Source organism: Macaca nemestrina, chromosome 1 (genome assembly GCF_043159975.1).
Source record: "Macaca nemestrina isolate mMacNem1 chromosome 1, mMacNem.hap1, whole genome shotgun sequence".
NCBI classification, from domain to species: Eukaryota; Metazoa; Chordata; class Mammalia; order Primates; family Cercopithecidae; genus Macaca; species Macaca nemestrina.
In genome coordinates, this window is record NC_092125.1 from 137,685,900 (window position 1) to 137,830,078 (window position 144,179).

The window sequence follows — 144,179 nt, forward strand, 5'->3', positions numbered from 1 at the left end:
TTGGAATGAAACCATTTCCATTTTTAAAAAATTGTGTGCTTACCAAAAGCCCAGGCATGATCTGCAGACAGAAAAAGAACAGCAACAATGTGTACCCACAAGGGAAAAAGAGAAAGAAAATTTCAAAACTGAAAAACCAGAAATCAAAAGCATTATAATGAGAATTTCCACAGTAACATGACTAAGCCCCTAATTCCTATCTTGGTTTTGGCTTTGGTCTGTTTTTATTTCATCATATATAGGTGTGGAGAACAATAATAATAAATATTATTTTATTTTTATATGGCACTTTTTATGTTTGTAAAGAACTTTTATATTGACATGTTTTCTTGGAAAATCAGTGTCTTTTGAATCAGATCCACCTTGGTTCAAATCCCAGTCATGCCCTTATAAGTTATTTAACTTTGACAAGTTTTTAAATTGTACTTCAATTACCTTATGTGCACATTGGCAGTAACTACCCAAAACAGGTTTATGAGAAGACTGACTGAGGTAATATATTTAAGTCCATGGAATATGTATAATGGAAATAATAATGTAAAGTTCATGGCACATAGTAGGCACTTAATAAATGATAACACTTGGTATGATCGCCTGATTTGACTTCTACAACAACCTATGAGGGCAGGGACTGTGCTGGTTACCTACCAAAATGCCTACCGCATATTAGGCTTTCAGTAAATATTTTTTTTAGCTTTTATTTCAGGTTTCAGGGAAATGTGTACAGGTTTCCTATATAGGTAAATTACATGTCATGGGGCTTGGTGCACGGATTATTTTGTCACCCCAGCAATAAGCATAGTACCGGTACTACAGGTAGTTCTTTAAGCCTGTCCCTCCTAGGCCCTGGTGTCTGTCATTCCCTCCTTTGTGTTCATGTGTACTCAATGTTTAGCTCCCATTTATAAGTGAGAAAATGTGGCTTTGGTTCTCTGTTCCTGCATTAGTTAGCTCAGGATTATGGCCCCAGCTCCATCCATGTTGCTGCAAAGGACATGATCTCATTCTTTTGTATGACTGTGTACTGTTCCAGGGTGTATATTTACCAGATTTTCTTTATCCAGTCTACCATCAGGTGGGCATTTAGATTGATTCTATGACTTTGCTATTGTGAATAGTGCTGTGATGAACATACGTGTGCATGTGTCTTTGTATAACCAATAACATGATTACTGGGACAAAATGGCACTTCTGCCTTAAATTCTTTGAGAAATCACCACACCGCTTTGCACAATGGCTGAACTAATTTACATTTCCACCAGCAGTGTATAAGTGCTCCCTCTTCTCTGCAATCTTGACAGTATCTGCTATTTTTTGACATTTTAGTAATGGCCATTCTGACTAGTATGAGATGCTATCTCATTGTGGTTTTGATTTGCATTTCTCTAATGATTAGTGATGCTAAGTATTTTCTTCATATGCTGTTGGCAATGTGTATGTCTTCTTTTGAAAAATGTCTGCTCTTGTCCTTTGCCCATGTTTTAATGGGGTTGTTTTTTGCTTGTTAATTTGTTTAAGTTCTTTATAGATTCCAGATATTAGACTTTTGTCAGATGCATAGCTTGAAAATATTTTCTCCTATGTGTTGTCTGTTTATTAATAGTTTCTTTTGCTGTGCAGAAGTTCTTTAATTTAATTAGGTCCCATTTATCCATTTTTGGTTTTGTTGCAGTTGTTTTTGGCATCTTCCTTATGAAATATTTGCCAGATCCTATATCCAGAATAGTATTTCCTAGGTCATCTTCCAGGCTTTTTATAGCTTTAGGTTGTATATTTAGGTACTTAATCCATCTTGAGTTGATTTTTGTATATGATGTAAGGAAGGGGTCCAGTTTCAATCTTCTGCATGTGATCTAACCAGTTATCCCAGTGTCATTTATGGAATAGAGAGTCCTTTCCTCATTGCTTGTTTTTGTTGAGTTTGTCCAAGGTCAGATGGTTGTAGGTGTGCAGCTTTATTTCTGGTCTCTCTATTCTGTTCCATTGGTTTATGCGTCTGTTTTTGTACCAGTACCAAGCTGTTTTGGTTATTGTAGCTTTGCAGTATAGTTTGAAGTGAAGTAACATGATGTCTCTAGCTTTGTTCTTTTTCTTAGGATTGCCTTGGCTATTCAAGCTATTTTTTTTGGTACCTTACAAGTTTTAATATATTTTTTTCTAATTCTGTGAAGAATGTCATTGGTAATTTGATAGGAATAGTATTGAATCTGTAAATTGCTTTGGGCGTATGGCCATTTTAATGATATTGATTCTTCCTATCCATGACCATGGAATGTTTTTCAATTTGTTTGTGTTATCTCTGATTTCTCTGAGCAGTGTTTTGTAATTCTGGTTGTAGAGATCTTTCACCTTCACAGTTAACTGTATTCCAGGGTATTCTATTCTTTTTGTGGCTTTTGTGAATGGTGTTGCATTGTTAATTTGGCTCTCAGTTTGGATGTTGTTGGTGTATAGAAATGCTACTGATTCTTGTACATTAATTTTGTATCCCTGAAACATTGCTGAGGTTGTTTATCACATGTAGGAGCTTTTGAGCAGACGCTATGGGGTTTTCCAGGTATAGAATCACATCATCTGTGAAGAGAGACAGTTTGACTTCCTCTCTTCCTATTTGGATGCTTTTTATTTCTTCCTCTTGTCTGATTGCTCTGGCTAGGACTTCCAGTACTGTGTTTAATAAGAATGGTGTGAGTGGGCATCCTTGTCTTGTTTCAGTTCTCAAGGGGAATGCTTCTAACTTTTGCTTATTCAGTATGATATCGGCTGTGGGTTTGTCATGAATGGCTCTTACTATTTTGAGGTATGTTGCTTCAATGCTTAGTTTTTTGAAGGTTGATAACATGAAGTAATGTTTAATTTTACCAAAAATATTTTCTGCTTCTATTGAGATGATCATATGGTTTTTGTTTTAGTTCTGTTTATGTGATTAATCATATTTGTTGATTTACATATGTTGAACCAATATTGCAGCCCAGGGATGAAGCCTACTTGATCATCATGGATAGCTTTTAGATGTGCTGCTGGATTCGGTTTGCTAGTATTTTGTTGAGAACTTTTGCATTCATATTTATCAAGGATATTGGCCTGAAGTTTCCTTTTTTTATTGTGTCTCTGCCAGGTTTTGGTATTCAGATGATGCTGGCCTCACTAAGAAAATTGCTTAAAATCACACCATTACATGGAAATTAAACAACCTTCCTCTGAGTGACTTTTGGGTAAACAATGTAATTAAGACCAAAATCAAGAAATTCTTTGAAACAAATGATAATAAATACACAACACATCCAAGTCTCTGAGATACAGCTAATGTAGTGTTAAGAGGGAAGTTTATAGCATTAAACACACACATCAAAAAGTTAGAAAGATCTCAAATTAACAACATAACATCACACCTAAAGGAACTAGAGAAACAAGAGCAAACCAACCCCAACACTAGCAGAAGACAAAAAATAACCAAAATCAGAAGGAAATTGGGACATGAAAAACCATACAAAAGATCAACTAATCAGGAGGTTGTTTTTTTGTTTTTTTGTTTTTTTGTTTTTTTTTTTTTGAAAGAATTAACAAGATTGGTAGACCATCAGCTAGACTAATAAGAAAAAATCCAAATAAACACAATCAGAAATGACAAAGGGGAATTACCACCAACTCCATAGAAATAAAAAGAAACCCTCAAAGACGACTATAAACACCTCTATGCATCCAAACTAGAAAACCTAGAAGAAATAGATAAATTCCTGGAAACATACAACCTCCCAAGACTGATCCAGGAAGAAACTGAATTTCTGAAAAGACCAATAATGAGTTCTGAAATTGAATCAGTAATAAAAAGCTTACCAACCAGAAAAAAAAAAAACCCAGGACCAGATGGATTCACAGCTGAATTCTATCAAATGTATGAAGAAGAGTTGGTACCATCCCTGCTGAAAGTATTCCCAAAAAAATTGAGGAGGAGGGAGTCCTCTCTATCTCAGTCTGTGAGGTCAGCAAATTTTTTTGTAAGTGAATGGAACCATAAATGAATGAATACAAGAAAGTAACGCATGAATCCATCATGCCAATTTTGTATGAGAAAAGCAAGGTTCAGGTTTATCCAAGGTCCCACTGCTACTAAATAGAAAAGTTGAGTGTCAGACCCACTTTTTCCCACTCCAAGCCCAATGGTCCTTCCTCTATTTCAGCAGTGCTCATAACAATATTTACTTGCCTTGCTCTGAATGTTGGCATTTTATCTTCATTTTGCATGTGCAATTTGTTCTAAGTTAAAGAGTGTCTGGACTCAGCTCAGGAAGAAATTCGGTAAACAAGTTTCACACTTACATTGATAGCATGTGATATTTTAAATATACCTAAACTATGATGAACTGAGGAAGCACTGAATTTATGTAGTAGGTATATTTAATACAAAATAAAAATATCACCACAGAAAGTATTGAGCAAATAAATCCTCCTTCAGTATTTTTTCTTGAAGCTATTGCCGTAGAAAATTAAACATAGCCAGATAAATGTCTTTCCCAAAGGCATTATGGTAATTCCAAAGTAGCATGCTAGGTCATTTAACTAAGGTTTAGAGAGTTTCTTCAACTAGCTAACATCTGGGCTGTCCATGCACCGCGCCTTTACTGATGGAAATGTGTTCACTGTGGCCAGCATGCTGAGAAACTTATGTGCACGACCATAAAATCATAAAATTGCATTGCAAAATGTCAATATGTTATCTAATACAATATGTGCAGAATGGAATGATCCAGAAGCATTTGGAAGAAAATAATCCTTTGAATAGGAAGAACTTTAAAAGGCAAGAATACGGAAAGTACAAGAATATACTGGAAATAAAGCCAGCAAGATTTAGAACAAGGATGTCAGGAAAAAAGAACCCAGACTCGGGCAGCCACTGCTCTTCCCCAAAAATTGTGGTAGGAAGACCCTAGCCCTAGGTACGCATTCAGAGATTCTGCTACTGAACTGCACATCATCAGGCCATCTACTGGCGAGAGCTAAGCTAAACACTTGTCTCCCTTTTATAAGTGTAGGAAAGATGGCTTGGGAAACCTAAAGTGAGAGAAAAGTTTTTCAACAGAGTTATGATCACACGGTGAATGAAGTTTCTAGAAATAGTATAATGCAGTGAAAAGAGCACAGAACTGTGAGAGTTAGGTTGTGCAGAGTGACTCAAAATAGAAGCTTTGGTACCAGTCATAATGCTTCATATGTGTTCACTGCTACCATAATTATTAGTATTTTTGTTGACAATTTTTTCTCAATTACATTTAAATAATCATTGCTAATATATAGGAAATCTGTTAAAAACTCTTATATTTCTTCACATATATGCCCAGTAGTCTTTCTCAATGCTCTAAATGTTTCTTCTCACTACCCTTAGGATATATACACTCCTTTAGCCATAGAGAAATTCTTTTATGTCATCAGATGAGGCATGTGCTTTCTTGCTTCCAGCTTTTTGCACATGCTCATTCCTATGTTTAGAGAACCACTACCTCAATCTTTCTAACTACTAACTCCTAATAATTCTTTAGGTCTTAGGTTAAATGTCATTTCTGGATCATTGTCCTTACCTCTCCCCACCACCATCATCCTCCCTGCCGACAAAATCAGATTAAGTGCCTCTACTGCATGTTTGCATAGCAACCACCTTTCAGCATAGCTGTCCTATCATAGAGCTTTTTATGCTTTACTGAAACTGCTTTTTAAATTATCTCCCTGCATAGACTACTGGGTTCTGTGAGAGAAGAGGTTCTGTCTTCACCATTTTATGCCAAGCACCTAGCATATAGACCTGAAAACTATTTGTTGAATGGATAGGTAAATGGATAAATGAATGAATGGGTTAAATCTAAATTCCTCAATATAATTTATGAAGACCTAAAGCCTGTTTACCTAACTGGTTTCTTATCTTACTACTTAGTATATAACAATCTGTCTACCAGCCATTTTGAATTAATTTCATATCCTCAAAAACACCATGCTCTCCTTGCTGACAAGGATTTATATATCATATGCTATTATTTTGCCTGGATTATTCTTCCTGATTACTCTTTTCTTGAACAATTCTTACTCATCCTGCAAGGCTTAATATTGTGGACTGTTTTTCTCCCCTAATCTTTCACCTCCTTTTTCTCACTCCACCTGGATTAGGTACTCCTTCAAGATAAGACAAGACCCTAGAAGTCCTCACTTCATCCGTGCTAACAACTGTTAGACTTTTCTGAAGTTTCTGGTCATTAGTTAGCATCTTCCTCTAGACTATAAGCTCTCACAGGGCAGGAGCCACTGATACCCAGTTTATCATTTTGTCCTGGCATAGAGCAAAAATGTAATAAATATTTGTTGAATGCATGAATGAATTAGTTAAACTCTCTTTAAAAATAGAAACAATAAAATGGGAAGCATCGTTCAGGCACTGCTTTTTTCTCTTTTCCCACTTTTTCCCGGGGAACCAATGAAACTTTAAGAAAAATATTCATGTCCTGATTCTGTCTGGGTCCTCTTTTTCTTCTGTCAGCAATTGTTGAATGTTTACACTGTAAGTTTCCAGTCTTCAATAACTGTATCTCTATAGCTCCAGCTCATCCTCTTCCTACTAGCTATTGTTCAGACCTGCAAAAGCGCTGAAGCAGGAGATTTCTTCTCCTGTGTATCTTTAGAATGCCTGCTGCCTTTCTGCCTGCAAATAGTTTGTGCATTTACATTGTGCCTTACCTCTGTGTTGAGTGAATCTGGCCTGTGTCTTTGAGGAATGAATATGTTTGCTAGTCAGTGGACTCTTCAGTTCCCATATTACTGAGATAAAGAGAGCATTATCTAAGTTAAGCATAATGTTTGGTGTCTCACATTTTTAAGCATCACAACATAACCACAGACACTTGGGATTAAACTGTTTATTTCATGCCCATTATAAATGGATTACATTATACGTTTATAAAATAAGGTCTAAGGAAGGAGAAATCAGTGCAAACTACCATTCTGAAGATGTTGTCCAAGATGCATACTGAAAATAAGCTGTCTCATCTCTGGTACCAAAAGGTCCTATATCTTTATGCATTGAACAACATCTATGCTGGTTCCCATTGTCCCCATCATTTGCCTGTATGTTCTCTGACAAATTTATTACCTTTTTCCTGCTCTTCTTGAAATCACAACAAACAACATTTCTAAGATTCATTTTGATAGAACCTCTAATGGGGACTAAGTCTTCTCTGTGACTCTGGAGAAGCTAGATACTACTAGATAGTCCCTCCTTGTTATGGTTTCATCTCCCACTGGATAGCCCAGCTTCCAGATCCTGGTAACACCAACTGCTCCTGTTGTCCCAGGCCTAGGGACAGTAGTAGCTTCTTGTTCTTATTACTTACTTGGGATGCCACACCATCTTTTGTGTGATGTTTGACCCCTTCTATAATCTGAGAAAGCAGTTTTCAATATTAAATTCTTTCTGTTGAAACACCTAGAGCAGATTCTATTTTTTTCCCCTGACTGACCCCTAAGTGATAAACTCAGAAAAAAAAAAATTCAACCAATAAATCTTCTGTAGTATATAATAGTTTTAACATCTAAAATCCTTGATACAAAGAACTGTAAATCAGTGATATTATATTTCTTTTTCTCTTCTAACTCCCAGTATCCATTTGGAATCCCATCTCTGTGCATGTTTTTAGTTAAAATTATGAAATGAAAGTAGTTCTAGTTTATATTTTAATAAAAATCCCACTGAAATTCCATTAAAATGGAAGTCACCAGATTAATCAGGAGATTTTGAGGGTAGACAGGAAAACTCAGACTGAAAACTCCATTACAACTCTTACCAGAGAAACTAAGATATTATTTTAAGTAGAAAGTGATTAGATCTTGACAAAGTGCTTGTGAGCAACTTTCAAATACCTTAGACTCAGTCAAATAGCAAAAAATGTTTTTTCCCCAACAAGCATGTTGGGAAATTTAAGAATTCAGGTATGTTTTAAATAAAATGCTTTTATACTTCAAAATTCATTATATTTAAATTTTTTTATTTTACTTTAAGTTCTGAGATACATGTCCTGAACATGCAGGTTTGTTACATAGGTATACATGTGCCATGGTGGTTTGCTGCACCCATCAAGCTGTCATCTACATTAGATATTTCTCCTAATGCTATTGCTCCCCTTACTCCCTACCCCCGACAGGTCCCAGTGTGTGATGTTCCTCTATCATTGATTGGCATTTGGGTTGGTTCCAAGTCTTTGCTGTTGTAAATAGTGCTGCAATAAACATACACATGCATATGTCTTTATAGTAGAATGATTTATATTCCTTTGGGTATATACCCAGTAATGGGATTGCTGGGTCAAATGGTATTTCTGGTTCTAGATCCTTGAGGAATTGCCACACTGTCTTCCACAATGGTTGAACTAATTTACACTCCCACCAACAGTGTAAAAGCGTTCCTATTTCTCCACATCCTCTCCAACATCTGTTGTTCCCTGACTTTTTAATGATTGCCATTCTAACTGGTATGAGATGGTATCTCATTGTGGTTTTGATTTGCATTTCTGTAATGACAGGTGATGATGAGCTTTTTTTCATATGTTTGTTGGCCACATAAATGTCTTCTTTTGAGAAGCGTCTGTTCATATCCTTTGCCCACTTTTTGATGGGCTTGTTTGTCTTTTTCTTGCAAATTTGTTTAAGTTCCTTGTAGATTCTGGATATTAGACTTTTGTCAGATGGATAGATTGCAAAAATTTTCTCCCATTCTTTAGGTTGCCTGTTCACTCTGATGATAGTTTCTTTTGCTGTGCAGAAGCTCTTTAGTTTAATGAGATCCCATTTGTCAATTTTGGCTTTTGTTGCCATTGCTTTTGGTGTTTTAGTCATGAAGTCTTTGCCTATGCCTATGTCTAGAATAGTATTGTCTAGGTTTTCTTTTAGGGTTTTTATGGTTTCAGGTTTTATGTTTAAGTCTTTAATCCATCTTGAGTTAATTTTTGTATAAGGTGTAAGGAAGGGGTCCAGTTTCTGTTTTCTGCTAGCCAGTTTTCTCAGCACTATTTATTAAATAGTGAATCCTTTCCCCATTGCTTGTTTTTGTCAGGTTTGTCAAAGATCAGATGATTGTAGATGTGGGGTATTATTTCTGAGGCCTCTGTTCTGTTCCATTGGTCTATATATCTGTTTTGGTACCAGTACCATGCTGCTTTGGTTACTGTAGCCTTGTAGTATAGTTTGAAGTCAGGTAGCATGATGCCTCCAGCTTTGTTCTTTTTGCTTAGAATTGTCTTGGCTCTATGGGCTCTTTTTTGGTTCCATATTAAGTTTAAGGTAGTTTTTTCTAATTATGTGAAGAAAATCAGTGGTAGCTTGATAGGAATAGCATTAAGGAATAGCATTAAATCTACAAATTACTTTGGGAAGTATGGCCATTTTCACAGACACACACACAAAAAAATTACATTCCATATAGATTAATATTTAAGTAAACCTTGAAGAAATTTAAAAATAAATAAATAAAAAGTGGACAACCATACCTGTTACTTCTCTGTGAGGAAGTACATTTGGTATTTCACCATTAAGAATAATATAAGCACTAGAATTTTTGTAAGTGCCTTTTGTTAGACTGAGAATTTTTCCTTCTTTTTATTTTGCAGAATTCATATCATTAATTGAAGTTGAATTTTGATCAACATGTTTTCTGCACCTGTTGAACTGTCACATATTTTTCTCCTTAAATTAACCTGTAAATTACATTGTTTGACTTCAATGTTCAACCAAAAATGTATTATTCTTTTTCTATATTGCAGTATATAATATGCCTATGCTTTGTTGAGAATTATTGTGTATACATTTATAAGAAATATTAATTTGTAATTTTTTAAAAAAATTTTAATTACTATTGAGATGGACATAATTAATGCATCATGTTAACTGTGAGCTCCATTTCTATGTGAATAGAAACCATATCAAACAACATCAGTAGAAATGTGTTTTTAATCAGACAGCTTTTGAGGTACTTGTACCTTATGAATAAAGGCTTCCTGTAGTTTGCAGCAAAAATAATAATAATAAGCTTTTATTTAGATAACTTGAGGTCTTAACTTCATTGATGATCTTTAAAGCATCATCTTTTAAAAGGATTTTAAAATACATTTTCTAGTATTAAAACCACAAGAAAAAAGTGCTGCTAGCAGCAAGCCAACAGCCCTGTAGGTTATAGTCCAGGGCAGGGGTGTCCCATCTTTTGGCTTCCCTGAGCCACACCGGAAGAAGAATTGTCTTGGGCCATAAATGAAATACACTAACAATAGCTGATAAGCTGAAAATAAGTTGCAAAAAAAAATCTCATAATGTTTTAAGAAAGTTTATAGATTTACACTGAGCCACATTCAAAGGCTTCCTGAGCCACATGAAGCTCGCAGGCTATGGATTAACAAGCTTGGTCTAGGGAATGTACAGTACTAAAATTAGGTAAACTGTGTTCCTTAAACTAACTTTAATGAAGGGGCCGCTTGTTTACTTACCATATACAAACACCCAAAAGTCATCAAAAATGGATTTATCTTGAGCCCTGTGTAAGGGGAAAACTATTGGAAGTCCCATCAATTACCATCATAACAAAAAGCTAAGGCAACAAACATACAAATTGCATTGAAGATAATTTTTATCCACTCTCCCAGCCTTTCCCAAATAACCACTCCCTTCAAAAAGTGCTTCCTGGGATGTTAGCTAAATGACCATGCACTGTGAAAGTCTTTCCCTGTTCCTCTGAAAGCAGAAGAAATCCTAGGGCTAGAACAGAAGAAGTCAGGGGGCCACGACAAAGTGGAAGAAAGACACCCAAGTTCCTTATTCTTCTTTTCACCAGTTCCTTCCAACAATGCCTGGACAGGGCGAATACTAAGTATCATTCTAAAAGGAGAATCACAGCTAGTCTCCCCACTCTGGGAACGAGATTCTTCTTTGAGACCCACCAATTTCATATATCTACCATAAAAACTGTCAAAGAAGTGTTTAATTTCAGTATTTTTATGGAGAAGTTTAGGTGAGAATTTCTCAACCCCTCATATGAGCTATTAAATAATGGAAATCTCTACATTGCATAGAATTTCCCTCTGCTGCATCCCAGAGAGATAATGATTTGGCCTTGTTTTCAACGCCTTCAATGATGTGAAGCCCATTTCATTGCTAGGCAGTGCTAATACTTGAAAGCACTTTCTTAAGCTAAACTAAGTTCTGTCTTACTTTTAATAGCTCCCATTTCTGGAGTCATCATTATGTGCCAGAAACTATTGCTTGAAACAATACTTCTACCCAGACCTCACAAAAACCCTACAATGTAGACATTATGCCACTTCCTAGTTGAAGAAACTAAAGCTCAAGAAGCTTAATTTTTCTGGCTAAGATCACAGAATACCAGCATTTACACCATTCTGATTTTTCCTAATATGCCATATTGCTTTCTACTTTGAAAGAAATTAAATTCTTATAAATCTAAACATTTACAATTAAATAAAGTGTCATCCTTTGAAGTGTCATACCTTTGGGATATTTGCATATGGCCTCTCTTCACACATCTGGAACAGCTGCTTTTAGGCAACAGGGCAATAAATTTTTTGTCCTCCCAGTAAATATGGGTGGTTTGGAAGAAATAGACAAGTTCCTGAGTATTAAAAATCTGTCTACATAAAAGGATACATAAATCTGAATAAGGCTTTATGTCTCCCTCGTTTTTTCTATATACAAAAGTGTGCACACACACCTAGACACCCACACAGCAAGAATTAGGAAGACCTGATTTTTTATCCCCATGTAAATAATAAGGTTTCCTCCAACCACTTTCCACGGGAGACAGACAGAGTAAACTCCAATGGCGGTGATAGGAAAATGAAGACGGAGATGAGGGCGAAGTGAGGAGGAAGGTGCTGCAACTTTGAGGCTCTTACATACCAACACTCACTGCCAGGAGGCTAGGCAACCCCCCAAGAAGCCAAAGGACTGCCCTACACCACAAAAGCCACTAGGTCCCAGGGAAAATGCAAGGTTGAATAAGGCCAGATTCTTGCCTCTAAGGGAGCTATGATTGACTGGAAAAACACGAATAAACAACTCCAATAAAAGTGAGCACACTTTAATCACCACCATCACTGTTAACTGCAGAATGCCTCTTAGCAGAGTGGTTAGAAGCAAGGCAAGGACATTGGATTTGAAACCTGGCTTTACCACTAAGCTGTCTTGTCCTCCGACAAAAGAGAACTGCCAGCCCCACTCTGCCAGTCAAGCTGTGGTTCCCAAGCTAGATCCTTCTTGTTCATGGACTCTAAATGTGGTTTGTGAGTCTGAATGGAGCTTGCAAAGACAACCAGGTGGGAGATCTCTAAACTACACAACTGTCATTTTACACATTATTATTAGAAAAATCAGAAACATATCAGTCCTTCTCAATCTTCAAACCCATGTAACTTCCAGGAGTTCAGCATTTACCTGAAACCCAGAACAACATAAAAGTCCAAGACCTGAAATATCAGGTGCCAACTTGATATTTCTGCTTAGAACTCAGGGATTTCCAAGGACATGGAAACTTCACTACCAAAATTAGTACAGTTCCTGGGCAAAACAGAACAGTTGGTCAACCTATCAAGACCCCCTCTTGATTTAACAACAGACTCAGGCCCTTTCCACATATACTGATCCATACCTCCCACTCAATAGGTTTATGAAAGAAGACCAGAGAACTCACTCAAATACATTCAGAAATAAAGCAGCTTACCAGATAAAGGAAAACGGAAGAGGAGAGTGCTATCAGTGCCAGGGGACACCTTAGAAGAAACGTTTGTTCGTGGTGCCCTCCCACACACAGGAAAGAGAGCCCTGCCATGAGACCTGATTGATGCAGCGACATTCCTTTAGCTTCAATAAGCAGCAGCAATACGTTTCTACAAAGTTGCAACCTTCTCTTCTAAAATGAAAATACAACAATAAATTTCTGAAAAGTTAAGCATATATATCATTCTAGGGCACGATTTTGAAATACACCTACTTTGTGTGCAGAGAACACTGCAAAGGCAAATTAAGTAACTGCCAAAAATGAATATATAAATATTCATCCCTTGAGCAAAATGTATGTCGAAGGCCTACTAAATGCAAGCCTCTATGCGGGGCTCTGGGGACCCACGGAGATGTGAAGGGCTCAAGGCTTGTCTGTTAGGCATCTTATTTAAATTCCCTACTGTGTTCATAACATTCGCTTCCTAGTTTGGGGCTATTCTAACCTGTGTAGACTTGTTCTCCAGGGCTTGGGCCATGCACAGAAAACATTCAGTCATTCAATTGCTTCATTTACCATCACTCCCTGAAGAAGAAACCATAGCCAATGAATTTTTAATGCGTTCAGCTTCCATTTTCTTCTTTGGGAGCTTATTTCTATCTACCAATATAGCTTAGGCATCAGGTAGCACAGATATATTAAAGACAAATGAAGGTAGAAACCCCAACAGGAGGAAAATTATTGTTTTAGCCACTACCTAGCACTTCTTGTATTGAATCAGTACTGACACCATTTTTCCCCTCCTAATTCATTATCATTACCTTAGCTCTGAAGTCATTATGGCTTTATTCTACACCTGGAGTAGGAAACACCCTCTCAGAATTCAGGCAGAGAACTGCAAGTGGACCAAACCTCACGGATCAGAATAACACACTCCTATCTGCTATCTGACATCTCCTTCTTTTCAGCTAAACTCAGACGCCACTCTATTGTTTTAGCTGATGCTGCCTGACAGGGAAGATGACTGATTCAAGTGACAGAAGGGGTTGCAATAGAGAGAGAAGCCTGTTTAAGCTCTGGCCCGTCTGCTCCAGTAAATCTCTGGTTTTATCAGCTAGGTGCCACTGGCTCATTTCAGCTAGATCGGTGGCAGTCTATCTCCTTAGAGCCCCTTGTCAGGGAAGCCTTCAGGTGCCACAGTGTGCCAGGGTTGATATGAGTCAAACCTGGTGTGAACAAGGATTAACCTCTAAGACTGCACGAGACTCCCTTTCAGTCTATTCCAGGCAGGGACATGAGAAACTATAAACTCGATTAAACAAGGTAAACTTTCCTGTGTTCCTCTGCAGCAAGCATCTCATTTGCATTCCTTCAGCAGTTTGAATAAACATAACCACTGACCTGGGCAGCTCTTCCTGAGAGAGCCCAGAGCTGGCACACAGTACGAGGAGGAATAATTTCCATGTCGTCGTGGCAAAACTGGACAGCCTGTCAGAAACATGAAAACGGCTTTTGAAATCTGCATGTCTGTGTGAAGGTATAAAATATTTATACCTCAGATTAAAATATTTTATTGAATTAATATTGATTTACTATTAATTTTTAAATAGATTCATATTTCATGAGACACTCACAATGAACCCACCAATTGGGCCTCAGTGAGTGAAACCAATTACACAAATCATTAAGGAAGCAACCAAGAAAGCAACTCTCAATGCCAGGGGAGAGACAAAAGGAATGTGAAAATCTGGCTTTATGATAAAATAAACATAATGTCTATATTGTGACTGAAAGAAATACCTCATCGCCCTGCTCACTTTTATGTAGCCTTTTTCTTTGTAATGTATAGCAGTGGGGGAGCCCTTGGCCAATTTTTTTTTCTTTTTTTAAGAACGTGATTTACGTTTGGCCACACATTTGAAAACTTCACTGCAGTGACTTTTTTTTTTTTAATAGCAATTAATTCTTTCCTTCCAAGAGGAAACTGTAATAATAATAGCTACTGAAAAGCAAAGCTTCGAAGCTTCGTTAAGAGTTTCTCCCTCTAGTATTGGGCAAAGCCCTTCAGGAAAGTGCTGACAGCTAAAAACAAAAGACATTGATTGCTGTGCTCAATTAGCATCTTCAGACACACAGAGATGGCGGCTAAGATGAGGCCTCCCAAGTGCTTTTGTACCTGCTCCCTTTCAATCTGAGTTCAGAAACTTCACTCTGCCTCCCTCAGCTCTGCTATAATGCTTTCCATAATCATACCTGTATTTTTGTTTTGAAAACTCATATCACCATCATTTCACTCAGTTCCCTTTTGGTAGGAAAATGTTTTCTAATTTATACAAGGCCTTTATACAGCCTAGGCAACAGACCCAGTTCATCTTTATTCATCCTTTTCTTTTTATATCTCATTCATGTTTTCCTTTTCTTATTCAACCATTCTAAATCGGGCCACACTTACACAGTTTATTGCAGTCAGTCCTTTTTTTACACAAAACGCCAGTATGTACAGTTACAGGACAAAATAAGGATTATTCTTCATTTTGTGATGAAGGGTTTTACTGTGAGCAAGAAGATTTTAAAAGGCATAGGAAGTCTGCAGGAGATGTTAGGCTGGGTTAGGATAGCCGCATGGGGCTAAGATGATACCCAGGGTCTCCTAATTAGATAAAGCCATTGTTTAGCTTCAGACAATACCTGTTTACAGTTCAATAAACAACTTGTCACAGTTGCTTGCTCAAAGCAGACCTAGATGTCAATGCAAACAGTTAGTACAGAGGTAGTGAAATAAATTGGTCTCCTGAGTAAATAAATTGAGCAGCAATGTGAAACTGCCTCATCAGTACTGAGGAAGATAATCATTTATAAAGGTTTAAAATGGCGTTTCATAAGTATTGACATTTAGAGAAATGTCTTTCCCCATCTAAATGACTTACCCCCCACCTTTTCCTATTTCTACCAGCCACTAAAAGAGAAGAAGAAAATAAAAAGAGAAGATAAAGTATTTCTAGGGTCATTCCATCAAAGTTTTTTAATGCTTTTTATATAAAATTTAATAAACATCTAAAAGATGCCTGGTCTTGAATATAAATTATGAATAAGTATAGCACCTGCCTTCAAGGATTTTCCATTCTGTCATCACAGAATGGAATCAGACAGAAAGATAAGACAAGTGGAAAGGTCATTTGGCCAAATGCCTGAGTTTTGTTGTTGTTTCTTATTGATGAGTGATGAAGGAGAAACCAACAGAAGCAAGAACAGAATGGAGGTGTGTGCCTAGAAACCATTGTCAGGAAGGTGAAGCAAGGGTGGTAAGAAGAAGAAATGAGGTGACACTGTTTGGTGACTTCTTTTATGGGGATAATGACTGCACATAATGGCATTCCCTTTCCCAAAGATCTTTGAACGTCCTGGGAGATTCAGCTGAACAACTGAATGCAAAGATTTTACAAGTTGTTATACATACAAATACAGATGTCTCAGAGACCCTGTCAGAGACCCCCATGCACACATAAACACCAGGAAGCACAGTGGCAAATTCCAATTCTTTAGATTTTGTGAGAGAAGAAGGCATTAACATTTACTCACAGGCAGCTTACCACCTTGGCTATGGTATGCAACGCACACCAGCATATCAGAGAGCCAGGAAGACTAATCCAAAGGGATCAGCCAACTGACATGGCATCACATGGTTGGGAGAGGGAGAGTTAAATTTATAAATATATTAGAAATCAGAAATCTTGTTCTTACTATATTCTTTCTTCTTCTTTCTTTTTGTTTAACCCCACCTGTATACCCTACCCCACAGAGCCTAAGTGAAAGAGCTTTTGCCCCCAAAATGGTAGAGGACCCACCCTCAGTTAGAATCATTTAACCCTCAAAGCACTTATTTTCCAAGAATTCACTTTACCTGGCCCATTATTAAAGCCTACTGAATTCTGCCACTATGAATAATATTTTTTTTAAATGTACACTTGGAGTTTATGGCAACAGAAGCCTTTTTTTTTGAATTGAGAAAATAAAACTGGAGTGTGGTCAATACTATTATAAACCCCAATGATCCTTTCTTAAGATGCATATTTAACATCTGCCACTGTAACTCAAATTCCTTGTATTCCTGGATCTTTACAACCACACCTGCATTTTCAAATGGAGTTCACAAACTGACTGTAAGATTTCTTTCACTGGCATTTATGTTGTGGTCACAGGCCTGAGAGCACATAATGCCAGGACTACTGCTGACCTGTCCTCTGTGGAAGTCTGAGCTCAGTAGTGTCTCTATAAGATATTAGCTTTCAAGGCTACTCTAGACAAAATTGGCAGTGGATGTAGTTTTTGACCTCTATTCCCAGCTTCCATGTTCTGAGACAAAACCTCATTTACTCCATACTTCTCAGAAGGGCCCAGTGCTCTTAGTCTTCTCCCCTTTTAGAGACTTTTTACGGGGTGGATGAAGGGGAGGCTCACCAATACAGAGAGAAAAGGGAAGGAACTGGTTTTAAAAAACACAAGTTCCATCCCTTAATGGCTGTGTAAACTTGTTAGAGCCATGAAATCTTGTCAGCTCATATTCCTCATGTGTTAAATAGGGATAATAAAGAGATTTACCTCCTAAGGAGGATGCCCATGTTACTGTTACAAAATAGATAAAGTATTTTGAAACTTAAAAGGTCAATCAGGTACTACTTTCATAAATTATTAATTCACTCTAAAATTTAATTGAACATCTACTATTTTGATGTTGATACAGTGATGAATAAAATGAGGTCTCTGACCTTGCAGACATAAGCTGATAGAGAATGTCATGGAAAGAATAATATGAATAGCATTAGATTAGAACCATAACAGAGATATTAATCAAGTGTTATGGGGCCACAGATATGGAAGTACTTATTCTGGAGGCAAATCATGGAAATTGTGTTATTATTAAAAATAGATATAATTGGTAAAATATTAAGCCCTATCACTTAATAAGGGAATATAGATATTAACTGTAGTCAAATTCTGAAGCTTAAGGAATGAAATTCTTAAGCTTGAATTTTAAGTCTCAACCAGGAAAGAAGGGAAGTGAACGAGGACTACCAAGTCCTAGTCGGCTCTTGTCCCGCACCTTCAAGTCATATGGAGATGGTCACTTCAGCTAAGGCAGACTCCCCTGGCTTTTAACCATGGACTTGACTGGTTGGAAGTACCTTAAGTCATTTACACCATTCCCCTTTCTTCGGCTACCTTTTTTGGATCTTGATTCAAACATACCAACTGAAAAAATGATTCACTTCAGATGATGAACCAATTTCTAGTGTAAAGGTTTGGGAAGTCCTTCAGGGAAGGTATCTGAGCAGACTTATCAACTCACTCATATGCCGGTGATCTCCACACTCTTCTCGTTCATAAACACTTTCTACTTGAGCTTACCAGTGCCTATGAGGTTAACTACTGACCACTTATGTGGGCTAACTACCTATGGAGCTCTAGCCAGACCACACAGTCAACTCTGAAGCCGAACTCATTTCCAAAACTGGAAATCTGCTCTCCTCCTACCTTTCCTTCTCTCTGTTGAAGACACCATCACCTACTCCTTTACTAAAGTCAGAAAGCAAAAAGTCATTCTTTAATACTCCCTTTATCTTACCTCCCTCTGTCTCCCAGACCCATTAACTAAGGCTTTTCAATTTCATATCCTTACCATTTCTTATACCTACACCCTCCTCTCCTTCCTCCTTTGATCACCAGAGTTCAGCCTGCATTCACCTTTTATCTAAACTTGGAAATAGTCATCCAACTGTCTCTTAAGCTCTCATCTCACTTCCTCTAAGTCATTTTCCAAATGCTACCGAAGTGACAGTGATCTTTAAAATCCAAGAGAGATCACGTAACCCTCCTTCTTAAAATCCTTCAAAGGTTTTCCATAGTTCACAGAGAAAAGAGCAAAATTCTTAAAATGACATAGAAGACCCTAAATTATCTAGCCTAGCAGTTGTCTTGACCTCAAAATTTTTACAACTCTCTGACTCTACCATGTGGTTTCATAACTTCCTGGCTTTTCTCTTAGTGGATCCCTTTGTCTGAAAAGCCAACCTCCTATCCCCAACCTCTTATCCTAACAAATACCTACTCATTTACCTACACTCATTCCAGACACCCCTTTCCCTAGGAATTCTTTATTTATTTTATCAGACTCCAGAGACAAAACTGAACATCCTTTGTGTTCTCCTCCTGCACTTTGTCCAGATATCTAAAACCTGTTTTCATCCTCCTAGAGAGAAAGTTCCTTAACGACAAAGACCATACCACTTTATTTCACATATCCAGAACCTAGCACAGTATCTGGCACACATCTGGTGCTTAATCAATGTTGACTGAATGAATTACACAACCCATTCCAGGAAAAGGAGTTTCATGTATCACAAATGCCTAGATTATTGTCTGGCATATGGTAAGAACTCAATAGATATTTGTCAAATGAATAAATAGATGAGTCATTTTATTCTTTGCCAGCGAACTGAAGATTTGGTCACTGTTTTCAATGCAATCCTTCTTTATATATTTTTTCTCTAATATAACAATGCCCACAGCAGGCTAAGTCAGTACGTATTATACCACTATCAAATGCTGACACAGATAAGAGACGGCCTTGCTGGCTAATTGTTTCACTACTGAAAGCTCCTTGGGGGCTTCCTTCTTAGTGTCAACCTTCTAAAATATATTTCTAAGGACTTAAAACTAAAAACTGCCTTTTTTTTTTTTTTTTTTTACTCAACTGCTGAACAACAACTAAACTAAAGCAGAGAAAATTCTACTAACCCAGAGAGAAAACATCACACAAAATCTATTTTTAGTATGTTTAGATCTTTGAGATTTACATAAAATTCAGGGTTCAGCTTATGAGAGTGCAAAACAGACATACTTTCTGGAGGTGAGATGAACTGTCAAATATTTCCTACTACTGGCACGCTAGAAAGCTGAAATTTCTATTCGAAAATGATAACCTTTGGCTTCTCAATTTTTTAGAGAATCGTTTTAAAATGCAAATACTCCTAGGTAGAAGCGGGGTTGGTATCTTGCTTATATACATGATCAATAAGGCCAGGTGGTTGTTTATGGCTGGCATCGGTTTTGATTATTCAGTTCTAGTTTATTACCAGATGTTAAATATATAGCCTATTGCCACAGCCCAGAAGGAACCCCACCTTGAGCCTCACCTTCATAGATTTAGAACTGAAAGAGCTTTATAGATCATCTAGTTCAACTCCTACATTACATTTATGAGCTTCATTTTTTCATGCATATATTTATATATTCATTCATTCAACCAATATTTACTGAAGACCTATTATGCACCAAACACTCCTTTAGGAACTTAGAGCACAGTAATAAACTAAACATATGAAAATCCAACCCTTCATATGGCTTACGTGGTAATGGAGAGAGACATGCAACCAACAATACATAAGTAAAATGTGTTTTTTACCTGGTTGCTTGGGTTTGCCAATGGTGATTAGTGCTATGAATAAAAATATGATAGGGAAGAGGGATAAGACATGCTAGGAGGGAATTGAAATGGTCGCAGTTTTAATATCAGTGATCAAGGAGGTCCTCACTGAGAAGGTGATATTTGAGAGAAAACTAGAAGGGATATCCTAAGCAGAGAGAAAAGCAAGTACAATGACAAAGAATTTGTCCGATTTGTAAAAACAAAAAAAAAACAATGAGTACAGTGAGTTAAGTATAGAATGGGGCAAAGGAAAGAGAATAGGAGATAAGGTTCAAAGGACGAGTGGGGGACCAGATCATCAAAGAACCCTTGTAGCCACTAGCCACATAAAGACAGGTGTTTACCATCAGTGAGATGGGAAAAAATTAGAAGGTTTTAAGAAGAAGAGTGACATGCTCTGCTTACATTCTTAAAGGGTCACTCTGCTGCTATGTTGAGAATAGACTTAAGTTGGGGAGGATAGGAGCAGATAAAACAGAAGGAGGTTATCGCATAAATCAAGGTGAGAGGTGACAGTGGTTTGGATTAGAGAACTAGTCATAAGGGCTGATGAGATGTGGGCAGATTCTGGATATATTTTAATAGTAGAGCCAATAGGATTTGCTAGCAGTTGGGTTATGAGAAATAAGAAGAAGAAAAAAAATTAGAAGAGTAACTGTGGGGGATTTTTAGCCTGAGCAGCTGGAAGGATGGTGCTTTCATCAACTGAAATGGGAAAGCTGAGGAAAGAGTACGTTTAGGCGAATGATAATAATCTGGAGCTCAATTTGGGGCATTTTAAATGTGAAATACCTGTTAGATATCCAAAGAGAGGAGGTGACTAGTCAGTTGAATAAGCAGATAAGGAAATGGATACTCAGAAGAGTTTGAATTTCATTAGGTTATCCTATCACAAAAGCACCATCAGAGTGGGGTGCAAAATAGCATCCACTAGGGAGGTAAGAAGGAAGATCCCTAAAAGGTAAAGTGAGACAGAGACAAAAACAAGTTCTGCCTTCCTCACAATTTGGCCAAGAAAAGGAAGGCAGACCAGATGAAAGCTCATACATCAGAAGATAATTGAAAAATGCTGCCCAATTGCTAGTTGCTAATATGTCTCCCACTAAATTCCCAATTGCATCTACTAAATTTGTTTTAGCATTAAACATTCTTTAAATGGAAGTCTGGTGAGAATGTAAAGAGAGAACAAGTACAAGCTAACATAGCAGAATCTAGTTAAGCTGCTCTACCCACATGGCTGCAGACACTCCCTGGATACCAAATCCCACAATCCCTTAGAGTTCCCGGTAGTGGCTCTAAGAGTCTAGATTGGGAGCAAAACCTGTCCAGGATGTGCAAAACAGGTGGGATTGAATGGATGATTCGTGAGGGAGTGGGAAGAACTTGCCCATATGGTGATCTTTGCCCAAAGGATATCTGGGGGAAAATGAGGTTCTGGACTACTCATGTGATGACAATATTCTTTTACAGAAATTTAAGATGGCCCAATTCCAAAGCTGCAAACCTTTAGGAAGGCACTTGGTCCAGCTCTGGCCTGGAGCAAATCTTATAGAACAACTATAAACTGGAGCGTATTTATCAGATTTGTCAAGCAAACAGGGAAGAGGGGTAGAAACAGAGAATGGACCATTATCAGTGACCTGAAGGAGACTTCTAGGTATCCAACCTATGTACAGCCTCCATCCCCACATAGCCAATTGGTCTCTGGGGGTCCAAAGTAGATGATCCCAAGTGATTTCAACGTTTCAAGCCTTCTTCCCATTAAAATCCATCAATCACAAATCTGCATATCTTGGGCACTTTTAAAATACTAGAATATGCAATTCATACCAGGGACTAGCCACTTACAGGGAAGAGGTAGTATAGGGATCTGGACCAGGTATGATCACCCTCCTCGTTCAACAGCAATAATTTAAAAGCACGATTTAAAAAGTGGTGTCTACAAAAAAAAAAAAAAAATCCCATAAAACAAGATCATGTTGTGCCACTTGGTTACCTATTGTCTCTCAGTGCCAAGTCAACCCATCCATACTCCACTCCTTTGTACTATATTTTCAATATTCCCTTGCCAGATGGATTCCTGTTAGCCTCTGTCAATGAAAGGGACTGGTGTAAAATTGAAAGACAGGAGGAGGGAAGAATAAACTCCCTTTCTATTTACAGTTCCTGTACGTTTCCCTCCAACCACAGAAAACAGCCACAGTACCAATGATGCTTCACCCCTTAGAGGTACAACCGCCAGCCTGCTGTGCCTCTTCAGTGGCAGAGTACTAGTGACACTATGCCCTTTTCATAGAACACCAGCCTCATATCATCTCTCCATCAGAAGTCTGAACACTAGCCACATGGCAGCCTCCTTAGAGATCCCCCCAACAGCTGCAGGATACCTGTCACTCTGAGGTCAAAGCACTGGCACACAGATCAATCCCCTGAGCTCCTAGATATACCAGCACCCTTTTATTCATTCATCCCAATAGTAGCTACTTTCCACAGGTACTGATATTGGGCTTACAATGGCATTCCCTTTCTGTTGTTTCAGCCTCCAAAAACCAGTGTGTGGTGGTTTTAAAATACATCAAAAATTTTTGACATTTTTCTCTCCAAAAGATAGACCCTAATTCATCTCTCCTTGAGGGTGGATTGGACTTAGTGACTTGCTTCCAATGAGTAGAATACAATAGAAGTGATGGTATGTGCGTTGGTCATAAAAGATATCACAGTTTCCTCCTCTCTCTCTCTCTTTTAGATCACTCTTTTTGGGGGAAGTCAACTGCTACATCATGAGGACACTCAAACAGCCCTGTGGAGGGGACCATGTGGCGAGAGACTGGAGGGCTTTTGCTAACTGCCAGCCTAAGAAACTGAGACCTCCTGCCAATAGCCATGTGAGTGAGCCATCTTGGAAGCAGATCCTCCGTCTCTAGCCAATGCTTCAGATGACTCCAGTCCCATCCCACAGCTTGACTGCAGCCTGATGAGAGACTCTAACTTGCTCCTGGATTCTTGAACCTCAGAAACTATGAGATAATAAATGTTTATTGTTTTAAGCCACTAAATTCTGAGGTAACTGGTTACATCACAATAGATAATAATAGATCAAGTAACCAATTCCTTCAATTAAAGTCCTCCTTTGAAATATCTATCATGGTTGGTTTCTGGACCTTGATTGATAGAGTACTTGGTACCATGAATGGTCCCAGGAAACTGACCCTCAAAGGTAGGATTCTGTAATTAGCTTACTTACCTCTTTACCTTGAACATAGCTATAATCTGCTTGCTCATGGCAAATGGGATACTGTTAATCTGTAGCAAGCAATTGTATCAAGATGACTTCAGTTATTACCTGTGACTGCTTGGAATGAATTGCCTATTGAAGGCATGACTTTGAGTGACAAAGTGGCTGAAGAACTTGACAGTTGCAGTAATAAGCACAACTACAAGAACTGAGATGAGTCATAGAGTACCAGAAAATGTCTTTGGTAACTGTTAAGAACCTCTTATTTTCCGGAGTCATAAAGCAGATATGACTAAAAATCAAACTCAAAATATAATCATGTGAATTGCAGAATTACAATATAAGATGAATTTACAGATGGATTAAGTTTCTGTGTGAAAGTTTAGACATTATTTGGAAGGAATAGGTGCCTAAGACTTGGGAGGAAGACATTTTGTTAGACTCAGTCAAGTTTGAGTATTTTCAGTCTAATATCCCTGTGCCTCACTTGTCAGCAGAAGTGGCCCCCAATATGTTGTAAAGAGTAGCTTCCCCTTTCTTGAATATCCTGTGATAACCTCATGTAAGGTTGCTGCCTTCACAAAGGGTGCCTATTCTCCCCACTACCTTCACTGCCTCAAGACCTATAATGACAGTCAGATCTCAACATGCTCCAAAGAGACACGTGGCCCATCATAGCTAGGGGAAGAGAGTTCGTACTCCAAAAGAAAAGCAAGACGTTGAAAATATACATTGGCCGGAACATAAGGAAAATCCCTAAAAGCGAAAGTAAGACAGAGACAAACACAAGTTCTGCCTTCCTCACAGTTTGGCCAGGAAAGAAAAGGACAGACCAGATGGAAGCTTATAAATCAGAAGAGGAATTGAAAAATGCCACCCACGTGCTAGTTTCTTTTTTTTTTCCATTAAATTCCTAATTGTGTCTACTAAATTTATTTTAGCATTAAACATTCTTTAAATGGAAGTCTGGTGAGAACATAAATAGATGCGAGAGTTGTTTCTATGGGTGTGAGACTCAGAAAAATAAAATATAATATTGGATCAAATCAAATGTATTCTTATGGTTTACCTGACCAGAGAATAAAGGAACTATTTGGGTTTCCAGCAGGCCGGCTGATTATCTGACATGTAGACTGAAAGGTAACTCAGTTCGATCGTGATGAGATGTCAGAATTTCCTTAACATAAAACAGAAGAAAGGACTGAAAGCTTAGAAAGATAGGAACATTTCAGAGAACCTGAACACCCACCACCACCATGCTCCTTGAGAGAGTCCAAGTACGTTCCCTCCACTGAGGCATTAATGAGGGCGTGTTAACCTCCTGAAGAGCCCCGTGGCTGGTGGCTGTCTTTGGCAAGCTAGGGATAGTAGTAGGAAATGTCACCATTGAAATGGGCTTCCTGATTTTAAAGTAGATGGTAGAATTCTGGAATGTTAGAGGCCAAATAGCAGCATTTAACCACCAAAAACAAGATAAGCATAATTGCCATAATAAGCAATAATGTTTGACCTGCAAGTATCTTCAGTAGTGGCTAACTGATCACCAGGTTTCAATAAAACAAGTAGGCAACCTACTAAATCATTATTATGTACAATATAATTATAATCAGAAGAACTGTCTACAGGTTTAATAAGCAGAAATCTGACATGGATCACCACAGTGATGAAGCACAATTTTTCACCCAGCTCAGCCCTAAGCAAGCTCATGAGATCAGAGTTTTTTGTCTTTGCAAAGATTCACTCAACACTGCCAAAATTATATTCTGAAATAGTCCTCTAAGCCATCCAGAAGGGTGGGTCTAATTTAATTCTCCTTTCTGTCCTGTTTAATAGGCAAAAGGATTCTCTTTATGGCCTGTGTAAAAGGCAAAAGGATCAGGGGTTGTTATAAATTTAATCAGGTAGCAATCCCAATTGCAGTGGTTACACCAGATATAGTATATTTAAAAGGAGAAAATAATATAGCTTCTAGATTCTATTATGTAGCTATTGGTCTGGCAAATGCCTTTTCATCTCTATCAGATTGCAAGTCCCACAAAAAAGTAATTTGTTTTTACCTAGCAGGGATACTAATGTACCTTCACAATCTTGCTTCAGGGCTAAGTCACTATCTGACACAATCTAGCACACAAAGGTCTTACTCATCTTTACATTTTACAGAATATCACAATGTCAATTAGATTGATTAAATCATGCTTATGAGCAGAAACTGGCAAGAATTTTATATGCCTTAGTAGCATACATCCCCAAAAGAGGGAAAAAAAAAACCACACAAATGTTCAGGGATCTGCAATTTAACTGAATCTTTTAGATATCCAACTGGCCCACTGATACCATTGACCATAGACGATCCATCAAGCAGGTCGGAAATCTTCATCTTATTAAAATCTCTTAATCTGCTCAAGGTTCTATAACAAAATACCTAAGACTGAGTTATTTGTAAGTAAGAGAAATTTATTTTTCACAATTTTAGAAACTGAGAAGTCAGAGATAAGGTTCCAGCAGGCACATTCAGTGTCCAGTGAGGGTTCACTCTTTACTACCCAGGATAGTGCCTTGTCGCTACATCCTCTCATGGCAAAAGGGAGGAAGGGCAGAAGGGCAGAAAGGACAAACTTACTCCCTCAAGCTCTTTATGAAGGCACTAATCCATTCAGGAGGTCAGAGTGCTCACGGCCTAGTCACCTCCTTAGGGCCCCATCTCTTAATACTATTGCATTGGGGATTAAGTTTCAACATGAATTTTGGAGTGACACAAATATTCAAACCACAGCAAAATCCATATATCGCAAATCTGCATATCTTGGATACCTTGTGTATACAGAGTGAGTCACTAATTCCTACCAAAGGCCAAACATTTGCTGAGATATGGTAGCTCAAAAACTTGGTCTGCCTGTGACTTGTCTTCATGTTACAATGTATAGAATGAAGAAGGGTGATTCAAGTGGTAAATTGCAGGGGATGGAGTTTGCACCACCCAAGTAAATCAATAGCCTTTATAAACTAAACAGATGAGAATCTGTTTAGTTTATTTTCATCTGTTTAGTTTATTCCTGTGCCCCAAGTTCCTAAAGGAGTGTTTGGTGCATAATAGGTCTTCAGTAAATATTGGTTGAATTAGTGAATATATAAATATATGCATGAAAAAATGAATCTCATAAATGTAATGTGGGAGTTGAACTGGATGATCTACAAGCCCTTTCAGTTCTAAAGTTTGTCCTCTTTGCCCTTCTGCCCTTCTGCCATGAAACGATGTAGCAACAAGGCACCATCCTGTGTCATAAAGAGTGAGCCCTCATTGGACACTGAATCTGTCTACTGGCTCCTTGATCTCTGACTTCCCAGTCTCTAAACTTGTGAGAAATAAATTTCTATTACTTATAAATTACTCAGTCTTAGGTATTTTGTTATAGCAGCTTGAGCAGAGATTGATGAAAACCGTCATCAACTTGGTCACTCCACTCCAGTCACAGCAGCCTCCTTCAGTTCCTTCACAAGCCAAATGTGTTCTTACCCAGGATTCCTACGTTCATTTTTTCCTTAGCCTCAGGCAGCCTTTCCCCAGCTTGGAATCTTTTTCCTTCAAGTCTTTTTTTATTTTTTTTTTTTGCATTATTATTTTTTTAAATTTATTTATTATTATTATACTTTAAGTTGTAGGGTACATGTGCATAACGTGCAGGTTTGTTACATATGTATACTTGTGCCTTGTTGGTGTGCTGCACCCATCAACTCGTCATTTACATCAGGTATAACTCCCAATGCAATCCCTCCCCCCTCCCCCCTCCCCATGATAGGCCCCAGTGTGTGATGTTCCCCTTCCTGAGTCCAAGTGATCTCATTGTTCAGTTCCCACCTATGAGTGAGAACATGCGGTGTTTGGTTTCAAGTCACTTTCTCAATTAAGCCTTCTCTGGTCACATTTAAAAGTTCAGTCCCCTGCCTTGCTTTGCTTGTTTTCCTTAGCACATATTGCTATCTGATGTAGCAATTTCTTTTACCATTTTCTTTCCATTGTCTAGCTCCTTTTCTAGACTATAAACTCCACAAAGACAGGAATATTTTTTCCATTACTCTATCACCAGCCCTTAGAAAGGTATCTGGCTTATAGCAGACGTTCAATAAATATCTGCTGTATGAATAAATGGACTTGCGATCACGCTCAAAAACATGAGATGAGAAAGTCAGGGAGACATCTTACATAGCCTCAATCTTCTCCCTTCTCTTCCTGAGCCCCGGCAATATTTTACCTTGATCTTAAATACACTCGGTTTTATAATTTTATTTTAAGAATACCAAGTTGTTTTGAGTCAAAAGACAGATAGACCTGATAAAGTATGAATGCCCTGGAAATTTCAAAAATTCTATTCCCTGCATTGTTCATAATACATTATACTTTGACATTTAATAAAATGAAAAACAAATAGAAATTAATCCAATCTTTAAAATATGAATCCTATAAATGTTATTAGACTATATTTACATCACACATTTTAAAAGTGCATATAATATTTAGCTTTAAAGTCTACTACTACTACACAATTTAGGATTTTTATATGAATGGATACTTATTTTTGATAGTTATTAATATTTCTACAACCAATACATTTGCTAATCTAATAATACTGTTTTATTCTTTGTCCACACTACAAAAAGCAATTGTTAATACTCCATTTTTAACTTCCTCCAAAGCACTACTTTCTGAAAATAGACTAAGAAATTAGAGCAAACTGTTCAGGGAAAAGGATTAGGGAAGTTAGAGGACATTTAAGCCATGTAAATAACCAAAAATACATACTTTTAGTCAACATCACTGCTGGACCAAAAATTTTACCTGCATGCCTACTGACTACATGCCTGTTAATGAGCCCTTATGGACAGAGACCCTGAGAGGAGATTGAACAAAATTGCCACAAAGAACTCCACATATGTGCCCCATCTGGAGTGGATTTTGGGAAAAGGGTATAGTGAGAGGACTATTTTAACATTTCAGATGTAGAGCATTTATGGGAGAATGGGGAGCAGGACTCAAGAAAGCAATGATCAAACCAAATATATCCCAAGCAATTCACGGTACAAAGATTATCTCCTGGTGACATAAAAATTTTAAGTCAAGAATAAAATTTCCTCTTTAGCAGTTTTCAGGGATGCATTAAGTCAATCTCTGTGGCTCAAAATAAATCACAGATAATTCAAATCACATTAGAGGAAGTCCAAATTCATTGTTTGCTAATTATTTCATGTTAAAACAAATGCAATAATTTTCTTTCTCTTTCAACCCCACATAGTTATTCTTTGTTTAAAAACAGACAAAAGAATCTATATCTAAACATAAGATAAGGCAAATGTCTTTTCATAAGATTTTGAGGAGCTAATGCTTACATTTTAATTAAGCTATTGAGGCTTTTATCTCCTTCAAATTGGAAGGTCCTGCTTTACATATGTGACTTCCTAACATATAATATATTTTATTTATTAAATTATTTTTTCTCTGTCAACCCTCCAAAAATGTAGGCTCAAAAGGGACAGGGATTTTAGTTATTAATGTAGTTTTATACTTTTATGTATCCTCAGCACCTAAAGCAATGCCCAGCACATAAAAGGCACTCAATAAATACTTATGGAATAAATAAATGAATGAATCAGTAAATTATGCTGTTAGTCTCCTAAGTATATAGATATACATTTTAAAAACTTAGTAATATTCTTTGTGTAGCTACATAAAGACAGAGCATCATTAGTATCTTTTTAAATGCCTTGTTTACACCAACATTTCTTAGAAGATATAATAGGTATCCCTGGCTTTCAGAAATTTATAATTCTATTACAGCAGGAGTCCCCAAGTCCCTGGCCACTGACTGGTAGCACCAGCGGTCTGTTAGGAACCCAGTGCCACAGCAGAAGGTAAGCAGCAGGCGAGTAAGCATTAAGGCCTGAGCTCCACCTCCTGTCAGAACAGCCCGGCATTAGAGTCTCATAGGAGTGCAAACCCTACTGTGAACTGCACATGCGAGGGATCTAGGTTGTGCCCTCCTTATCAGAATCTAATGCCTGATGATCTGTATTAGATCCCCCTATCCCTCCCACACTGTGGAAAAATTGTCTTCCATGAAACCAGTCCCTGATGACAAAAAGGTTGGGGATTGCTGTATTAGGGAATCAAAACTAAATCATGAAATAATTAAAGAATAAAGAAATATAAAATAAACCATTAAAATGTTTCTAAGACTATCTATATACCATTAAAGTTCACAGAAAAAAGAAAAGAAAAGCAATATGATCTTCATGAAGAGCTTCATAGAGAAGATGAAATCTGAAGCAGGCCTTAAAAGAAGTATAATTGCAGCATTAAGAAAGAAAAGAGCTTACACAAAGTTTCAAAATCATGATTCATGGTAAGGTACGATAGGAAGATAAGCTTGAAGGGAACTCAGGTGTTCACAGTGGAGAAATTAAGGGACACCAAATTATGATGCATGTTGTCAGGCTCGGGATTCGTGCATTCATTGATTCACCAGAAAATACTTATGAAGTATTTACTATGTGCCAGGAATTATGCTAGGTGCTGACGATCATAAAGTCAACAAAATAAATACACTCCTGCCCTCATGAATCTTATGTTCTAGTGGGAGATACAGATAAGCAGTAAGCACATAAATAAGACCATTTGGAGAGCTACAGTGTTTGGTGAGACATAAAACATGAATGCTTAGGAACGTTTAATATTTATTAGGATAGTCAGAGAAGGCATTCTGAGGCAGTGACATTTGAGTTCAGTCCTCTATGAACATAGAAAAGGGGCAATTAGTAGGCAAAATATTTCAGCTGATTTGTGAATATGAATATTGAAAGGGCATGAAGAAGTGATGACTGAGAAAAAGGGACTAAGGAAGCCACATCACAGAGACTGCACAGAGAGAGTTATAGGTGTTTGGGGAACTGACCTGCTCTGACGAGGTCTCAAGAGTCCCAGAACACAGACATGGCAAGGATGAGAAAGACTGAGAGGAAACATGGGCAAAACTATGGTGATTAAATGAAACTCAGGAGATAGTATAATCAATTCCAACACACACAGAAAATAATAGCTAAATTTTTCCAAATTTGTTGAAAATGATAAACCCACAGATCCAAGTAGCTCAACAAAAACAATGCAGAAGAAACATGAAGAAAATCACATCAAGACACATCAAGTTGCTAAAAACTTGAGAAAATAAATACAAAATAAAAATAAAAAAATAAAAAAAAATAAATGAAAATAAAGTCATAAAAACAGGCAAAGGAAGAACAGATACATTATGTAGCATGAAGGTAAAAAAGAATGATAGCTTGCTTCTTATCAGAAACTTTGTAAGACAGAGATAGTTGAGAAAGATTTGATAGTACTAAAAAGAGAAAGAAACAAAAAATGGTCAACCTAAATTCTTTACCTCAACTATCTCTCAAAAATAATGCTTTTTAAGACAAATGAAAAAAAATTAACACCTTAGATGAAATGAATAAATGCCTTGAGAAACACAATGTAGTAAACTTCACTCAAGAAGAAATAGATTAACTGAATAGTCATCTATTCAGTTTTGTGTATATATATGTTATATATTCAGTTATATATGTTATATATTCAGTTTTATATATATATATAACTGTATATATATGTTAAAGATTTATAGTTAAAACACTTCCCACAGAGACATACCTGGGCTCACATGACTTCCTTGGTGAAATCTACCAATTATTTATTAAAGAAATAAACATTTTACACAGACTCTTCTGGGAACTAGGAAAAAATATTACCCAGTTCATTTTATGAGTCCAGTATTACCATAAATACCAAAACCAGACAGAGACATTCTAGGAGGACTATAGAAAAATGTATGTCATGAACATAGATTCAAAAATTCTCAATATAACTTTAGCAAAATAATTATGACCAAGAAGGATTCATCCTAAAAATGCAAAGTTATTTTACCACTAAAAAACTCAGTTAAGGTCATTCACCATATTAACCAACAAAAAAGACAAATACCATCATCATCTCAATAGATACATGAAAAGTTTTTGACAAAATCATATACTAATTCATGAGAAAAATTCTCAGCATTATATAAATATTTCTGTCACTTGATAAAGGGCATCTACAAAAATACTACAGGTAACACTGTTCTTAATGGTGAAAATCTAAATAATTTCCCGCTATAATTAGGAACAAGAGAAGTACGGCCATTCTCAGCACTCACATTCTTATAAGTATTGTAATACTTACATTGTACTGAAGGTTCAGTATAGTGTGGAAAGGAAAAAAAATGAGAAAATGTTTAAAATAGAAAAGTAAAACTTTATTTTTACACAAGTGATATGACCATCCATGTAGAAGGTTCTAGCAAATAGAATAAATAGGTAGATTTTAGTAAGTCCACAGGATATAAAATCCTTATAAAAAATTTATTTTATTTCTATATACTACCAGCACATAATAGACTTAAAAAAAAAAAAAGACACTGCCACTTGCAATCGCTTTAAAATATGAAATATTTTGGAGTAAACATAACAAAATATGTGTAAGAAATGTACACTGAAAACTATAAAACTTTGCTGTGAGAAATTAAAAAGACCTAAGTAAGAGGAGAGTGATACTCATGCTCATGAATCAAACAACTCAATATTAAGATGTCAATTCTCTCCAAATTGATCTATAGATTCAACGCAATCTCAATCAAAATTCCAGTAGGCTTTTTGTGGAAATTAAGAAGTTTTTCCTAAAACTTACATGGAAAATCAAAGAATCTAAAATTGCCAAAATAATTTTGAAAAGAACAAATTTGCAGGATTCACATTACTTGACTTCAAGACATCATTTGAAACTATAATAATCAAGACAGTGCAGTAGTGTTAGACATAGACATACAGAGCAAAGAAATCAAATAGAGTGTCCAGAAATAGATTTATATATATATGGTCAATTAATTTTTGACAAAGGTGACAGTAATTCACTAGGGGAAGGATTTTTTTTAACAAATGATGTTAAAACTATTAGATATTCATGTGCAACAAAAAAACAAATAAACCTTGACCCATATTGTATATCACACCAAAGAAAAATTAACTGAAAATGGATAAAAGACCTAAATGTAGGGGCTAAAACTATAATATTTCTAAAAAACAACTTAAAAGAAAAATCTCTGTGACCAAGTTTAGAAAAAAAATTCTTGCATAGGATAGAAAAAAGATAAACAGTTTTTAAAACTGCTAAAACAGAATTCATCAAAATTAAAAACATTTGCTCTTCAAGGCCGGACATGGTGGCTCATGCCTATAATCCCAGCACTTTGGGAACCTGAGGCAGGTGGATCACCTGAGGTCAAGAGTTCGAAACCAGGCTGACCAACATGGTGAAACCCCGTCTCTACAAAAAATAAAAAATTTGCCAGGTGTGGTGGTGCATTCCTGTAATCCCAGTTACTTGGGAGACTGAGGCAAGAGAATTACTTGAACCCAGGAAACAGAGGTAACAGTGGGCTGAGATCACACCATTGGATTCCAGCCTGGGCAACAAGAGTGAAACTCCATCTCAAAAAAAAAAAAAAAAAAAAAAATTGCTCTTCAAAAAATACCATTAAGAAAGTGAAAATTTATGCCATACACTGGGGGAATATATTTTCACAATATATATCTGATAAAGGACTTTTATCCAGGATAAAGAACTGCTACAACTCAATAACAAGAAGACACACAACCTGACTTTTTTTATTGAGCAAAAGAATTGAAAGGACACTTCCACAAAGAAGATGTTCAATGGTAAATAAGTGCCTTAAAAAATGGTCAACCCCATTAGTCAGCAGGAAAGTGAAGATTACAGCAACAGTGAGATACCAATGCACATCCACTGAATGTGACACTATCAGGGGATGGCAGTAGTAGGAAGCAACTGGAATTCTCATGCATTGTTGGTGAGAAGAGAAAGTAGTATTGCCACTTTAGAAAACAGTTGGGAAGTTTCTTATAAAGTTAAACACTTATTCTAAATTTCCAGAAATCACTACTCCTAGGTATTTACCCAGGAGAAATAAAACACAGGTTCACACAAAACCCATATCTGAATGTTTATAGTAGTTTTATTCGTAAAAGCCAAAAACTGGAAACAACCCTAATGTCCATCAACTGATGAACAGATCAACAAACGTTAGCACAACCAATTTAAGTAATACTTCTTTTCAATAAAATAAAAAAATTACCCACACTTGCAATAAAACGGATGCATCTCAAAAACAAAGTAAGTGCAAAAAGTCAAACACAGAGACTATGTACTACATGATTCCATTTATATGAAATTCCAGGAAAAAAAAAAACTCTTGTGACAACAAGTTGAACAGTGATTCCCATGGGCATAGAGTGGATGAGAGAGAATCAACTGCAAAAAGGAACTGGGGATCTTTGGGGGATACAGAAATATAGCTGTATCACGATTGAAGTAACAGTTACTGATGCAGTTTGGATATGTGTACCCACCCAAACCTCAGGTTGTATTATAATTCCCAGTGTTGGAGGTGGGGCTTAGAGGGAGATGGTTGGATCATGGAGGAGATTTCTCATGAATGCTTTAGCACGGCCCACTCGGTGCTGTTCTCGTGACAGTGAATGAGTTCTTGCAAGACCCTATGTTTAAAGGCGTGTGGCACCACCCCCGACCTCTCTTGCTCCTGCTCCAGCCATGTGACATGCCTCCTCCCCCTTTACCCTCTACTTAATTATAAGTTTTCTGAGGCCTCCTCAGAAGCCAAGCAGATGCCAGCAACGTGTTTCCTGTACAGCCTACAGCCTGTACAGCCTACAGAACCATGAGCCAATTAAACCTCTTTTCATTATAAACTACTCACTCTCAGGTATTTCTTTACAGCAATGTGAGAACAGACTAATACAAAGTATACATTTACCAACTTATATTGTACACTTAAAATTGGTGAATGTTATTTTATGTAATTTATACTTCAAAAATACACAAAAAATATAGTTCATGTGTCTTTTTTTCAACACTCTGAACCTCTTGATTGCCAGGATTGTGTATCACTAATGCCTATCACAGTCCTCAAAACGTAATAGATATTTAATTTAAAAAATAAGTGAGTGAATGAATGAGCAGTTGGCACAGAACTCAATGTCCTATGGAACTCAATCGGAAACCATAAAAGAATGCGCTAAAAATCCCTATGTTTGCCTTAAATCCTGAATACACTTCTACACTAGGATCACTGAGGCTCTTAGAGGACATTTGAACGTCATCCAGTGTCCTGCTTTCTTGCCAGTCAGTTCTTTATGAGACATTGTGCTGTCTGATAACAGGTTTTTTCCTTAGCTTTGGCTTCTGTCCAGTAAAAATTCCTGGCAAAGTTTTACACAACCTAAAGTATATTGATATCCTTATTACTACTGTAAACTCCTAAAATTTCATTTCATTTATTGGTCAGTTTTCTACATGCCAGTCTCCAGGAACTTATATCATCATGTTTCTTTGGCAATTTTAGGTACTTGTTTGGATGACTTGGGAATAAAGTTTGATTCCAAGGTGAGTCACTTCATATATAATTCAATTTTTAATAACCCCAAATAAAGTTTTTTTAGCCACTTTCTCCTCAAAAAACTAATTCTGGTTGTCAACAAAGCCTGAGCCAGCATCGAATTTAAACTTTACTTTGTTTTTTATTTTAAAAAACTTTTAAGCCTTTTTCCCTCACAACAGCAATGTAGATGTTGCACAAATATAAATCAAAGTTCCAAAGGAACAGTTTCTTTAGATCTACGACATTCTGCCTTTTGAGGGTGATGCACATCACGTGTGCTACTTGGGCTTCTTCAGCCGTTTACACCACAGCAAGTATTAATGAAGAACTAAGCTGCCAGGAATAGATCAAGCATTAGCAGTCATCACATCTATAACCAGACTTACTCACCCGTGGGCCTGTGGCTGAACACGACCCAACTCAATCCTGTGGGGAACCAAGAGGATGTGCTTTCTGTGGTCACACCCTGAGGTATGAACCACAACCATGCAGAAGTGTCCATTAAATGGCAAGTTATAGTCACAGAAGGATTTGTCATTAGAAAATGTCCTCTTTTACATCAAAAGAGTAGAAAGCCTGTCACAGATGTGGACATAAACTCATATGGTTGTTCACAAAGAAATGTCTTGACAGGTAGAGTTTGGTCATTTGGGCGGATACTCTCTCAAAGGAGTCATTAAAGTATTGGCCTGTTATCTAACACAAGAAACACATGGAGAACCGTGGGAACTGATTTCCAAGAGACATAAGTCCAGATTTAGTAACAGGTCTATAAATGTTAGAGGTATGCAGCTGAATTAGGGCAGAAATTAGGGCAGAAAGTTGAATTGTTCAATAAACATGTAACAAAACCTTTAATTGAAATATATATGAGGTCCATATAAAATATCCTCCACCTGTAGCTGCTCAGGAGCTTACAATTTGCAATTTCTCTTCCAGGGACATGGGCACTGCACAGTCTCATTGCATATGACCTTCTGCATGGGCCTGAATGTTCTTGTATGCTACCCAAAGAAACTAGCTTGGAACATAATGAAAATCTGGATGCCCAGAAACTGAAGGAGAAAGCAGTAGCCCTTTCATTATTTCAAACTTTTTTAGAAAACTTGGAGCTTTTTACTTATTGGCTGATGTGAAAAGAGACTGGACAGCCAAGTACAGCATAACCTCAGCATTTGAAAGAGCTAAGCCGAACACCTCTTAAACCTCCAAATTAAAGAATGTGAAAATGTTTGCACAGTTTCCTGGAATTTTTCCAGATCATATTGCCAATAGAAAATTCTAGGTTTCCTGTGTGTCTCCTCAAAATACCTTTTCAACTTTTACTACATTTTTGAGCAATGTTTGAACCAGCTTAAATACTTGCCAAAATTGCATCATGAATCACTGTTTCCATGTGGAGCCTGTGAATAAGATAATTCTCACACTACAATCTCCACCAACTTCAACATTCCTCATACTAATTCATTTACATCTTACATTTTCTGGCTTATTGCTAATGCTTTCCTATATCTTTGTAGTTTTTATTTGATTCCAGAATAAGTTGTTATTATTTCATGAGAATTACTCTTTATGTACTAATGCTAAGTAAATAAGGAAGCGAAGGCTTTTTTTTTATTTCCTTTTAAGAAAAAAAAAAATATTTTGTGTCATGTTCCATACTGTGAGAAGACATACTATAGAACTAAAAGGTCACTAGAATCTGAATAGCTGATCATATTTACTTACGCATTTAGTGTCTACTTAATCATGTTCTTAATGTAAAACTACAGATAGGGACATTGGGTATTTTCGTACAACAATCACATTAACTTACTGTATAAACAAATATGTCCCCTCAAATGTGTCTTTCAGTTTATGCCATTTATTTCTTCTATTAAATAATTAGTTCAAATGTAAAAGTGTGCTGAAAAGGAAATCATTAAATTGCATTTAAATGTGTTACACAAAATCTCTCGTTACCTCTTATAGAATTATTTTTAACTTCTGAAGGAAAAAAAAGGAATAATAATTTTTTAAATAGCTGAGGTTTTCATGAATGAAAAATGGTTGGGCCACAGCAAATCCACGGGTGGCTGAATTCTGTAGAATTTGCTCAGGATATCCCTTCACTTAGGAAAGTACAATCTCACTGTTTCAGAACTATTTATGATAAGAGAAAACCAGTAGATTAAAACAACTTAGATCAATGAGCGCCTGAAGAAACAGTGGTAATATTACTATAGCTCTGAAGCAAGACACCAAGCAAATTTGACAAACTGATGGTCTTATTAATGTGTGTTTCCATTACATGAAGGTGGAGCAAGGAAGGGAGCCTCTTTAGAAATTAGTCTCCATTTGTGCTTATTTTCTAAAAGATTAGTTTACTGTGGTACAATTTATATGTTAAACCTCTGCTCTCATAAAAAGGTTCTGCTAACATCTATTCCTACACTAGTCTACTCCATGCTTCAACCCAGTAATTGGTGAGGCTTAGAATGTCTCCATTTCTACCAGATGCCTGAGATCTTGGGTTAACACTGGAAATAATTGCACTGGAAAACACGCATGTGGATACAAAGTAGTGAAATACAGCAGGTGGGATTATACTATGACTGAAGTACTCTACAGCCCAGGGCTCCGTGTTAGGACTAAAAATTCACTCCCCCAGCTGTTGGGAAGTTTGTGAATTAACAACTTTCAGCCGTACAGATCAGCCTCCCAGGAGATCTCACATCTAATGAGTAGCATAAGACAGCCTATACAAACACATCCTCTTTCCCCAACTGGGTACAATTCTAAAAGGCCAGCCAGCTATGAGCTACCCATGGAGTTGACTGAAGCCTTATTGTGACTACTCCGTAGCCCAACTTATGCCTCCACTCAGGGCTTTGTCCTTCCTTTCAGCCACAACTGTTCATCTTGACGGCCCTCACTAAGGACCTTCTAGGACGGAATCTCATCTTAGAGTAAATCAACTTCCTAGGGACTTATGGTAGGCAGAATTCTAAAATGGTCCCCAAGATTTCTGACACCTAGTAACCACATCTTGTGTCATCCCTTCCCCTTGAGCGCTAAGAGAATCTGTGAGTGTGACGGACTGTTACTCTCATAATTAGGTTATGTTATGTGGCAAAGGTAAAGAAATTTGCAGAGGCAATTAAGATCCCTAGTCAGTTGACTCTGGGTTAACAAGAAGGCATATTGCCCTGTGTGGGCCTGGGCTAATCAGGTGAGCCCTCATTAAAGAGACATTCTCAGGTCGCTATGCTGTGAGAGGGGCATGTGGCTAGGACATGAAAGCACCTCTAGGAGCTAACGGAGAATCCCAGCCAATAGCCAGGAAGACAGTGGGGCCTCAGTCCAGGGCAGTCAACCACAGGGCCCTGCCAATAACCTAAATGAGCTCAGAAATGGGTTCTTCCCTAGTCAAGCTTCCAGATGAGAACACCTAAATTTCCAGATGGTCAACACCTAAACTTCATCCTTAACTTTACCCCAGCACCCAGATTTATGACCTACAAAAACTATGATCGTAAGTACACATTGTTTCAAGACACTAAAGTTTTTGTAATTTGTTATGCAGCAAAAGAAAACCAACATAAGAACACAGTCTGCAAGATTATATTGATAGGAAAAACAGAATAAAGATAGCCAAAGACTAGAAAGAGAGCTGAAGATGGCTACAGTAATATACAAAACTTTTTCCTATAAAACTCCCACAAAGGATCCAAATTGGAAACCAATCAGTATATAGAAGAGGAGGGAGCTGTGAGGCTGAAATCAGGAGGGGCCAGAGGGAAAGGGCTTTGAAACAGCTGGGACAGATAGCCCCACCCCTTTCCTGTGTATGTAAGACAGCAGGTAGCAGCAGTCTGCCCCAGCTGAATCCTTAGAAGTAGTCTCTAAAAGAGTGTGTTTCATCTAGAGAGGACACAAGATGAGCTAAAAATAGAGAGAGAGAGATTAGCAGAGACTGCAGTAACTCTGGGCCTCTACCATGGACTTGGACCAAGGGAAAGAGAAGACCCCTCCACTCATGGAGACGGTGACTCACATAAGTTATTATCCAAATCAGTCTCCTTTAGAGAGTAAAAGGGGACACTATTAGTAATTATGATATAACAACAGGAACAAACTGGGAAGTGTGGTCCCCCTACCGGAGAGTGGAATGAGCTAAAATATTTGAGCCCACAGCAAAGTTTTCCTCTGGCTGTTGTGGAGGCTTCTGTCTTCTTAACCCATTCCCCATTCGCTACTATCTTTTGACACAATCCGCCCACATATCCAGAGTCTGCAGGCAAAGTCATAGCACTCATGGAAGACTTTGAGTAAAAAGACCTAAAATGAGCAAAAGAAGTACATGTCAGCTACCTTTGGTAAAGTCTACACAGTTCTTTATTCATTTATAAAGAAACTAAAAATATTTGCTTTTATGGAAAAACCAAGGGCATGAAAAAAAATTCAAGATGAACAAACATAAGCACCGGTCTTATATGAAACAGAAATGACATAATAACAGAAGAAAATGTTGAAGACATTTTAATCTCAAAAAGATTTAAGAAGCTCTGCCATGAATGAAACAAGAATAAACAATTTACAAAAAAGGAGCAAGCCATGAATAAGAAAGGGTGCTTAGAAATTAAATACATTTGCGGTCAGGCGCGGTGGCTCACACCTGTAATCCCAGCACTTTGGGAGGCCAAGGCAGGTGGATCACCTGAGGTCGGGAGTTCGAGATCAGCCTGACCAACATGGAGAAACCCTGTCTCTACTAAAATACAAAATTAGCCGGGCGTAGTGGTGCATGACTGTAATCCCAACTACTCAGGAGGCTGAGGCAGAAGAATCGCTTGAACCCAGGAGGCATAGGTTGCCGTAGTTGGAGATCGCACCATTACACTCCAGCCTGGGCAGGAAGAGCGAAACCCTGTCAAAAGAAAGAAGGAGAGAAGGAGAGAGAGAGAGAGAGAGAGAGAGAGAGAGAGAGAGACAGAGAGGAAGGAAAAGAAAAAAGAAATTAAATACATTTGCTAAAATTTAAAGCTAAATTGCTTACTAAATTGAATGGTTATGAATGACATAGAAAATGTAAACAAGGAAATCTCCCAGAATATTAAGCAAAAAGGTGAAGTGGGAAATTATGAATAAAAAATAAGTTAAGATTTATGGGCTGGGTGTGGTGGCTCATACCTGTAATGCCAGCACTTTGGGAGGTCAAGGTGGGCAGATCTCTTGAGCCCAGGAGTTTGAGACTACCCTGGGCAACATAGGAAGACCTCCATCCCTACAAAAAATGAAAAACTTAGCTGAGCATGGTGGTTCACACCTGTTAAGTCCCAGCTACTTAGGAGGCTGAGGTGGGAGGATCGATTTAGCCCAGGAGGTCAAGGCTACAGTAAGTTCTCATGGTGCCACTGTAGTTCAGCTTGGGCAACAGAGTTAGGCCCTGTCTCAAAAAAAGAATTATGGAGGAATAATTTAGAAGTTCCAAAAGCTATTTGATAGGAGTTGCACAAGAGAAAACCAAAGTAATAAATAAGGAGAAAAATGTCATTGAAATAAGACAGTGTCCCTGAGCTTAAATACATACTCTTTTCATATTGAAAATGCAATCTGAGTGCCAAGCACAAAGAGTAAATATTCATCCTTAGAAATCTTCTGACAAAGTTTGAAAACTTCAAATGTGAAAAGAAAATCTAAAGTTTGGTGATTTGAGGGTGGAGTAGGTTTCTTTACACATGAACTCCAAATGCTTGAAACAATGTGGCAATTCTTTAGAGGTTCTTAGGAAAAATGATTTTGAACCTACGTTTCTAAAAACCAGTTAATTATTAATCAAGTGTAAGAACAAAACTTAGACATTTTCTGACATGCAAAAAATTTAAAAACTTACCTCCCACATATACTCTTTCTTAAAAAATCAATTACTTGCATATGTATTTCTGTAAAAAAAAACGCCATGATGAAAACGTATGTCTCTTCTGTCAGTAACAAAAAAGAAGGAGAAATTCAGAAAAGGAAACAAACTGCTTTATCAACAAGTCATTTAAGCGTGAATAAAATTATGAGTTTATGAGTTATTGACAGAGTTTAAGAGAAACTACTTTTTCTTGATGCTTGGAGCTTTCACCACTAAATGTTACATATTTAATGACACAGGATTATTTTTTTTTTCTTTTGTGGTAAAACTACTCAGCTCTTCAGTAGATGATATGTACATAATAAGGGCATTTAGCTTTTTAAATTGACTTATATATAGCACATAGAAAAAGTATAGATGAGAAGGTAAACATTTTAAAATCTTTAAAATGTTTTAAAATCCAACTCACTAGGGAGACCCAGCTATAGGTACTTGAACACATGGAGAACCAGAAATGTTATTGCAGATACGATTTACTGCATCTCAAATGCTCCCATCCACTCCCAAGACTCTTCCATGATCTCATTTCTTTTCCCTTTTTCTCATACTTTTTTAAAATCATAGCTTCTTTAGTAAACAGCAGCAAATAATTTTTGATTCCTGGATTTCAAGGCAGTCTTCATTTGTACAACCGTGTCCATACTTAGCTTTCATAATGATGTATTTCAAGTATACTATGAGCTTTATTTTCTCATATAATAAAACCACAGGGATCAACTCCTTAAGTTCTTTAGCATATTAGTTACCATAACCCTAGAATTTGTAACAGATAAACCCTGAAATCTCACTGGCCTAACATACATAGACTTATTTCTTGTTCAACAGAGGGTGAAAGGGCAGGCATTTCACCTTCACTCAGTTATTCAGGGAACTAAGCTAACTGAACCTCTGCCATCTTCTGTATTTGATTCTCAGATAGCCTCAGACATAGACATCTAGCCAGCAGATTGTTTAAGAGAGAGAATAGAGGATTGTGGGAAGTTTCATGGAACACATCTAAAAGTGAGATACATCAGTCTGTCCACATTCCATTGGCCGAGACTTAGTCATATGTCCACACCTAATTGCAAGGGAATCTGGAAAATATGAAATATAATCTAGCTTACTGCACAAGGGGATGAGGAAAATAGGTTTGGTGAACAACAAGCCACTTTGTCCCAAAGAATGCTATTTAAAATGTTAACCAAAGTCTGAAATAACTGCAGTGTGGTTAACCACTGACTCAGCCCAATCTCATCAATTAGTTTGTAAGTAGCTGCAGGACAGGATACATGGTTTAAACATCTTTGCTTTCTTAGCACCTTCCTTTGCACGACTAGGTGTTAGAGAAAGTCCTGGAGGAATTAATTTACTTAATTATATTCTAGTAGCAAAGACAAATTAATGCGGCTACCAGAGTGAAAAATTATCTCCTTTCTCAATGAAAAAATCAAATCAAGTATTTTGAACTGATTATATTTTTATTAAAATAACTATAAGACAATGAACCCATAATTGGTTATTCCAAATAATAGCTGATTTAGTGATTTTCAATATTTGTTTTATTATTGAACGCAAAAGCAATGGTAAAGACTGCAAAATATAAACATTCTCTCATTTTTCTTAAAGGAACAAAAACATGCAAGAAAAATGTAATGATACAATAAATTGGTAACTTCCTAATTTGCTACAAAAGAAGCATTTATCAGGTGATGCTTACATGTGTATGCTGCAACAAACCATTAACGTAATAAACCCAAGTCTAGTAAATCAACCAAGCAAATAAGTCCTCAAATATAGCAGATGTTATAGGGATGCCTCAACCTCTGATTCACAGATCCCAATCAAAGGATGAGAGAGAGTAATGGATGGAGATAAAATTTCAAATATAGGAATTTTAGAAATGTGTAAATTGTTGGGCATAGTTTGTGAATCTGCAAACCAAATGAGGGTGCAGTAGCAGTGGAGAGAGCCATGCAAAAGCGATTCCAAAAAACATTCACTGTCTTTTGTAGTTTAATTATGAGCCATTACAGTATCAATTAAACCAAACCAAAGAGCATCAGAAGAAGTGTGATTGTGTGAAGAAGTATATGGGTACAAAAAAATTACCTTTGATAGATACATAAAACAAACACTCATTATCAAACAGTGATTATTTAAACATGAATATCATAAAGAAGATATCAAAAGTGAGGGCCAGGGAGTAGAATTATTTTTAAAATTTCAGTGGAGAGTCACAGTTACTAGTAAAGACAGAGCCTATGATATAAGCCTGGGGTGAGTGACTTAGATGGCATTCAGGACAAGACGGTTGAAGAGGAGAAGACCAGGACCTAAGAGGAAAGGATTATATATGAGAATAATCACATCATCAAGAAAGTTGACAAGACGGATGTTGAAGGACTGACATTAAGCCAGGTACTAAAAATCTCCAGACACAAAGGATTCAGGGCTCCATAGGTAACCACAACTCGAAGAGATAATACGTGGGTGGTCAAGCATCAGATCCAAAGTTTGATTTTCCTTTATTGGGGACGGGGTGAGAATAGTTTGCAAACACCAATAAAAATACAAGAGGGTAGAAAAGGAATGTGAGACAAAATAGGCACCAAGTGACAAGGCTAGGAGGGAAAGCAGTGTCCCCAGGGAAAGCTAGGAAAATGTAGCAGATTTTGCTAATGATGGACTGTTGTGTTTTCTTCACGTGAATAGACTTGAGGTGGTGGAATGCATTCCGTAAAAGGTGCTTCACGATCCTTCCAAGACTGAGTAGTGCGTTCAAAAGTGCTAACAGACCAAAACACGTGTGGGTCTGCTTTCCTCAAGCTCTTTTGTCCTCTGGGGAAGAGAAGCCCTATAAAATTTGAAGGCTAGACACTCAGGCTTGTAAGTCTAAAGAAAGAAAATGGCATTTCAGAGGCCAATTGTGACATAGTGTGTTTTACATTTTACTTGCTTTTGTTTTATATTTGGGAAGTGCTTAGCTTTTTGAATGGAAGTGGGGGGTTCCAGTAGTGATTAGGCCATCAAATGATGACAGCTAAATAGATCGGCACACTAGCTGGACTGCTGGATTTAATCAGGCAGATCTCATTTGGATTTCAGAATGATGCTCACATCTTTGTATTTGAAATGTGTTACAGTTTGCACTGTTATAAAAAGAACCTTACCAGACTTGAGAATATGAAAGGAGACAGGGGGAAAATTCCCTAACACATTGTTTTTTACCCCAGAAACCTTACAATATAACTTGTCATCATTTTTAGTATTTTGTACCCCTACAAGTTAAATGTGGTTTAGAACATTTCTAGAAAATTATCTTCAAGAAAAACTCAACTCAGGTATACCTTGGGGTACAGCGTCTTTCACAAGTTGAGGTCCAGATACATTTATGCATAATTCAAAATTATGACTTTCAGACTTTATGACCACAATCCAGAGCAAGAAATGCATTTTATATTTTAACCTATTATACATATATATTAATAAATGTATACATTAATAAAGGCACATACTACACATATTAAATAAGATTTTAATAGAAAATATTTATTCTTTGGAATCAAATGCACTATCATATTTTTATTTTATCTCCTATTTTATATGCTGGTCTAGTAAAATGACTTCATGACCTACCAATTGGTCACAAATAACAGTTTGAAAAACATGTTTTTAAATGGCAATATGGAATTGCTCTATGCTTTGCTATTTCTATTTCTTCAGTCTCTGAAATAGAACAAATGGCACTCTCTTTAAAAAAAAAAACCGCCAATAACCAGAATAAGTTAAAATCGTACAGTAAACAAAACAGTTGCTATTTAATGAGGGCCAAGCAGAGAGCTAAATTTTTGCATTCATTATCTTATTTAATCATCACAGCAACCCTATGAGGTAGGTACTTTTTTCAAGATACATTCCCCATTGTAGAAATGATGGAAGTGAAAGTGTTAATACAACAGTACACTGTATTGCCCATACCACCCCATATTTCCTCACCACAGTTTACTGGGTACTAGTGGGCACAGCAGGGGATAAAACATGATCTACACCTTTAGGAATTTCTGCCACACTGTGTTGATCCTCTCACATGAAGCACAGTGAAAAGACTATACAGTATATGTCACATATTCCAGTTGATCAGACATTTCCATGTTCATTATCTTTGCAACTCAACTTCTTAAGGTAGTACAGCTTGAACTTCAGAAAACTCACACAATAGCTTTTAGAATTCTCATGCTTTTATCTCTTTCTATTTTTTAGTCTCTGGTATCAGATGGTTTCCATCTCCTCAAAATGCCGCTGCTAGTTATCTAATTTAACATTGTTAGTGGCAGCCAGGGAAACTTTGAGATATAGCCATTTCATCAATTATCTCCAGCTGGGAGGATTTAGTGCTTTTTAAGTAAGGCCGCAATATCAAGTTCATCTACACTATTAGTGAGGTCTTTATCACTGCCAAGTTCAGAAAGTGCTGAAGCATTTAAAGTGTTTTTTGTCTTTGTACTTTGGGTATAGTTCATTTTCTTGCTCTTGCAGAACTTGGGTTTCATCTCCAAGAGAACCACCACTCAAAATCAAGTCAAGGCAGAATGATGGAATGAATGTACCTCAGGTCAAGCAAACAGTTAGCATTTACTGATGTCCCCCATGTTCAAAGTTCTATACTAGAACCGATAGGAACCTTCAAAGGGAATAGAAGTCTGATGTGATCATTAGTGCCGCTGATGAAGACTTCTACGCTTTCCAGACATACAGTAACGTCACACTTCTCTACCCCGGGAGTCAGGTGCGGCACAACGTCTTGCTTCACAGATGAGCAGAGTCACTTCCAGGTTAAGTTTTAAGAGCCGGTGTATGATTTACTATGCTCTCCCTTTCACTCTTTCCTTTCTGTTTCTCAGCGGTGATCCAAACAGGAGCTGCTTGGGCCCCAAAGTAAGGTAAACTGGAAAACAGCCCTGACTGACCCATGCTACATGGATGGTGTTGGGTAATAATAAAAAAATGAAAACAAAAACAAACAAACAAACAAATAGTTTTTGCTTTGAACCACTGAGTCTTGAGAGTTGTATTAGTCAACATACAACTGACCCTTGGCAAATTTAAATCTCTAAAGATATTTTAAAACAGCTCTAAAAACACACCAAAAAATGTAAGTGGAAAGTACAAATGAATAATGTAAATTATGTGTAAATAAAAGATAAAGGAGAAAATATGACTAAATAAGTAATAGTCATATAGAGGTTGAATATGGGTAGGAATTTCCACTTGAATTGTACAAGAGGCATGGGGAATAGGAGGTGTGCATGAAACACTGCGTAGAAAGGTGCAAAGGGAAAAATGAAGTCACATGAGCAAAGCTGCAGTTGATTTGTTTGGTGGAGCAAAGAACTAAGAATTGAAATACCTGAGAAAAGGAAGAAAAGGCAGCTGGGAGGGGGCTGCAAGGACCAGACATAGGTGTTCAGGCACTGATACTAGCTCATTTATTCTTCACTCATTCATTCATTCATGGATTCAATAATGATTATAAGCTAGGAACCCTACCAGCCAGATGCTTGGAAACTGAAGATGAGTGATTTTGTGATCACTAGTCTTAGACCTCATCATTTTTTAAGGTTCACATAAACAAACAATCCCAACATATTATAGAATTTCATACCAGACATTTGTGCTACCAGAAACACAAAGCCAGAAAGGAGTCAATTCACATATAGATTGTTGTAGGGTATAAATAAGAAGATGAAGGAATCTGGCAAGATTTTAAAACAAAACATGGCATTTGAACAGAATCTTCAAAAAGGATGGTTGATCATAACGATAAGGGGAAAAAAGGCATTTCAGTCAGGGAAAAGAGTATTTATTCAGTATTCATTGGGTCAACATGTTTTATATAGGTGTTTTCTTAAAGGACTCTGTATTTTTGTCTCACAAGAAGACTAATCAGTGTGTATTTATCAAACACACACTGTCTGCCAGGCACTGTGCTAGCCTTAGGATATGACAGTAGGGGAGATAGTCTCCCTTTCCTCACATTCTAGCTGGGGAAATGTGAGATACTTTATTGAACAATAATTAAAATAAATTGTGATCAGGGCTCTGACAGGGGAAAGCAGGTTGCTATACCAGCACATAGCAAGGGCACCTAATAGGGTCAAGACTACCTGAAGGAAGTTACCTTCGGTTGAGATGTAAAAGGTAAATAGGAGTTAGCCAGATGAAGAGGAAGGAGAGGAGAGTTTCAGTGAGAGGAACCAAGCTGTGGGAGACTTGGACATGGAGAGGGTATATACCATAGAAACCATAGAAACTGGAAGGAGTTCAGTATGACTGAGGCTTAGAGGAGGGAGCACAGGGCAGAGGAGAGACTTGCAGCTGAGAAGGGCAGGAGCAAACTTCAGAAGTTTACACCCTATCCTGAAATCTTAGGAGAGCCTTTGAGACATTCTAAAGAGGAGGGCATGGTAAACTGTGTGTTCTAGAACACAGCTGATGTGACAGACAGAAGAATGGAAAAGAATCAGGGCCAGACACAAGGAGACCATATAACAGGCTCTTACAGGAGCCCAGGAGAAAGATAATGGCAGTTTACCAGGTTAGCAACTGTACAGACAGAAAGTCTTAAGTGTATTTATGACAAATATTTAAGGTAATGATGTAATCTGGCTTTGGGTTACATATGAAGGGAAAGAAAATTGAGGATCCCTGCAAAGATTTTGGTTTCTAGTCCTGGCAAGTAGACATACAGTAGTGTCATTCAGTGACAAAGAAAACAAGAATTTGCAAAATCACTAAAAAATTTTTCAAAACAAATCTCTACATAGGGAGCCAGGTTTACTCAACACCACAAGAAATGTAGTTCTACCTGGAGAGAGGTAAAAGTAAAATTTGACTTAAGTTGAGATTATAAAGGCATTTCTATGCCAATGCTAAAGCAGCTAATTGAATGACAGTGCCTGCCAGATTCTGAGCAGAAGACAGAGTAATCTGATTTCATATAGAAAGATGAGGACTCTGGAGCAAGTGTGAATGGAGGATTGAAAGAGAAAATGGCTAAAGATGAAGCAGGAGATTATTTCAATTGTCCAGGCAAGTGATCATAAGGTCATAAACTTAAGTAGCCATGATGGGATTCAAGAGGAAGAAACAATAAAGATTTAGAGGAGAGAACCAATGGGTTTTTATGATAATTACATGTGATGGGGTGAGGAAAAGAGGGGTGCTGAAGATGAGCCAGATATTCTACTTTGGGAGACTGGAGGAGTAGCAATTCCATTAATGGAAAGATATTCTTTAGACCAGGAGAAGTTACAGGAAAAACAACAAATCTGGTTTGGACATGTTGAGTGTGACATATCTGTGAGACACAGAAGATACTTAACAATGTTTGTTGTAATTATGTATCTGGAGCTTAGGGAGGAGGTTGGGTTATGAAAGTTGCAACATATATTAGAGTCAAGGGAAGGGATGATAATTGCTCATAGAGGAAGAAAAGAAGAGAAAGAAGAAACCCTGGGGGATTTAACATCTAAGACGTTGATGGGTGGAGGTAGAAATGATCAAGAAGCAAATCACCCTAAGCTCTGAAGCTGGAGATCCACTCAAAGACAAAGAGATTTCAGGGTGCTTGTCATGTATACATGCTAGAATTGAAAAGTAAGAAGCTGGGGAATGGGAGACCAGCTTGAAAACTATAGGAGCAGACCAGCCCCCAAAAAGGATAGATTTCAGCCCCAGTATATTGTAGTATTTCATAGGAGACATTTGTGCTACTAGAAACGCAAAGCCACAGAGGATTTCTTTTACATGTAGGGTTGTAGGGTATAGGATATAAATGAGAAGATGAGAGAATCTGGCAACACGTTTAACACTTATAAAGATATGAATGAGGATAAGCCTTTGACTATAATGAATAACAAAAAATATATGTCAAATTAAAGTTCTTTTCTTCACACAATCTTTTTTCTCATAAATCTGACAATTTTGATTGAAACAAACCCACTAGATTAAAAAGTGACTATTCAGTCACTAGTGGAGTCAAGAACTAACAGTAACTTTTATTAGTTGGGCGAATGGGCCAGAAAGAATGGAAAAATAACTTATAGTAATTTGGCTGTTTGACTACTCAACTGAGAACCTGTCATAAGGCATCAATTTAAGGGTGCCTGCAGCAGTGTTCAACTCCAAACAAGGTCAGTAAAAAACGACAAGTGCACAAGCAAAGAGGCTCCACCGATTCAGGCATAATACTCCCTCCATATCTATTTGGAGACTCTTGAGACGGCTCTGGTGTTTTTGTTTTACAAGTCCTGACCAGCACGTGTATGACATAATGACATGTCAGTGCCTACCAAATATCAGTGTAAAGTATTAGTTTTGAATTTACCCAGGCATCTCATTAAAATGAAAAATACACTGTAAACTTTCTAATGAACCTGAGCCTCTGTCTGGTTTGCTCATAACTCAGGAAAAGTCATAAACAGAAAGATACTTGTCTCTATCCATAGCCAGGGCCCCAACTAAGTACTGCATTGTGAAATGAGTCATTTTCCTGTAAGCAATGATTTGAAATGTGCTATAATTGCTATGCTGCCCATGTCACCCAAGGAGAAAACAAAACATCTAAGTAACATCACTATGCCTTACAAACTGTCAAACATTCATCGATGATTTCATCTCATACTGGTGATGACCCTTCAGTGGTTTCTTTTACAATAACAGACCTGCCAACTTGGTCTGAGAGAAGAGGAAACTCACAGAAAGCAGAGCATTGGGCTCATAATTAATTTTATCACTATCATCCGGGCAAAACCCAGAAGCCTATATTTTAATTGGCTTGCTAACATACTTGAAAACAATATTTCTAATGAGATTATATTTTTCCACATTCAGAAATAATGAGAGAAAAAAGCAACAGTTGTATTTTAAAATATCTTAATACTTGGTATTGGGAATTTAGGAAGCTATTATCTATTTAGCATAAGTCAACTTGACATTCCGCTGAAACTAAGATTTTGTTCTGGTTAAAAAGCACTTGGAGGCCCTGGCATGAACAGCTGGATTAACAAAATGGAATACAGGAAACATCTGCATTACTTTGCTAGGGCGGCCGTAATGAAAACCCACTAATTTGATAGCTTAAAGAAAAGACATGTATTGTCTTATAATTATGGGAGCTAGAAGCTCAAAATCAAGGTGTCATCAGAGTTGACTTTTTCTGAGGACTGGGAGGGGAGAATCTATGCCAGACCGCTGCTCTTTATTTGTGGATGGTCATCTTCTCTCTGTGTCTTTTCATATCATCTCCCCTCTATGCATGTCTAGCTCTGTGTCAGATTTCCCCTTTATATCTTTATAAAGACACAAGTCAGATTAGGGCCCTCCCTAATGGCTTATTTTAACTTGGTTACTTCTGTAAAGACCTTTATCTACAAATAAGGTCACATTCTTAGATACTGGAGGTTGGGACTCCAATGTATCTTTTTTGGGGAGAAACAATTCAATCCCTACCAATAGTTAAAATAATCCTTCTGGGAGTGCAAATGAATTGCTTTATTTCCATCCATTTACATGTTTGCTATCAACTGTCTCAGCTAACAAGATAAAACAAAGACAAATCAGAGCTACATTGTCACAAAGTTTCCTTGCTGAGAGGTTGGGTTGGTAATGCCTGTCCGGTTCATTAGAGATAGATATATCACGAGTAATTTACTTGCAGACTCCCGCCATTATTGTCTCAGTGAAACTGACTAGTGAATGTCTACATGCCTATTCATCCGATATCATTTATGACCATTATCATTCACCAAATTTTTAAATTCCAGTAGCATGGAATCCTAGAATTCTACATTTAAATGTATCTATCACTGACATTCTTAGGGATTCTAAGTATTATCTCTAGCAAAATATCTTCCTCTCTAAAGCTGAACAAAAGAATACTGCAATGTGACAAATGAAGATGAATTTGGACTTTGCATCTGAGAAAGTCTATAGAGACTTAGACTCACTCGCACTGACCTGGACTCACAGAGTTTTATTCTGTGAAAAAGCAAGAACGTTACCACGATATTACCATCATAGAGGATCAAATAGGCCATTTCCTGCCCCACTGCATCATCCTGATCAAACTCAGAAAGTGAACTCTCTTCTAAAGAAATAATTCAGTATATATAAAAAGATATTCATCTAAGAATTATTTCTAGTAGCAGAACTTTAAATGTGTGTACTCAATCATCAATAAGTAAAGATACTATTAACTATGTTATGTTTACTCTATGAATGATTCAAGTGGTAAACACAAAGATTATATAGCATCATGACCATGTGATTCTACAGCAAAATACACAATTTACAGCTCTGTTCATGCCCACAAAGTTTTCAATCAACTTTTGAGGGCCTTCCTCTTAAATTTAAGGAGAAAACAAAGGATAATCAGATAACCGAGGAAAGGTCCTAATGTAAAAGGCAGAGCACAAAACAAGGTAGGTGAGGGAAGCTACTTGGAGGTGAGAGGCTACAGAACAAGAAAACTTCCAAGTAAAACTATCACCTATATCAGTGAGATATGTAAAGTATCATACATGAAATGAGAATAAGTATTATTTAAAAATTGTTAAAGAAAAAAATCAGAGTTCAAAAAGTTTTGAAATTAAATATAAGAGAGAAGAAATAACAAATGAATGGGATAATTGGAATACTGAGAAAATCTCCAAAAATTAAAGTAAAAAGAGATAGAAAATAAGTGGGAAACATTAAAAAAATTGGACGATAGTTCAGGCAGTCCAACTGAAAAACCCAGAAAATGGAGAGGAGAATATTATTTTAAAAATCATAAAAATACCTCAGACTTGAAGGGTGATAGTTTTAAGACTCCAAAAAGCTTTTCAGGTACCCACCATAATTTTTAATGGACTTACTACAGCATATAATTATGAAATTTGGGAATGAAGAAAAAGATATAAAAATTCAAGAGAGAAAAAACATCAAGTTACATACAAAGGATCAGGAATCAGAAGGATGCTCCATTTTTCAATAAACAAAAGAAGACGGAATATAATAGAGCAATGACTTCAAATTTCAAATGATTAATTCCAACTCAGAATTCAATATCCAGCTAAATGAGCAGTTAAGTATGAGGGTCAACTCTAAAGACCTTCAGACATGCAAGGTGTCTCCAATTTGGGATTCCCCAGAAACAACTCCAAAAACAAGGACTTTAATGCAAATAGTTGATTTGGGAACTGCCAGGGAGCACTGGCAGGGGAATGGAGAATTGAGAACAGGAAGAGAAGGAGCCCAAGAAAGGATGCTTTATTGGATACGTCACCTCAATGGACAACTGGGATTCAATCCTCCTTAAGAACTGCAGGAAACAGAACACGCATCATAACTATCTTTGCCAAGGGGTGAAAAAACTGATCCATCACTGGCTGAGAGCTTCTCCTGTATATGAACCCTGAGAAACCGTCATGTGGAGTCAGAGGTGCATGTAGTGATGTCCATTAACATAGACAGAATTTTAAACAACGAAGGAATCTAAGAGGACACCAACAACATCGGCTACAGGTCTCACAACATTTACTTTCTCCTTAAGTTATTCAAGGAGCTGTTTCATGGAAATGATGTAGCAAACCAGAAAAGAATACGATACAATAAGGCCAGTAAACAGAGGATGCAATTCAAAAGACAGATAAAGAGCACCCTTGGGTTAATGGTAAATGGACATCCAAGGTAACAACCACACAGCAACCAGGTGAGATTTAAGGAGGTCAGTAAGCCCCAGGAAAGATGTCCCCAAGAACATGAAATGGATAGAGCATCTGATGTGTTTCAATGTATGGGAGCAGACTGAGACAACTGAGGGAAACATCAATGTTGAATAAATGATAAGTACAAAGAGAATTAAGAAAACAAATAAGCAAGACAATTAGTAACTCAAAGAAAAAACAAAAAGTTGTGCAAAAACAGAAAAAAAAATCATAGAATACTATATGAATAATGTAGTGTTCTGAATTTTGTATCTTGACAAAATGTCATATCTGTGCATACAGATCTACCATATTTTAAAAGTCAGATAATAGCTCCTTAATAAGAATACATTGTAATTCATGTAACAGTCTCCTAGTATAGGCATTTCAGTCATTTCCAGTTTTATTTTATTACAAATGATGCTAATATAAACATCCTTGAAATTTTCTGGAGGACATAGTAATGGAATTTGTAGGTCAAATGGTAAACACAAATAGAGTTTTGATAACTTTTTTCTAAATTCTTCTCCAAAAAAGTTTCATCCATATAAACTCTCACCAACAGTGCACAGTCCTTTTCTCCCACAATAGATATTACCAATTTGCTTTTTGTGAGGTTTTTTCTTTTTGACAATTAAAACTACAAGAGTAAAGAGGGAGAATTTCGTATTTAAAATAATTATGTCTATGTATTATTTTAATTTTGTTTCAATGCATTATTTTTAAATTGGACTTAAACAATTGATTGTTTTAATCTAATTAATTAAATCTTCATACTGTACTGGCAAAATTTTCAAAATAAATAATGTCCTAAAGACGTGAAAAAGAAAAATACGTAATTCCCATTTCTTAAATGAAGTACAGGATAATTAATAAAAATTAGTGACAATAAATGGGAAATCATATTAAATTATGTGGATGGATGCCTACTCCTTAATTTGCACAGCCTCTTAGATCTCTACTAAGACATTCTGCCACCCACAGATACAGATCTAACTGTGGCATAAGAATTTTACATACCCTCTCCTAAATTTCTAAGAATTTCTACTCTTAACTTCCTCTAGTGTTAATAATCTCCTTCATTAAGACAAGCATTGATTTATTTGCAGTGAGAATGTTTCTGACAGGGTTTGAAACTAATTATTTTGTCCTAGATACACAAAAATAGATTCTTATGTTTTACCAACTTCACAAAACCATGGACCATCCTCTACTAAATAAAACCCAAAACCTTAACTGAGTAACTTAACAGCAAAATCTTATTATCACGAAGAGTTTAAACCTTAGTCCTTTTAAACAACTATTGGCTATCAAACTAAATAATTTATGCAAAAATCACATTAATTTGGCCATTTTTTTCAAATTAACTATTTCAAATTTTTAATTGTCAAAAATCCTAACGGAAACTCTGAATTCACCAACGTCCCAGTTGTGACTTTAGAATAGTTACGGTTCCAATAATTGTTCTGAATTGTGTTCCGCTGAAAACCTCCTTAACAAAATTGAGAATATAATCTGGGCACTGTTTGCATTTGGCATGTGCAGGGAATAGAGGAGCAGAGCAACCTCTCTGCCCAGGCAGTGCATTTTGCGTAAGTTCATTATTATTATTATTATTATTATTACTTTTTTTTTTTTTTTTTTTTTTGAGACGGAGTCTCTCCCTGTCGCCCGGGCTGGAGTGCGGTGGTGCAATCTCGGCTCACTGCAAGCTCCACCTCCCGGGTTCACGTCATTCTCCTGCCTCAGCCACCCGAGTAGCTGGGACTACAGGCGCTCGCCACCTCACCCGGCTAGTTTTTTTGTATTTTTAGTAGAGATGGGGTTTCACTGTGTTAGCCAGGGTGGTCTGGATCTCCTGACCTCGTGATCCGCCCGCCTCGGCCTCCCATAGTGCTGGGATTACAGGCGTGAGCCACCGCGCCCGGCCCAGTTCATTATTAAAGGGTTGCTGATGAATAAAATGTCATAGATACACAGGAGTAAGGCAGGGAAAGAACGTAAACTGGAAACCTGGATACTGCAAAGAATCACATAGTACAGGAGGGCCAGAAGTCCTTTCCCATTCTCTATATGGTCAGACCCCTAGTTGAATATTCATTCATCCTGAGCTCCACAGGAATATAGAGAAGCTGGAAGGAGTTGGGAAGTGAACGCTGAAGATGATGAAAGGGTTGTACTAAGAAAGAAATGAACAGATTGCTAAACTTGGAAAAGGAGGGAGCTCTATTTAAAAAAGGCTTCCGAGTAATGGGACCAATTAATAGACAAAAATAGAATCTCAGCTGCTTTTCATTCCCACTGTGAACAGAATAAGAGAAAACAGGTGGAACTAAACATGAGGGTGGAGGCTGCCAACAGTTTAGCAAGTCAGGAGCAGCAGTGTGTACAGCAACCAGTTGTGATATTCCAATCCACACGATCTGTAAAGTAGGGCAATGGTAGAGGTAAATGTGGTCACTGCCACAAGAGACTAAAACGAATGAGTGCTTGAGGGAGGGAGGAAGTATTTCTAAAAGAACGAAGTGCAAGACCCCACTTCCAGACTAGCAGTCAATAACTTGTATGGCAGTCAAACGTGTAAATTAGAATAGCCCTGGAGCTGGGCAGCCTGGGTTTGAATCCTGCTCTTCCATTTGCTGGCTTGCTGTCCTTAGACAAGGCACTTAACCTATCTGTTCTTCCATTTCCTTATCTATAAAAGGGGAAAATCAGTGTTAACCTAGTGGAGTAGTAGAGAGGATTGATGAATTAAGTTACGTGTATGTGTGTGCACGTGTGTGTGTTCTCCTATATTTGTTATTATTATTCCTCAATCACCAGAGTTGTGAGTTGGAGGAATGTATTTTGGCAGAGGATTAATTAAACTTGTTTCAGTATTCTAATGTCCAGAATCCTCTATTAACCATCATTTGCAGCAAGTACCCTAAATGTGGATGCTCATGCTTACCATGACTGAGGCAGCAGACATCATGAGACCCTCAGGTATGAATCATGCAAAATGAATTCACCTTTATCCAATATTGAGAATTTAAAATTTAGTCATCTGCATGCATACAGCTGGAGGCCATTACCCTAAGGGAATTACGCAGGAACAGAAAACCAAACATCACATGTTCTCACCAGTAACCCTGGGGACTACTAGTGAGGAGAGAGTGGGAGGGGGACAACGGTTAAAAAAAAAAAACTATTGGGTACTATGCTCATTACCTGGGTGATGGGATCGTTTGTATCTCAAACCCCAACATCAGGCAATAAACACATGTAACAAACCTGCATGTGTACCCCCTGTATCTAAAACAAAATTTTAAATTTTTAATAAACAAAACTGCTAAACAAGAATGTCAAAAAAAATTAAATTAAAACTTCGTTATCTAATTATTTAAGACTAGGCAACCTATATTTATCTTATACAATAATTCTTTCTTTATAAAATACTATATTACCTAGAACATATTAATTTCCAATCACCTTACATAACAGAAACCACTTAATACATAATGCATATCACTGAATCAGTTAAACCACTAATTAATTAATTAATCAAAAACTGACTGCAGATCCAGATACCTTTGGCTAGCTAACCTGCGTGTTCCCCTTTGCTGGCTTGTGATTTGGGAAAGGTCGTTGCAAAACTTAATTTTTGATGTATTTATTTTTAAAACTACAGATAGGCACTGCTTTTTAAAAAAACACTCAATTTGGTGCCTCGCCTCTAAGCAATCATAATTTAAAATAAAAGATTATAATCAAAATTACTATATTGCGTAATTAAAGCATCTTTAAGATTCTCGTATTTAGAACTTTAAAAAGAGAAAAAAAAAAAACAAATCCCTTTTTCTGTCAGTTTGCTGTGCAATTATGTCAGTTGTTCAATCCAGACTTAAATAAATCATGTTTTACTACAAACTACTCTGTACATAGAAATGCTTTATTCTTCCCTTTCATATTATTATTTAAAGCCATTCTACTCATATGTATGAACACATATAAGATTCTCTATTACAATTTTTGTTTTTATAATTACATGAAAGAATAAGTTTAATAAAAGTGTCATACTATGATACAGCAAAAATGTTGCATAATTAGAAGTAATTTCTGTAGACAGATTATTTTAATAAGAGCTATTGTATCCAGGGTTTTTATTTTTAGGCAAAACAACCCTTTATGTTTTTTTCAGCTTTATTGAGGTATAACTGATGCACCAAAAACAAAATCTGTACATAATTTACAGAGTTTGATGAGCTTGGACATACACATATCCTCTTGATACCATCACCATAATCAGGGTAATAAATATATTCTTTACTTCCAAAAGGTTCCTTGTGTCCTTTGGCTATATTTTGGTTTTGTTTTATGTTTGTCTGTTTGCCTGTTTGTAAGAACACTTAACACAAGCTCTAACCTCTTAACAAAATTTTAAGTACATAGCACTGTATTATTAACAATATGCACTGTGTTGTACCGCAGATGTCTAGAACTTAATCATCTTATACAAATATAACTTTACACCCATTGAGCCCCTGGAAACCATTACTCTAGTATCAGCTTTTGTGAGCTTGACTATTTTAGATATCTCATATAAAATGGGATCATGCAGTATTTGTCCTTTTGTGACAGGATTATTTCACTTATCACAATGTTGTCCAGTTCCATCTACATTGCCATAAATGGATTTCTCTCTTTTTTAAAACTGGTTAATATTCCACTGTATATACTCACTGCATTTTCTGTACTCATATGTCAGTGAGTATTTGGGTAGTGTCCATATCTCGGCTACTATGAATAGTGCTACAATGAACATAGGGGTGTTGATATCTCTGCAAGAACCTAGTTTCAGTTTGCTTGGATCTATAGCCAGGAGTAGGATTGCTGGATATTGGTTTCTGTGTTTGAACAAAGTGGTGGAGCTGAGCTGCTTCAGTGACAGATGATGCCTTGTGGATGAAGGGGACTAGGTTTGTGTGTGTGTGAGCTCCCATCTCTTCTTGAACAACATATATCAATAGAGAAGCCAGGAGGTGTTCTATTTACACACCCTGAATCATGTAATTTCTGAATATGAGCATTTTAAACATAGAGATGAACATAACTTTCAATAATGCTTTCACTCAGTGCTCTCAGATCAGTGAGATTGTGATGTATTTCTACATTTGGAATGAACTTCTTCACAGAGCTTAACACATACTTTTTAAAAATACAGCATGATATAATAAGTAAGGCCAACTAAACAGCTGATGAAAAAGGATTTGCAACATATAAACTGGACAAAAGATTGGTATGCTCAATGTACTCAGAACTCCTACAAATGTAAGAAGATAAGCAATACAATAGAAAAATGTATAAATGATATTGTGATATTTTGTATAAGAATAAATGCACAGCCAGGTGTGGTGGCTCACACCTGTAATCCCAGCACTTTGGGAGGCCAAGGCGGGCGGATCACGAGGTCAGGAGATTGAGACCATCCTGGCCAACATGGTGAAACCCCGTCTCTACTAAAAAAAACACAAAAAATTAGCCAGGCGAGGTGGCGGGCGCCTGTAGTCCCAGCTACTCCGGAGGCTGAGGCAGGAGAATGGCGTGAACCCGGGAGGCGGAGCTTGCAGTGAGCTGAGATTTGACCACTGCACTCCAGCCTGGGTGACAGAGCGAGATTCCGTCTCAAAAAAAAAAAAAAAAAAAAAATTAGTTGGGTGTGATGGCCGTGTACCTGTAATCCCAGCTACTCAGAAGGCTGAGGCAGGAGAATCACTTGAACGGGGGAGGCAGAGATTGCAGTAAGCTAAGATCACGCCACTGCACTTCAGCCTGATGACAGAGCAAGACTCCGTCTCAAAAAAAAAAAAAAAAAAAAAGAATAAATGCATATAATAAAATATAAAGTTATGAAAAAGATAGTCAGTCTCACTGGTGGTCATTAGAATGCAAATTTAAACAGTAAGATATTTTTCAAATATCAGATCCATTTTTTTAAATTTGCTTTAATAACCAGTACTGGTGACAATACAGAAAACTCAACACTCAAGAACTGCTGATGAGATGAATGTGATCAACTACAAGAAACTTTTTGAGAAGTGTACCAACAATACTTACAGAAGTTCTAAGAAGACAAATATCTATCCCATCAAACTACTTGAGGAAAATATGAGCTTATGGCAGACATTGGTTGTCTCAAGCTCCTAGTAATTGTCTCCCCTTTTAATAACTGCTCGGCAATTATCCTTGGGTAATTACACTTTCATACTTTCAATCCAAATGTGTTGGTAAGGGTGGCCTCATGCTCCAGAGTCCAGAGGGGAGTATGTGGCCTAAACTTGGCCAATAGAGTGTTGATGCCCTGGTACGGTGACTGGTTCAGGGATGGGCAACCAGGCCAGCGAAAATCCCACCCAGTATCTCAGAAAAAAAACAACTGGGAAAGAACAGCTTTCTTAACACTGTAGAATGAGATTTAAGACTGGAACTGATGATGGCTATTTTGTCCAAGAGGAAAGACTGCTTGAGAACTAAGCTTACAGAGAAAAATGCTGAACCAAGAATCAAATGTAGACAGTCTCCTGAGAACATTATTTCTGTTTCTGAATCTGGCAGTATCTGAAACTTACATTCCTCTTGGCTTTTCAACTACCTGAACCAACAGAGTTGAATCAATGATGCATATACATTATATGGAATATTATGCAACTTTTTAAAAACAATGAGACAGAGCTACATATATTGAAAGGATGGTGAAGTTTTTCTCTAAAATGTCTCTGATGCAATTACTTAACTCTCTGCCTTTGTAATGTGAAAACAGTCATAGACAATACATTCAGCATGGCCAGAGTCAGCCCATGAACCATGGTTTGCCTATCCATGGTACATCATTAAATGAAAAATGATGCCATTTTTATGAAGGAAATTGCTTAAAGAATGAGTTTTATATATATATCCATATATTAAAAGTATAATGAAAACATTGGAATAACATATAGCATTGCTGATTACCTCAGGTGGGGTGGTTTTGAGAGGTGAAGCCAGCTGGATTTCCTGGGTCAAGTGGGGACTTGAAGAACTTTCTGTCTAGCTAGAGGATTATAAATGAACCAATCAGCACTCTGTAAAAACGCACCAATCAGCGCTCTGTCTAGCTAAAGCTTTATAAATGCACCAATCAGCACTCTGTAAAAATGCACAAATCAGTGCTCTGTGTCTAGCTAAAGGTTTGTAAATGCACCAATCAGCACTCTGTAAAAACAGACCAATCAGCACTCTGTAAAATGGACCAATCAGCAGGATGTGGGTGGGGACAAATAAGGGAATAAAATCTGGCCACCCAAGCCAGCAGTGGCAACCTGCTAGGGTCCCCTTCCACTCTGTGGCAGCCTTGTTCTTTGGCTTTTCACAATAAATCTTGGTGCTGCTCACTCTTTGGGTCCGCACTACCTTTATGAGCTGTAACACTCACTGCAAAGGTCTGCAGCATCACTCCTGAAGTCAGTGAGACCATGAACCCACCGGAAGAGAGAAACTCCAGACACATCTGAACATCTGAGAGAACAAACTCTGGACACACCATCTTTAGGAGCTGTAACACTCACCCTGAGGGCCTGCAGTTTCATTCTTGAAGTCAGCGAGACCAAGAATCCACCAGAAGGAACCAATTCCAGACAGTTTTAGAGGAAGACTAAAGAGATATTTTTAATTTTTAATCTTTTTTTCAATATTTCTGTGTTATTTGAGTTATTAAAATGAACATGCGTTACTTTTTTATTTAAAAATATCTAATAACCTTAAAAAAGGGAGATGCATTTTTTTAATGCAGTCCCTAAATTTAAAAAAAAAAATTGCATTATAACCAGGCCAGAATTTGGGGGAATCATGAATATTCAACCTGTCCTGATCTTTTAGCACCTGCAGGCCACACTCAGTTTCGCAGACCTATTTTATAGAGAAGGCCTAACGAGGTATTGCACCTTACTAAAGGTTACAGAGCTAATTAGTGGTAAATCCTCGTCTAGAAATAAGGCCTCCCGTTTCCTAATCCGGTCTTTTTTCAGCATATATTACAGGTCCATAGATGTTCTTTCCCTTCCTCATTTGAGAATTAACTCATAGAAAATAGATGCCTCTCCAAACACATCATCATGAATATGTTTATAGCATCCAGCTCCAAGCAGCTCTGCCTTCAAAGATTTTTACACCACAGTCAGATTTTCTCTTCCGTAAATTGTTAGCACTATTTTTAGGAGTCCTTTTCTCTGGCAGATCCAGGCATTCTCGCATTTGAGCCCTGTCATCTCTTCAGTGTGTATTTAGTAGTTTCAGCACTCTGCTCACTGTTTGCATATCATGACACCAGACAGAGTTCAGCAATACAGAACGTCTTATCCATTTCCTCTTAATCCATTTTATATTCATCCTAAGCCCATCAGAGCAGGAGATGGAATGAGAGTTTTATAATTACCTTTTGCAAACAGAACATTAAATTATTATACAGTAGAATCCTCTAGTTTCTTGGACATAAGACGGCCTTTACTTGCCAGTGAACAGATCTGCCTGTCTCTATAAGTACACATATGTACTTTGGAAATCAGCCCTGTTAGCTTGAAGTTATTGATCAATTTTGGTAGATTACTGCAATAGATTCTTAAAGTGCTTTAAGATTAAGAGATGTGCTTGGCTTTCTTCTGTCATGTATCTCAAAGGAAAACCATGAGATGAGACACACAATGAAAAACAGCAGGTAATACCATATGAGACTCCTTATTAAAAACATAAAGTGCTTTTCACTCCTGCTTTTATTAAGTCTACTTTTCAAGCTAAATGGGGGGTTAGGTGAGACGATTATAATACAAGTCACATATAACTATTTCATTATCCATGTCCTACAGCAAGATAGCCCCCAGAATGCCTTTGAAAGCTCCAGAGTGATGGCAGCAGGTTGAATATAATGAACAATGTTACAAATGGGAACATGAGATGGCAGGTCTGGTGGGGACGGAGTCTCCTAGAAACTGTAAGGCTGTAATTACTGAACACTGCCTCGGTTTCAGTTGACTTTGAACACTGGTAACCATCTTTGGCGGATTATATTTTTCTCAGCTAGTTAAAATGAAGCCAGTCAGAGAACCTGAAATTTATAAGGCATAATACATAGGCAAAGGCATTGTCTGCTTTTATTACTCTAATTTTTGTCTGGTTTCCAAGCTCATTCCACTATGCACTGTGCAACTGAATTAAAATTGGGTTAAGAAATAGATTTATATTATTATGTCTGAAGGCTGAATGGCTAGAAGTTATATTTTTAAAAAGAATTGAACAGCCTTATTTTTTGGTGGGGGAAAAGAGGCAGACATGGGATTCCAGCTTTATGTTTCAGCACTTTTTCTTAGTATATTATTTGAAATAATCACTAAATTAAGAACAGAATGAAGGAAAGTGAATGAAGAGAGAATGAGCGGGAAAAGGAAAAAAGTACAAATGCTAGTTACGATGAAACATTGTAACTGAAACCAGCAAAACCAGTTCCATCGATTTGGTTCGCCTTACACATTTAACCCAAAACAACAATAAAATGAAAATTGCTGACAATGCTCACTTTAATTTAGTTTGATTTCTAGTCCGAATTTTAGGGAGCAAGAGAGTTAGTATAAACTTATTAAAGACCTTGAGTAAACTCTGGTAGCTGACCTGCTGCATGGATGAGCCAGAATCCAGCTGAGCATATGCCTGTTTTCTTGTCTGGAGCTACCTGAATAAAATTCAATTCAGTCCAATTCAGAGAACACAGCACAAGCAGGGCTAAGCCCAGCAGGGCAGACACAGGCCCAGTGGTAAATCACGAAACAACCTCTATCCTTACTACCCATTCTTTGTTCCCTCTTTGCCTGGTAACACAGGGAATCTGGTTAAAGGGAACATCGTGGACACATCGACAGAAAAAGGAAGGAGAGCCATGTCACAAAAGCACAACTTGAGGGGGATGTATGGGAGAGGTCAGGATGCCACTGCCCAGCAGTCAGCCTCTGGCCACTGGCTCTGTGCTGGACCCATGAGCAGTACGGTAGCTGTGAGCTGAAAGAAAAATCACTGCCTCCATTTACCATCTTGGTTTTGGCATCCCCTGAGGGTGTCACCCCACCTGCCACAAATCCTGAGGTTCAAAGCCAGTCTTAATGTGCCATGCCCCTGTGATGCATTCTGCCTCTGTTAGCTGCAATGACAGCTCTCCTGCCTCACATCCATGCAGAAGCAGAAGGCAAGTGATCGTGGGAGTGCCAGACTATTTGGGGCTCTCTCTTACCTGGTTTCACGGAGGGTGTTGGCGCCCAGATGACCCCAGCCCACCCCAGAGATCCCCTGTAAACAGTCTCCATGCAGGCCTACAGCTTCCTTCATTCCTAGCTGAGGGTGTCCTCAGGCTGAGGCAGCAAGCTCAGTCTGGACTCAGGGCAGGCTGGACCACCCAAGAGTGACTTCCAGCAAATGAGGGGCAGGAGTCAGTGGATAACCATGCCAGCTTCCTCGGCCCTCAGGGGAGCTCTGAAGTTTGCACTACACGGTGTCTCAAGAGGTCCACGTGCAGTTGAGCCCTAGTTTCCCACAACCCTTTGTTGACTTTTCTCTCTTGCCTCATGATGTGTCCTGGGATTATCTCCTAAATAAACTACCTCACTCAAACCATTGTCTCCAGATCTGCTTTCAGAGGAATGCCCTCTAAGAGCCTTGGCATTACAGCTATGACCAACCAGACCAGAGCTGCTCCTGGTGCTACCTGGTTCTGTCTCTCGAGACACTCATACTAAAAACAAGACACTCAGAATAAAAACAAGTCCAGTTTGTCTTCCATATGGTATCTAAAGGTGGTTATGGATGCCCCTCCCCAGGACAAAGCCCTCTTGACTCTAAATGTTCTCAGTTTTTTTATGGTTATCCGGTTCTATAATTTCTAGACCCACTGTCATCCTACTTGTGATCCTCTGGCTGGATTCCATTTTGTTAACCCTCCTTTTAAATGCCCTGTCGCTTCACACTCAATTTGACTCTCTAGCACATCTGCCCCTTAAGGCTCCATGTGATGGTCATCCCCACACAACTCTAAGGAGGATGACAGTCCACAAAGGTCCTGACATTACCTTTTTTCAGATTAGTCACAAATATCCACCTGACATTTGTTACAATCATCTGTAAGAAATCCTAGGGACACCGTCTCTTAAATTTTTCAAACAACCATTAGAATGTAACTTCTGAGTACTCTGAATTAGAGGTTCTAATTCTCATGGGAGCCTTGAACTTCTTTAAGAGTGTAATGAAAGCTGTGTACTCTGCCAAAAATAAAATACATATATGTGCATCCACAATTGTATATGAGATTTGGATGGATTTAGAGATCTTCTGAAGTCCATCTCTGGACCAAGGCTTAGAGGCCACATTTTCATCTAAACTCTTCCCAAAGCATCCCTCTGCTCAACCCAGAGCATATTGATTCCATCACTCTTAAGTTCCATTACTCTCCAGGCACAGAACTAAATTCATGACTGTCATACAATTGGGACATGGAGAGACAATTTTATTTGCTCTAAGAGAAGATTCTGCTTGTTGACTGTGTGACGAAAGCCTAGATCTTTTTGGTAGAAAATGCTGAACAAAGTCACTCCCTCCTGTTTTTTGTTTCATGCTATGCAACAATAACCCCCATACGTAAAATGTCCTGCTACATAAAGTGACCTTCCCACAGCACCTCAAGGTGTTTGAATTTTCCTGAAAATTTTCCAAAATTCCAGTTGGAATATGGGAGGTTTTTATTATGGACAGTTGGGTGAGCAGAAAAAGCTCTCTCTCTAGACAAGATCATTCATCTGGAATGAAAGCTTATCAAGTCTGTGGCTACTGTGCCATTTCTTTTACAGAACAAAGAAACCAGCTGATTTCAATCTCCAGTACCTAGATGGGATATTAAAATAAGTTGAATGACGAAGGAGGTTGAAAACTATTTTGGACCTTGGTGAAGCATGTGTGCTATGCACGAGTGCATAATGTTTTAGCAACCTACATGCATAGTTGCTTATACACTTAGACTGGAGGAGACAGAGAAGCTATGATTATTGTTAATGGCTTTGCTTGGCTTTTTTTTAATTTGCAGAACATTTTAAAAGCACATGTGTAATGCACATTCTTTCTTTTTTAATATTTATTAAATGCCTATTTGTTCACTGTGAGGTATGCAGACATAAATTAATCTGTGATAATGATAATTTTTATATTATCATAGGGGAGATGAGACTCTAAAGCAGTACAATTGCTTCAAATCAAATGCTATAGGTATTTCTAGACTCTTTCCCATGAGATTTACCTCATAAATTTGAAAAGTAGATATTATTCTATGTGTGATCTACGAATACATTGTTTCAAATTCCTTTTCTGATCAATCAAAAGCTATGTTTTTTTCAAACAGTTAATTTAGGGAACAAAGCAATAAATAAAAATAAAAGGTATGTCTTCTCTAATGTTAGTGAAATACCACCTACATGTCCTAATGAAGCTAACATTCCTCAGCTAAATAAACAAAAATTTGAAAATAAGTACAATCTACATATTTAATACTTATCTATTAGCATGAGCTGAAAATATATGGGAACTAAGATCTATAACTAGTCACGTTCATGGAAGGTACAGTGTTTGCCAAATTCATTTCTAATGATACTTTGTTGAATACAACAAAATTGCAGCAAAACCCCATGTAAACAGACCTCACAGAAACAGAATTTGTATACAGTGTGATTGATTCCTTCCTTCTATCTAATCATGTTTTCAGATCTGGTGGGGTTAAAGGTTTTATATGGGAGGTAAGGCATGAAGTGAAATGTAAAGGGAAAGGCAAACTTGGTGGAAGCAGCAAAAAATACGAAAGAAAACTCTCCTTGGGAGGTACAGGGGAAAGGAGTGGGTCCCTGGTCTCCAGAGTTTTCCTGGCTCCGTTTCCCCAAAATAAGGCCAACGAAGTGGGAACAAATTAACCAGGAGATTCATGGAATTGCTGCTGCTGCCCTAGAATTCCCAGCCTTCCCTGGGAAGCTGGATCAATGTCAGTGGCACTTAAATCAGAAAGGATAACGAACACCAGGTGGCATGACACTGCAACTGGGATGGAGGCTGACTGGGATCCTCAGACAAACCCCAGAACTATGGCAGCTAGCTGAATAGGCTCGCCCCCACCCCATTCCATCAACCTCGTAAAATTGTGAGTTTGCCTTTTATAGGATTGGATATTTTGGACCCCACTTATCCGGTTTTGGCAGGGGTTCACTGGGTGAAATATCTTCTAGGTCATCATTTTTATCCGAAAACAAATTTATGGAAAGGTCAGCTATAGTTTGAAGGAATGATGAACAACACAAACAGAAATTGAAATCTACAATATTTTATGGAAGCAATTTGGAGGCAAGAAACAGTATTGAATGAGAAGTGTACAAATATGAAAGTTTTCTCAGTATATTTTTGTTCAGGTTTTTAAACCAAATCTAAGCACTTCATAAGTTTACCATTTTAAGCTCAAAGTAATTAAGAAGCAACCACTGTCTAAAAACATAGCTTTTTTTTTTTTTTTAAAAAAAAAAAAAAGGCATTAGAATTGTGGGTCAACTTTAATTCAACAAAACCGAAATCCCAGATGTCCAAAAGAGATTGTGCTCCGGAGATGTACACACAATCAAGCCAGAATTCATATGATCATGAAATGTGACTTCCTGACCTTTGAAATTTCAAAGCACATATTTTGCCTTAGTGATATAACTAGTTAATTCAAAAAATATTTAGGTAGCAGCAATCAAGCTATTTAACAATTTCAGGAATTTTCATATGAAGATTTTTATAAAGTGAATGAAAATAAAAGATCATCACTCATGTGAATCCCACTTTGCCTACTGACTGTGTGGCACTTCATGTAAATTGCTTCTCTGTCTCCCTCTTTCTCTCTCTCTCTCCCACACACACACACACACACACACACACACACACACACACACACGCACATATGCACACAACAATGATGGCTTGCTGCAATAGGCAAAGAAACAAAACAATATCCCAGAGTAGATATGGAAGGTGACTGGAGTTCTTTATAAAGTATTACCTCTGGTTTATTTTTTTAAAACTCTTCTGTTATCAAACAATGGAGCCTCAGGGGTATAAAGAAGGACTCTGCTAATGCACAATGAAGGATTCTGCTAAAGTACTAATGAGCACTTTTGACATCGTTAATAAAGACAGCAACATTTTAAAGAATAGAAACATTTCTTATTAGTGTTTAAAATGAGTGTTTTGGGCAACAGAAACATGTGTACCTCCTCGCCAGTTTCCATGGTTCTTGTGACTATGTCACTCAGTCAAAAGCACTGCAAGAAGTATGTGACCACCCTTTTTGCACCATATGGTATACTGCAGTTCTGGGGAAGGGGAGTTAATTGGCTATATCTGAGCAGTCACAAGATTTATAGGTTTGATTATCCAAAATAGATGCTTTTACCCTGATATATGTGGAGTTTTTGCTGTTGTATTAATAATAATAAAAGCATGCCAAATGAATGAAAAAGCATCATTATAAAAGGGATTTGTGTGTGCAATGAAACAGCATGGGTGCCTCGTGGCTTCCACAATGAAGATGTAACTATTTTCATATACAAGTTATTAGCTCAAGTTGTTCTTTATTATACTATAACTTTGCTCCTATAGCAACACGGTTGTAGCAGAAAAATAATTATGCCTGGGTGTGTCGTGCCAGATGTTTTTAAAGCAAAGGTGGCAGTTTAATTCTAAGCTAGTTTAAATGGTAGATATAAGAAGTACCAGAAAAAATACAAATAAAGGTGTTACAGAAAAAGTAAGGTGAACTTAATTAGGAGCATATATTCCTAGATACCTTTTTTCTAGACCAGCACTACCCAATAAAAATATACACGAGCATATACGTAATTTTTAATTTTCTCATAGCCACATTTTTTAAAAGTAAAAAGAAATGAGCTTAATTTTACCAATACATTTTAACCCAATGTATCCAAAATATTATTTCAACGTGAAACTACTATAAAAATGTATGATGGGTTATTTTACATTTTTTTCTCTTGGGTTTTTTATAATCTGCTGTATAATTTACACTTACAGCACATCTCAATTAAGAGAGCTAAATTTCAAATCTTGATAACCACATAGGGCTGGTTCGTGGCTCCCATAATGAACAGCCCTGTTCTAGACTTTTCTCTTATCTGCATTTAGTACTATTGCTAATCTCTCCCATCTAGTTTATAATAATACTCAGAGAAAATGACCCTGGGAAGGCTCTCCAGAATCATTAATCACTCTGAAACATCTGCATGCGTACTTTTCACAGAGGGCAGCTGAGTCCTCTCTTTTAATCAAGATGATCACAGTTCTAAGTTCAACCCAGAAAATATTTTTTTAAAAACTTCTTTAAAAATCCTGAAGTCCAAAAATTGTCCCTCAATTATGTTGTCTCCCTATAGAAATGAAAAATAGCCAGAGACAGGAGGTGGCAAGCCTGTAAGTGGTATAATCCACATTCTTGTGTAGCTGTGGGAGTTGAAGGGATGGAGGTTGCATGCGCTTATAGTGAAATTAAAGGGAATCGTGTATGGAAAGCATGAGGGCCTGCAATGTTTTCCTGGCAGGGAATTACCAAAAAAGAAAAGACTCTGTCTTTGCCCTCAAGCTCTAGGTCCACCTGGATCCAGGGTAACAGGACAGAAGCCATGACATGAGAAGAACCAGACAGAACCCAAGAAGTGGAGGAAATGGGTTAAATTACAGGATGGTTCTGAGTGTGGATTTGTGTGGTGTAGTCAGCCACCCCTCCCCATTCTTAATCTTCACTTATCCTACTGTCCCTCCTTGAAACATTTGTATATGGATGAAATTTAAATGTTTTTTCGTTTGTGTGTTTTTAAGTGAACATCAGCCTTAAAAGAGCAAATCACAAAATCTCATTTGTGTGTGTGTGTTTGTGTGTGTGTGTGTGTGTGTGTGTGTGAGAGAGAGAGAGAGAGAGAGAGAGAGAAAGAGAGAGAGGAGGGAGACAGAGAAGCAATCTACATGAAATGCCACGCAGTCAATAGGCAAAGTGGGATTGACGTGAGTGATGATCTTTTATTTTCATTCACTTTACAAAAATCTTCAAATCACACTTGGAGTGTGAGATGGAAAGAAGGCGGAGCCACAAGAGAGAAAGAAAGAACAATCCTTTTTGGGGGCCAGGGAGGAGACACGGTACCAAGTTCATCAATTGTATGTGTATTTCCTTTTTCTTTTTACTTTACCTGACAGTCTTCTCTTAGTCTCTGTCTCTTCAACTGCCATCTATGAGAGCCGCACACAAAACACAGTATTGGGGGAAAGGCCCCAGCTTGCCTGTCTGGAAGACTTCTCTGACAGTGATGCAATGCCGAACAAAGGGATTGTTTGCTGGAGTAAATGGTGCAAATTCAGCTGAGTTAATAAAATAAGGCAGTGAAGGAGGTGAGTCAGGCAGGGTTGGAAAGAACTATTGGGACCAGGCTCATGCTGGGTTCTATTATAATTGCATTTGTCCTGGCTATCTGTCTTCTAGGTTAGCTCACAACCAGGTACTATTCGGTTGTCCCTGGTGGGACAGAACTGGTGAGAATTCAACCATTTCTAGTTAGAACATGGCCATTGGGGTGCCATCAGTAATCTCCCAGAAAATCAACTTCATGAGGACAGAGCCTCTGTTTTGTTACATAGAGCCTATAGTACCTTAATAAATATTTGAAAGATACTTATTAGTAACCTTAACAAATATTTGTTGAATGAAGGAAAAGAAGGGAGACCAGCAGCTGCCAGTTTGGAGAATCAAGTTTTGGCCAGCATTGTGATATCCCCAGAGACAAGACAAGAGGGCCAATAAAAACCTACCAAGGCCAATTATGAGAACACATGGGAGAGAGGTCCCGGGGTGCTGCAGAAAGAAAATGGAGAATAAAAGAAATTTGGGGGCAATCATTCCTCAGGTTTTAAGTATAAGTGAAGTCAACTCATTTGTGGATCAATTTTTTTTCTACCTTTGTCTGTATTGATTTATCACTTCTGTTAAGAGTATACCCTGAAACCTAATCACTTTACTTTCAGTAGGCTAATCCTAGATTCAGCCTAGAGGTCATTTTTAGTTACTCTTAATCACACTGTTTCTAACAAGCCAAATAATTTCTCTCCATCTTTGATGTTTATGCCGTTCAAATATTTGTAGAGCATTATCACATCTCCCATTAGTTGTTGCTGAGCTAGGCTTTAAGGATTAAGCACATTTAGATCCTTTAAACCTAGTAAATGCCTCAAATCAATCCTTCCATTACTCTAACCATTTCTGATGCTCTTCTTGAGAGCATCTTCAGAGTCTTTGTACATCACTACACCACTGAGAAATCTGTAGCTAAACTTGATATTCCCAAAAGAGCCTAACCAACATCATATCATGACACATTTTTCTTAAATCACCTGCATCAAAATATCCCAAAAATTATTTAAAATTAGATTCTTGGATCATACAATTAAACCTAGTGAATCACTGAGAGACGGGTTCAGAGATTCAAAACGGTAAATTAACAAGATATCCCAGATTATTCGTAGGCGCCTAAAACTTGAGAACCAGCTGCAGGAAGTCATAACTGAGCAATCCTCAATATAAACTTTGAATACCTTTTCTATACAGGCACGTAGGCCTGAAACTTTCAAAACATTGTACACTATTATTTATGACTGTCCCACAAATGAAGTCAGCATTGAGAAGGCAGCAAGGATCTCAGACATGCAAGAGGAGACAAATGTACCAGGTGCATTACTTGTAGTTCTTTTCTCCATTGTACTGCAATTCCCAGATAGTCTTATTTACTTCAAGTTCATAGAATTGGGTTAACCTTACCCTTGATTTATGGTACACGTTCATCATTAGTCCATATGCGGCTCTTATTTATTTATTTGTTTGCTGGCTTGCTTGTTTAAAATATAACAAACACCAGTGATCTCACTACCTAACACAGAAATTAAAATATTCACAATAACTTACACCCTCCTGTGTGATTATTTCCTTTCTGTTGTTCCTGTCTCAGTTCTTCTTACTACACAATCTACAAGTGCAAATTCTGGGACTGGCAGGGAACCTGCTGGGATATTTTATGGGATATTTTATACAGTTCTTCCTTCCCACTGAAAAGAAACATTTTGAAAAACACAGCAGTATGTAGACAGGGGATGAAATGAGGAGAAATAATAACCAACACTGACTAAGCAGTTGTTTGTTCAACAACAAATGTCCATAAAGTCCCTACTATGTGCCAGGTGCAATGCCAGGCTCTGGGGCTACAAAGATACATGGCTCCTGTCCTCAAAGAACTCACAATCAGTTGGAGAGGGAAACAAATAAATTCAGTCAAGTAGTACAGGGGTAACGAGAGAAATCTGTATGAGAAAGAAGTGAGACCCAAAGGATAGAGAGTCAGTTCCCCTGGGGAAAAAGGAAATACCAGGAAAAGATTTTGCAGAGAAGGTGACTCTGAAGCTGAGTCTTGACAGATGACTTTGAGAGAACTCTAACTACAACAGAAATTTTCGTCTCAGAAATGATACTGGAAAAAGACTGGTGTCAGTACCTTTAAATTCAAAATTTTCTCAATGTTCACTTGGTTTCCAGAACTTCACTATCATCTGTGTAGGCCTACTGACACCAGGACACATGTGATTCAGCGTCAGCAGTGCACAGTCAGCCAAATACTGTTCAGCAACCTGAGTAATATCAAAATTTCTCAGCTATTTTGGATTGCATTGGAAGAGAATATAGAGCCCACAGTTAATGTTTTTTAAAACTTTCATTATTTTTCTCCCATTTATTTTCTTCAAATGTTGGAACTTGTCTGGTACCATTCTCCTCAAAACTTTTTAAAAAACAAAACAAACAAACAAAAACCTCATCTCCTCCAGGACTGCCCACTTCAGTTATTCTATGCTTTCCACCTATCTTTCTTATTCTGTATCAAAACCCCCCAAAATCTGGCCTGACAATAGAACACCCCTCAGGGGTCAAGAAAGGCAAAGAAACTATGCAAGGAAAACTAACACCCTGCTTTTAAAGATTAAGGGATGCAAAAATCTGAGAACATTCTTTGGTTATTTTTGTCTTCAAATAATTATTACTTCCAAATATCTACTCTTTTAAAACAGTAGATTTATCAAAAATATGTATAACTGTGACTTCTAAACAACCTGCTTCCTGAGAAGCTGTAAGACTTAAAAAAAAAAGAGAGAAAACTATAGGAAGGCAGGTAAGAACCAGATTGTGGAAGGCTTTGAATCCAGGTGAAGAAATTTGTCTTTGTCCCTTTGAGCTGCTATAACAAAATATCTTAGACCGTATCATTTATAAAAAACAGAAATTTATTGTTTACAGTTTTGGAGGTTGGGAAGTACAAGATCAGGATACCAACAGATTCAGTGTCTGGTGAAGGTTCTCTCCCCACTTCATAGATGGCACTTTCTCTCTGTGTCCTCACATGGTAAGAAGGGCAAACAAGCTTCCTCAGGCCTCTTTTATAAGAGCACTAATCCTATGAATGATGAGGGTGGAGCCCTCATAACCTAATCATCTCCCAAAGACCCCATCTCCTAATTCTACCACAATGGGGATTAAGTTTCAACACATGAATTTTGGAAGGGACATAAATATTCAGTCCATAGCATTCTGATCCTGATGCCCCCAAATTGATGTCCTTCTCACATGCAAAATACATTCATTCCACCCCAGTATCCCCAGAAGTCTTAACTTATTTCAGCATCGAGTCAAAAGTCAAAAGCTCAGAGTCTTACCTAAATATCGTCTAAACCAGACCTGGGTAAAACTCAAGGTACAATTCATCCTAAGGCAAATCTCCCTCCAGGTGAACCTGTGAAATCAAACAACTACGTGTCTCCAAAATATCATAGGTATAGGATTGATATTCCTATTTCAAAGGAAAAAAATAGGAAAGAAAGAGGTAACAAGTCCCAAGTAAATCCAAAATCCAACAAGGAAAACAACATTAAATCTTAAGGCTGAAGAATAATCTTCTTTGATTCTATATCCTGCCTTCTGGGAGGGAGTGGTTGGGCCCCCAAAAGCTCCAGGCAGCCCCATCTCCATGGCTTTACTGAGCACAGCCCACACTGCATCTTTCGTGGGTTGATGTCACCTGCCTATAGTTCTCCCAGGCTTGAAATGCACCCTGGTATCTTTAGCATTCTCATTCTCGTGTCTTGGAGATGACCCTGCCTCTATGGCTCCACTAGACAATACCCTAGTGAGGGCTTTCTGTGGTTGCCCTACTACTATGGCAGTTCTCTGCCTGAACCAGCAGGCTCTATGGGGCACCCTATAAAATCTAGGTGGAGGCATCTATTATCCCACAGCTCATGCACTCTGGGCACCAATGGAGATGGCACCATGTAGATGCCACTAAAGTTTACTCTCTATGCCTTCTGGAGGAGCAGCCATAACTGCACCAGGCCTGCTGGAGCTGAACCTGGTGGGGGCCAAGGAGTACTGCACTGGAATGCATGCTGCAGAGCCTTGAGGTGGTGCTGGGCAGTAAGACCCAAGGTCTCATAGACCCCTTCCTGGAAGTCATTTTGCCCTCAACCAACTGGCACTCTGACCTGTGATGGGAGTGGCAGCCCCAATTATCTCCAAAATGCCTTCAGGGTCACACTTCCATTGTTTTGATGAATAGCACAGGGCCAATCTATACTGACCTTCTTATCCACACCCTTGGTGTTCTTGGTCCCTATTATGGTTTGAATGTGTGACCTCTCCAAATTTAAATTGAAAAGTAATCCCCATTATAGTGATATGGAAATTGGCTCAACTTCCCCAAAGAACTGATGGTTACAGTTTTTGAATAAACTTCAAAAACTGTTTTTGAATAGACTGGAGTTGACTCTCCCAGTCTTAAAGCTGGAAACTTACATTTGTCTTATCTGAGTTCCTTTCTCAAGAAACCTCAGGCCTCCCAGATAGTATCAAGGAACTGAAACTCACCAGAAGACTGCATCCAGACAATGAGACACCAGGGCCCCTCATTCATCATGATTGTGTCCTTATCCCTCAATAATTCCTATTTTCCTGCACATAACTATATTCCTTCCCCACTATATAAACCCCCAATTTTAGTCAGTTGAGAGGGAGATGGGTTTGAGGTTTGGCTCCCACCCCTCCAGCTGACATCACCCATAATATAATAAAGCCTTCTTCCCTGGCAATACTTATTGTCTCAGTGATTGGATTTCTGTGCAGTGAGCAGCCAGACCTAGACCAAATGCCCAGCATTTTGGTACTAGTATTAAAGAGGTGGGACCTTTGGGGAAATGGATTAGTGTCTTATAAAAAGGACAGAGGAAACTAGCTTCAGTCCTTTTTTAGCTCCTCTGATATTTTGCCATGTGAGGACACCTAGATGGCACCATTCATGAGGAACAAGCTTTCACCAGATGCTGAACCTGTTAGTGCCTTGATCCTGGGCATCCTACTCTTCAGAGTTATGAGAAAATAAATTTTTATTCTTTTTAAGTTACCAAGTCTCAGGTATTTTCTTATAGCCATACAAAAATGACGACAGTCCTGAACATGAGTTCCTATTTGTTACAATATAGTCAGGTGAGAATTTTCCAAGTATTTAAGTTCTGCTTCCTTTTTTATTATAAATTCTACCTTTAATTCATTTCTCCCTCCTAATTTTTTACTGTAAATAGAAAAGAAATGTTATGCCATACCTTCAACACTTTGCTAAAATATTTGTTTTACTAAATATCTTATTTCATCACTCAGAAGGTCTACCTTCCAAAAAGCATTAGGATTCACACAACTCAGCCAAGTTATTTGCCACTTTAAAACAAGAATGGCCTTTCCTCCAGTTACCAATAGCATGTTCCTCATTTACATCTGGACATCACCAAATGGTTTTTACTATCCATATTTCTATCAACCTTTTGATTACATCTACTTAGATAATCTCTAAGAAGGTTGAGTCTGCTTTAAAGCTCCCTTCTAAGCTGTCATCAGAACAATCCTTAATGCACTATTTACAGCATTTTAGGTTTTTTCTAGCATGAACTTCCAAACTCTTCTGATCTCTATCCATTACCCAATTCCAAAGTTGCTTTCACATTTTTAGGTATGTTACAGCAATACCCCATTTCTTGGTACCAATTTCTGTCTTAGTCCACGGCTGCTATAACAAAATATTTGAGAGTATGTAATTTATAAATGACATAAATATGTTGTTCATGGCTCTAGAGGTTGGGAAGTCAAAGGTCACAGTGCCAGCAGATTCACTGTCTGGTGAGGATTCTCTCTCAGCTTCAAAACTGGTGCCTTCTTGTGGCATCCTCACATGGTAGAAGAAGAAAACAAGTTCCTAGGCCTCTTTTATAAGGGCATTCATCCCATTCATGAGGGCTCCCAGAGACCCCACTTCTTAATACTGCCACATTGGGGATTCAGTTTCAACATATTAATTTTGGGGAGACACAAAATTAGACACATTTAGACCATAGCAGAGCTTACATTTTATACTTTTATCAATGGATTAATCAAAGTGTTTTTACAGAGAAACATCTTGGGAAGATGATGCATCAAAAAAATTAGAGGAGAGGGTTTGTATTAGTCTGTTTTCCCACTGACGAAAAAGAAATATCTGAGACTGGGCAATTTACAGAAGAAAGGGGTTTAATTGTACTTACAGATCCATGTGGCTGGGAACTCTCATAATCAATGTGGAAGGCAAGGAAGAGCAAGTCACATCTTGAATGGATGACAGCAGGCAAAAAGAGAGATTGGGCAGGGAGCCACCCACCCTCCTTTATGATACTGTCAAATCTTGTGAGATTTATTCACTATCACGAGAGCAGCATGGGAAAGACCTGCCCCCATGATTCAGTTATCTCCCACCAGGTCCCTCCCACAACACATGGGAATTGAAGATGAAATTTGGGTGGGGACACAGCCAAACCACATCAGAGTTGTTAGGCTACTAACAGTTTATTATTTGTCTTCCTTAGTGTTAGGTATAAATCCAAATATTTCAGGGTGAGTTCATTGCTTCTTTTCTCAAAGCACTTGAGTTTGTCACTCATTGCAAGGAGGGATGGACTACATAGCTTGTTTTGCTTCTTAACTTCCAAACCTATGTTCTACCCAACACCCATTTTACCTCCTTCCTACACTAGGAATATGCTTTTTTCCACACAAGTCAACAAACGAGGCTCCCTTTCATTGAAGACTATCTCAAAACCTATTCTTTCTACATTCAGAGTGAATAATGGACATGTACAGACTCTGCATTTTTCTTTTGTTCTTGATATTTCCATTCATTTAATGATGTCAGCTCTTCCTTTTTACATCTCCTCCACTGTTTCTTAAATGTAAATTTGCTTAACATGTTGATGCCATGTTTTAAAAATACTACTTGGCTGGTTGATAGTAAAAAGAAAAAAAAAGAAAAGAAAAGAAAAAAACCTTTTTTCTCTTGGGAATATTCATTCCAAACTTGATACCATATTGTAGCTGCTATGATCCAAATGTATCCCCTCTAAAATTCTTATACTGAAAACTGAATCCTCATTGCAACAGTGTTGGATAGTGGAACCTTTGGGGAGTTATATAGGTCATGATGTCTTACTGCTGCGGTGAAAGGGGCTTGTGAAAATGAGTTCTCTCTCTTCTGCGCCTCTGCCTTGTAAGAACACTGAAAGAAAGCTCCCACCAGATGCCAGAGCCTTGATCTTGGACTTCCCAGCATCCAGAACCATAAGAGAAAAATTTATGTTTTTTATAAATTATCTAATCTCAGGTATTCTGTTAGAGCAGCACAAAATGAACTAAGATAGTAGCCTAGCCCCAAATATATGAGATTGGCTTTTATCAAAATACAAATATAGAATTATTAAAATTGTTAAGTTTGAAGCAAAAGTGGAACTGATAATTTGAGATGGATTAGAATTCAGTCATCAATACAACAATAAGCTCTCCCTTCTGAGTGAGCTGGAGATGCTTACTTTACTTCTTCATGTGCTTTAGATGTACACCTTACTACAAGCTTCTTTTAAATCTATTGTGACAGCCTCTGTCTTTTAACTGATAAGTTTAATTCATTTGCATTAAAGTGATTACTGATAAGGAAGGAGTACTTCTGCTATTTTGCTATTTGTTTTCTATATGTTCCATATTTTTTTTGTTCCTCAATTCTTCCAATACTATCTTCTTTTGTGTTTGATTCACTTTTTTCTAGGGTACTATTTATTTTCTCCTCATTTCTTTTTTTTATATTTTCAAAGTTATTTTCTTAGTAGTTACCATGGAAATTATAACTAACATACTAAGTCTATAACAATCTAGTTTGAATTGAAACCAACTAAGCTTTAATAGAATACAAAAACTCTGTTTCTATACTTTTCTGTCTCCACCAAGTTGTTGTCACAAAATTTATACTTACATATTTCATGTCCATTAACATAGAATTTATAATTACTGTTTTATGTATGTGTCTTCTAAATTATATAGAAAACCAAAAAGAAGTTACAAACCAAAAACACAGTAATTCTAGTGTGTATGTTTACCTTTGTGGTTACCTTTGCCAGAGTTATGTCTTTCTTCATATGGCTTCTAGTTACTGTCTAGTTTCATTTTATTTTAGCCTGAAGGACTCCCGTTAGCATTTCTTGTAGGGAAAGTCCATTAGCAATGAACTTCTTCAGGTTTTGTTTATCTGGGAATATGTTAAGTTCACTTTTATTTTTGAAGAACAGTTTTGCCAGAAATAGAATTCTTTGTTAACTTTTTTCCTGCTAGCACTTTAAATATGTCATCCCACTGCCTTCTCTCCTCCAAGTTTTCTGCTGCAAAATCAGCTGTTAATCTTATTAAGGATCCCTTGTATGTGATAAATGACTTTCCTTTTGCTGCTTTCAATATTCTGTCTTTGTCTTTGTTTTTGGTTATTTACTTTCATGTGCTTAGTTAGATTTAGGTTTGTCTCTAATAAACTGACCCTATAAAAGGCTAGAAGTAAGTGGACTGACGTTTTTAGTTTGTTCATCTTTCATTCTGTAGCAAATAGCAATTCCTTTGACATACACCTGTGTTTCTTCCTTTCCACACTTTTATCAGAATGGTCCTAAATACCTGATCTTTACCAATTTTCCCCTAGACCTATAAGACAACATTTGTAAAGTATGCCAAAATTAATGTTGACCAAAAAAAGTAGTATGATTCCTTTTTATTTCAGTATTCCAGTGGTTCCTTTTGAGGATTAATGAGTTAAATCTTGCAACCTCTCTAAAGTATTAGGATATTAGATATTACTGAGAAGAGGCAAGAGCCGTATGTTAAAAATTAATTGCAGGAAACCACTTGCAGATTGTAATAACGAAACATCCCAAGTTCCAAGGGCACTGGGGACTTCAAGTAAACAAGCCCTCATTAATTTGGCTAATTAGTCACTTGCTGTATTTGCTGGTTTGTAAGCGGCACCCTTTTAAGCAGAAAATTGAGCTGTAAAGTGCTAAGAGCCATATGTGTGGTAAAGATGGTACCAGTATCCTATACTTTGGATTTCAAGGCATATCTCATACAGCCAAAAACATGTTTAGGATATTTGGACATTTCAGACTCATTCACATAACCTAAATGGACAGAGAGAAGCCTGGGGAAAACAGGCCCTGCTCTGTTGGTGACAAGAAAGAGCAATGGTTGGGAAGAAACTGAAAGAAGTCACTGTCAAATTTCTTTCTCAAAGGAAGGCCAACAGGCTTTTTCAGATAGGACCTCACACACACACAGGCAGCACCTTGTGATTGATTATTGTGGAATCAAGAGAAAGAGAAGAGACAAATTTGATCCTTGTGACTGGCAAATATACAGCTCCATATATGTCAACACCTGGGAACCTTGTCCCATAATGATAGTGGAGGAAATTACATATCTCATGAACACTGTGGTAAAGCCTACTGAACTATTCTGCCACCAAGCAGAGCCTCAGTCTAGTGAACTGAATGCTTATGTCCACCAATTACAAGGTCTTCCTTAAACTGGGCTAAAAAATACAGACAGTCCTCAATTTATAATGGTTCAGTTTACTATATTTCTATTTTATGATGGGTTTCTTGGGGTATTAAATTTTCAACCTATGATATTTTTGACCTATGATTGGTTATCAGTACACAGACCCATTATAAGTTGAGCATTATTTGTAATGGGGAGGTCTGACTTTCCGTTTCTTTCCATATCAACTTACAGTAGCATCATCAATTCCATGGCTTCCTGATTGGCAGCCGGAGACTCTGGTTCAGATAGCCATTTATATGCCAGCTCCCAGGGTGGGTCAGACCTACAGGTGGCTAATACCATTCATCATGTGTTCAATTTTATTAATTTCAATCATTGAAATTTTTCTTGAACTTGTTCTCGAGGTAATCCATTAATTAAAATTCAATTTAAACATCACTGAACACATGTTATACACAAAACCACTAAATTATAGATTAAAGAGTACAGTGATGAATAAGGTATTTTCTATTTTAAAGGGCTTAAAATTTGCCTCTGCTATGACCAGTTCACCTGCAAGACAAAGGGCATGTTACAGGTAGTCAAATACAATGGCCAATTTCTTGTCATCTAGGAAGCTGAAAGATTCTTAATTCTAGAGTTACTTTGAAATTCATGATTCCAAATGCATTAATTTAAATGATTTCTCATACAACACTCACACCTTCTGCCACCATGTTTGTCCCAGAACAGCTCTCTATCTACTTTCCAAACACAGTTCAGGTGGACCAGAGCTGCAGAGAAACTGTAGGCATAAACAGGGCTTATTTAGTTCGTGCAAAGAGCAAATGTAAATATCCCTTTCAGCAGGCAAAGAGCTAGAATATATTTTTGAGTGTTGCTAATGAGTGGAAGAAGCAAGCTGCTTTGATCATGCAGTGGTGCGAATTAGATATTTATGGGTTTCCTGTGGTGTTCGAGGTGTTGCTCCTTTCCAGTATTTTAGGAAGGAAAGCTTTGTGTTCTAAGAATAGCCTCATTGATGATTCTCCCTTGGGCACAAAAGTATTCTAATCTGGAAGTAGTAAATTTTATCTGAAGAGCCTGAATCTCTTGGGTAGTATAAAGTGTACCTTAGGCTTTGGGAGCTTTTTTAGTGTTTTTTTAAAATAGCTTTATTAAGATGTATTTCGCACACCATACAATTCACCCATTTCAAGTGTACGATGTCGTGACTTTTAATATATTTACAGATTTATGCAACTATCTCCACAGCAAATTTTAGAACATGTTCATCACCTCAAAAAGAAATCCTTTACCCTTTAACTACTACCCCTGTCTTCTCATCCCCCACCACCAAGCAACTATTAATTTACTTTCTGACTCATAGAATTCTCTGTTCTGGAAACTTCACATGAATGGAATGATATAAGTGGCCCTTTGTGATTGACTTCTTTCACTTACCATCACGTTTTCAAATTCCATCCATGTTGTAGCATGTATTAGCATTTCATTCCTTTTTATGGCCAATTCCATTGTATGGATATGCCACATCTTTTTGTTCATTTATCAGTCGATGGTCATTTGAGTTATTCCCACCCTTGGCTATTATGAATAATGCCATTTGTGTACAAGCTTTTGTTGAGACATATGCTTTCATTTCTCTTGGGTATATATACATAGAAATAGAATTGCTGGACCATTTGACATTTAAAGCAGCTGCACCATTTAACATTCCCATTTACATTCCCAGAAGGGTATGCGGATTGTTTTCCATATCCTTGCCAACATCTTGTTATTGACTTTTTAAATTCTAGCCATCTAGTGGGTATGAGAGAGTATTTCATGATTTGATTGGCATTTCTCTGATAACTAAAGATGAAGAGGATCTTTCCATTTGTTAATTGGCCATTTATATCTCTTCCTTAAAGAAACATTTATTCAACTCCTTTGCCCACTTTTTAAATTGGTTTATTTATCTATTGAATTGTAAGAGTTCTTTATATTTCTGAATACAAGCCTCTTATTGGATACATGATTTGCTAATATTTTCTCCCGTTTGGTAGGTTATTTTTTTACTTTCTTGATTGTGTCCTTTGGAGCACAAATATTTTTAAATTTAATTAAGTTTTGGAGAATCTTTGTAGCCTGGTACTTTTGACAGCCTAGCAACATGGGTCAGCTTTTGACATTACCTAGCTCCCTCACCCTCCTCTGTGAAAAGACCACCTTGGAATCCTTCCACTCATCTCCACACCACTTTCTTTTCCCCTTCAGCCTCAAGTCATAATATCCATCTTTCCATTTTTCAGACATGCAAAGCTTTTTCCTACATTTGAAACTTGACATTTGAGTCTCAGTTCCAATGTCACTTCCTCAAAGAAACCTTCCTGGGCACCCAAGCAAATTATCCCATTTCATCATTATCGCATCTCTTTAAGTTTCTTTATAACACATATCTTTATTTATTTATAGAAATATTCCATCAAAATATAAGCTACATTAGAGAAAGAATCATTTCTACTTCTTTCACTGCTATGTCCTAAGTACTTAAAATAGTGACTGCCACATAGTAGGTTCTCAATGAATATTTCCTGAGTGATCAAATGAATCCTCTAGCCCAGACATTGTGCTAGGGACTAGAAGAAATAGAGTAAATAATACTGATTGCCCAAACAGGGCTGGAATCACTTTAGAAATACACTTTGCAATTAGTGTTATGGGAGAGGTATATGGTTGTTAGCAGAAAACTTATTTGGCAAGATGAGTTAACTATTTATCTTATTAAAATAAAAATATCTTTAAAGTTATTGAGATAGATGAACAAACTTGCTCTGCAAATACTCAGAACTCCTTTAATTGACTTTATTATGCCCCCACACACATTTCATTGCATTTCACATCTGCTAACTCACCTTGCAAGGATTTTCCACATATTCACTACTAGCAGAGGGAAATGAAAGGGTCTAGCTGTACTCTTTTCCTTCACCCCTCACTATCTGATAATAGTAATAATCATCATAATAAAATAACAACAATAATGCTTTTTTCTCTCTCTCTCTATTACCTGGGGAAGAAGCAGGAAAAAGCTAGGCCCTCTCTGATCTGGTTGAAAGCACCACGGTAGTTGCCAGGCAGCTGGGTTCCAGTCCCAGCATTCCTAGAGTTAGCTGCATAAACTTAAGTCTTGTGTACTTTTTTAAAGTACTTTTTTTAAGGTTCTCTCTTCAGTGACTTTTAGTTATTAAGATGTTTCTTATCTAATTCATAAAATTTGTATGAGGATCAAATAGGGTAGATGTAAGAATGCATCCAACTCCTCCAGGACAGAGAATGTGCCATAATCAGCTCAGCAGTTTCAAGAAACACCCACATTTGATCAGGTGTTAAGATAGTTTCTAAAAGAACCCATGCTCATATACACCATGCTCTTGCTTCAATGATTTCCTCAGCCTAGGATATTCTTTCATTTTCCACCCCTACCCCACTGACTCTCTTCCATGCCTTAATGTTTGTGTAAACATCCTTTCTTTCTGATAAATGTTGGTTTTGATACTCTGCACTCTAACATCCTCAATGCTGACAGCAATGTAGGAACCAAGAGCATTAAGATTGATTGAGAATGACTGCAGATACACCCTGTAATAAAAAACACACACAACAGTCTACCACACAATGAGAAAACAATAAACAAAATGTCAGTAGTAAGTCCTTATCTACTAATAATTACCTTGGTTGTAAAAGGATAAAGTGTTCTGATCAAAATGCACAGAGTGGCTGGAATGGATTTAAAAAAAAAAAAAAAAAAAAGAGCCAACCCAATTATCTGCTGCCTACAGGAGACTCACTTTACCTATAGAGACACACAGACTGAAAATGAAGGAACAGAAAAAGATATTCTATTCAAGTAGAAGCTAAAAGAGAGCAGGAGTAAGTATACTTGTATTAATATCAGGCAAAATAGACATTAAGTCAAAAACTGTAAGGAGAGACAAAGAAGGCCATTCTCATAGAATAAGGAGTAAAATGGTGGTTACAAGAGGCTTTATTATGGGGTGTTTGCGGGGTGGGGTTAGAAAGATGTTGATGGAAGGGTACATAATTACACCTAGATAGGAGAAATTAGTTCCAGAGATCTACCATTCAGCATGGTGACTATAGTTAATACACTGTATTCTTGAAAAATGCTAAGAGAGTGGATATTGTGTTCTCACCTTAAAAAATAATAACTATGTGATGTATCACATTTGTTAGTTAACTAGATTTAGCCACTCCACAATGCATATATAAAGTCATGCACCATATAACAATGTTTTAATCAGTGATGGACCTCATATACTACAGTGGTCTCATAAGATTGTAATACCGTATTTTTACTGCATCTTTTCTATGTTTACATATGTTTCGATACAGAAATACTCACCAGTGTCTATAGTATTTAGTACAGTAACATGTTATACAGGTTTATAGCTGAGGAACAATAGGCTACATTATGTAGCCTAGGTGTGTAGTAGTTTATACCATCTGGGTTTGTGTAAGTACACTCTATCATGTCTATGCAATGACAAAATTGATAGATTTCTCAGAACATATCCTTATGACACAGAACTGTACTTCAAAATATTGTGTTATACATGATAAACACATATAATTTTATATGTCAATTCTTTAAAATTAAATATTTTTAAGAGACAGAAGTACACACATATACTCTGTAACAAACTAGGAAGAACATGTAATGTGTTTCCAAGTTTCCAAATCCTAAAGAGCTGGTGATAATTCTCAATCAGTGTGGCCACTAGGAGCTGGTCTGGCGCATTCTTCTTGCAGTCTCTGTGATGCTTCTGTCTGCCCATGCTGCTCACCTCCTCTGCCATCTGCATTAATATGCTCCCTCTTTGATTCAGAGTTTGTTTCAGAAGCTGTTAGTCTTTGCTTATGCATGTTTGCAAACCACATACAGTTGTGCAGGTTATGCACATAAAGAAGCACTGGGCAAGGGAAGGGAAAGGTGGGATTGACACCCTGCCTTCCCTTTGTCAGCCATGCCGGGAGGAAAAAAAAAATGTCTTTTTAAAACCTGTCCACCCAGAGGCAATAACATTTTGCAATTCACAGTATATAAGCCTACAGTGGCTCTCTTCTCAAAATACCCATTGAATAATTCAGTCTTTATTTAATTTCTACAGAAGACTGTATCCCTCCAAGACCCTGGATAAAGGGACTAGCTCCACGAGGCTGGCTTTGCTTCTCTCTACTCTCAATGTTTCTGGTACAGGGACCATGGTCTCCGTGTAATGTGTGCTCTCTCCTCTTAGTCAGTGTTCAGCATCCTGAAAAGGAAGCAGTTTTGAAACCTTTTGGTGAAAAGCTCATTTCTTGATAGGAATCTGCATTGAGAAGTAGGCTTTCTCCAGGATAACACTTCCTCTGTCACTCCCCTCATTGGTAGCAACTGGGGTTTATATAGTTAAATTATGTAATGCTCAACATTATATAGGCTACATATGCATTACAGCTAAAATCCAGTATCTAACAAGTAAGGCTGTGATGAATTTTGCCCCTATTTGTTTTTCTCTATTTCCTTTTCTCTGAAATGCATCTCACAATGTTGGGGTGAGTAGTAAAATAACTATATAATGTCTGACTGAATACTGAAGAGGAATAAAACCATTTGCAATGTTTTTCCAATATTTCTCTAAGATCTTAATGAAATTTTAAGTTTAAAGGAACTCAATACAATTTAAGTAATATGATATTCTACAAGGAAGTTTTCACGGAAGCCAAAAACTTCCATCATTATTAAAATTAAGTATGTTGTTATTAAAAGAAGTTTTCATAGAAGCCCCAAATTTTATCATTATTAAAATTAAATATGTTGGTATTAAAATAAGTGGGCTTCTTTTAAATGAACTGAAATGTAAAAAAATTGCTTCAAATTTTAGTCCAAGACAGCATGAAAGAAGAAGAAAATAAATGCTGAAAGGATTAATACAAGAAATGACAGAACTGTTTTGTATCTGTCATTCTTTGTGTTTTCCCCCTTCTTCTTGAAGCAAAGATACTATAACAAATAAAAGTTTAATAAGTAAAAAATACATGTTAAATGAAAAACCATGATTAACTTATTAAGGACCATTAAGTATATAATTACAAGGATTCTATTACATTAAGATACCAATTTCTTTAAAGCCAGAAATAATACCTACTGAAACTTTAATTATTTAAATGAGAAGAGAAGGAGGCATGTTATCTTCTCTGACAAAGATTAAAATCAATTTAATTGCTTCTCTGCTGCCTTGACATGATTCTTGCTGTGAGTCAAGCAACCAAAAAGGGAAATTAATACCGCAGCTGTTAATCAAGTGATATCCGTGCACTCCATTTGATTACATCAGGGAGAAAACCATTGCTACTTGGCTGACTTGTGTGTCTATACCCCTTTTTTGCTGTAGTTGGGTTAGCTATGAGAAATGCTGAGGCTGGACTTAATTTTTAGAGCCTGTGATAGCGCTAGGTGAGGCACAGCCTCAGGAAATTGCAGGTTTCTGTGTTTGAGCCCGGGTAAAGGCAGTTCTATCAAGACAGAGGTTTGTTCCAAATTAAATTCACCCTTTGGTGCCTGATTCTACTGTCCATAGTGTGAAGTACAAAGAAACACAAGGGCACTGGCGGAGCTAGAGAATGAGAAAGAATATGAAGGTGTAGCTAAGATTGATGCTTTTTTGCCCATAGAACATAACAATATATTTTTCAAGGTAGACAGCAGCAGTTTCTAGAGGTCAAATACCAACTCTCTCACTCGAATTAGGACATGCATTTGAAAGCCAGGTACAATAACAAGTGATGCACACCTCGAGGCACCCCCGCTCACATCCTCTGATTTTAAAACGAGGCTTTTGTTAAACACTAGTGCTGAATGAACATCCAGCAGCATACTTGGCAAACTAATGTATCTGATTGTAAAAAAAAAAAAAAAAAAAAAAAAAAATGGTATTCTGAAATATTTATGAGTCTGGAAATACAAACCAGTACCCTGCCTCATGATCCCTTATCAGCCCTTGTTAACTTTACAGATGATGAGAGACACTGGAATAACTGGAGTTGCCAAAACTAATAGATCTCAGGCACTTTGCACCCACATAGTTCAGTTTCATCAAGGGCCCTTTTTTCAGGAACTTTTAACTCTCCCCCTTCCTGTTTGCCGTCTCTTGTGAGAGACAGAGATGGATAAGAACAATTCTCAAACATACATACTCAGGAAGAGAAAACTCTTCTGAGAACCTTATCCTTTTACTACATAGGAAAAAACTCAAAGTAGGGATTGAGAAATTTGGTTCCTAGGGAAATGTCTTGCATTTGGGCTTTTTATATCCCTACCAGTACTATGGAAGGATCATAAGGAAAACTGCCCATCCAGACCAGTTGGAGGAAATGCTTATATATAACAGGATGCACAGACAGGCAGAAAAAGAAAATTCTGTCCTCCAAAGATAACCCAACGTTTTTTTAAATTTCAAAAATGTAATCACGGGCTCAGGTCAGCCCAAGGGATAGGTTAAGATGCCCATCAGCTTTTATTTTATCTGAGCCCAGTCCACCTATCCCCAGGACCTGTAGATGACTTTGCCTGGCTCTTTTTCATCAAATACAACTCATCCTACTATATTGGATCACCTTGCTGTTAGCCTGGCACTGTCCCTCCCCATTTCAATTTGACCAAATTGAAACAGATGCCCAGAGGCCGTGAAGATCAAGACTAGTATAACAAAATTTGGAGCCAGTTTCCAAGCTTAAATCAATATTTAACGGTAAGCCTGCTTTTATTTATTTATTTTTTGGCAGGCTTTTACTGGCAAATATCACTTTAAACTGAAAGCCAGAAGCCTTAATTATAAAGGATGCCATTCAGGCTAGATTTTGAAAAACAATAACTCATTTGACAAGACAGCCTGGTAGTTTACCGGATTTCACTCCCAGAAGAAGGCAAGGAGGAGGGTGGTGTTGTTTTCTATATCCTTCAAAGATATATTTAATTACCTCATCTTCAAGCATGCAGAGACAATTCAAATAGGGTAGAGGGAGAAGGAAATGGGGGAGTGAAATCTATTCACTGAATCCATCAAATCAAGCAAAAGCCCCATGCCCACCTGCAACATGAGAGGCAAACATTTACAAAGGTGGGGAAGGATCACCCAAAGAGCTTACACAAATGGACCCTGGCTAGAATGAGGACCAGTGAGGATGCTATTCCTGGGTGACCTTTATTTCACCTCACTGCTCTCCAACATGTGTGCTAAATCTCCTCTAGATGAGTCAAACAAAAGGACAATTGGGAAAGAAGTGACATTACATCAAAATATAAGCCTCCTTGGGCTTGCCAAGCTCAGCAAGACCTACCTAGAGATCTCACTTCTTCAGTATAATTTTTGGAATGAGTTTCAGGGACCAAAATTCTGTTTTGGCCTTACCTACTTTGAACAGTCACAGCAAAACAAAAACAGGTGATCCATGTAAGTAGTTGCTAAACATAAAAACCACAAATGCACACACAAGGTTTACAAAATGAATCCACATCCAACTTAGCAAGCACCATGTCAGAGCTAATAATTGGTCATTAATCTCAAAGAATCTATTTCAAAATGTGCAGTCGGAAATTAGCAAGCAGGAGCATATGTTCCACAACTACAGACTCTACGAGTGTATCTTGTAACACTGCCATTTACCTTCAGGAGAAATTTGCAATTTTCTAAAGAAGAAAGTTGTCAATCACTTACGTACATAGAATTTAGGGTGGGGGATTGGGAGACAGACTACAATATAGCTCACCAAGAAACAGAAGGGACTCAGAACAATCATGTAAAGGAGAAAAGAAACCAGTTTCAGTCCTCACATGGGCAGCGAGACTGTTTCTGCCCTGCCTGCCAGAACACACAATCAGGAGTGGTAGTCTTTCTAAACGTTGCCTCTTTCTGTTGTTATGGTGTTTCACAAATTCAGACAAGCCTCTAGGTATCACTCTCTTTCCTCTGTGAAGTAAAAATCCCTAAAGACTTCTTCTCCTTAAACCTTTACCATCCCCCTACCCACCCCCGCCCAGGCCTTCTAAGAGACAACACTTGCCTTCTGCTTTGCCTCCAGCTTCTGGGCAAAATAAAGTGCCTTCCATGGGATGTCTTCCAGACCGTCCTGTAGGATCTCACACCCACCTCTGAGAGCAAACCGAGGGGGGCACCCCATCTACATTGACACGAACACGATTGTAGGGCTTTAATTTTATTTCGTCGACTTCCCTTTGCAGCTTGCCTGTCTCTCCCATGTCTGCCACCCGCAGCAGGAGATTAAAAGAACAGAGGAGGTAGGAGCTCTTGTGAGAACCACGGGAATTTTGGCAGAACCTTTATGGGAACCATATGGCAGCAACTCTGAAGTACATGAAACATTTCTAAGGAGACGGCTCTATTATTCCCAAAGAATGTTTCTCATCTGTCTTGAGTGCACTGAGCACCCCTGCCAAAGGATGGGAATAATATTTTCTGAAAAGACTGTATGGATGCAGATTATATCTGACCTCAATGTATCTATTAGTAGCAGATCAGCATTATACTCCACAATCTATTAATAAAGGGAAAAGACAATATGTATGTTTCTAATATTCTCTAGCTATTCATTACCTTCCTATAACACATTTTACTCATCTTTTGTAATGAAGGGACTGGATAAGTGCCCTTCAGTTTTTTATCTTTGTAGCAGTCTCCTTTGGTCAATGGAGATCTCATTCAGAACTCCAGTACACAGAAAAGATGATGATGAATCAGATATGGTTGAAGCAAGGGGAGAAGCTCTGGCTGCTCTTTTTTGGCCTCTCCCTCACTTTTTTCTTCTTTTCCTTTCTTTTCTTTTCCTTTTCTTTCTTTTTTTTTTTTTTTTTTTTTTTTTTTTTTCAGATTTCTTTCCCAGACTATCACTCTTTGTTAACTTTAAACAGGCAGAACAAGGTGAGACATCTGTTCCCTCCGGTCCTACCAGAGCCAGATGTGCCTTGCTCTTTTGTTCAGAAACACGAGACAGTGAGTTCACACTGCCTTCAATGGGCCCACGACTTTCCAACCAGCCCTGCAGTCTAGGGAGACTCTTCACATAGCCATCCAGTGAGCAGCAGTCAGCTAATGACCAGAAGTAGTACTCCTGGAGAAGAACCAGAACACTGCCTCGGGACCGGGCAGTGGAGGAGTCCCAGGTAATGGAGGAGATGCAGACAAGGAGAAGGGATGTGAGAGTGACTGAAGAAGGTTCTTCCAGGCAGGAGAGAGTCCTGGAGATAATTTTTTTTCTACCTTAAGCCCTAGAGCTCTATAAACAAATCTAACTTCCTAGCATAGAGGGGTCACAAAGAGAAGTACCAGAAAAATCATGTGTGGTAGTATTTAGAAACAGAAATAGTAAGAAAAATAGCTGTATAGTGGTTAAATTATGGGTAGTGGAGGCAGAAAATATGCCTGCCTTGAATTCTAACCTTTTATCAACCACATAGAAAACAGATGTTAAGATTAGGAAAAAACAAACCAGCTTGGACTGGAGAAGTGAATAATTCTGTTCAGAAACACTAGGTCAGGATGAAGGAAGGTCTCTAGAATACAACTGGATATCACCACTCCCAAACCATTTTTGATTTAGGATTTTAAGAATCTCCCAGTGAAAAGAGATTGGAGCCCTCACACCACACTCATGCCTTTATATGGCGTGAATTTTTAAAAATATACTTAAGCTTCAGTTCATTCAGTTTTGGATGTGTTTGGTTTCTTTCCTAGGTAGTCTTGACTTCCTCTCTCATGAACTTTTAAGGAGTTTGTAAAGTCCTAAGCAAAAGAACAATTCAGGCACTTTCGTGGAAGTGCCCCTGGACCAAGAGGACTCAATTATTGGTCAGCTGGAGGCATGATAGTGTTCCCTAATGTGAAAGAACATAAAAGCACCTTTGAAATATGGTCACAAACATGGATGTATCTGGAGGCCGTCATCCTAAGCAAACCAATTCAGGAACAGAAAACCAAATACCACAGGTTCTCACTTACAAGTGAGAGCTAAACACTGAGTACATATGGACACAAAGTAGGGAAAAACAGACACCAGGGTCTTTTTGAGGGTGGAGAGTAGGAGGAGGGAGAGGATTGAAGAACTACCTATTGGGTACTATACTCATTACATGAGTGATTAAATAATCTGTACATCAAACCCTTGTGACAATTTACCTATATAGCAAACCTGCACATATACTGCTGAACCTAACATAAAAGTTTAAAAAATGTGATCACTAAAGACATATATGTGCTTATTAACATTTTCTGAGAACATATTCTAGAACAAGAGGCAAATACTAGTAGTATTTGCTTTCTCTGGACATAAGTCAGGATACTTTTAAGAAATATGTATTCCTAGCATACTAAGAAAAGTTGCAGAGGAACCCTTTGACAGGAAACATATAAGACCAGCTCCAGTCTTCTATGACCATTGTTAGATTTTTTTAAACAGTATTAGTTTACCTTAGTGTGCACTATGTAGGGATCATGTTGTAGTTTTAGAAGCCATTGCTCCTTCCTAGATAAATGGCCTTGGGTATTTCACTTTCAGAGATCCTCATCTGAAAATGTGACGGTGATGATGATGATGACAACAATGACACCTACATCTATACAAACCCACTTTACAGGAGTAGGAAGGGGCTGGTGCTTAAGTACTAGCCAAGGAGCTTTGTTCTAGCATCTAGGTTCTGAAGCTGGTGGGGTCAGGATCAGAATGAGACATATTGGTGACATAGCAGGATAACAATTTGGTAGTCCTGAAGCAGGTATCTCTTTGTTTTGTTTAAATATCTGTTCAACATTTTCTACAGGAGATGTTGAAGACTAACAGGGGAAAGAGCACCTTGGGCTGCAGACCACCAATTTCTATCTTCCCTCTTTTTCTCAGCAACTTAGCTCTTGCCAGCTATGGCTACTCAATAATTTACCTTGGGTGTCTTGTCACTCTCCCCTCCAAAGTGACTTATTTGTGTTTTTCTTACACAATACACAGTACTCTCCGTGAGAGGAGTTATGGAAATACCATCTTTCTCCACGTTTTTATATTTCCAGGTATAGTTTAGACCACAAATGTATTTTGATGCTTGGAATTATTGGCACTCCAGGAAATGGCCCTACTGATCTCCCAATTTAAGTGGAGTCTGGGTAGGATTTCCTCCCTGGCAACTTTCCAGCTGAACTGACCTTCCAATTTAATTTGGTTCTGGGTGGGTTATCCTGCCAGATCAGCCACATAACTGCAGAGTGAAGAGCAGCCAAAGTCTTGGCATTGTGAGTCCACCTGGTATGAACAATAGCAATTAACAAATTGAAAAGACAAAAGTTGAGTTGAAAGTGAAAGACAATAATCTTTGATGTTGGGACTAGGGGACTGTAATCAAACAGAAGCAGGTCAGGAGTAAAAGATGTGTGTCATGGTACCTGGGTTTTGGGCAATTGCAATCAATGGTTCAGCAGTGTCCTGCGCTTGTCTGCACTTACTAATGACTCCAAGGCAAATCATTGCATTAGGGTGACTTAAAGGTTGAAGAAGACATGTTCCAGGGGTGTTGTGGCAATTAAGTAAGATAGAAAGCAAGCAAGCAAAGAAAGGCTCTTGTAATGCCTACACAACTGAGCAAATGCTATGATTACTGCCTCAACTGTCCTAATTACCAATGTTTCTCAACTCCAATTTGTTCAACACTTGGTCTTCTTATGGAATGCAATTAACTCAAGAGAGAGAGATGAACAAACATCATGGGATTGGGATTCAGACAGAGCTGGATTCCAATCCCAACCTCAAAATCCAAAACTATGAAAACCATGGAAGACAACCTAGGCAATATCATTCTGGACATAGGAATGAACACAGATTTCATGACAAAGGCCAAAGCAATCACAACAAAAGCAAAAACGGACAAGACAGGATCTTTTGCATAGCAAAAGAAACTATCAACAGAGTAAACAGACAACCTAGAGAATGGGAGAAAATTTTTGCAAACTATGCACCCAACCAAGGTCTAATATTCACCATCTATAAGAAACTTAAACAAATTCACAAGGGAAAATCAAATAACGCCATTAAAAAGTGGGCTAAGGACATGAACAGACATGTCTCAAAAGAAGACATACATGCTGTCAATATGAAAAAAGCTTAATATCACTGATCATTAGAGAAATACACATCAAAACCATAATAAGATACAATCTCACACCAGTCAGAATGGCTATTATCAAAACGTAAAAAAATAGATGCTGGCTAGGTTGCAGAGAAAAGAGAACCGTTATACACTATCATTGGGAGTGTAAATTAGTTCAACAATTGTGGAAAGCATTATGGCGATTCCTCAAAGAGCTAAAAACAGAATTACCATTAGACTTAGCAATCCCATTACTGAGTATATACCCAGAGGAATACAAATCATTCTACCGTAAAGACACATGCATGTGAATGTTCATTGCAGTACTACTCACAATAGCAAAAACACGGAATCAACCTAAATGTCCATCAGTGACAGACTGGATAAAGAAAAGGTGGTATATATACACCACGGAACACTATGCAGCCATAAAAAATGAGATCATGTCTTTTGCAGGAACGTGGGTGGAGCTGGAAAACTATTACCCTTAGCAAACTAATGCAGGAACAGAAAACAAAATACAGCACATTCTCACTTATAAGTAGGAGCTAAATGATAAGAACTTACAAACACAAAGAAGAAAACAACAGGCATTGGGGTTTACTTGAGGTGGGAGGGTAGGAGGAGGGAGAAGAGCAAAAAAGGTAACTATTGGGTACTAGGCTTAATACCTGGGTGACGGAATAATATGTACAAATCCCCATGACACATCTTTACCTAGGTAACTCACCTTCACATGTACCCCTAAACCGAAAATAAAAGTTAATTTAAAAAAAAAATCCCAACCTCATCACTTATTAAGTTTGTAAGTTAATCAACTCACTTAACTCTGAGACTCAATTTTCTATGCTCTAAAGTGGCGATAAATAATAGTAGTTTGAAGGGAGGTTGTGAGGTTGAATAGAGCATTCATAGGGCCGGGTTCATAGTAGATAGCCGATGAATGGCATTTTTTATTGTTATTATTTTTATTATTGAACTGTCAGCTTGGGGCTCTTTGAAGGAGACTCCTTCCTAAGAATTACCTTTCCTTAGCATAAAGGACAATTCTTCAGGGCACTCTAGCCAGAGGAGGAGGTCCTCAATTTAAATTCACTGTTTGTAAAACTATGGATTTAAAACAATCCAAAATATAGGTATTTTAAAAGTGTTTGGATGATAGCAAGAAAACTCCAGGGTCACCACCATAAAGTATTAGGTTGGTGAAAAAATAATTTTGGTTTTTGCCATTGAAAGTAATGGCTGAAACCTCAATTACTTTTGCACCAACCTAACAGCTTCAGCTTACACTTGCTGTGTCCTTAGAGAGGAAAAGAAGTGAGAGAAAGGAATGGAAAAGACTAAAATGTTCAGATAATTCAAGGAATTGTTTTTGGTTCTGTTTTTCTCAGTACAAGACTTTTCTATTGAATTAAGATTTTTGGATTTTAAAGTTCTGAATTGCATATCAATGTCTTCAAAGATTAGGAAGACTATTTGAACTTTCCAGATTGTGTGAACTATTCTGAGAATTTCTGTGGTATGAGGAGAAAAAAAAATCTCAGCAAAGATTCATTCCTGAGAGACTGACTGAAATATGCTGAAAAGTCTGGTTGAAGTCAACAGACCCCATGCAGTCCAGACACATAGCAGGCTTCCCAGAGAACCCTAGGGGAGCAGGTTTTCAGTCACTTTCCTCTTGGCTCCTAACCAGGAGGCTAAAGAACATATGAGCCAAAGTCTTGGGAAATTTACATCAGGCCAGCAATTCAACAGGTCTTGGCCACACACAGATCCAGCTTCTGTAAAGAGTTAAGTACCAAGGATTCACAGAGATCACAGCAAGCTGTGTTTTCAAGCTCGGTTTCCTATTGTGTCCACCCACCCCGACTTCCCGTACCCTCAGCCCAGACCCACAGCCCCTGCCTTTCTACCCTCTCACGATTCACTTGTTCAACGTGTCTCCATTAAGTGTCTCTATGAGCCCCACAGCTGCATTCCTACTCTCATACTCTTCTCTCAGAAAGAACAAATATTTGGATAAATTTTGTATAATTTTCCTGCCCCATGCAGCCCGATAGGCTTCAGTTTACAATAAGTTGAAAACTATGCTTCTCAGAGATTGCACTTCTCTGGGAAAAGAGAGCACATTTTGCTAAAGACGGTAACCGTGGTCTCCTAAGAACTCATCATGTTCCATAACGCATGGGAAACCAAGGTTACTATTCCATCCTCTGCTTGCAACAGCAAAACAGATGCCTCCCCAGCCCCCAGTGCTAAAAACCTAGAGCACTGTATCCCAGGAACAGATTAAAGTGGTAGCTGGAAGCATACCCAAGCCGAGGATTTACAGATGTTCAATAAAACCTGCAGACAGCCCACCAAAATCCCCGCACAGAGCTGCAAGGGCACACATCCAGCTCAGTTGGAAATGGGTCCATAGTGAGGGAAAGAAACAAGAATCATAGCTGCTCCAGATGCACGTTAGTGCTCCTCAGCAAAGGATGCTGAGGAGCTCAAGCGCATCTTTCAAGAATAGCAACTTTACAATCCATCTCAGGCTTTTTTGAACTTCAGAATTCTCACTTCACCATTAAAAATGTTCTGTTTAGTCAGAGCATATAACAGATATCTTGCTGCCAAGAAACGGTAAGATGCACAAGCTGAGACAAGCTTGGTGTGAGGCGGAGAACACAAATACCCCAAAAGCCACTGAGTGGCCAACCAGAGGGCTTGGCACCAAACGGGCCTTCACGTCTTATTAATATTATCCTTCTCTTGATTGCCCTATTTGGACACATTTGTAAAATGTATTACTCACTCCACCCTTTATTCCCCAAATACAGCAGATGGTTTTAGCGCAGTGTTTCAAATCAGATGTTAGGCAGAGAGACCAAGCTGGAGCTCAGAGCATCTGGATTTTCAAGAAGCAGCACGCGGAGCATGTGAGAAAGCTAGGAGGGAACAGAGGCGAGAGATTGTTCAGGGTACTTACCAGGCCATTTTTAGCCAGAAGGAAAATAAACCCCCAAGTTGTGTAATTATTATTTCTTTAACTTTAGTGAGAAGAAAGGTACAGGCTCACAGAGCAAAGTAAATCTATTTACTAACTTATTTCAGGAGCCAGACATTTTAGGTAAATTCTTAAAGACACAGACAATGTGCTATCACAATTTTTCTCTCCAATTTTTTTTAAATCAGGTGTTGAAAAGAGATTATAAATGAGGATAAAAATATAAAAACAAGTAATTCAGCTCAGTGCAGTATCCATGTGTTTCCAAAACCTAAGTGGGTTGCATTCACAAAACACAAAAGGACATGTTTCTAAAAATTAGACTTTGTCTTGTTTAAAGATTGTCAGGTACGGAATTAGTTAAATTGTGAGGCAAAGACACAATTACTTGTTTGCGTCAATAACTGAAAAAGATTGAGGAGCCCAAGTGATTTCATAGTGTCCAGTTGCATATTTGTCAGCCTCATTGCGTTGCCAGCTTGTTAGTAACAATAACTCAAGATGAGATCTTGGGCAAGCTATTTAATCTTTTCCATGGTTCCGGTTTGCTTATTTGCAAAATGAGAAGGTTGGACCATATTAGCTCTGAGGCCCTTTCTTGCTCTAATATTCTACAGATAGATGAAATCCCACCGAATTAAGTAATTCATGTAAAATATATAATGCAATGTCTTACACATAAGTGGTGAATAAGTGTCTATTAACAATATAATATAAACTTCTGATATCTGGCACTATTGTTCTAGCAATTATTCTTGAACACTGACTGTTTTAATGTAGAGAGAAAAGCAACACTGAACAGCTCCCACCTAGAACTTGACCCAGGTTTGATCCACAGAGGAACAGGGAAAAGCAAGTGCTCACATCTGTCCCATGCTGCTAGGAAGCCGACTACATGACCAATTACCGGCTCTTCTGGCAGCATTTTCTGATTTCACCAACAGTTTCTCCTAGGCATTGTTTGGAATAGGAATATGGACCCTTAAACGTTTCCTTTTTCCCCCTCCTGAAGTATTTTTCTAATCTACCTAGTTATCTGCTGTTCTCGGCCCTTAAAGTTATTTAAAAGTAATACGCATTTGTGGATTTCACATTTTGAGAGATAATGGCTACTTGAAAAGGTCTAAAAGAAACCAATAGAAATTATAACATAAAGCTTGACCATGTAAGTGCCTATTCACTGCTTCTCTTACTGTATTTCCTTTAGTGAATGGCACTCATTTCATGGTATGTCCAAGTCTGAAAAGTGAGTTATCCTAGACTTCCATTTTCTAACTTTTTCTTTCTCCTTCCTTCTTCCTTCCCTCATATTTTACCCAATAGCTGTGCAGTGTCTTGCCCAATTATAGGCATTTGATGAATATTTGTTGAATCAACACCAGGAATAGCTAACAATTGTATAGTACTATATGAGCCAGGCACTCTTGTAAACATTTCATATGTATTCACTCATGTAATATTGACAACTTCATCATTCCCATTTAACAGATTAGGAAACTGAGGCATAAGAGATTAAATGACTTGCTCAGAGTCACATGGCTAGTAAAAATGCTTCTTAAAACCAGGCAGTTTGGTTTCAGGGTCTGTGCACTCAACCACTATTCTTTACTGTCTCTCTCTATCTTGGGACATTTAGGTTTAATCTTACCATCAGAATAAGGTATATTTATTCCAAGCTAAATAAAACAGGCAATACATTGCTTGTGCCCAGCAATTATTTTCTTTTGTTTGTCCTATAGATATTATTGTTCTTTTTTAATTTGTCTTACCTTCCCAATTTAACAGTGTGTCTTGGAGCTCTAGAGTGACCAGGACAACACTCCAAAGTAGTATAAAGCAACTCTTTCATTCCTCTCTAGTTGCCTAATGGCACCCCCATTCCCTGCCTGCACACAAGTCAGCAGGATGGGAAGCAACAGGACAGAATAATTGAAGGGTAAATTGAGGGCAACATAGAAAGGGAAAAGAATAAGTTGATTGAGTAACCACTGTGAAGATTCGGAAGTCTGTAAGCAGGGTGTTCGGTGACCCATGCTGTGTTTTAGGAAGGAAAATTTGTCAACACTGCATGGGACAGGCTGACATGGGGATGGACTGGGATATCACCTTGTCAACTCTGCCCCTAAGTGCTGCCTAGACATCAGGAGGGCCCCACACTGAGCAGTGGGGACGGGAATGTTGAGACGGAGTCCAGAGATATTTTGGAGGTAAAATTGGCCTCAGTGCCTGATTAGATGGAGAAGGTGAAGGAGAAAGGAGACAAAGGCATCCTCAGAGCATGTGGACAGAGAGACAGGGAGAATGGTAACATTTATAGTTATAAATGTGCACCAGTTATAGTGGTAAACAAGATAGAAATAGGCCTTGCCTTCCTGAAGCTTACAGTCCGGTGGAGACACATAATAAAAAAACAAGCTAATAATATCTGTCAAGTTCTACAAAAGAAACCTAGATATAGAGTATGATGGGGAGAAGAAGAAAGCATGCCTCCTTGGAAGTAGGAAAATAAGCAGTAGAGTCTTGTGTCACAGAAGTCAAGAAAACAGTGAATTTCAATGAGAAGCAGATGTTCAAGATCAGACATTAGGAGGTCGTGTGAATTAGCATGAGACATCTATTAATGCATTGGGAAAGCAGAATCTGTAAAGCAGTTGAGGTAGAAATTGTGGGCCGCTGGTTGAAAAGGAAGTGAGGCATCAGGAAACTGTGAAAATCAACCCACACCAACCCTTTTGAAAGTTTGGAAGGTAAGAAAGCGGTCAGATTCAAAATGGAGTCACTTGTGTCAAACCCTGGCAAAATGGAGCTGGGAAAGGCCATGAAGAGGGAGCTCTCCCACATGATTTGCCTGATAACAGGAACTGTGACAACAAACTTTTCCAATACTTCAGCTTACTACATGAGTCACCTAAGGACAGCTAGCAGTACGAGGACAGCTAGTGGCTGATACAAGAGCAATTGCCTGACACACTGTCTCACAGGCCTAATCCAAAAGCACAAGGGCCTAACTAGAACTCCAATATTATAATTCCTACCTAGCAAACACCGACCCTCACTGATCAAAACTCACCATCTCTTAGAAGACACTGCCAGCGCCAATGGACTTTCTTTCAAATCAACTTGTATAACCTCCTCATTCCCCCTAAAAACTCTAACCATTTTCCTTTGTTCTTCCAGACATACTAGAGGCCACCCTGTTCTGTATGTATGTCCCAGATTACAATCCTACTTCTCGCATATTATTCTTAAATAAAACCTTTTCATCTGGAGATTCATCTCTATCTATTTTTTATGTTGGCAAAGAGAAGGAGAGAAATAGGAGGTTAGCTTGAAAGGGAAGCAGGTTTAAGAGGGCTTTTCTAAAGATAAGGCAAAGTGTAACTTCTTTATGGACTAAGGGGGAGTTCTTGTAAGCAGAAGCTGCAGATTCAGGAGAGAAAATACACGGCTGAAAGAGAAAGCACAAAAGAAAGAGAAGAGAGGTTTAGCAGCAGAGATGTATGAGTGAGCTATGGAAGAGAGAAATGAGAAGGCTTCATCCAGAAGAGCGCATGCATCACTTGGGGCAAGAAAGGGAAAATAATGAGGTGCCCTTTTCTAAATATTGAATAAGGTCAGGAAACTGCTCGGGAAATATTTTCACCTCCAAGTGTGAGGCTGCATATGAGAGACACCACCACTGTTTACAACAAGAGACCTGTATACTAGGAGAGGATCCTGAAATAGTCATTTATTACGAATTCAATACACAGACAGTATTTGCAAAGTCACACCAGCATTTATCTCAAGAAATCAATAAAAAGTATTAAGTGGCTCTGATTTTCCTTTTACTATCAGAAACAGGAAAAATCTAGCAAGCTGTTTGGATAGACATCACTTAAATCAATTACCTACAAATAATTGAATTTATTTTAAAGTACAACAAAATAGGAAAATCATTTTAATTGCTTCTTTTAAGTGGATGTGTTTCTATAGTAAATAGTGCATAAGCAGGAGAGAAAGAAAAGCAAAAGGCAATTACATTTATTGCATACGTACTAAGTTCCAAGTGTCTTGGACTAGCTGTAAGATACCTTTTCTCACTTAATTCTAATACCTGATAAGGTAGACATTATCACCTTTTTATAGACGGAACTGGGGCTCAAATGTGTTAAAGAGCTCTTCTTCTGAATGTTCTTGCTTTCATACAACTACCTAGAATGCTCATGTTTAGATGCTGACTTGGCATCAAACTCTAGAGCCCTGGGTTTTGCACCCCTGCCACCATGGAAGCCCTGGGCACTAACAATCCCATCCCCCAGATATATTGTCAGAGGACCTTGGCATTTCATCATTTCACTCATAGCCATTTGCAGCAGGTAGGATCTCAGAAGCTTTCTTGCCCATCACCTTTCTAGCAGCTTCCCAGCCCTTAGTCCCTGCAGAAGGAGCAGGCCCAAGTGGTTTGATGGGACCCCTCTGCCCTGTAGTCACATCTCAGTGGATGTCCCAGGGTGAAACATCTGACCCAAGGCCAGGTGCCAGCCAACCATTCTCTAATAAGAAGCCAACTAAGACACAAAGAATGCACCACTTTGCAATGGGCTCTAGAGCTAAAACCCAGGCAGGTTTGGGGTTGGAGCTAATACCAAACCAAAGCTATGCATAAGCTCTAATGTGGGCCCTGAGAGAAGGAAGCAAGAATAGGGAGAAGAAGCCGATCTGCAAAGAAGAACATGGAACAGAAACACAGAAAATCAGAGATAAGAAACCACACGGCCCTGGGGGAAGACAGATCATCTCCATTCCTGACTCCTGTCCCTTTGGGGCCCACCTGTACTTAATACTGAACCCTCTTTGCACATGGTATTGTCTAATATAGCCTCATAACAAACCATATTTTTGAGACAGTATCTACTACTTGCAATCAAAGTTGTTGACTTTTGTGTTCATTGAACACAAATCAACGTATTAATAATATAATAACATTGACTAACATCTAGTGCTTTGCATTTTAACTGTTGTGCACTCATTAATTCATTTGATCCAAACAACAGTGTTAATATTATTCTCATTTTACAGTAAAGAAATAGTGGTATAAAAAGTTAACATTTAAATGTCTTCAAAATGCCACTACAAAATTCATTCCCTAGAATCCTACTTCTACTTCCTCCCCCAAATAAGCTCTACTTTGCCTGTGTTTCAACTAGAGTAAACTCAGGTCTTAAATCCAAGAGGGTTTTCTAACCAGTTTAATTGATGGGATGAGAGTAATTCATCTCTTTTTCAACTGTAGAAATGAGTTAAAAATAGCTTCAGAAAACAAAATTTATTCCTGAACCAAGAATTAAAACTTAATAATGTGCAACCAAATTGCATTGAGCTTTTATCACATTCTGCCCTTGCTGAACATTTTTGGCTTCAGCAGCTGCTCCATGAAATGTAACTGTCACTACAGTGAATAAATAAGCAACTATTGCTGTGATACAGCTGCCCCTTGTAACAGCATTAGGGAAAAGCCTTTAGTGGAACCACATGCCGGAAGAGAGCTGCATTCTTGCTGAATACGGATAGGATTTCATGCAGTCTACAGAGACCCCCCTCAGACTATAGTACCTGTAGAAGGGCAAATGTGCTTCATAGTAGACGTCTGCTATTTAGCCTATCCAGAAGGCTTTCCTTCTTCTGGGAATTTTTCCAAACCTAACTCCACTCTGGCTACGTGATTCCTGTGAAGGAATTACCATTTTTCTATACAACGCTGCCTCCATGACCACAGCCAATTGGTCCAAGCCAGGCCAACCAGAGTCTTTTCTCAAGAGTGTTGCCCACTGGAACAAAGAAAGAGAATCAATGTCTAGAAACAAAAGATTTAAAATGTACAATTTGGGAGCTATCAGTAGACCATGTTCTCTGCCGCACAGAAGAAAGCAGCCTTCAAAGAGAATGAAGCCAATACAGAGAAACGAAAGCATTTGAATCCCTGATTGCAGTTGTGCCTGGGCTCAGCTGTATCACTGTCCTCCCTGTATTTGATTGCTCAGTCCTTTCCTAGATTATCTAGGCCAATAAAACCGTTTTGTCTAAATTGTTTTGATTTAGGTTTCTGTCATTTTCATCTAAAAGTCCTATGCAATCTTATCATTTATTCTCAATTTTTTGAGACATTTGTAAGAGACGGCACACTTTCAGTTTTGCATAGAAACTTGGGTAGTCAAAATATATTTCTTCTCTTCCTATTGTCTTTCATCCGACCAACATTTTCCTACTGCCCAGATTAGCTTCTCAACTCCATTTTTGCAAGTACCTTGGAATCAGAGCCACTACATTGTAGAACCTTAGGAATGCCATTTACATATGTGAATGCCATCCCCTGGAGTTGCACAACGCGTAGTCATATTCAGCAGCCCTGTTGATAATCATTCAAGATTGTTTTATGCTGAAGAGAGCTGGACTGGCTTGTTCACTTAGCAACATTAGCTTATAGTTTATGGAGAGAAAAATGGTAGACGTGGTCCCCAAATGAACCAGCATGATATATAAGAAAGGAAAGTTATGTTCCATGACTCACTGACTCTGTAGCAAGGGCCAGCCACCTCAAGTATCGAGTATTAGCAGCAAAAAAGTGCTAGCAAGGCCTGTGGGAGAATTGAGGGCACTGAAGACTGGAAAAAGCCAAAGCAGAGAAAGTTCAATGGGTCATTCAGGTCCTCATCCCTTGGTCAATAATACTAATGGGAAGGGAGTCTTTGTCTTTATTCTCTGATTCTGCTCATTAGCAGTAGTCTACACAACATTCCAGACAGATCCCAGTGCCAGAGCCCTCCACCCACACCGGAATTTACTGCAGTCTGTCCAAGTGGAAGGGTAATGTGGGCCCAGAGTTCCCACTACCAAGTCTCTGATCACACCTCAGTAAAAGGTCATTGTTGAAGTCTATCACACCAGGACTCAAGCTGGGACCCTCTCAGGAAGGGCTTGGAAGAGCTGTTGCTATAGCCCTTGCCTCTATCAAACAGAGCTTGCTCAGGAATTAGGGTAAACTGAACCATCATGTGGAAGTGTTTGAAAGAGGGGTAGGGATCAGGGTTTATATGGAGATACCCCACACAGGGAAGCACGCATTCTCTTTCTACAGGACTCCTCTTAACAAAGTCTTCTTTCTATCCTTAATGCCCCATTCTAGCTCAATTCAGTGGTTCTCACATTCAGAGAGAAAAAAAATCTCTAAAGCCTTGTATTCAAAATGTGGCCACTGACCAGTTGCATCATTGCACCTGAGAACTAGTTAGAAGTATGGAATCTTGCTTCACTCAAAGCTACTGAATCAGCACCTGCACTGTTACAAGATGCCCACGTGATGCACATGCAGATTACGGTTGAAGAAGCACTGACTTGGCGTATTTATTGAAAATATAAAATCCCAGGCATTGCCTCTGAAGATTCTGATTTTTCACATCTAAGGATGAGCTCAGGAATCTACACTTTCACCAAGAATATTTGACAATTTTTAACCAGGAGGTTCCTGGACCATACTTTCCAAATTACTGGTTTATTTTATTCTAAAACCAAAATTCCCCTTAATACTTGTTAAAACAATTTCTTTTTTAAATTATAGATTCAGGGGGTACGTGTGCAGGTTTGTTACATGGGTATATTACATAATTCTGGGGTTTGGGCTTCTAGTGAACCCATCACCCAAATAATGAACACAGTACCCAATACGTAGTTTTCAACCCTTGCTCCCCTCCCTCCCTTAGTTAAAGCAATTTCTTATTTTTCTATAGACTTTGAGGGAGTAAGGGAAAAACACAGAAAGGCGTAGTTCCATCCCTGCACAGGAAGCTGATGGTCAAAGCAAAACAAACATCAACTTCTCATTCTGCATTTCCAACATTGGTTATGTTCTCCTTCTGTGCTACAACCAATTGTCAAAAGAAGCAGACGGAATGACCAAGAAACCAGGAGCCAGAAGTGGAGGAAAACGGTACAGAGGAGGGGTAAACATGTGGAGCAAACATGGGGAGGCAGAAGTAAAACAAAGCACAGCATTCCCACAGCGTCTCTTCACGACTGTTGCTGAGAATTCTAATTCAAGCAATATAAGAAGGATCTATTCAAAAGAAATTAGAAGAAGATTTCAACAAGCAGAAAGCACATATTACTCTTGGACAGGAAGGCAGTATTATAAAGATACCATTTTCTCCTAAGTTATCCTAGAAATAAATATATTGCTTCAAGTTGGCAAAATGGTACTTAAAGAATAGGTGAGAATAGTCAGAGGAGAACTAATGGATTATAACTGTACTAGATATGAAAGCATAGTATAAAGCTATGGTAATTAAAAGATTTGAGGCTGGACAAGGCAGCTCATGTCTGTAATCCCAGTACTTTAGGAGGCTGAGGCAGGCAGATCATGATGTCAGGAGTTCGAGCCTGACCATCATGACCAACATGGTGAAACCCCATCTCTACTAAAAATACAAAAATTAGCCAGGCATGTTGGCATGTGCCTGTAATCCCAGCAACTCAGGAGGCTGAGGCAGGAGAACTGCTCGAACCCAGGAGGTGGAGGTTGCAGTGAATTGAGATTGCACCACTGCACTCCAGCCTGGGTGACAGAGGGAAACTCTCTCTCAAAAAATTAAGTTTGCTACTGATGCAAGTATAATCAGATCCTTAAAAATATAGATATCTGGTATATTATAAGGAAAACCACAAATAATGTATTCAATAAGTATATTTTTGAAAAAATTAAATAAATATTGAGGAGGTATTTAACAGTGTTGGACCAGTTGAATAATCATTAGCAAAAATAAGTTGCTGCTAATACAGCAATTCATTGCAGATGGAACAAAAATTCAAAGCAAGCACCAAAATACTAAAATAATAGATAGATGAATAGGTTTTCATTATTAGCCAAGAATGGGAAGAGCCTTCCTAAACATGAAAGAAAGTCTAGTAGCCATAAAGAAAGAGGTTGCTAAATTCGAATACATAAAATCTAAAACATTATTTTTAACAAAAGTCAAAGTAGAAATTTTTAAATTGGAAAAAAAAAATGCAACACATGAAACAGAGGAATATCAATATGAAAAAGAGAATAACTCAACAGAAAACTGGGGAAAGAGCATAAGCCAGCAATTTATATTAAAATAAATATAAATAGCCTGTAAATATATGAAAAGATAATCAATATTACTCACAATAAATGCAAATTAAAACAAAAAAGTTTACCATTGTTTACAGATTAGCAATGACTTGAATAATTTTATAATACAGTACCTAATCTTGAATCTCACGCATTGTCAGTGAGACTACAAATTTTAAAAACTCTGGGGCGAATTTGACAATATTAATTCTAGTGAGAAATGCTATGTCCTTTGATTAACAGAGTCAATGTATACGGATTTATCCCAACAAAAATATTTGATTATGGGTGTAAAAGTATCTGTAGAAGGATATTTTGTAATGGTAAAAATCTGAAGACAACCTTCAGCAGGAGTTAGGTAGATGCTTATGGCACATCCATACCATAAACTATTATGCCAGCCATGAAGAAGAACAAGGTGGATCTACATGTACTTTTATTATTATTATTATTATACTTTAAGTTCTGGGGTACATATGCAGAACGTGCAGTTTTGTTACATAGGTATATGCGTGCCATGGTGGTTTGCTGCACCCATCAACCCATCATCTACATTAGGTACTTCTCCTAGTGCTATTCCTCCCTTAGCCTCCCACCCTCCAACAGGCCCCATGTTCTCACTCATAAGTGGGAGTTGAACATTGAGAACCATGGATCTACATGTACTTCCATGGAAAATGACTAAAAACATAAACGGGCAGAGATTATAAGCATGGCATCTAGAAATGGACATCCCCAGTTTACAACCAGCTCCTCAACTAATAAACTACATGAACTTAGACCATTATCTTCTCTGTGCCTCAGTTTCAGATTCCCCATATTAACAATGGAAATAGTAATAGTATGTACTTCATATGGTTGTTGTGAGAACTAAATAAAGTAGTCTTATAAAGCATTTAGCACAGTGCCCTGACTCATAATAGACATTACACACAGAGACGATTCACAGTGCTTTTCTCTGAGAAGTGGAGCTGAATTTGGAGCTTGCATAAGACTTTTATTTCATACTTTTCTACACTGTTTGATTTTCAACTTAAATATATTACTACTTTTACAATAAAAAATTCTCAGTTTAAACTTAAAGAATCATATCAGAAACTTATTTTAAAAGACTATTCCATGAACATTTCAATATTTGACATATTCTTAAAGTTAAATTCCCCTCAGAATAAATGTCTATAGTCTTTCCTCAAATAATAAACCTAAATGGCAGCCCTCTAGCATCCGTAAATCTCACACTACCCATCCAGACAGGAGGGCTGAATTTGCCTGGTGAAGGATAACAGCATTGAGTTGTGAGGCTTTAGTTGACTTATTTGTTGTTATAATAAACCATTATTCATTCGTTCTCCAAAGTATATAAGACAGACTGACCTTGGCAGCATATTTTAAGAGTGAGAAGACTATAAGCCAAATATCTAATCATCAGAATCAAAATCTGATTTCTGGATCATCAGAAAAATCGGCCTTTTCTGCCACCAAATGATCCTCCTGCTGACCACATTTTCAGTCAATCAGAATATAATCCTATCATGGGCAGTGAGCGAGTGTGAGGATTGCATTTTGTTTCATAGCTGGTCTAAACATGATTACTGCTTTCATCACACAGCCATATCATCAAGTCAATAAGGATTTTCTATACTGACTTTTCATGTTGCACAGACTATATAGAGGAACTTGAGTAATTCCAATTTGCTGCACAAAACCCAGCTCTGCAAAGAATAGATTGGTACCTGTTTACCTTGGCTTGTTCAGGATAAGCCCATGATACTACTCCCTAGCTCATGAGTACATTTCTTTTATTCCAAATATATGTATTTTTAAAAATAAACTCATAAATTCTAATTCTACTTCTAAAATAAACTTTTAAGACACGTCTATTATTCAAGCCATGGATGCTATGTGCTATGAAAATCACACTATCCAATTCCATTCTTTGTACATCACTACATTCCTTTGAATCATACAAGTCTCCATTTTGAATCCAGAGTCACTAGGCACAGTAACTACTAGCCCACTAGGGTCATATAGACAGAAACCAGCACATTCAACTACTAAAATATGCTTCCAAACTCAAACTTTAGCTTAGTCCGAGCAAGACGTGGAACCATCACTTTCTGCCCAAAGCTTTATGGCCCTAGATTTGGCTATGAAGAAATACTCCAACAATGCAGGAAAATATTTCCTTGAAAAGTCTTGTAGTTTGTTATGGAAGGTAGAAAAAGTCTTAAACACTTCCAGAACAACAAGAAGAAGTTTATGTCATAGTTATCTTTGCAAAACTAGGTAACCATTTACTTATACAAGGAAAAAATGTCTGGAAAAGAAAAAGAAATAAATGGATCAGGTGCCATCTCAGGAACTTTCCTCCTAACCCCAATTTTTCCCTTGCTCTAAGAAATAGTTAAATATCACCAGGAAGCATGAAAATCCTCCATAATGAATAACATAAACAACAACCTCCTCTTGATTCAGTTTCTCACCAGCTATTGCTCTCATTTCACAGCAAAACATCTGGAAAGCTATCAGTGATCATCATATCCATTTCCTCACTTCCCAATCTCTCTTCTTCCTGCCTTAATCAGATTTCCATTCCCATCATTGCACAGTGACTGCTCTTTTCAAGGTCACCAGTAAACTCCACATTGCCAAACATAGTGATCATTTTTCTGACCTCATCTAACTCAACTTCTCAACCACCATCTCACTAAAATGAGCTCTTCTTTTGTCATTTATGACATCACATGATATGATTTGGCTCTCTGTCCCTACACAAATCTCATCTCGAATTGTAATCCCCACGTGCCAAGAGAGGAACCTGGTGAGAGGTGATTGGATCATGGGGGCAGTTTCCCCCATGCTATTCTTGAGATAATGAGTGAATTATCATGAGATCTGATGGTTTTATAAGGGTCTCTTCCCCTTTCACTCTCTCTCTCTCTCCTGCTGCCATGTAAGATGGGCCCGCTTCCCCTTCCTCCATGATTGTAAGTTTCCTGAAGCCTCCAACGATTCAGAACTGTGAGTCAATTAGGCCTATTTCCTTTATAAGTTACCCATTCCCAGGCAGTTTTTTATACTACTGTGAGAACAGACTAACACACCACAATATCCTGGTTTTCCTACTAACCACAGATGTCTCCTTTTTGGTCTCTTTTGCCAGCTCATCATCCTCAGCTTCCCCTCTAAAACCTGGCATGTCTCACACTGGGTCTAAAGACTCCCCCTTTCTATCTTTCCTCACTCACTTGGGATCTCATCCAGTTCCATGGCCGCAAATGCCATCTATATACTGATGGCTTCCAAGGGAGACCTCCAGTACAAATCTCACCCTTAAGCTCTAGTTGGCTGTCCAACTGCCTAGTTGGCATTTCTGCATGAAACTCTAATCAAAATTTCAAATATAACGTGTCCAAACAGAGTGCTTAATTTTCTACCTCCTATTCTGATCCTCTTCCAGTCATCCCCATTTCAGCAATGGCATTATTGTGTACCAAGTTTCTAAACCAAAACCTAAAAGTCATTCTTCACCTCTTTCTCTGATCATCCCCTATAATAAATTATGAGGTCCATCAACTCTAACTCTAGAGAATGTCTCAAATCCATTTATCTCCATCACCACTCCCGCCACTCTAGCTCATGACACTTTCATCTATCACCTGACCTTATGCAATAGCCTCCTAATTGCTTTCTTTGGCTGCCAATGATATATTTTAAAATATTAATCAGATCATGTCCCTTTCCTGTTTAAAACTTCCCAATGGCTCCCCATTTCTCCTTCTGCTGCCTTCAAAACCCTATATAATTTGACCCCTGACATGTATGAGCTCATTTCTCGTATTAAAATTTGGGCGCACTAGCTTTCTTTCTGTTTTCAGAACAGACTGAGGTTTGTCTCATTTCAAATGTTTGCACTGTGTGTTCTACCTGAAAGGTTCTACTTCTGGATCTTGCCATGGCTGGTTCCTTCCAAACACAGTGAGTCTCAGGTTAAATGTAACCACCTCAGAGTAACTCCTCTGAACTCCTACCTAAAATAGCCCACTAATTCCACCTTCTCTATCACTCTCTAACAACCTCCTACTTCCATTCTCTCATAACATTTATAACTGTCTGAAATTAGCATTTTATGTGTTTGTCTATTTTCTGCTCCCTCTTCCTCTTTTAGAATATACATTCCATGAGAACAAGAACCATGGCTATATTGGATCCCTACCACCTAAAACAGGATCTGGCACATAGTAAAAACCCTATATATAAATTTGTTTAAAAAATAATAAATGAATGAATGACACAAATAATACAAGTGTGAGCTTTGCACACATTCATTTAATCATTCCAAACATTTGTCAGATGCTTTGTTGTGATATTCAGTTTGAAATCAAAAATAGGTAAGTATGCCCCTGTCCTTGCCTGCTCCTTCCTCGGGGATCTCTGACCTTGAGGGGCATCCCCAAAACAAAATTTACTAAGAACTACCAAAGAGAAGCCAAAAGAAATAGGTCAACTAAAACCAAAGTATATAGATCTTTGTATTTGTGGCATCAAATAATTATTAAATATATCTGTGGTTATGTAGAGAGCTGAAGGTAGGCAGACTTCAAAGAATGATGAGGAGAAAAGTCAAACTGGAATATTCAAGAGGTAAATATTATAGAAAATGAAATCATTGTAGAGATAAAGTAACCCATTTGTTTAGAAACTGAGAAGAGAAGGAATAAGAAGGATAAAGAAGTCGTGGAATCAAGAGATATTTCTTTGAGCATAGTAAGGGCATAAACTGTGCATGTGTGAAAGGAGAAGAGGAAAGACAAGAGGGAGAGAAACAGGGAGAAGAAAAGGACGAAAAATAAGAAGAAAGATGGACAAGAGGTTGTTATTATCCACTTTCTGAAGCCTACTTCTGTCAATTCATCCATCCCATCCTCCGTCCAGTTCTGTGCCCTTGCTGGTGCAGAACAGATATCATTTGGAATAGAAGAGGCACTCTGGCCTTTGGGGTTTTCAGCATTTTTTGTTGATTCTTTCTCATCTTCATTAGTTTGTCCAGTGCAGTCTTTGAGGCTGCTGACCCTTGAATGGGTTTTTTGTGGGGACTTTTTTGCTGTGGTTGCTTTCTGTTTGTTTCTCTTGCAATGGTCAGGTCCCTCTTCTGTAAGGCTGCTGTGGTTTTCTGGGGGTTCACTTCAGGCCCTATTCATCTGGTTCACTCCTGCACATGAAGATGTCACTCGAGGAGGCTGGAGAACAGCAAAGATGGGTGGTTGCTCCTTCCTCTGGGACCTCTGACCTTGAGGGGCATCGATCTGATGCCAGTAGGAATGCTCCTATATAGTGTGTCTGACAACCCCTGTTGAAGGGTCTCACCCAGTTGGGTGGTACAGGGAGCAGGACCCATTTAATGAAGCACTTTGGATGTCCCTTGGTGTCCCTTCACTGGAGGGAAACCCACTTGTCTGAGCTGCCTGGATTCCTCAGAACTAGCAGGAGGAAAAACTAAGTCTACTGGTCTGGGGAGACTGTGGCCACACCTCCTGCTAGGGGCTCAGGCCCAAGGAGATCAGAGTTCTGTCCCGGAGTCCCTGGCTGGAGTTGTCAGAGTTCCTGTAGGGAAGCCCCACCAGTGAGGAGGGATGAGTCAGGATTGGGCCTGAAAAGGCATTCTGTCCACCGTCTGCCACAGCCAGTGTGTTGGGCTGTGGGGGATACCCCTTGGGACCAAGCCATCCAGCATCCCCGACTCCAGCAGGGGAAAAGCATGGTCTGGAGCTACAGAGATGGCTGCCGCCCTTCCCCTGCCCTGGGAGCTTAGTGTGTTAGGCAGCTATCAGTCCCAGTGTTGGCTATCACCCTTCCTAGCTCAGTGGCTGTTGAGAATCTGCATGGCTCTGTGGTCGGGACCCTTGGCTGCAGTGACATGGGCTCACTAGTGGGATCTTCTGATCTGTGGGTTGCACAGTTCCATGGAAAAAGCATGTTTTCCCAGGCTGGGTAGCATGCTCACTTTCTGCCTCCCTTGGCTGGGGGATGGGGGCTCCCCTGCCCCGTGTGGTTCTCAAATGGGCCTACACACCACACTGCTCTTCCTTCTTCTCTGTGGGTCACATCAGCCGCCTAGTCGGTTTTGATGACAGAACCTGGATACCTCGGTTGCCAGTGCAGGATTCATATGCCATTATGGTTCTTTTCAATGGGATCCTCCAATTGTTGCTGCTTCTAGTCAGCCATCTTAGCCCTCTAAATTGGAAGTTTTGACTGAGCTTCTATGATACAATGGAAAATTCCGAAGTGAAATACCAGAACACAAAACAGAAATTCCAAAGATGTGCTAACAACCAGTTAGAAGGCTCCAAAACTTTCAAAGGGTGTGCAAATGCCTTCTCACTCAAAAGAGTGAGGAGGTGGAATTGAAGAGAATACTTGTGCGAAGGTATTCTTTGGGAAAAACTCTGCAGTTGATCTCTTGCTCACTGCCCCAAGGGGAGCAGTGGGGCTGTTTGATTTCTCAGCTCCAGCTTAGCGAAAGCTTCAAATGGAACAGCCTCTACCTTGTACGTATCCCCTGAATGTCTGAGAGAGGGCTCAGAAGCCTGGTCTTGATTACATGTCTGAAAAATCTGGAAATGAGAAACTGTGCTTTTCAGCCTCAGGTGGTGCTAAGGTAAAGTAGACTGCCATGTTTGAGAAGTAACTGTACTCTCACCAATATGAAGGTAAAGAATACAGGAGTATTTCACACTGTGGAAGAGATACAGTCTGGAGCCATTTTAAGTGTTGCCCAAGAGAACTGCCTAGATGACTGAAGGATGTCAGTAGACAGTTTTGCCTATAGTGGATTCCTGGAAAACTAGGACCAAAAGAGATACTGGCCACCAGAAAAAAAAAAGTAGTGCTACTTCTCAAGGTTCTAATTAGCAGGTCCCAGCAGAGAGCCTCCTAAGAATCCATAGAAGCTAGTGCATGGGAGTTAGCTTTGAACACCTGTTTATCCTAGAAAATCCAAAGCTAACTTATGGCAGTACCATTCAAGTGAGAACTTTCTGTTTTCCGTTTTCCACCTACTCCTTTGTGCTCTAAAAGGAAAGGGCCCAAAACAGTGACTAGCATCCTGGCAGGGGGCGGGGAGAGGGAGGCAGGGAATAAAGGGCAAAAGGAAAGAAAAAAGTGGCCTTTGCCTCTTACCAAGGCAGCTCCTGACCCACCAGAAGCTGGGAAAGAGGAGAAAGTTTAATTTGAAATCGAGTTAGGTTTTATACTGGACTAAGGATTCTAGTCATAGAACTGAGATTAGAAAAGTCATCGAGTCTGCCAGTTCTCATTCTGTTACAAAAAAACAATGTTCTTATCAAAAAAAAATTAAAGGGGTAGTAGCAGGAAAACAAAGGGGCATACTGATCACATCTCATAAGTCATGCCTATTTTAGGGTCTTGGTTATGCTAGCAAAGGCCCTGTTCCATAAGGCATTCAATATGCTTTCAATCAATGTAAATAAAATCATTAAAAATACCAGCTAGCTCACATAGTATTCAATATGTGCCACTTTTCATATATTTTTATGCTTCACTTAATGCTTACAACAACTCTATGATATAGGGGCTATCATTATCTATGTTCAAAGAAATGGAGAAACAGGCACAGAGAAGTGCCTGGGGAATAGGATCTATGAATTGGATGCTCCACTAGACATTGAGTTCCCAGAAGGAAGAGACCACAGCTAGTAAAGAGGACAGCTAGGATTCCTAGCCAGGCAGCCTGGCTCTCAAGACACACTATTTGCCTCCAGGCTATTCTGCCCTCTCAAATTAGCAAACATTTATGGATAACTACTATGTACCTTATGCTGGATATTCAACAGTGGGTAAGTCAGATATTGTCTTTCCATGGAGTAATTTACGTTCTAGAAAGGAAAAATAAGTAATAAACAAGTAAATTAATAAATGCAAGATTGAAATAAATAAACAGGGTATTATGGTGAAAAGCACAAGCAAAGACCAGAGGTGACATACAAACAGACCTAAAGTGTGGGAAGGGGTGAACCAGCCAGAACAAGAAAGGGCTAACTTAGAAGTGGAGTGCAGGGCCAGGCGCGGTGGCTCACGCCTGTAATCCCAGCACTTTGGGAGGCTGAGATGGGTGGATCACCAGGTCAGGAGATCGAGACCATCCTGTGAGAGGGTTCCCTGTGAGAGGGTTCCCTGTGAGAGGGTACTGGGGAACAAGAGATGGCAGTCCAGGAAAGTATGGGTGAACCACATCCTCAGTCTTCTAATGGCTGCCTGGAGGGAGTTGCATCCTATGGAGGTATCATGGGGACCATGAGGAGGAATTTCAGGCAGGGTGGATATGGGGGCTTGGAAGGAATTGGGAGGAGTGTATGAAGATGGGGTGGATAATTTGGGGACAACCCCTATTCTTTCCTAACTCTTCAGAGGAAGAGAACCCTATAGGAGAAGAAAAAGTGGACATTTGAGTAATACCACCTGTATTATTAGTCTGTTTTCATGCTCTGATACAGACATACCCAAGACTGGACAATTTACAAAGGAAAAAGTTTAATTGGACTCACAGTTCCACGTGGCTGAGGAAGCCTCACAATCATGGTGGAAGGCAAGGAGGAGTAAGTCACTTCTTACATGGATGGCAACAGGCAAAAAGAGAATGAGAGCCAAGTGAAATGTGCTTCCCCTTATCAAACCATCAGATCTCCTGAGACTCATTCATTGCCATGAGAAGAGTATGGGGGAAACTGCCCCCATGATTCAGTTATCTTCCACCAGGTTCTTCCCACAAGTGGGTATTATTGGAGTATAATTTAAGATGAGATTTGGGTGGGGATACAGAGCCAAACCATATCATTCTGCCCCGGCCCCTCTCAAATCTCATGTCCTCACATTTCAGAACAAATCATGCCTTCCCAGTAGTACCCCAAAGGCTTAATTCATTTCAATATTAACTGAAAAGTCAACAGTCCAAAGTCTTATCTGAGACAAGGCAAGTCCCTTCTACCCATAGGTAGAATCAAAAGCAAGTTAGTTACTTCCTAGATACGATGGAGGTATAGGCATTGGATAAATACAGCCATTGCAAATGGGAGAAATTGGCCAAAACAAGCGGGTTACAGGCCCCATGCAAGTCCAGAATCCAGCAGGGCAGTCAAATCTTAAAGCTCCAAAATGATCTCTTTTGACTCCATGTCTCATATCCAGGTCATGCTGATGCAAGAGGTGGGTTCTCATGGTCTTGGGAAGCCCCACCTCTGTAGCTTTGCAGAGTACAGCCTTCCTCCCTGCTGCTTTCACAGGCTGACATTGAGCGTCTGTGGCTTTTTCAGGTGAAGGGTGCAAACTGTCAGCAGATCTACCATTCTGGGGTCTGAAGGACAGTGGCCCTCTTCTCACAGCTTCACTAGGAAGTGTCCCAGTAGGCACTCTGTGTGGGGGCTCTAACCCCACATTTCCCTTCTGCACTATCCTAGTAGAGGTTCTCCATAAGCACCCTACCCCTGCAACAAACTTCTGCCTGGGCATCCAGGCATTTCCATACATCTTCTGAAATCTAGGTGGAGGTTCCCAAACCCCAATTCTTGACTTCTGTGCACCCACAGGCTCAACATCATGTAGGGGCTGTCAAAGTTTGAGGCTTAAACTCTTTGAAGCCATAGCCCAAGCTATACCTTGACCCGTTTTAGTCATGGCTGGAGCGGCTGGGATGCAGGGCACCAAGCCCCTGGACTGTGGATAGCATGGAGACCCTAGGCCCAGCCCACGAAACTATATTTTCTTCCTAGGACTCCACACCTGTGATGGGAGGGGCTGCCAAGAAGACCTCTGACATGCCCTGGAGATATCTTCCCCATTGTCTTGGGGATTAACATTTGGCTCCTCATTAATTATGCCAATTTCTATAGCCAACTTGAATTTCTCCTCAGAAAATGGGATTTTCTTTTCTATCACATTGTCAGGCTGCACATTTTCCAAATTTTTATGCTCTGCTTCCTTTATAAAACTGAATGCTTTTAACATCCAAAGTCTGAATTAACACATCCCAAGCCACCTCTTAAATGTTTTGCTGCTTAGAAATTTCTTCCACCAGATACCCTAAATCATCTCTCTCAAATTCAAAGTTTCACAGATTTCTAGGGCAGGGGCAAAATGCCACCAGTCTCTTTGCTAAAACACAACAGCAACACACATCTTTGCTCCAGTTCCCAACAACTTCCTCATCTCCATCTGAGACCACTTCAGCCTGGACCTTATTGTCCAGGACAATACAGACAATATTGCTATCAAGCTTGTGGTCAAAGTCATTCAACAAGTCTCTAGGAAATTACAAACTTTCCCACATTTTTGTGTCTTCTTCTGAGCCCTCCAAATTGTTCCAACCTCTACCTGTTACCCAGTTCCAAAGTCACTTCCATATTTTCGGGTATCTTTTCAGCAACACCCTACTCTACTGGCACCAATTTACTATATTATTCCATTTTCTAAGATAAAGACATACCTGAGACTGGGCAATGTACAAAAGAAAAAGATTTAATTAGACTCACAGTTCCATGTAGCTGAGGAGGCCTCACAATCATGGTGGAAGACAAGGAGGAGCAAGTCATGTCTTACATGGATGGCAGCAGGCAAAAAGAGAGAACGAGAGCCAAGTGAAATGGGTTTCCCCTTATCAGACTATCAGATCTCATAACACGTATTCATTACCATGAGAACGTGTATGAGAAACTGCCCCCATGATTCAATTATCTCCCACCGGGTTCCTCCCACAACACATGGGAATTATGGGAGTACAATTCAAGATGAGGTTTGGGTGGGGACACAGAGCAAAACCATATCACCACATCATGCTCATATCTGAAACATAAAACTTTACTTGCTATCTACTTTGGCCCTTTCAGGCCAGTGTGTCTATTCCTTTTGTATATAGGTCTTCTCTAGTAAGAAGCTAAATATTTAAACTCACCTTTTTCCAAGGAGAGAAAAGCATGGGCCAGACCTCCAACATTGGCTGGTAACTACCAGATGGAGGGGCCCAGTCATGGGAAAGGTGGCGAGATGGCCTGGGGGGCTCCAACTGCCCCTTTTCTTTGGAACCAGGCAGGAATGAGGCCAATAATTTATTGCTTTCCATTCTGTGGTATCTCTTTGTGCCCGTGTGTGTTCATGTGGGTGTGTGTTTCTTCTGTTGTTTATTCCTCTCCTGTTAAAAATGTAATGAACTCAGTCTAGGTACTTTTGTGGATTGTCATGCTATCCCTGTAGTTGATTCTAATGTCCAAATGTGTCATTATTTACCAATGGTGCAATAAATACTGTTATGGCTAAAAAGTCTGTATTTCCTATGAATGGGCCCATCTCCCACAAAAATATACTAACGAAGGAAAAGTAATATTCCATTAGACCAATTATAATAACATAATCTGAATAATCTGGCAGCAGAACAAACTGAGACTTCTGTATGTAAGTATTATTCCTTTTTCAACAAAGAATCATACGTCCTGATATCTTGCCAATTGGTTCTTACCCTCTGCCCCTGTTTCAAATGGAGCCCTGTCAAATTCTACCTAAAGCCTTACACTCCTCTGCTTTCAGGGCTTCTGTGTCCTCACATGACTCCTACAGTGCCGGGTGCTCTGGTACCAGCAAAAAACATTACAGACTTAACGGTAGTTAGATTTTAATTTCATTACTTTGGACTTTAACCTGCCCTCTAATTAGATGATGAACTGAGGAAAATCTAATTACTTTTTCAATATTCCTTCCGTGGCATTCTTGATTATTGCTGTGTCCCATTTCTACAACTCACAGGGGCTTCCTGAATGTGGATAACAATCACCTCTTTCCCAACAAAAGCGGAAGTAGCTCCATTTGTTAAAGAGTGGGAAATCAGTTTGTTGGTTTGTTATGTGTCTGCTGTTTTATATTAGAATTGGCTCTGTAGGTTTCACCCCTACCATGAGATTAGTCAAGTTTGGGCACTCAGGTAGCCAAAGGCATTTAAAACATGCTACAATTGACCTCTGTCTTGAAACAATTATCTTTTGTTTTGCAAGACAAGCATGTGACCTTTCCTTCAGCCAGGAGCCAGTGGGTAATGGATTACTTGATTGACTGGGGATGACACTGCTGTTGAGAAATGTACTTTGAACATATTTGGCAAGTTGAAAGTGGCATAGCTCATTAGGATACTATTATGTTAATTTGAAACGCCACCCAGGTAAGGAAGCAGTTCTGCTATAATGGTACATTGTAAAGAACTGCCTGGATCCTTCAGATGGAGATGGCCTTACAGTGGTGAGGCCAGCTAGATGGTGTGGATCCCAGGACAATGTAATAGGCCATGCTACCTGCCCAACTCCTATGACTGCCTTTATGAGAAAGGCAAGAAAAGAGACTGGAATATCCTTGTGTTGCCTGATTGACTCCCACTGGCTTTATGGATTCAGGCAAATGAAGGAAACAAGAAAATAATGGGCTATGTCTAAGCTTTTATCTTTTGCCTCAGACTGCACATTTCTCGGCAGGGATTAACTCGCCACCAATTAACTTGCCCCATTCCCCCAAACTCACCACAGTCACCACAACCACTGGAGTGACAATGAAGGTCCTCGTGCTTCTTTGCATCAGATTCCTGGAAGAGATTTCACAAAGAGTCAAAGAGACAGTATCTTTAAAGATTAAAAACAAACACTGGTAAATCCAACCAAGAATTGTAATGGCAACTAGGGGAACAAGAACAACAGCAAAAAAGACAAAATTGTTTAACAAATGTTTACAGACACTTCACAGCCTCTCTACCTCATTTTGATCAAACTATTTAATACATTGGATTTACTTTCAGTGTATCGGAGATAAGGTCCTGTGAGTTTGAAGTCTGTGATCCACCAACAAACAAATTTTGCAGTAAGAGGTTTTCTTGTGGAGAACAGAAAAAAACTGCTGAGCAAGAGAAGCTATCCTACCCAGCAATTCAAAAATATTTCCCCTTCTCTGCTTTTACTGAGATGCAAGATGACTCTTCTGCTTCTGAGAGGGTCAAAACACAGAAAAGAAAACCAGTCCAGAGGAAGGATTATCTTGGATACAAACCCTTTTCCTGGGATACTAGATAATCCAAAAATACAAGCTGGTGCAAGACAGCTAAACATCAGTCCAGCTCCTCTTTGTGTCTGTAAATGTAGCTCCGTGTAAGTGACTTGGAACAATTAAACCACAAAATCCCAACAAGACAAAGTGCAGACAATTTATAGCCCAGCTCCTGCAGCTAGGGAGGAATATCTCATAGTCTTACCTAAGAAGCAATTACAAATGAAAGGGCTTCTCAGTAGTGGAGATTTTTTTTTTCAAGAGGCACTCTGCCAGAAAATTTTTTCACCAAAAGGCAGAGATCCATAAAACCTCCCTTTTTAAAACTATATCATTAATAGATGTACCAGGCATATTTGCAACATTGGAGGAGAGCATGTCTCTCAGTAGAATAATGAGTAAATAGCTAGAGCTAAATATACATGGTTAATGAAGTCTGTACTCTTTGAAGGCCTTAACCATGGACAGTCCAGGGAGTACAAAGACTGTTGGTTTCAAAGTCCAATGAGTAAGAATTCAAATGTGGTTCCAATACTTACTAGCCCTAGGATTCAGGTAAGTTTTTAACCTCTCTGAGCCTTGGCTTCCTCAGTTGTATAAAAAGGACAGTAGCGTTTGCAACCTGGAATTACTATGGAGCCAGTACACAACACTTGCTCTTACACCCCTGATCTTTTTTGCACAATTATAGAATAAAAATAGGAATAGTATAAATTTCTACCTTTTATACAAGATACTACATGATGAAAACCAAGGAAAGAATATTTAATGTCATTTAAAAAGACAATACCCTAGGAGGCAGAAGAACAGAGGTCAATTCCTGGCTCTGTCCATTTCCATAGCTATAATTCTGCTCTTCCATCTCTCTGGGCCTCCAACTCCTCATCTGAAAACTGGAGAGATTTGACCAACTTGTTGTTCCCTAGGGTTTCTTCTGGTTTTGAAATTCTTTGATTTCACTAATGACTGTTCTTGCTGGTAATATGTAAGCCACTGAATAGATATGTACTTAAAGCCCAATCATTTTGTATTAGAAGCAGCAGCATAGAATGGTAATGAGAAGGTTCTAAAACTGGACTGCTTTGGAGTTTGAATTCCAGATTTGCCACTTACTAACTCGGGGACCTGAGAAATTTCATCTCTCTGTGCATAAGTTATCTTATCTATAAAATGGGTAAAGTCATAGTTACTTGGGTCATGAAGATTTAGTGAGTTGGCCATGGAGAGTGCTAAGAATAGCATCTGACACAGAGTAAGCAGTCAGTGATTGACAACAGCTATGTTGTTGTTGTTGTTGTTGCTTTTATCCATTAAGGGGAGATGCAATAATCACTACAGTGGTTTGGCCAACTTTGGATTTAAAATATAGTAGTTTTGTCTTTGTATAAGTGAGTTGTAATCGATTACTTTCTATGTGCCCATCACATATTCAGTCCCCTCCTACTTCACTATGAACACCCAGAGCGATGACTGTCCCTACTTCTGTAGCCCAAGTGGGCAGATGCGAGACAGTTCTGAGTTCTCTATATATGGAAAGAAGACCAAGCCCAGAAAAATGTACTGTTAAGCACTGCCATAATTTGTGAAAAGGTCAGACAGTTATACAAGCATTTTGCTGAGACCAGAGAAAAGCAAACAAAGACTAATACAAGTACAAAAGACAATGATTTCAAAGTAAAAGACATGTTGAAACTTTTTAAAGAGTCACTTTCTGAATATTATGAAACTTGAGAAAAATCTGTATCAGCAATTTATAACATGACAGCAATATTGCCCAAACGGTTAAAACAACTGATTGATCTAGAGCAGATTTTTATGCCAACTAATCTAACTTGTGTTGGCAGCAGGTACCTTCTAGAAGTTTTATATTCATTTAATGGCATTTTCATTGTTTAGCGTCTATGAAACTTTGATCTCACCAACTACAATCAGTCACAGCACAGTTAGGTAGAGTGAACACCTGGGATTGTTACTGCAAAGAACAGACTCTCTGGCCTCAAAGAGCTTATAGTCTAATATGAGCAATTACAACCCAGCACAAGATGTAAAGAGTGACGCTGTGTGGTTCAGACATCAAGAAAGCAATAAGGCTTGAGGAGATGGGGATAGTGCTCTTTGATAATGTGTTTCAGATGCCATCTTATCGACAATGTTTCTCATTTTACTTTTACCTAGACCTGCCCTCTAGTTCCACTTTTAGTTTTCTCTACAGATTCTTCTAGCCTTAACTATTTCTAATTCCACTAAAAAAGGCAGTTTGCTACTGAGTCACAGAAAACATTACAACCCCCCTCACACATTTCCATTGCCTTTCATCACACAGAACTTAATTTTCTCAAGTTAAATCATTTGTAATACTATAGTTTAAAAGAATTTCCTAATGTAGCCCTTCTGAATCTCCTAATAAAATATTGTTGAAGATAAAGAGCAAATTCAAACAGAAACTCAAGAATAGCCAGAAAATAACAATAGTGAAAACACAGCATATCAGACCTTATGGAAATAGTTAAAAGAGAAGTCAGAGGAAAAATAGTAGCCTCAAATACAACTCTGATTACAAAAAGAAATAGGAAAATGTGTAAATTAGGCACCCAAGTTACAAAATACAAAATAAGGCTAAGAAAAGCAGAAAGATGAAGTTAATAAAGATAAGGAGAAATGAATGACTTAGAAATGAAGAAAAAAGGTGCTAAGCAGTAAAATATAAAATTGGTTAAAAACACCAAAAAGTAAACAACTTATGGTCCACTCTGATAAAGAAAAGAGAGGAAAAGCAAAAAATAAAAAATAAATACAAAATAAAAGATCTGAGGGTGAGGCAAGATGGTGGAATAGAAGGCTCCACTGATTGTTTCCCCTACAGGAAGGCCAAATTTTAACAATTGTCTGCACACAAAGAAGCACCTTCATGGGAACCAAAAATGAGGTAAGTAATCATAGAAGCTAGTTTTAACCTAACACTGCTGAAAGAGGCACTGAAGACATAGGAGAGAGAGTCTTGATTCACAGACAACACCTCTCCCTCATTCCTCCCAGCAATGGCCGTGCAGCACAGAGAGACAATCTGTGCACTTGGGGGAGGGAGCGCACGGTGACTGAGGGACTTTGCATTGAACTCTGTGCTACCCTGTCACAGCAGAAAGTAAAACCATGCTGAACTCAGTCAGTGCCTGCCCACAGAGGGACCATTTGGACCAGCCCTAGCCAGAGGGGAATGGCCCATTCCAGTGCTTAGATCTTGAGTTTCAGCAAGCCTCACCACAACAGGCTAAAGGGCACTAGGGTCCTAAGTGAACTTGAAAGGCAGTCTAGGACATAAAGACTGAAAATCTTAGGCATGTCCTGGCGCTATGCTGGACTTACAGCCAATGGAATGCGGCAGCATGTGACCTAGGGAGATACCAGGCAGGGTGGCTTGAAAGTGTTTACACCACCCCTCTCCTAATCCCAGACAGGGAAGCTTAGAGCAACAAAAGTGACTCCTTCCATCTGCTTGAGAAAAGGAGAGAGAAGCATAAAGAGGATGTTGTCTTGCATCTTGGACACCAGATAAGCCACAGTAGGATAGGGCACCTGGCAGAATTGTGAGGCCCATATTCCACGCCCTAGGCCCCAGACAACATTTCTAGACACACGCTGGGCCAAAAAGGAACACTCTTCCTTGAAGAGAAGGACGCAGTCCTGGCAGGATTCACCACCTGCTGAAAGAATTGCTGGGCCCTGAATAAACAGGAGCAATACCCAGATGGTATGCTATGGGCCCTGGATGAGACTCTGAGATGTGCTGGCTTCAGGTACCAGTTCAACCGCAGTGAGACAGAACACCATGCAGGCTCTTGGGTTCTAAGTCAAGGCGTGGGCTCTTGGACAAAATTTTTGGATATACCTTGGGCAAGAGGGGAGCCCACTGCCCTGAAGTGTGAGTCCCAGGCCTGGCAGTATTCACCACAGGCTGACTGAAGCACCCTTGGGCCTTAAGTGAACATCAGCAGTGGCCTGGCAGTATGATCTCCTTATGGGTTAGAGGTGGTGGTGGCCACAGGGAGAGGCTCTTTTTCCTGTGTAAAGGGGAGGGAAGAGAGAAGGGCTTTGCCATATAATTTGAGAGCCAGCCTAGCCAGAATAGAAGAGAACATCAGGTAGATTTCTAAGGTTTTTGACTCTGATTCCTGGCTGCCAGACAGCATCTCTGGACCTGCCCAGGGCCTGGGGGAACTCACCAACCTGAAAGGAAGAATGCAAACCTGGCTGGCTTCACTACCTGCTGATTGTAGAGCCCTAAAGCATTAAGTGAACATAGGTGGCAGACAGGTAATGGTTACAGCAGGCCTTGGGAAAGACCCAGTGCTGTGCTGGCTTTCCGTCAGAGCCAGGGCAGTTCTAGGTGTGATGGCCACAGTGTGCCTGCATCACCCCATCCCTACCTCCAGGTAGTTTAGCACAAAGAGAGAGACACTATTTGTTTGGGAGAAGGTAAGGAAAGAGAAAGAGTCTCTGTCTGGTAATCCAAAGAGTTCATATGGATCTTATCCAAAACCACCAAGGTGATACATCTACAAGTCTGCAAGAACCACAGCATTACCGGGCTTGGATTCCACATTTCTTCAAATACCTGAAAAGCCTTCCTGAGGAGGACAGGCACAGATTGTGAAGTCCATGTTGTGAGAACTACAATAAGTATGTAACTTTTCAATGCCCAGACACCAAAGAACCTCTACAAGTATCAAGACCAGCCAGGAAAATACAACCTCATCAAATGAACTAAACCAAGCACCAGGGACCAATCTTGGAGAAACAACCATATATGACCTTTCAGACAGAGAATTCAGAGTAGCTGTTTTGAGAAAAAAAGAAATTCAAGATATCACAGAAAAGGAATGTAGAATTCTATCAGATAACTATAACAAAGAGATTAAAGTGATTAAAAACAATCAAGCCAAATTCCAGAGTTGAAAAATGCAATTCACAGACTGAAGAATGCATCACAGTCTCCTAGTAACCGAATTGATCAAGCAGAAGAATTAGTGAGCTTGAAGATAGGCTATTTGAAAAGACACAGCCAGAGGAGACTAAAGAAAAAAAAAGAATAAAAAACAATAAAGCACACCTACAATATCCAGAAAATAGCCTCAAAAGGGCAAATCTAAAAGTTATTGGCCTTAAGGAGGAAATAGAGAAAGTGATAGGGGTAGAAAGTTTATTCAAAGGGATAATATCAGAGAATTTCCCAAACCTGGAGAAAGGTATCAATATTCAAATACAAAAATGTTATAGAACATCAAGAAGATTTAATCTAAAGAGGTATTGAGGTATTAAATACCTCAAGGCATTTAACCCAAAGAGGTTTTGAGGTATTAAATACCTCAAAACATTTAATAATCAAACTCCCAAAGGTCAAGGATAAAGAAAGGATCCTAAAAGCAGCAAGAAAGAAAAAAAATACACAATTGAGTCCCAATACATCTAGCAGCAGACTTTTCAGTTGAAACCCTACAGGCCAGGAAAAAGTTGCATGACATATTTAAATGCTGGAGGAAAAAACTTTTGCCCTATAAGAGCATATTCAGTGAAAATATCCTCCTTAAAGCATGAAAGAGAAATAAAGACTTTCCCAAACAAAAGCTGAGGGATTTCGTCAACACCAGACCTGTCCTATAAGAAATACTAAAGGAAGTTCTTCAATCTGAAAGAAAAGGACATTAATGAACAATAAGAAATCATCTGAAGGTACAAAACTCACTGGTAATAGTAAGTGCACAGACAAGCACAGAATATTATAATCCTGTAATTGTGAGGTGTATGTTACTCATATCTTAAGTAGAAAGATATGAATCAAGTAGAAAGGTAATGAACCAATCAAAATTAATAACTACAACAACTATTCAGGACATAGACAGTACAATTAGACAAAGAGAAAGAACAAAAAGTTAAAAAGTAGGGGACAAAGTTAAGACATAGAGTCTTTATTAGTTTTATTTTTGTTTGTAACAGGGTTAAGTTGTTATTAAATTAAAATAGTGGGTTATAAGACAGTATTTGCAAGACTCATGGTAACCTCAAATTTTAAAAATGCAATAGATAAACAAACAATAAAAAGCAAGAAATTAATACATATCACCAGAGAAAATCACTTTCACTAAAAGGAAGACAGGAAAGAAGAAAAAAAAGGAAGAGATAAACACAAAACAGTTAGAAAACAAATAATAAAATGGCATACCTAAATCCTTACTTATCAATAATAACATTGTAAATGGACTAAACTCTCCAATAAAAAAGATATAGAGTGGCTGAATGAATGAAAAAGCAAGACCTAATAATTTGTTGCCTACAAGAAATGCACTTAACCTATAAAGATAAACAGATGCTGAAAATAAAGAGATGGAAAAAGATATTGCATGTCAATGGAAACCAAAGAAAAGCAGGAGTACCTATACTTATATCAGACAAAGCAGATTTTAAGACAAAAACTGTAAGAGGAGACAAAGAAGGTCATTATGTAATGATAAAGTAGTCAATTCAGCAGGAGGATATAACAATTGTAAATACATATGCACCCAATACTGGAGTACCTACATACATAAAGCAAGTTTTTTTTAGAGCTAAAGAAAGAGTTAGAATTCAATTCAACAATAGCTACAGATTCCAACACCTCACTTTCAGCATTAGGCAGATCTTCTAAACAGAAAATCAACAAGAAACATTGGATTTAATCTACGCTGTAGAACAAATGGACCTAATAGGTATTTACAGAACATTTCATCCAACAGCTGCAGAACACATGTTCTCCTCCTTAGCAAATGGATCATTCTCAAGGATAGTCTACACATTAAATCACAAAACACATCTTAAAACATTCAAAACAATTGAACTAATATTAAGCATCTTCTTTGACCACAATGGAATAAAACTAGAAATCAATAACAAGAGGAATTTTGGAAACTATACAAACACATGGAAAGTAAACAATATCCTCCTGAACGACCATGGGTCAATGAAGAATTAAGAAGGAAATTGAGACCAGGCATCATGGCTCACACCTGTAATCCTAGCACTTTGGGATGCCAAAGCAGGAGGATCACTTGAGGCCAGGAGTTCAAGATCAGCCTGGGCAATATGGTAAGAACCTGTTTCTATTAAAAAATTTTAAAAAGAAGGAAACTGAAAAATTTCTTGAAACAAATGATAATGAAAACACAATACAGAAAAACCTGTAGGATACAGTAAAAGTGACAGCAATACTAAAAGGGAAATGTATAGCAATAAGTACTTACATCAAAAAAGAGAAAAAACTTCAAATAACTTTATGTTGCATCTTAAAGAACTAGAAAAATAAGAGCAAACCAAACCCCAAATTCCTAAAAAGAAAAGAAATAATAAAGATCAGAGCAGAAATAAATGAAACGGAAAAAGAAAAAGAAAATGTCAATAAAACAAAAAGTTGTTTTTTTGAAAAGATAAACAAAAGTGACAAACCTTTAGCCAGACTAAGAAAACAAGAGAATATTCAAGTAAACAAAATCAAAGATGGAAAAGGAGACATTATAACTGATACCACAGAAATTCAAAGGATCATTAGAGGCTACTAGGAGCCAATATGCCAATAAACTGGAAAATCTAGAGGAAATGAATCAATTCTTAGACACATACAACCTACCGACATTGATAAACACAATCTTATGAAAAACCCCAAAGCCTAAATAGAGCAATAGCAAGTAAGAAGATGAAACATTAATAAAGGGTATCCCAGTAAAGAAAACACCAGGACCTGATGTCTTCACTGCTGAATTCTACCATTTGAAGAAGAACTAATACCAATTGTACTCAAACAATTCCAACAAATAGAGGAGAAGGGACTACTTCCAAACTCATTCTGCAAAGACAATATTACCCTCATACCAAAACCAAAGACACATCAAAAACACAAAAACTACAAGCCAATATCCCTTATTAATATTGATGCAAAAATACTCAGTAAAATACTAGCAAACCAAATTCAGCAATACATTAAAAGGATTATTCATCATGACCAAGTGGGATTTATTCCAAGGATGCAAGAATGGTTCAACATATGCAAATCATTTACTGTGGTACATCATATCAACAGAATGAAGGAAAAAATGTATATGATCATTTCAATTGATGCTAAAAAAGCATTTAATAAAATTCAATATCCCTTCATGATCTTTCAAAAAGAAAACACAAAAAACTGGGTATAGAAACATACCTCTACATGATAAAAGCCATGAATGGCAGGCCCATAGCAGTTATTATATTGAATGGGGAAAAAACTGAAAGCCTTTCCTCTAAGATCTGGAACAAGACAAGGATGCTCACTTTCACCACTGTTATTCAGCATAGTACTGAAAGCTCTAACTAGCACAATCACATAAGAGAAAAAAAATTAATAGCATTCAGATTGAAAAGAAAACAGTCAAATTGATCCTCATTTGCAGATGATATAACCTTATAGTTGGAAAAACCTTAAAACTCTGCAAAAAAAAAAAAAAAAAAAAAAAAAAACTACTAGAACTTATAAACGAATTCAGTGAAGTTGCAGGATACAAATTAACATACAAAAATCAGTGCATTTCTATATGCTAACACTGAACCATCTGAAAAAGAAATTTAAAAAGTAATCCCAGTTACAATAGCCACAAATGAAATTAAACAGCTAGGAATTAATTTAACTTAACCAAAGAAGTGAAAGATCTCTATGACAAAAACTATAAAACCTATTAAAGAAATTGAAGAGGACATACAAAAATGGAAAGATATTCCATGTTAATGGATTGGGAGAATGAATATTGTTAAAATATCCACACTACCCAAAGCAATCTACAGATTCAACATGATTCCTATCAAAATACGAATGACATTTTTCACAGGAATAGAAAACACAATCCTAAAATTTATATGGAACCACAAAAGACCAAGAAGAGCCAAAGCTATCCTGAGCGAAAAGAACAAAACTGAAGATATCACATTACCTGACTTCAAATTATACTTCAGAGCTATGGTAACCAAAACAGCATGGTACTGGAGTAAAAATAGATGCATAGACCAATGGAACGCAGCAGAGAACCCAGAACCAAATGCACATACCTAGAGAGAACTCATTTGGACAATGATGCCAAGAACATACATTGGGGAAGACAGTCTCTTCAATAAATGGTGCTGGGAAAACTGGATATCCATATTCTGAAGAATGAAACCAGACCCCTATCTCTTGCCATGTACAAAAATCAAATCAAAATAGATTAAAGATGTAAATCTAAGACCTTAAACTATGAAACATCTATAAGAAAACATTGGGGAAACTCTCCAGGACATTGTTCTGGGCAAAGATTTCTTGAGTAATATCTCACAGGTGCAGGCAATCAAAGCAAAAATGTACAAATGAAATCACACCAAGTTAAAAAGCTTCTGCACAGCAAAGGAAACAATCAAGAAAGTGAAGAGACAACTCACAGAATGGCAGAAAATATTTGCAAAGTATCCCTCTGACAAGGGATTAATAACTAGAATATATAAGGAGCTCAAATAACTCTATCGGAAAAAAATCTAATAATCCAATTTTTTAAATGAGCAAAAGATTTGAATAGACATTTTTCAAAAGAAGACATACAAATGGCAAACAGGCATATAAAAAGGTGTTCAACATGACTGATCATCAGACAAATGCAGATCAAAACTGCAATGAGATACCATCTTACCCAAGTTAAAATGACTTTTACTTAAAAGACAGGCTATAACAAATGCTAGTGAGGATGTGGAGAAAAGGGAACCCTCGTCCACTGTTGGTGAGAATGTAAATTAGTACAACCACTATGTAGAACAGTTTGAATGTTTCTCAAAAAACAAAAAAAATAGAACTACCATAAAATTCAGCAATCCCACTGCTAGGTACACACCCAAAAGTAAGGAAATCAGGATATCGAAGAGATATCTGCACTCTCGTGTTTGTTGCACTATTCACAATAACCAAGATTTGGAAGTAAACTAAATGTACATCAACAGATGAATGGATAAAGAAAACCTGTTATATATACACAATGGATTGCTATTTAGCCATAAAAAAAGAATGAGATCCTGTCATTTGCAACAACATGGATAGAACTGGAGGTCATTATAATAAGTGAAATAAGCCAGGCACAGAAAGACAAACTTCACATGTTCCCACTCATTTGTGAGAGCTAAAAACTAAAGCAATTGAACTTATGGAGATAGAGAGGAGAATGATGGTTACCAGAGCCTGGGAAGGATAGTGGGGGCATGACAGTGGAGGGGATGGTTAATGGGTACAAAAATAGTTGGAAAGAATGGATAAGACCTAGTATTTAATAGCATAACAGGGTGACTATAGTCAATAATAATTTAACTGTACATTTTAAAGTAACTAAAACGCTTTACTGGATTGTTTGTAACACAAAGGAAAAATGCTTGAGAGTATAGATACCCCATTTACCATGATGCAATTATCACATATTGCATGCCTGTATCAAAATATCTCATGTGTCCCATAAATATATACATCTATTATGTACCCACAAAAATTACAAATAAAAATAATTTTTAAAAAGCAATGAGAAGAATGAAATAAATAACTCAGATTCAAAGAAAAATTGAAGAACATAATGGACTATTTTTTCAATTTCATATAACAGATAATTTTCTAGGAAAAAAGTAGCTTGCTAAGGCTTCCTAACAGGGTATCCTTGATAGCCTGAAAGAAATTAAGAAGGTGCTTTATTTTTCCCCTACTCGGTACTGTCCTCAAGCTCAGGAATGGAGAGTCTGTATCAACACAAAAATGAAGCCACTGGCTTTCTAAAGCACAGGTGCCACCAATGGATGCCTAGTGACCAGAGCAATTTCTTTTTGTAGAGACTACAATTCCACAAAAATGATATAGCAAGCTGAGGGTATTGAAGGGGAGAACAGTGGCACTGGTTCATTGCATTCTACCAAGCAAAGCCTTTTAGATGGTGTGGAGGCAAAAAGAACCCTGACAAAATATTGTTTACATTTTTGTTTTTATACACTCTAACATTTCAGAGTATAACAGAATCAGAAAGATCAAGTCCAAAAGGATTTCATACCTCAGCCCTGCAACAGCACATTATTGCCAGGGTCAAGGAGTTAGGTTACATGAGATTTCCAACTACCTGCTGATTTGAGAAGTTGCTGCCAGCACTCAGAAAAAGGGTGAACTAGACCAGGGACTTTCCGATATTATATTGGCAAACATCAGGTATGGATGTAAATCTCAGAAAGCCTCTTGGCTCAAAATTCATGGCTTCTGCACAAGAATTAGTGTCGAAATTAAGGAGATCTTGTGGAGCAAGAGAACCCAGAGCAGAGTTTGCTCTTATCTCTAGAAATTACAAATCCCCATGCTCATATATCTCCTCATTACAACCTTCTAAAATTCCTTTACTGATGCATTATTAAAATAGAGAAAGTCACATGGAGTTTTAATTTTGGTATCTGAAAAGATCCCACTCCTACTTCTGTCATTTATTTTACCAGGTAAATAACTATATATGTCCAATCTCAGGACTTGGGTCCTAAAGTCAACAAGTTTAATCCCGCAACACTATCCCTACAGAAGATATCTATGGCATATTAATAAACAGTGGCATTGGATTCACCCAAATCTAGATGGTCCTGCTGTAGCCTAAGTTTTTGTATCCCGTCCCCGCCAAATAATCATATGTTAAACCTAGTCCCTAATATCATGTTGTCAGAAGGTGGGTCCTTTGTGAGGTAATTAGGTCATGAGGTTAGGGTCTATGTGAATGAAATTAGTTTCCTTATAGGAGGCCCAAGGGAGCTCCTTTGCTCCTTCCACCATGTGAAGACACAACAGCATGGCATCATCTATCAATCAGGAAACAGGGCTTCACCAGATACAGAATCTGCCAGCATTTTAATCTTGGATATCCCAGGCTCCAGAACTACAAAAAATAAATTTCTGTCATTTATAAGCTACCTGGTTCATGGTATTCTGATATAGCAGCCCAAATGAACTAAGATAGGCCCCTTAATTCTTTTCTATCCACAGGGCACAGATATCTCCAAAACAAAAGCAGCTTTAGGTGTCAAGCCATCTCAAAATATCTGATAGCTACAGGTAGGCCTCAAACAAGGCAGAGTTATTTTGCTGTATATTTTCCATTTTCCTTACCAGATCCCCTGTCTGCCTTTCTTTACTCTGCTCTCTGTCCCGAGAGTCATCTGTATGGAACGCATCAACTGTTTCCCAAGCCCTCTGGCTTTCACTTGGATTGAGCCAATGTGAAGCACTTGTAGTAGAGTGAAGGGAGAACGGTGGCTCCCTCCCTGCAAGGTCACTGAGAGATAACTGTATTCATCCACCAAAAGTCATTGTTCCATTCAAGAAGGGTGACTCTACAAAAACATTCCCACCTTGGTCTTTTTGGGTCTCAGTATGGTAGCAGCTCAGTCGCTAACAAGACACTGAGTTATTGCACCATCTCTTGTGCATATCATTACAAATAGTTCTTTTGTATACAAACCTCCTCTAATTATTTCATATCGAAGGTGCCATCTGTCTTCCATGAAGGTAGGACAGATAGTCTCAATTGGGGAACTTCTAAAACCATAGACAAGACAAATTTTATCCATCAAAATGGAAGATATCACCTACCTGTTTGAAGTAGAATTAGTCAGAGAGCATTTACTCCCACATCAAAAGCCAATAAATCTCTAAAGCAATTGTTCAGATGGGAATAACAAATGTTGACAATATGTTTATTGGTGTCCCTGAGAAAGACCTTCTATCCTGGTATGTGTGGGTCCACAACCTATGAACTGATTTTTCCCCCCTGGCTCATCATAAAGTAAATACTGATATGCTCTGCTTTGCCCCACCCACCCCACACAGAACTCCCTTTCAAATTCCCATTCAGAGAAGATACCTTAGGGAAAAGAGTCCTACCTCTACAACAGCAGAGTAAATTCATACCAGTATGCAGTCCTTCTTTCTTAGATATGAAGACACAGCCACTGATGACCAGAAACATGAAAAGAACAAGTAGTATCCAAGAGAAATAGAAAAAATGACTTTAAAATAAGTCAGGTAAAAAAGAAAATGATTTTTAAATCCTATAGTAAATAAAATTATTGTCTTCACAAAATGAGTACTATGACAAAGAATTAATTAATAAAAATTATAAGTAAAGATATTAGAAATTTAAAATCATTTCTGAAATAAAATACTTAGGAGAGCTAAAAAAAAGTCAAATAAATTTTCTAGAAATGAAGCAAAGAAACAGTCATGAAAAAAGAAAATAAGCTCTATAAAGAGAAACCTAAAAACAAAACAAACAAACAAAAAAAAAAACTAAAAGGGAGAAAATTATCAAAGAAATAATACGAGAAATTTTCCCAGAGTTTAAAAAAGACATGTCTTCTGATTAAAAGTACAAACAAAATGCCTAGCATGAAAACTTAAAAAGAAAAAAAAAATACCTAAACACATAATTTTGAAATGTCAAAATTCTGAGTATAACAAAACATTCTAAAAGCCTCTGGAGAGAAAAATGAGTTACCTGCAAAGGATGCCTCCTCATCAGCTCAGCAGATATTAGAAGCTAATGGGCCAATGCTTTTAAGGTTTTCAGGGAAAATAATTTTCAACATAGAGTTCTATACCCAGCCAAATTATCAGTTAAATGTGATGGCAAAGTAAAGATATTTTAGAGATGTAAAAAGTCAAAAAGCTTCCCTTTTTTTAATGCAATTTTAATAAAAATGCTAGTTTGAATTTTTATGAGGAAGTTGATAAATACATTATAACACTTACAAGAAAGAATAAATATCAACAAACAGAATCAGCCTTAATAAAAAGAGGTGGGGGCGAGGAGGTGCTCTCCATACAAGCTTCTAAGGGATACTATAAAATTTCAGAAAAGAAAGCATATAGACACCTATTGGTTCACGGGATGGTGGTGGGAAAAGAATTGTACATCCCTGCCTAAAACCTCCAGAAAGTTATGCTCCAGATAAATTGAAGTCTTAAAAATTAAAGAGAAAGCAATAAATAATTTTAAAAGACAAAAATGTAACAGAATGTCTACATAGTCCAAAGACTAGAAAGAAATTTGGGAGTTTTATTTAAAACCCCCAAAAGCATAAACTATGGAACTAAAAAGAAATTTATAATTTGATTATATAAAACTTAAGAGTTCAACTTAAGCTCAACTTGTCATCATGTGAAGCCACTGATAAAGTCAACAGACATATAAAAGATTAATATAATACATACCTGCGTTTAAGCCAGTCACTACTTAGAGTATTTAAGGGATTCCTGAAAACTAGCATGAAAAAAAACAACCTCAGTAAAAATGGGTGAAGGATAAGAAAGGCAATTTGCAAAAGCGGGAACCCAAAAGACCAACAAATATGTGAAGTATTTTTTAAATAATTCGTTCACAGAGAAATTCAAAACAAAACATCACGGAATTACCACTTTATATCCATTAAACTGGCAACAAGTATAAAACTGTAGAAGTGTAGATACAGACACCCCAGAGAACCATCTGGTGGCAAAATGATTATATATATATAACCCAGAAATTTCACTGCAGCATCTACATCCCAAACTAATTCCCACAGCAGGTTCTTATGGGTACACATATGAGGATGCTTGTTGCAGCTCCTTCGTAGAGTAGGGAACTGGAAGCAGTCTAAGTGTCCATAACAAAGGGAGAGGTTATGTTAATTTGTGGCAAAGGTACACCATGGAGTACTGTTGTTGGAGTTCAGAAAAAGATACCCCAAAATATGGCACTTTAGCATGCTGTGTGCTTTGAATTAAAGAAATGGAAAGACCTCAGAACTAAGCCTCAGAACCAAGGTCTCCCTCTGACCTTTCACCACCCCTCTGGCTCTCTGATCCTCTTTCGTTGTTCAAGCTCAGCAAGGGACTCTCTCTGGAATTTCCTTATTTGACTAGGGAGGCTTCTTTCCTAAAGAAATGTAACTGTCTTAAGACCCCCTCCTTAGGAATCTCATCAAATAATTAGGAAAAATTAACCACAGGAGATGAGAAGAGACTCAGAGTCTCCACCATACCCAGACAGGCTTTTTTTTTTTTTTTCATCTATAAATGTTTACCATTCAAATTGTAATTATTGAGATGCTTCAAAAATAACTCTTAGAAATTTAAATTCATAATCAACTCATCTACCTTATTACACCTGTGCTTATTTAAAAACAATGCATGGAATCACCTATATAGTTTTATATCTATTTATACCCCCATTATTTTGACCAGGATAGGGTAGCTTACAGCATATAAATGTACCACAATTCTTCATAAATTATACACACCTATACACATATTCATATGTAAATGCTCTAGAGAGTTGCTGAGGCAACTAGGACTTAAGGGACCAACATCCGTGTTTGCCAACAAAAATATAGGCAAGTAAGCCAGTTTGATTTGAATACATCTGTAATCTGTTTCTTTCTTTAAAAAAAATTTTTTTTATTATACTTTAAGTTCTGGGATACATGTGCAGGATGTGCAGGTTTGTTACATAGGTATACACGTGCCATGGTGGTTTGCTGCACTCATCAACCCATCATCTACATTAGGTATTTCTCCTAATGCTATTGCTCCCCTAGCCTTCCACCCCCTGACAGGCCCCAATGTGTGATATTCCCCTCCCTGTGTCCATGTGTTCTCATTGTTCAACTCCCACTTACGAGTGAGAACATGCAGTGTTTGGCTTTCTGTTCTTTTGTTAGTTTGCTAAGAATGATGGCTTCCAGCTTCATCCATGTCCCTGCAAAGGACATGAATTCATCTTTTTTCTGGCTGTATAGTATTCCATGGTGTATATGTGCCACATTTTCTTTCTCCAGTCTATTATTGATGGGCATTTGGGTTGGTTCCAAGTCTTTGCTATTGTGAATGGTGTTGCAATAAACATACATGTGCATGTGCCTTTATAGTAGTATGATTTATAATCCTTTGAGTATATGCCAAGTAATGGGATTGCTGGGTCAAATGGCATTTCTGGTTTTAAATCCTTGAGGAATTGCCACACTGTCTTCCACAGTGGTTGAACTAATTTACACTCCCACCAACAGTGTAAAAGTGTTCCTGTTTCTCCACATCCTCTCCAGCATCTATTGTTTCCTGAGTTTTTAATGATCCCCTTTTTAACTGGCATGAGATGGTATCTCATTGTGCTTTTGATTTGCATTCCTCTAATGACTAGTGATGATGAGCTTTTTTTCATATGTTTTTTGGCTGCATAAATGTCTTCTTTTCAGACGTGTTTATTCATATCCTTTGCCCACTTTTTGATGGGGTTTTTTTTTCCTGTAAATTTGTTTAAGTTCTTTGTAGATTCTGGATATTAGCCCTTTGTCAGATGGATAGATTGCAAAGATTTTCTCAAATTCTTCAGGTTGCCTATTCACTCTGATGGTAATTTCTTTTGCTGTGCAGAAGCTCTTTAGTTTGATTAGATCCCATTTGTCAATTTTGGCTTTTGTTGTAATTGCTTTTGGTGTTTTAGCCATGAAGTCTTTGCCCATGCCTATGTCCTGAATGGTTTGCCTAGGTTTTCTTCTAGGGCTTTTATGGTTTTAGGTCTTACATTTAAGTCTTTAATCCACCTTGAATTAATTTTTGTATAAGATGTAAGGAAGGGGTCCAGTTTCAGTTTTCTGCATATGGCTATCCAGTTTTCCCAACACCACTTATTAAATAGGGAATCCTTTCTCCATTTCTTATTGTTGTCAGATTTATCAAAGATGAGATGGTTGTAGATGTATGATTTTATTTCTGAGGCCTCTGTTCTGTTCCATTGGCCTATATATCTGTTTTGGTACCGGTACCATGCTGTTTTGGTTACTGTAGCCTTGTAGTATAGTTTGAAGTCAGGTATCATGATGCCTCCAGCTTTGTTCTTTTGGCTTAGGATTGTCTTGGCTGTGTGGGCTCTTTTTTGGTTCCATATGAAATTTAAAGTAGTTTTTTCTAATTCTGTGAAGAAAGTCAGTGGTAGCTTGATGGGGATAGCATTGAATCTATAAATTACTTTGGGCAGTATGGCCATTTTCATGATATTGATTCTTCCTATCCATGAGCATCAATCTTTTTCCATTTGTTTGTGTCCTCTCTTATTTCCTTGAACAGTGGTTTGTAGTTCTCCTTGAAGAGGTCCTTGACATCCCTTGCAAATTGTATTCCTAAGTATTTTATTCTCCTGGTAGCAATTGTGAATGGGAGTTCACTCATGATTTGGCTGTCTGTTTTTCTATTATTGGTGCATTGGAATGCTTGTGATTTTTGCACATTGATTTTGTATCCTGAGACTTTGCTGAGGTTGTTTATCAGCTTAAGGAGATTTTGGCTGAGACAACAGGGTTTTCTAAATATACAATCATGTTATCTGCAAACAGAGATCATTTGACTTGCTCTCTTCCTAATTGGATACCTTTTTTTTTTTCTTTCTCTTGCCTAATTGCCCTGGCCAGAAATTCCAATACTATGTTGAATAAGAGTGGTGAGAGAGGACATCCTTGTCTTGTGTCAGTTTTCAAAGGGAATGCTTCCAATTTTTGCCCATTCATTATGATATTGGCTGTTGGTTTCTCATAAATAGCTCTTATTATTTTGAGATATGTTCCATTAATACCTATTTTATTGAAAATCTTTAGCATGAGGGCTGTTGAATTTTGTCAAAGACCTTTTCTGCATCTCTTGAGATAATCATGTGGTTTTTGTCTTTGGTTTTATGTGATGGATTACGTTTATTGATTTGCAAATGTTGAACCAGTCTTGTATCCCAGGGATGAAGCCAACTTGATCGTGGTGGATAAGCTTTTTGATGTTCTGCTGGATTTGGTTTGTCAGTATTTTATTGAGGATTTTTGCATTGATGTTCATCACGGATATTGGCCTGAAATTTTCTTCTTTGTGTGTGTCTCTGCCAGGTTTTGGTATTAGTATGATGCTGGCCTCATAAAATGAGTTAGGGAGGATTCCCTCTTTTTCTATTGATTGGAATAGTTTCAGAAGGAATGGTACCAACTCCTCTTCGTACCTCTGGTAGAATTTGACTGTAAATCCATCTGGTCCTGGACTTTTTTTGGTTGGTAGGCTATTAATTAGTGTCTCAATTTCAGAACTTGTTATTGGTCTCTTCAGGGATTTGACTTCTTCCTGGTTTAGACTTGGGAGGGTGTATGTGTCCAAGAATTTATCAATTTCTTCTAGATTTTCTAGTTTATTTGTTTAGAGGTGTTTAGAGTATTCTCTGATGGTAGTTTGTATTTCTGTGGGATCAGTGATGATATCCCCTTTATCATTTTATATTGTGTCTATTTGATTCTTCTCTCTTTTCTTCTTATAGTCTGGCTAGTGGTCTATCTGTTTTATCGATCTTTTTGAAAAACCAGATCCTAGATTCATTGATTTTTTGAAGAGTTTCTTGTGTCTCTATCTCCTTTAGTTCTGCTCTGATCTTAGTTATTTCTTGTATTCTGCTAACTTTTGAATTTGTTTGCTCTTGCTTGTCTAGTTCTTTTAATTGTAATGTTAGGGTGTCAATTTTAGATCTGTCCTGCTTTCTCTTGTGGGCATTTAGTGCTATAAATTTCCCTCTAAACATTGCTTTATTTGTGTCCCAGAGATTCTGATACATTGTGTCTTTGTTCTCACGGGTTTCAAAGAACTTATTTATTTCTGTCTTAATTTCGTTATTTACTCAGTAATCATTCGGGAGCAGGTTGTTCAGTTTCCATGTAGTTGTGCGGTTTTGAGTGAGTTTCTTAATCCTAAGGTTTAATTTGATCACAATGTGGCCAGACGGGCTTTTTGTCTATTCTTCTGAGGACAGCTTGGAGAAATTGCCTAAGAAACTTTATTTGCATAATAGACAACCTTTGTTCACAGTAAAGTTCTGCCCCACACCTTCCGACCACCTCCCCAGAGCTCACAGGAACTTTTCTCAGACCATCATTTTTGAGCTCTTTTACTTCCCTTGAAAATCATTTACTTTTTTACCCCCCATCTCCCCTTCTTCTATGAGGAAGTACCATATATAAGCATCTGGACGTCACTGGGTTATTAGGTAATAATTCCCTGTCAGTCTACTATGCTTGTGCATATTAAATACATTTATATTCCTTTTCCTCCTATTAATCTGTCTATTGCCAGTCATTTAAGTAAGCCTTCAGAGTGGGTAGAGAAGAAGCTATTTTTCCATTCCTACACTAGAAATAATGGATTGGATATACATATAGCAGTATGGATTGACCTAACAAATAAAATGCTTAGAGAACATTTTATCTAACAAATCTAACAGATCTAATGAACGAATAGATCTGTATTTATTTGTTACATCTGTTTTACCTAACAGGTCTAACAAATAAAATGCTTAGAGAGGATAAAATGTAAAAGACATAAAATATATAGCTGTGTCAGTAAGAATCCTTCCCAGAAAACAGAACTTGTGCCAGGTCATTAAATAGGGGTTATTTAATATAGAAAATTAATTCAAGATTCTAGAAGAGCTTCAAAGAGCAAATAAAGGAGTATAAGGCAATACAGAAGCCAACAACTGATGCAGTTTCTTTACCTTTCTAAATTGTTTTTCCTCTAAGACTTCTTAGGTATATTTCTTCTAATCATCCCCCACCATGATACACTGAATATCTATCCATGCACTGTTAGTATATCTGTGCTTTCTACATAAAAAGCAGGATTCCCCTCCCCAAAGAACCATTTTAGCCCCTTTAGTGGCAATATTCCACCCTTGAAAATGTGCGTGTCACAGGAATAAAGAGAAAAGTAAGGGGACATCACTGGAGCCTGGAAGCTGGGCCACCTGGCTGGTGCTAGAAGCACAATGGAGATGTAGCCAACATCAAAGTCACCACCTAGGCAAAAGCTAGGATAGAGGGAATACACTGACCTTTTCCTTCCTCCTTTATTCTAATCTCAGTGCCTCCCAGTTGCCAAAATTAACCAGAAGCCAGGCACGTCTGAGAAATGCAGTTTTTTGGGGTCCTCCCCTTATGTGTGAAATAGAACAGAGGAAGAAAAATGCAGGAAATTGATCTGAGAAGATACAAGTAAATGGACAACACAGTAGTGCATGCCATTTACTTACATGAAAAAAAAAGTACACAAACAAAAGAATATACACTTTGCAAGAACATATAATGCAAGAAGAGCACATTAAGCACATTGGAAATTATTGTCTAAGTGAGGGATAAGAGTGGTTGGGAATAGAGAATAAAGATTAAAGGGAGTTTGAAAAATAAGAGAAAATTACTTTGGGGAATAGTTTTCTTGAGGAGCTGCTCCAGCAAAACAAAGGCATAAACAAAGAAAGAGGACAACATAGGAACAAAGAGATAGAGGTATAACTGAGCAGAGGAGTAGGAGAAAAGCCAGGATGACAGCTGAACAGCAAACAGAGGGAACAATGAGTCCAGATTAGAGCCAAAGGACAGAAAATTGTAGAAGGAGAAGCAACAGAAGGGGCTGCCTCTGGGGAGTGAAACCTCATCTAGGTGGGAAGGAACAGAGCTGGGGACTTGTTTTCATGACAGCATAATCTATTGTGGTTCAGTTATTACCAGTGTTCATTTAACTCTTTCACCAAAAAAAATAAAATTAAAAACAAACTCCAGTGCAATTCACTTTTACTCCATAAAATTTGATTGAGAGTCCACTCTTGACAAATAAAAAGTTTCTTTTGCAGCAATAACCCCAAACTCCAAGTTGGCATAAAAGGCCCTGCGTGATCTCACCCTGAAGAATCTGCCTAACATTCTCTCTCCTCCAGCCAGTCTAAGCCCTTAGAAGTCTCCAAACCTAAGATTCTGTTTCCTGCCTGCCTGTCTTTATACAGGCTGCTTCCTTTGCCTTGAGTGGTCTCCTGTCTTTGTCTTCCTGGCCACCCTATGATCCCTTTTCTACCCCTCTGAGGCCTTCACGTCCCAGGGAAGAATGCTGTCACTCTCTCCCACCCATCTGCTATAGGACTTACCACATGGCCTGTCATTATTTACTTTATCATGTCTCCTCTTCTAAACATTAAATGTATTCATCTTTGTACTCACAGAAGCAATTATAGTGCTTGACACATATTAGATACTCAGTAAATGCTTCTTTAGTGAACACTTTTGTCAATTAATGAACAGCAAATGAATGAAAACAATGAAAATGCATTAGACAAATTCATTCTGTGGTATTTTATATTGATTGTGTATTACATATATTATTAGTTTGATTCAAAAGTAATTGCAGTTTCTGGCATTAAAAGTAATGGCAGAACCACAATTAGTTTTGCACCAACCTAATATATTACTATACATGAATACTCCCCAAACAAAAATGTTATGGTATTTATTTATTTATTAGATTCATGTGCATTTATTTATACCTCCTCTTTCCAAAAGAGTGATTTGAGAAAGACCAAAGTATATAAATATCCTTTATATTCACACCCACTTTAAATCAGGTCAAGCAGGAGTTTTTGTTAGCCAGACGTTTTCAGGTTAAGATCTTCCTTATCTTCCTTATCAATAAAACCCCACATTGCTAAGGATTTGACTTGTTTCTGAAACAAATCATTAGAATTTTTTTTTAAGTCAGAAACAATGAAGTTTCTTTTGTGTTAATTCTTTTAGGGCAAAGGTCTAAATGGGGGTCAGAATATTGAGAAGTCCAGTGGCTGCCATCTGGCTGGACAAGGGAGAGCCACCTTCTCTTCTGGATGCTAACTTCTTCTCCAAGTGGCACATCTTTTTCACAGCATCGAGCAAATGGAACAATGGCTTCAGGAAGGGGATGAGGAACAGATGTCATTCATTGACTCTGGGTAATGAGATTTCATATTCCGTCAAAGTCCTGAATAGGACAGGGGAGGCCTCATTAGTGGTTTCATGATTGAACAGGTGTAGAGGTCCCATGCGCACAGCAGGTAGAAAGAGGCCGTTTCAATTCCATGTGTGGATGTATCTAGGAAATTGGAAAGAGGGAAAAAGTGCTCTACCACAACTGCCACTTCGGGAAAATTGCAGCTTTTAGGAGCCAAAACAATATTAATTCAGACCACTGGTACAGACCTCATCCAGGGGCCAGGAAAATGGCTGAAGGCAGGAGACAGGTGATATTCAGTGCTAATGATACAGTGCAATGGAGGTCATCTCCTTATTTCTTTGGTTCCATATGGCATGTCATAAAATTTTAGTACTCTTTAGCCAACAAAGTAATAACCCTCTTAAGGCCACCAGTCAAAAAATGAGACTACAGGGCAGAATGAAATTTTGTCTCCAAAACTAATGGTGGAAACCTCTTTAGAAGATGGGCCACATTAGAAGCAGTGTGTGAATAAAATGTTCCAGAGCGTAGAGAAGCCTGTCTAGCAATTTGGCAGCTGTCTTCTGGACAAGTGTCTTTTACTAGAGATAACAATTAAGAAACCGACCCCACTGCTGTCTGGTGAAAGAAATCTACACTATAGCAAGAACCAGGTGACCCAGAGGTACAGTCCCAACTGGGACTGCTACTTGGCAGGCCCAAAATAACTAAGATGTAGACAAATAGCTCAGCATGTTTTCATGGGGAATATGTTTCTGAAGCCTTCAATATGTAGCAGTTACTTATGACCCTCCTACCTAAATGTTCAAGGTCTTTATAAACGGCCATCCACCGTGGAATCACAATCACAGAGTCAGACTTACTTGTTAATTCTTCTTCAGTCAACTTCCTAGAACTCAACTCCTTAGTAAAATCTCAGTAACGTCATTTAGAATATGTCCAGGGCAGGTTAGTCACAATTATAAATGTATATTTTAAAAATACATTTTATCCCAGCTACCTGGGAGGCTGAGGCAGGAGAATTGCTTGAACCAGGGAGGCGGAGGTTGCAGTGAGTCGAGATTGCACCGTTGCACTCCAGCCTGGGCAACAAGAGCGAGACTCCATCTCCAAAAAAACAAAACAAAACAAAACAAATTTAAATACATTAAATATTTTTTGTTATGTTTCCTAGTGGTTCCAATTTGGCAGGCTTGTCCTCTTAAAATGAACGTCTGATTTCTCCAGCCTTTTCAAGAAAGTGGTCATATGGTTTTTATGAACTCACCATGTGCCAGTCACCCCATTAGGCACTTGATGTGAGTTGTTTCATCCATCCTCACATCAACATTACCAAGTGCTGAGGCCTTCACAGGCAAAGTCATGTGATCAACATCACAGGCTAGTAGACACTGAAGGTACAATGAAAACGCCCGTCTCCGGCACCAAAGTCCAGGCTTTGTTTATGGCATCACGCTACCTACTGTGGTCACAGAGAAGTGGCTCAAAACGTATTGAATGAAGGCCAAATCTTGCCAAGGAAAGCTTGCAATAGACCTGTTTTAATAAATAAGAACCATTTATAATAACTATTAGCATATTTTTGGCTTTTAAGTGACTGATTCTAAAGTGGCTTGGGAAATACTGAAAAACTATTCACTTCCTTAAACAGACTAAGAATGGCTTCTGTGAACTTACATACTCTTCTATACTCCCTCTTATTACCTGAAGTGGTATAGAAGGTATATCTGAACCCATTCGATGTCTACATGATCTCAAAACCTGTGTTGCTACAGTAGTAAATATGCCTTTTATGTGTAGTACTTTCTTCTCATCAGTATATCGTTATTCAGAAAAATAGTTCTTCAGTCATTTTATGTGATTGAATATCCCAACAGGACTTGGATCTCTGAGAGCATACACACCATGTCTTCTTTTCCTTTACTCTCTACTCCCTCTTACCCTCACTCACTACAGCACTTGGGCTGCATGGTGCCCCCAACTAGATGTTCTTTAGGTACTGTCAACTAAATTTGAGGTCTGTTTTGGAGACAGTATATTACAAAAGCAAAAATATATATAACATATTTTAGCAAATGTACCACTGTGGTACTGAATGTTGATAGTGGGGAAGGTGTGCATGTTGCGGACAGGGAGTATATAGGAACTCTCTGCACATTCCACTCAAATTTGCTGTAAACCTAAATGTTCTAAAAATAGACTTTCTTAATTTACATATACATAAATTATATATTTATAATTATATATAATAGATATAAATTATATATAATATGTAAAGTATTGTTTATATATATAATTGTATATAACATGTGTGTATATGTGTGTGTGCACGTATGTGTGTATTAAATATCACTGTAGTAGGAGGATAGACAAAAATCAGGGAAGTCTGCAACCACCTCACTTACAAACAATTTCTGAGCAGAGGTTTTCCAGCTCATTACCTCACCTATGATAGATAAAGCCAGAGTCTTAACTCCATTGTAGGAATCAGTCTATGCATCATAGGATAACCATATAAGGACTGGACATTAGGAGAAACAGCCACCTTTGAGGAGACTATCATAAACACTGCCCTATGGGGCTTTCCATTTTTGAATTTGCTTAAACCACCCAATCAGAGGGGTGGTCTACACAAACAAAAAGACAAACAGTTCAAAGACCATCTATGAAAGATGGAGTTAGGAGGTGGGAGGAGGAGGCAGAGCAAGATGGCCAAGTATAGCCCTCCAGTGATCGTCCCCACTGCAAGAACACCAAGTTGAACAACTATCCCCGAAAGAAAGCACCTTCATAAGAATCGAAAATCAGTTGAGCAATTATAGTATCTAATTTTAACATCATAGCCAGGAAAGAGGTACTGAAGAGGGTAGGAAAGACAGTTTTGAATTGCTAACACCACCCCTCTCCCGTTCCCCAGCAGCAGTCATGCGGCATGGAGAGAGAATCTGCGTGTTTGGGGGAGAGAGAGCACAGTGTTTGTGGGGCTTTGCATTGGAAATCAGTGCTGCCCTGTCACAGTGGAAAGCAACATGAGGAAGAATTTAGGCTTCACCCATGGAGGGAGCATTTAGACCAGCCCTAGCCAGTGGGGAATCATCCATCCCCTCAGTGGAAACCTGAATTCTGGCTAGCCCCACCACCCTGGGTTAAGGCCCTCTAGAGTTCTAAATAAACTTAAAAGGCAGTCTAGGCCACAATGACTGCAATTCCTAGGCAAGTGCTGGTCCTGTGCTGGGCTCAGAGCCAATGAATTTGGGAGGCACACAACCGAGACAGCAGCCAGGCAGCCAAGGAAGTGCTTGTGCCACCCTTCCCCCAACCCCAGGCAGCATAGCTCACAGCTCCAGGAGAGATTTCTTCCTTCCGCTTGAAGAGAGAAGAGTGGAGAGTAAAGAAGATTTTGTCTTACAACTAGGATACCAGTTCGGCCACAGTTGAATAGGGTACTAGGCAGAGTCCTAAGGTCCCCGTTCCAGGCCCTAGCTCCCAGATGACATTTCTAGACACATCCTGAAACAGAAGGGAAACTGCTGCCTTGAAGAGAAGAATCCAGTCCTGGCAAGGTTCTTCACCTGTGTACTAACCCTCAGGCCTTGATGGTACCCAGGCAGTACTCACTGGGGGCCTTGGGTGAGGCCCAGGGCTGTGCCTGCTTCAAGTGTGACCCAGTGTACTCCCAGCTGCGGTGGCCATGGGGAGAAACTCCTTCTGCTTGAGGAATGGAAAGAGAAGAGTAAAGGGGAATTTATCTTGCATCTTGGGTACCAGCTGGGCCACAGTAGAGTAGACAATGAAGTGGGCTCCTGGGGTCCTTGATTCTAAGCCTTGGCTCCTAGACAGCATTTCTGGACACACCTTGAACCAGAGAGGAGCCTGCTGCCCTGAAGGGAGGGACCTGGGCCTGGCAGCATTCATCCCAAGCTCAGTGAAGGGCCATGAGCCTTGAATGAACATCAACAGTAGTCAGGCAGTGCTTGATACAAGCCTGGGATGGTGGTGTCTACAATGAAAGCCTCCTTCTGCATGAGGAAAGGAGAGGAAAAGGTACAAGGAACTTGATCTTGTGGCTTGGGTGCCAGTTCAGCTGCAGTAAAATAGACCACTAAGTAGATTACTAAGGTTCCTGACTCCAGCCACTGGCTCCCGAGTGGCATTTCTAGACCTTTCCTGGGTTGGTGGGGAGGTTGCCACCCTGAACGGAAGGACACAAGTCTGGCTAGATTTGGGCCTTGCCGACTGAAGAGTGCTTGAGCCTTAAGTGACTATCAGTGGTAGCCAGGCAGTAGTCAGCATGGGCCTTGGGTGAGATCCAGTGCTGTATTGGCTTCGGGTCTGACCCAGCACAGTCTCGGTGGTGGTGGCCACAAGAGTGCTTAAGCCACCTCTCCACCAGCTCCAAGCAGCTCGGCCTGAACAGAGAGACTCCATTTGTTTGGGGGAAAGTGATGGAAGAGGACAAGAGTCTCTGCCTGGTAATCCAGAAAATTTTCCTGGATCTTACCCAAGACCACCAAGGGCATACCTCTGTGAGTCTCCAAGAGTGACAGTGTTACTGGGCTTGGGGTGTGCTCTAAGGGAAGATGCTGCAGTGACCCAAGATTTAGCCTCTAGCACTCAATTTCCTTTGAATACTTGGAAAGACTTCCCAAGAAGGACAGGTACAAACAAGCCCAAACTGTGAAGACTATGATAAATACCTAACTCTTCAATGCTGGGACGTTGATGAACAATCACAAACACCAAGAACATCCAGGAAAACATTACCTCACCAAATAAACTAAATAGGGCACCAGCGACCAACCGTCGAGTGACAGAGATACGTGACCTTTCAGAGAGAGAATTCAAAATAACTATTTTGAGGAAGTTCGACAAAATTCAAGATAACACAGAAGAGGAATCCTATCAGATAAACTTAACAAAGACATTGAAATAGTTTTTAAAAATCAATCAAATTCTAGAGCTGAAAATGCAATTGACATACTGAAGAATGCATCAGTCTCCTACTAGCATAATGGATCAAGCAGAAGAAAGAACCAGTTTGAAAATACACAGTCAGAGGAGACAAAATAAAAAAGAGTGAAGAGCTCCTACAAGATCCATAAAATAGCCTCAAAGGGCCAAATATAAGAGTTATTGGCTCCATTTG

At 38.3% G+C, this 144,179-nt stretch overlaps 4 long non-coding RNA genes across 5 annotated transcripts; 2 read left to right on the forward strand and 2 right to left on the reverse strand.

The window, feature by feature from the left end:
• Positions 1 to 23,357: 23,357 nt before the first annotated feature.
• Positions 23,358 to 36,106, forward strand: LOC139357536 (uncharacterized). Its single transcript, XR_011610930.1, has 4 exons — positions 23,358 to 23,457; positions 29,724 to 29,870; positions 34,995 to 35,035; positions 35,970 to 36,106. It is a non-coding gene; the product is annotated as an uncharacterized lncRNA (long non-coding RNA).
• Positions 36,107 to 38,747: 2,641 nt separating this feature from the next.
• Positions 38,748 to 88,108, reverse strand: LOC139357548 (uncharacterized). 2 transcript variants are annotated; one of them, XR_011610952.1, is made up of 4 exons: positions 87,862 to 88,108; positions 40,906 to 40,954; positions 40,203 to 40,296; positions 38,748 to 39,939 (listed from the first exon to the last, which is right to left on the reverse strand). It is a non-coding gene; the product is annotated as an uncharacterized lncRNA (long non-coding RNA). The 2 variants fall into 2 exon arrangements; XR_011610963.1 differs by lacking the exon at positions 40,203 to 40,296.
• Positions 47,429 to 56,976, forward strand: LOC105485435 (uncharacterized). Its single transcript, XR_989573.3, has 3 exons — positions 47,429 to 47,509; positions 55,580 to 55,646; positions 56,842 to 56,976. It is a non-coding gene; the product is annotated as an uncharacterized lncRNA (long non-coding RNA).
• Positions 88,109 to 108,373: 20,265 nt separating the features above from the next.
• LOC139356760 (uncharacterized) lies at positions 108,374 to 110,278 on the reverse strand. The gene is made up of 2 exons (XR_011609153.1): positions 110,138 to 110,278; positions 108,374 to 109,304 (listed from the first exon to the last, which is right to left on the reverse strand). It is a non-coding gene; the product is annotated as an uncharacterized lncRNA (long non-coding RNA).
• Between the last annotated feature and the right edge of the window lie 33,901 nt (positions 110,279 to 144,179).